The following is a 126,252-nucleotide window of genomic DNA, read 5'->3' as shown; positions in this document are numbered from 1 at the left end:
AAATTTATGTAACAGTTTTAACATACAGTTTTGTTGGTAACCGAGAGAGGATTAATACTACCAGGTTTCGTGTCATTTCAGTTTCATATGTAAAAGTTATTGCATTTTGAAAATGTTGGCGAGTACGCCAACTTCGAGGCCTGGCCACACCCCTTTAAAATGCTGGAAAACTCAAAAAGTTTGATAAGTTTGGATCTCACATGCCTTATCTGCATACATGCCAAGTTTGAAGCCGATGGCTCACCGTCCCTAGGAGGAGTTCGCGAAAGTTCGACGTCAACAAAATTGAAAAAGTGCCAAAAATCGGCCTTTGAGCCAAAATGGCCGACATCCTGTAGGTTTTAGAGCATACCCATAATGTAACTTTTTTCATGATTTGGTGAGATCTATGCACCTGCAAAATCTCAAATCTCTGTGACTTACGGTTTTCCCCAACTCACGTTAGGGGGCGCTGTAGAGCCATTTGGCCACGCCCATTTTGGATTCCATTATCATACGTAAATTTCACTAGGGGGACAATTTACTGCCAAGTTTGGTGAGTTTTTGGGCATGTTAAAGCCTCCAAAAAGCTGTTTCTTTTAAGCGGAGAAAAATAAGAAAAAGAAAAAGAAGAATAAACGGTACAGGAACAATAGGCTCTCGCAGCGGTGAGCTGCTCGGGCCTAATAATAATAACAAACGATACAGGAACAATAGGCTCTCGCAGCGGTGAGCTGCTCGGGCCTAATAACAAACGATACAGGAACAATAGGCTCTCGCAGCGGTGAGCTGCTCGGGCCTAATAACAAACGATACAGGAACAATAGGCTCTCGCAGCGGTGAGCTGCTCGGGCCTAATAACAAACGATACAGGAACAATAGGCTCTCGCAGCGGTGAGCTGCTCGGGCCTAAAAATGCTATCATCATCACTTATCCGTCAGGGAGATGAGAGTATAACAGATTTCTAGACTCCATTAGGACATTTTGAATACTTAGTTATTCCATATGGTCTCTACAATGCTCTTCAGCTTGCTTTTCAGGCACTCACTAATGTTATTCCCCAGATATTTCATAAACATCTTTGTTTTTGTTTTAAAAGCTCAGTTGTAGAGTGGTCAACAGCACCACATTACTGGGGGTGCAGATGACAGACAACCTCACCTGGCCTGTAAAAACCCCCTCCCTGGTCAAAAGAGCACTAAAGTGCATGTACTTCCTTCAGAGGATGAGGAGAGCCCACCTGCCCCCACCCATCCTCACCACCTTCTACAGAAGCACCATAGAGAGCGTTCTGACCAGCTGTCTCACTGTGTGGTGTGGAGGCTGCAGCTCCTCAGACTGTAAGAAGGTTAGAAGAGTGGTGAGAACAGCAGAGAAGATAATCTGGGCTCCTCTTGTCTCCATAAAAGACATTTCATCCCAGCGCTTCGTGTCCCGTGCCTGTAACATTAATAATGACCGCTCACACCCCCACCCTGGACTGTTCTCTCTGCTGCCCTCTGGAAAGAGGCTTCGCAGGTCCAGCAGATTCCAGAACAGTTTCTTCCTACTTCCGTCAGACAGCTGAACTGTTGAAAAAACTCTAAATCATGTCACAGACTCTGCATCACACTAATGAAATCACACTTGCTCAAAATTTCTTGAAGTACGGTATTTCCCATATGTTGATGTCTGCCTGCGTGCTTCAGCGTGCTCATAACCTAAAAAAATGTACCCATAACTTATCCAACGTATGCCAGCGTTTTTGACAGATTTTTTGTACGTCAGGAATGCGCTAGGTAATCGTCAAGGTGTGACAGGGGCTTTAGGACCAACCAACGAGCAGCTACTGATGTTGTAATTTTTGATTGAAGTGTCTTTCAGTTCAATGCTTTTGTGATTGTTCCAAGTTGCTCTTTAGTTGTTTTTCTTTCTGATGAATGCTGCCAAATATGAGACTCAATTTTTCCAATTTAAATATTAAATGCAAAATTATCTCACAAAGATAAAATCTTTAGATCAAGATATATTCACATTGGTGTGGATCAATCTTATTCCCAATAATAGCCAATCAGTATGTTAAAAGTAGTCATCATAAGGAGTTATTTAAGGTCTGCACAACAATCGGTTGGAGCACTGCTTTGTGATCGTCAGACGCAGGATGTGGCTCTAACTGGGAGCTGTGGCAGCAGCAGCTAAAGCCAGTTGCTACTGAAGGCAGGAATGTGGGAAACAGCAAAGTGAGGGAAGGCTGGATTGTTTCACCTCGTCCATCATTGTCAGCAGCATTGTCCAGCTTGCGCTCACGGTGGCCTTGCTTTAAAAAAAAAAAAAAAGAGCCATCAGTTCCATAAAACAGAACAACTTCCGCTGTGAGGTGAAAAATCCCCTCCGAACATGTCAGTTGCCTTTGTTACTCTTCAAAGAAAAGGAGAAAAGTTCACAACTCAAGACTAAGTAAAAAAAAAGAATCAGCCACAAGGCTTCCTGGACTCCTGTCATAAAACATTAATGACAAGATCTCAGACAAGAGAATATTTGCTCATTTTCTGGCTAAAATATAATGTGGAAAACCACAGCCTGTACTCCACAGCAATTAAGCAGTTATGCTCTGTTGGTGTTTAGCTACAGGAAGAGATGCTGGAATAAACAACCATTATGCGGAAATATAAATTCAGTTTCTTAATACAGCAGCCATCCCTAATGTTTGGGACCAAATAGATCTGCTAGTTTTATGCATAGTAAGTAGAAAAAGACAGATGCCTTCCAAAGGAGACTGTGCAGAACAGGCAGCTATGATGCATTTTTGTATCATATGCAGTTCTTTGCTGTGGATGCAGACACTTCCCTTTGATTTTAAACACAAACAACTATAAACAGTCTGGCATCATAGCACATAAAATCCTAATTTTTGGACACTTCAGAAATCTCTGTCGGAGATTCAATGAATTTAATCTACATAGTAAGTAGAACATCCTACACTTGGAGAGAGCTTGACTGCAACACGACAGGTTGCGAGACTATAGGGAAATAGAGCAAGAGTAGGAGTGTTAGATGTAATTGGGGGTTAAAGTTGTCTTTTGGTGGTTATTGCATCAACAAATGTGTTGTAAACCCCTTGAATTATGTAACACATATTATGCATTATTTAATAAGGCCATAAAATCGGACAATAATGACATTTTGTGATAAATTAATCAAAATGTAATACATTAAAGCATTTTGTAATCATTTATACCAAATTGTGCAATTCCTTGATTAAATCCTGCTTGGGTTCTCAAAGGTACAAGATGGCTTCTCCTAAACAAACCTAGATTAAGTAGCTCAGACTGTCCTGGGCTAGTTTCCAAGTCACTGGTGACACGACGTCTTTTCTCCAAGAAGCTTTAAATTCGATGACCTGTATGGTAAATTCTAAATATTTTATTCTACAGATCTTTCTTAGTTCTTTTTAGTTTTTGTGTAAAATGCTCTGAGCAACACTGCTTTAGTTATTTTTACTCCACGAGGTGTTCTGGTGTCCATACATCGAAGAAAGATGTTTACCTGATGCTACTGCCTCGGAAATAAATCACCAAATATAGGGCGTTATTAAACAGAATTTCTTTTTTTTTCTAAAATTATTGGTAGCCTCTTGTATTTTATTATTTTTTAAAGCAGGCAGACAGGAGGGAGGATTGCGATTAGAGTGAAGCTAAGGACATGCAGCAAAGGTCACCAGACTCAAACCTGTGACGGCCACGACGAGGACCATAGCCTCTGAACATAGGTCATGCACTTAAACCCTGCAACACCGATGCAGAATTTCAAAGGCCTAAATATTAAGAATCCAAAACACAACATTTATCAGAAATACACTGCTCAAAAAAATTAAAGGAACACTTTGAAAAACATCAGATCTCAGAAGGGGAAAAAAAATCATGCTGTTTATTGATACTGATATGGACTGGGTGATGTGTTAGGAACAAAAGGATGCCGCGTCATTTGATGGAAATTAAAATTATCAACCTATAGACGGCTGAATTCAAAGACACCCCAAAAATTACAGTGAAAAAATGATGCAGCTGCTACTCCATTTTGCTGAAATTTCATTGCAGCAACTCAAAATGGTATTCAGTAATTTGTATGGCCCCCTTGTGCGTGTATGCATGCCTGACAACGTTGGGGCATGCTCCTAATGAGACGACGGATGGTGTCATGGGGTATCTCTCCCAGATCTGGACCAGGGCATCACTGAGCTCTTGACAGTCTGAGGTGCAACCTCGCGGCGTCGGATGGATCGAAACATAATGTCCCAGAGATGTTTTATTGGATTTAGGTCAGGCAAGCGTGGGGGCAAATCAATGGTATCAATTCCTTCATCCTCCAGGAAATGCCTGCATACTCTCGCCACATGAGGCCGGGCATTGTGGTGCACCAGGAGGAACCCAGGACCTACTGCACCAGCATAGGGTCTGACAATGGGTGCAAGGATTTCATCCCGATACCTAGTGTCAGGGTGCTACTTGTCCTTGCAATCACACAATATGAGACCCCTAACCCCTACTTCTCTCTGAAGGTGTTTTTAACTTATCATCACCATAATGGATGCAATCTTTTACCAGCATAGCAATGTGCCTCTACACATTTGATTTGTCCTTCTCTTGTAGCCACCATTGTTAAAGTCTCAGCAGTAGTTGTTCTAGTAGATACAAATCGATTAAGCATCTAAAAAAATAAAAATACTCACAAAGGCAAACTGCAGACAAAAGTCGTGTTGCCATGTATGGAGGAGCACAATTTTGGAAGACAGGCTGCAGCACATAGCTGGAGAAAGTCAGAGCAATGACAGCGAGGGTGGTTGGGTACATGATGAGGACTGCGCTCCACAGCAACAGAAACCTGAAGGAAACAGAAAACCAGAGACATGGCACAGCTTCTAAAAACTCACCAAACTTCTGAATGGCACGAATAAGATTTGCAGCTGTAATAGATCCAAACAAACATACCCTATTTCCCAACATAAAAGGACACAAAGTAATAGTATTCACATTAAATGATTTGTCTGTTTAGATCATAGGACAGGGTAAAAAGTTGTCTTTTTGTTGCAGGTTCAGGCATTGAAATGAGATGATTCCAGTTCGCAAAGGTTGTCTCTAAGCCCCTGTTCAAAAAGGAAAAGACCTTTAAACATTTTAGCAGTCTTAGGGTTTTAAATCTTCTCAGTGGCTTTGTGTCCCAGTTAAGTTCAATCATTCATCAGGTAAGGCATACAGCCTGCATGCGAGTTTAGGGAATAGTTCAAGGTTCTAGTATAACCTCAAATTTATCATCTAATTGTAAAAATGAAGAGATATTCCTGATCAATAACCAAATTCCCAATGGTCCACTGTCTTTTGTATTATCTTCATATTGTATCTCTACAAAACATCATGTTTGGAAGTAAAGGTATCATTAAGTCACTTAAGGATAGAGTGAAGTGAAGAAACTTTTACTCACCCTGTCAATCCGCCAAATATTTCCGTCACATAGGAGTAGTCGCCACCAGATTTAGGAATGGTGACGCCCAACTCAGCGTAGCACATCGAGCCTAGAGCAGCAACACAACCTCCTAGTACCCACACCACCAAGGCCAAACCCACTGAACCAGAGTGCTCCAGGACTCCCTTTGGAGAGATGAAGATCCCAGAGCCAATGATGTTTCCTGTGAACAAGGAGAGGGACACATTTTACTGACATTTCCGTCTCCCATTAAAGTAAATTCTGCACAATAATATCTGTTTCAGGTTTGATACCACATAGTAATGCCAAATGAAAAAAATCCCTATTAATGGGAGTGGTTTTCTTTAAAAAAAAACCTTGACTGTTGGATTATTTACAGCAAGCACTTGTGAGACATTACTCTTTTACTGGGATTTAGACTCTGAATAACAACGATCTGGCACTCAAGGATCCTCAGTTCTTTGCTTGTTACGTTGCAGACTCCTTACAAACCAGGCAAACCATGACAACAGAGGTCAGAGTCATCAATAACAGAACAGAGAATCAGAGCACATGTACTGGTGGGAGAACCATTCTTCCCTAAAAAAGAAACAAAACCATCTCTTCAACACCAGAGGGAAATGTGCACTTTGCATAAAGAGAACATAAATTTTGGCCAGTTAACCAACTTTTAAATGTGCTTCTCCTTGGATGTAATATGGTCCCATTTACTTCCTGGTTGTCTATGTCAGTGTTTTCCAACATTTTTTGTCTTGTGTACCCCTTTAGTCATTTTGTCCTACTATGAGTCACCCTCTCAGTCAAAATTATTAATGATTGTCCAAAAGTGGAATGTGAATATAACTGAATGTAAAATAAAAACTATTTTAACTAATCTTTTAATTTGAGCATTTAATTCTTATCATTTTAATAACATAAATATGTTGCCTGGCAGTTAGTAAGGCATTGAAATAAATATAAAATTTTATCATAATATAAACCTGTATTTATAAAAGTGGAGCTCCTCTGAGTAACTACCTTATAATCACCTTTAAAGTTGTGAACAAAATACTGCACAAAATTATAATCAGACTGACTTAATTAGTTTTACATTGTTTCATCATTAGTTTTTATTTGTTTCATCAAGACACCTGAGCTGCTTGGATGAGCTCCTATATCTCAGTGTAAAAAACAGCTAATACCAGGCTGTTCTCTACATCCATTCTGCTGAAGGCTGAAGGTGAACTCAAACATCAGAAAAGCTTACTTTTTGGTCGAAAAAAAGTTTTTTTTTTCAATTGGGTCCGGAAAAAGCAAAACAGATCCCAGCGCTATTTTATTTTACTACCTAAGAAATAAAATGTTTTCATGTACCCCTTGCAATACACTCGCAGACCACTAGGGGTATGCGTAACCCCGGTTGGGAAACACTGATCTATGTCATTCCCTCAGTGAGTTTTTGTGCATCATCTTCTTGTTCTCAGCAGCTAGCTTTTGGATAGCTCTTGGCTCCATGGCCAGTAAGCCTGATAGAATCAATGATATCTGAGTGACCTGATTAGATATTGGATGGAGTGTTCATCACCTTATTAACCAAATATCAACAAAAGATCTTTGAATTCTATGAAGACTGGTCAGTGTAGCTCTACAGTCTGAAACCAGTTTTTATTCAAAATGTTATTTGATTCATGGCAAAAGTTTTATTGGCTTGTTTCAATAGCCCCTTTTTCACAATAAACACACACATCACATTTTATATATATTTGTGTTTTTTTCCAAACATATTTTTGTGGACCTGCTTGCACCTTATATGCCTTAATACTGCTGCATCAGCAGGTCGCTCAATGTGTGCTGTTGAGTTTAATCGTTGTACCCTGTAATGATAAATTATTATATTAAGTCCACTTTAATAGACAAAAAAAATTTTATTAGGCCCACATTTGAGAAATTTAAGTTATGAATATATGTGAGACAAAAAGAACAAAAAGTGAAATAACTTGTTAAAAAAATTGCATCTGTAACAGTATGATTTCAATAGCATATGGGAAGTAATATTGGTTGATCAGAAGATATATTGTGAGCTTTTATTAGAGGAAGATTTTCATGATTTTGTTGCTGATAGCTGGCTTTATTGCTCATCTCCTTCACCTGTCTAGCTCCGCCCTGCTCCTCATCAGATCCACCTGTTCCAGTTTCCTATTTATGCTCCCTGTTTCCCGCCAACAGTGCCAGCCTATACTTGACTTTAGTGTCTGATCCTGATCCATTTTTGCTTTTGCACCTTTGATCCTGCCTGCCCTTGTCTTATTAGTTTCACTGCCTGTCTCCAATCTCCTTCCACATGTGGAACTCTCTGGCAGCGGCCACTGCTTCTGTTCAGTCGACCGGCTGGAACATCCCCGTTCTTTGGACACAGAACTGAATTGTTAAACCAAGTTAGTGAATCCCATATACATATTTATCCTCCATCAGATTATCGCACTAACCAACCTGTGTTTCTTTCAAACAGAGCTTCAGTCATAGACGCTATAGCTGCTTATACCACAGATCCACAGACCGCTCTTGTGTTTTAAATAAACAATAAATAAGTAAGTATTCCACTGTCTTTCTCGCCTGAATTCTGGGTCCTACGTTCTGAGCTTATTACTAAGAACCAACAAGTTTGCCTTACAAGTCTATTAGGGATTGATATGGAGAAAGGTACAGGTGAACAGCTTGATAAATCGTGCCGGAAAAATGTAAGTCTATTTAAAACTGAAAATATATTTATGCATTAACAGAGGCATGGGCATCAGTCCTGACATGGGCTCAAAGAACAAGAAGTGAACAATAACGAACCCTCATCTGAGCACCTTTTCAGGAATCTTATTAAGTTTGAGCAGGTTTCATAGTTTTTTTTTTTTTATAGTAACAGCAGGTGTCAGGCTCAGTTTTGAGAAGTTTAGTTTTTGGGGGAATTTTACTTTTTAAAAACAACTTTGCCCTATAAAAAAGCACTGTAATGTTTGGATTCATTGTAATTGTGATTGAGAGGAGTGCCTGACCCCTTTAAGACATCCTCTATTCCACTCTCTCTCCCGTTATGGTCATGTCGGCCTCATTCACTCTTACTGTTATTGTAACACAGCTGACGGTTGAATGGCACATGTCATTGATGTGGCAGTTTCTGCACAATTGCTTTGCATTTTAAGATGTTTTATAACTACAAAGTATAATTCATTGAATTGTTAAAGTTCTTAATATAAAATATATTTTGAAAAACACTTATTTGTTAAGAAATATGCCATAGTGCCAAACACAAAGTTGTTTAATTAGGGGGTGGTTGGCATAATTGTACAACGATTGCACATTTTCTCCATAATTTTCTCCAACTGAATAAATACAAAAGTGAAATAATAATTAGACCAAAGGAGAAGAGATCCAGAGTTAACACACAACTTCAGCTACTACAGCTAGAAACCACAGATTATGGCCAAAATCATGATGGACTCCGACCTGAACCTTTAGAGGTACATAAAGGCGGTTACCTTTTTTTTCTTTTACCACCTTTAGAACATCTCCATGATTAATGGACTGATGTCCAGGCAGGATCCCAAAGGACTCATTAATGCATTTATTTTTAGCAGAATAAATTACTGCAATGGTGTCTTTATAGTTTTGCCTAAAAAGTCCATCAGACAGCTGTGGTTGATCCAAAATGCTGCTTTTCTGCCCAGTTATGAATTCCTTACCTTGGCTCCCTGTAGCTCAGAGAATAGACTTTAAAATCCTTCTGTTAGTCTGTAAATTACTGAATGGATCAGCACCTCAATACATGACAGATTTGTTGTCAGGTCTTCTAGTTCAAGCCTACTCTAACTGGGAGTGTTGGCCTAGTGGTTTGAGCAGTCTGCCTGTGCTCTGAGAAGGTTGCAAGTACCCGGTTCGATTAGCACAGCCTCCACTCTGCGTTCCTGAGCAAAACCCTTAACCCCCGATTGCTCCCTGGGCACCGCCCAGTGGCAGGCCACTGTTCCCTAAGGGGGTGGGTTAAATGCAGAGAGTGAATTTCCCCATTGAGGGGCCATAAAGGGATTTACATTTATATTACATTACTCTGTATACCCAGGACTAGAACCAGACATGGAGAAGCAGCATTTAGTTCCTATGCTCCACTTATCTGGAACAAACACCCAGAAGACTATAAAAGAGCAGAAAGCCTGAGATCTTTGAAGTCAAAGTTAAAAACCAATTTGTTTAGAGCTGCCTTTGACATTTGAAGTTAAACTGTTAACTGAGGCATTTAGTTTAAGTCTAGATAGACCGGATCTTTCTGAGGATGCATTCAATGGATTTGAACACCGTATGACTCCTTAGCCCTGTCTGGCACTGTCAGGATTAGGATCAGCTAGTTTCTGAGAAGGGATTCCAGTTCCAGTGAGTTCCTATTCCTGCAACAGTAATTTACTTAAAAAAAAACATTTTGTAATCTTACTATTTGTGTTAACTTAATTATCGGGTCTCCACATTCTGTCCAGTCATTAGATTTATGACTAAAAAAGTATAAATAATTCCTATACCACCATTAATGATACTAATTGACTTGCATTTATGCTTTAGTTTGAAATATAACAACAATATATAATGTCTCCAAATATTTAAATCGTTTACGCATATATAGTAAAAAAGTAAGGAAATCTGTTGTGCCTACACTTCATGCTTTTGTTCTCACTCTCTACCTGATTGTTTCTCTTTAAATGGTAACAGGAAGGACATTTTTGAGGTGGCTGAGCAGAATGTGAGTTGCAGCCATTTAACAAACTCCATCTTCTCTCACAGTGCCATGCAGCCTTTTTGTATAGTTGTATATTTTAGTATATTTGTTGGAATTGATTGAAATTTCACATCATTCATTCGGAGCCTGTTAACCATAGAGTTATGAAAAGAGCCACTGGCATGCAGTCAGCCTTTGGTCTTTGTTCGAATACTGCTTTAATCACTTCCCACCTCTCCAGACCAGAGTGTCTAATTCATGTCTGTTGTGTGTGCCACTTGGCTGCCTTCTGCTGCACTCCTGGTGGTGCCGTAGCCTGAATTTGTACAACCCCTGAGCACTTTTCTGTGCACTCTGAGAGTTTATTCAAGTTTTTACCTCTGCTCTTATTAGGAGCTTTTAAATCCCTTTTTAACTCTATATTTAAGGCTTAACAAAGGTCTGCTTGTTCCACGTTGCCAAAGCAGCACCTTGCTCACACACAGCAGGTTCACTGGTGCCTCCTAGACTGTCTAAAACAGAATGAGAGGCAGAACTTTCAGTTTTCAGGCTTTTGTGGAGCAGACCTCAAGTTTTCGTCCCTCTGGCTGACCAACTGCTGTAAACAATTTCCATTATAGATGATAGGTCTGTTTTTCAGTGTTTAGTCTTTCTCTCCTAAATATAGCTAATAGCTAAGCTTTCACTGTGCCTGACTGTATGTGCTCTCTTTTATTCTCTTGACCTGAAAAGTGGCAAAGAGCTCATCTGTCTAGCTTTGTTTCTATTCTCTTGTCAATAACTTTTGTTCGATAGAAAGTATTTCACTGGATCAATAACTCTTTGTTCCTTTTGTGTTTCTATTCTGTCTCCTCTGCAGAAGGCCTTGGTCTTTTGAAGCTGTCTTCTGCTTTAAGAGAATTTTTTCTTTCTCCACTGTTACTACATATGACACTGGAGAGTGTTGTGAACAGGTACTAAATAAAAAAGAATGCAACTAAATTGAGACTAACACCATATGAAGATGAAGCAAAAGGCCTGACAATCCCAAATTTCCAAATAGGGGAGAAAGATTATATCTCTGCTGTAAAGACCCACACTTATTTCAATTCAATTTATTTATATAGTGCGAATACACAATATGGTATCTCAAAGCACTTTACGGAGACAATTAAATCAGATCAGTCAAATTGCTAAAAGAATATTCTAAGGAAAACCAGTTGATTCCATCAAGTCTTTGACTTGGAGGACAAATTCATCCTGGATGAGCTTGTGGTGACGATATTTAATTAAATCTTGCCAGATTAATCAAATAGTGATTGGTTGGCAGGCTGTTTAAGTAGGGAGAAAATAGGTAGGACCCATGAGTACTAATGGCAGGGGGCATGGCTGGTGCAGGATGTGAAGAAACCAGCACTTTTTCCAGAAACATGATGGGTAGTAGGAGGCAGTAGATTCCTGATTCCTGACACAGCAGTCCGTTTTTACGGCACCTGTACCTTGTTTGTTAGAGTCACTTCCTAAACATCCAAACAAATATTATTTTTAATTATGGTTGGTCTTGTTATAGCTTCCAGGAATATTTTTAAACACTGGAAATCGTTAAAGTTTGCTTGTGGTCTACTACAAACCATTTCATTTATTTCAGTTAGACTGAAATACATGAAACGATTGCTGTTTGGATTTGAAAAATCTGGTCGCTTTCTCAGTCACTGTTGTTTTTTTAGGTCAAACTAAGATATCATTAGGCCAAACCCAGAGAGACTTACAGCGACAAAGAGAAAAGATTCCCCAAAAAAGTTCCAAGAGCTTTAAGGTTCCTGGAAATGCTGAATGCTATTGGTTGGTTTTTGCCATATCGGTCCACATGTCAGGAACAAACTGGTCTGACAGACAGTGACCATCAATTTACACATTGTCCAACTGCCCTTCTGGACTGTGAAGTTCTCCACCCTCCTAATGTGCCTTGTGTTTAGGTGACTTTAAAGTTAAAGGCCACAGCACTTTTTACTGGTTCTCTTCCTAATTCTACCTCAAAATGTTGCTTTCCACATTTTTTTATTTTATTGCCATAATTAGTAGAATCAGGGAGGAAATGGACCAGAGGCCTGCAGCAGAGTCCACCATGTAAGGTCTGCACAGGCTAATAAAGAATAAAAGTAGCTGAGAAACCATTTATAGTGATTTTAATATTTAATTCAACTGTGATTTTTAGTCCTTATGCTATTTTAAATTTTGCTTTTAACATTTTTTGTTTTTTACTGTAATGAAAGAAAGGGCAGAGTCAGGGAGGAGATGGACCAAGGGCCAGCAGGAAGGAGAATGATGGAGATTCTTTACAGGTAAGGTCAGATTATAACTTCCCGAGAATATCTATTGCAGGGAGAAACCAGGCAGCAATTAGCAAAAGATTTTCACAGGTATTTCACATGAAACGTGAAATTCAATGCAAGACTGATAAATCACTTTGAAAAATGTGCCCCCCCTTACATCTGAGATGATAGTTACGCCCCTGGATGTTAACCCAGACGTCAGTCCAGAACAATATCTCCCATAGAGAAGTTGTTCTTCGGTTAAAACCTCTTCACTTGAAGGTTATTGTGTATTTAGAAAGACTTTCAAGGATAGTTAGGTACACCAAGTGAAAAGAAGCTATATTGACTGCTTATTTTCGTCTTTTTAATGTTCAATTGTTAGATTTTGATTACCTACTCAAATATATTATGCCTAGTAACTGATCCAATGGGGGCAGTTGATAATAGACACAAAGATGGATAAACATATCCATAGATGCCTTAATATAGCAAGGTTTTTAAACAAATATAGCCTTCTTTAGCTAACTATTTAGAAAATTGTTTACTGTTGGAATGATCTGATTTCCAAATATTCACTACAGTCTTGCTGCAGAATGTGGCAAAAATAGAATAAAATTAAGTTTTTAAGTTAATCTAGCCAACTTTTATTTAGTTTGGACCTTGGAGACTCTGCACCATTGGAGCCATCACTTGTGGGATTGAAAGCCAGATCCTCTTGCAAGATCCATATATGGTGGCTATGGTCCTCGGCATGGCTATCACAGGAGTCCTGGCCTGGTGACCTTCGCAACATGTCTTTACCCTCTCTCTTACCCTATTTCCTGTCTGCCTACTTTCATGCATAACAGAAATAAAAGCCACTAGAGCCTAAAAAGAAAAGAAACAGATCTAGGTACATGCAATAGCATCTATGTTTCTACTGAAGCTGGCTCAGAAGATGGCCGTTCTGGGGGGGGGTGATGTTATGGTCTGGGAGAAGGTCTCCTTCATGTTCTTCCACCTACCAAAGGTTGACGGTGCTGACAGGTGGTCCTCATCTAAGCCAATTGCTGCCAGCCCTTTGTTGCCAGAGCATTGTTTCTGTTTCAGTCTGAATTTGTGTAACTACTGGGTAATGGTTGGAGAAACGCTGGACCTGCATGTACACACCTAAAACTGTGCTGTCATAATAACAGGATCTCGCAGCAGGTTTCTCATTTAAATGTAAAAATAAGCTAATGAATGTGTTTAAAAACACAGTTTTCACAGCAAACAACACCAGTCAATATCAGGACAAATTAAATGAAAACAGAATAACATTGAGACTTAACTTCTGTGTGTAAGTAAATGGGGGGTATCTTGACATGTTCAAACTGTGTGTGATTAAAAAAAAACCCTGATGGATTACTGCAGGCCCTGTCCTCCAACATATCTCCACATTTTAAAATGTTTATGTGTTTAAACTCTTGGGGTTTCTATTTAAATAGCTCTGTTATGTCAGACCAGGCCCATGAAATTTGATCTAAAGCCACAACAACATGGGACAATAAAGTTTCTTTTAACAATCATAGACACTGATTAGCCTGTTAAATGGTTTGGAACTAATCCACCTAGAAACTGAGCCTATTTAAAGCAGCTGTCAGCTCAACGGCCCGTTAAAAAGCATCAAACCTCACTAAAGCGAGGGTGAAGCTTTTCAATAGAGGTAGAACTGAACCCACACAGAATATTTTCCTCTCTCACCTATGATGATGGTACAGGCACTCAGCAGTCCAATCTCCTTCTTCAAAGTCACTCTGTCAGGGATTTCTTTTTTCTTCTTCTTCTTCAAATTTACAGCTGGTTGATGTGTCCGAGAACAGATATTGTTGCAGTTCTGTCCATCCATGTCTGTCTGCTTGGTTCTGATCGGATCTGAGTTAACCTCAGCCCCCGTACTCCCAGAGCTCTTGTCCTCTCCTCACTCCCAATTCATGCACATTCAATGGGCTGCGCTTGCGCAACAACCGGCCACTCTCCAGGATAGAATGTTAAATATCCAGAGCCCACCATGATACGTTCAGGGATCCCGGGAGGAAACATCTTTCAAACCACATCCAGAGTTCCCACTCGCAATAGTAAATTTGCAATGCAAAAAATTTAAATCTAAATAGGTAATTATTTTCAATAAAAAAGTGCATTCATTCTTGAATCGAGGAGGTAAGTGAGACACTTTGCCAATGGAACAACACAATTTACATTTAAAATTAGAACAAACAATGGCATAGTCGGATTTCAAGTGCATATTATCTAATTATCTTATTTAAAAAGTAAAGATCGTTGTATTTATTTACTCAAATTAAGGGTAAATAAACTTAATCTAAGAAATGTTTAGTTATTTTTAGATTGTTTTTGCAGTGTGCTGCTGGACTTATTGATCAAGATCAAATGAGACATCAAGAAGCCTCTCAGAAAACCTGAAGAACTAAAGTTGTAGCCAAGATTACTTTAAACAGTCATAAAAGTTTGACTGTGGATAGTTATTGTCATGATTTTAATCAAATTTAAAATCCAAACTCTCAGGTCAGACGTTATAGGTGTCATATATGTAAAATCTCCTGTGTGTCTCTCTGTACGAATTCAAATGATAGCTTTTAGCTTCTGTTTTTGACACTACTAGGGTAGCCACCTTTGATAAATGAAAATAATAATGCAAAAAATTGCTGCATATAAAGCAATATAGCAAACAGTGAGTGAATTATAATTAAGTGCCCAATGCACATGACAGTAATTGCACAGTTATATATATCTAATGTATTATCTAGCACATGACACTAGTACCTAAAGGTGATCAGTTTGTGTTGTGTGTAATTAAAAACCATTTAAACATATATAAATATTAAATTTTGCCAGTGCTAAATGCTCATAAAACTTTACTATAAGAGCTTCCAAACAGCAGCAAACTGATCTGCATTCCCCACAACATCAAACTTCTCTGATAACTTTCCAATATTTAATCTGAATACTGGGTCCTTATAATAAGAAATAAAATGCACAAAGAGATCCTAAAAAAACTTTTTAAAACTAGGAAAAAAGAAAAAAAAAAGAAAAGAAAAATGTACTTACTTTAACAATGTTTGTTTGCTGAAATATTTTTAATCTTAGATGTTACTCTTTAAATAGCTGCTTAAATATGCTGGAAATATTTGATAATCTTCCTTGTCCTCATCCCCGCCGACACTGTTCAGCTAGGGATTTGCTTCTTCATTTACATCTATATTTTTGAATGCGTTTCCTTCAGAGGAACTGGTGGAGTATTGTGTGTGAGCATGGGTGAAAGGGACTGTAGGTGAGGGGGGTCCGTCTCTAAGTGACAGTAGCTGATGTGGAGCTGAGCAGGTCCTGCTAAGGACCCATCAGGACAATTTAGCTGGTTTTATTAGTTCCTATGATTTATTTAGTTAATATTTTTTATTTAGTGTTGATGTGAAATTGAAATATATGTGTATAGTGCATCTATGAAAATACAGGAAAATCATGACCCTCATTGGTTGAATATGGGATGCAAGGTATAACAGTCAAATAATTTAAGGGACGGGTGGCAACCCTAGCTACTAAAGAAAATTTGGGAGGATTAATAAATGTAGACAATCAAAGTCATCCATAAACCTCAGTGATATTTTGGCTTTCTAAGGAAAATTTCTATATTTACATGATGGAAAGCTATTACTGTAAGAGATATTATGTAACTCAGTGTTTCCCAACCGGGGGTACGCGTACTCCTAGTGGTCTGCGAGCGCATTGCAAAGGGTACAAAAATATTTTATTTCTTAGAGTTATGGATCTCTTTTGTTTTGTGAGGATCCAATTGAAAAAAAAAACTTTTGTTAACCAAAAAGTAAGTTTTTGTTATATGTTTGAGCTCATCTTCAGTTTTGACACACATCGAAACCAAGCAGAGGAACAGAATGGATGTAGAGAACAGTCTGGTATCAGCTCTTTTCACACTATAGGGCTCATCAAAGCAGCTCGGGTCACTGGATTAAAACAGATTAAAACTAATTAAGTCAGTCTGACTATACATTTTGTTCTCAATTTATCAAGTGTAATTACTCAGACGGGCTCCAGTTTTATAAATACAGGTTTTATAATATGATTTTGTTTTGTATTTGATTTCTTACTAACTTTCAGGCAACATATTTAAGTTGTTTTTTTTTTATTTGAGATGGAAAGCATAAAGTTACAAAAAATTTATTGGGAAACACTGATGTAACTGAATGACCAATGAGAATGCTGTCATTTAATTTTAAGTAAGAATAATGAACAAGAAAATTAAAAATCCAAAAAAAGACAATTATTTAGTAAAAAAAAAAAAAGAAAAGAAAACAAGAACAAAAAACAGACACACTTATAGCCATCATAGCTTATATTTGTAGGATACATACCATAGATAAACAAAATGAAAGATGAACATACCATGTACCATGGGTGCTATCCACTCTGCCGCCATGGTCCCATCTGATTCTAGCCCAGTCCACCTCCACTGGGCTACTGCCTCAGAGGCTCTAAGCACCAGGTGCTCAACCTCCAAGGAGTTATCTGTGAAAACAGAAAATAAAAAACATCCCAGAAATGAATGCATCACTAGGAGAGGCAAAAACTAGTTTTTGTACATCTTCAGAAAGAAAGGCACCAGTGAACACAATGCAATAAAACTGCACCCACACGGAAGAAAGCAGTGATAAATGATCTCCACAATAAAGAGAAACCTCTTCAGAACAGCTATCCAAGAGAATAACACCACCATCCAGGAAGCAAGCTTACCAAATCTACCATATAGAGAGAACTTAATAAAAGTAAATACAGAGGGTTCAGTATAACCCACTGGTATACCTCAAACGTAAATGGGCTAGATGGGATCTTGCTGAAAAAATTGGAAGAAACTGAAAGAAAATTATTTTAAAAACATGAGAAGAGAGAAAGATCAATCTCTACCAGAGCAAAGGGAAGGGAAAATATGAGCCATGGCACACCACATCATCTGTCAAACACAGGGGAGGCAGTGTGATGGTTTGGGCATGCTTGGCTGCCAGTAGCACAGGGTCACTGGTTTTTACTGTTAATTGGTGAGCATGTACTTAACAGTAAAAAAAAAAAAAGAAAAAAGACTTGAAATAAAAAGCCCCACAAGCAGTAAAAGCCTGGCAGACATTAAAAAAGAGGAGACGCAGTGCCCGGTGGTGTTTTTAATAAAGCTGCTAAATGCCTCAGCTCAGCTATTTGTAACCTCCTGCTAAGTAGCCACGTTGTGACTGTGGCTGGCCTGCTACCATGTAGATTCTATTATATAACCATACAATAAGACCACCCTTTCTCATTGCCTAGTGAAGCAGAAATGCAAACACAAGATAGAAAAAAGAATAGAAAGATAGAAAATAAAAATAAAAAGCAAGTAATCAAATAATAAAAATGAAAATTATAATGACATTAAAAACACTAGGTTATTATTGTAAATATGAATAATAGATGTGCGAATTAAACGTACTTACATATTAATTTCTAATTGTAAAATTTTACTTCTGCACTTCTGTGATTTATTTCTTACCAATTTAATTGTATGCCCATGCATTTACTGAGAAACAGTTTATTTATTTCTTTTTTATTATGTCAGAGTTGGTCCATCATAACATTCTGGCCTCCTCTCGACAATATTTTAAACATTTCTGTACTTTTGTAAATGCTATAAATGCATTTCTGATTTTAGAACAGCCTTTGCTAATGCAGCTATAAGGCTCGGGCACAGCGCGTTGCATTCTGGGTACGCCGCCATATTAGTAGCTAGTTGCTACCGTTGCTACGGTAAACAAAGACCTAAAACAGCATAGAGACAGAGCAGAAAGACGAGTAAACAGCGATGTTAAAAGCGAAGAAAGGATGCGGAATATACCGAGACACACTGCAGAGGGAAGCCAGGGACCGTTATCTGCAAAAGATGGGCTTCATAAACGGACTTGATCCCTACGAAGTAGAAAGCAAGGAGTGGTGCGTTGGGGAAGAATTTCTACCGCCGTTTGCGAGGGAGGACGTATTTTCGTATCTAGTGTGTGGCGTCAGTGCCTACACACATGAAGAGTTTCGCTGCTACAAGTCGCTAGAGGCTTACAAACAGCTGACAGATGGAAAAGTTCATGACATGGAAGTTATCAAGCCGAATGAGAACACAGTCATCAGAGCCAAGGTAAGCTACCGTCTCAACATGGTGTGGTGTTTGTTGTGGTGATAAGACTAGGTGCTGGCACTAACGTAAAACATCAAAAATGTATCTAAATAAATCTTGTGCTGACTGTACGTGTCCAGGGATAATGTAGTTACATTCTGATGATATATGACTGTCCTAGCATGGTACTACCACGCAGGGGCGGAGATAGATGAATAAAAAAGTATGTTCTGTAACTTACCAGAATGAAAATGCCGGGAACACACTCTCATGGACACTGGGATTGAGTTGAAAGTTATATTTGGCCGTCTTACAGCAGCGACCCATGCTAGCCGGCGACTCTTTGTTATGGAGGACATTTGTTTTCCATTGAGACGCCTCCAGGTTGGAAAACGGTAAAAAGACAATCCATTTGGGATTTTTTTCCCCGTCCAGTCACAGCTTGCGCTACTACACCCTACGACACAGCAACGGGCGACCATAACGACAGCAGAGGTAAAATGAAACGGCAAAAAACTAAGCAAACTACTAGCAGAAGAAAGCTAGTCCTTACAGGCGCGAAGTCAAAGTGTAAACAGTGGGCTGACCAGCTATCAATATGTCTGCCGCGCAACGTGTGACGTCATGTGCCCGAGCCTTATTGCTTTATAAACAGAGGAAGCTCGGGATAAACGTGGTCCAAATACGGACCAATCAGCTTCTCGGATTCCTCGACCGTCCCTCCCACTCCGTCCAATCAGAGCGTTCTTCACGTAACTCTGCGAATCAAACTTCTTGCACCAATCGGGAGTTTCGTTCGCTCCAACCGCAGTACGGATTTTTCTGCAACACCAGGACTACGCCACACATTTCATATTTCTACAAACTCCATTATAAGACATCAACAGTGTGGATTTTCATCCCGGTAAGAACTAAATTAATGTATTTGAGTTACTTTTTCTTTCCGTTTGTTAGCCCAGCTTTGATATATTGAGTTAATCTCTGAACCATTCAAGAGTTTCAAGACAGTAGCATCTGTAATAGCTAGCTTAACCGTCCGCCTCGTGCTGTGTTCATTGATGGTACTGTTTAATCTTTCTGTATTTTTTACATAAAGACGGGTATCCTTTGTTCAATGCCAGACAGTTTTGATTCGCCCAGTAATGTTTTATAACGTTTCGTTGTTGTTTTTGATTGAAGTGTTGCATATAGGTGTTTACATTGACGCTGTCGGCAGAGAGGCCGACGAGTGTCTGGGGCGGCCATCTTGGGTCAGACCACAGTTCAGACCGCCGTTGTTATCTTATTTTAATCACATGCAAGACAAGTCAAAGATAGTATCACAATAATCTCTTACAAATTCATTATTTTTAAGGATTGCTCTTTCATAAAGATTATTATGATCTGTATAGGAAAATTAGTTTTAATGCTATTTACAAAAGAGATGAAAGATATTTAGTATTTTTATCAATTTCAATGTTAACTTTTATTTATATTTTGTCATTGTCACTTTTTTGTCATATAGTGAACGTTAAATTTATGTTGTGTTTAACTAAAGGGTTTTTGTCATTATAAGTTGGTTTAAACTTCTTCCAAAACTATTATAATATTCAAATTATGTCTTTTAATATTCATGCAAATCTGAACATTTACTCTTTTAATCAGTTAATGTGTGTCATATATATACCGATATATATATATATATATATATATATATATATATATATATATATATATATATATATATATATATATATATTAGGAGTAGAGCGGTTCACAAAATAGGTTCTGTTCACGGTTTCGTGGACACGGTTTTCGGTTCGGTATATGTTTATTGTTACACCGAAAAATAATTTTTTTTATAAAAATTGAAAAAAAATTAATGAAAAAATAAAAATTTATGAAATTAATGAAAAAATCCAAAAAAATTAATACATTGTAATTATTTTTAATGATCCGCGGAAACCCTGGATCATTTCCGCATGTTTTGCTGCTTTGAATCTAATCATCTTGCGCATGCCCTCTACGATCTCCAAGGAACTCAGAGCGGACGGGAGCCACCGCTGAGGATGTAGGCTTTGCTTTGCCCAGGCGGTCTGGAGAGTAGCAGGGCGGAGCGGAGCGCTGATGGAGTATGTGGGATTTCGGGGTTAGCATGACATGTTGGTCATGTTGCTGTTAGCATAAACAAAACGTGTTGCACAATGTTTGCACACTGTTGCACTTTTATCCACAAGTTTCTTTCCGCCGTCATCGTAGGTCACTCTAAATGCAAAGTGGTCCCATACGATCGCCATACCCACACAATTCTCCACAACAACTGATTTTTTTCTGCTACACCCGGCTACGCTACTTTGCTTCTTCTTGTTTACTACTGGTGGTTGGCTTTGGTCGCAGTACCGCCACCTTCTGCTCTGGAGTGTAAACGCTTCGCCTATGAGAAAAAGGAGCAGCGCATGAACCGAACACAACACACGCGAATTGAACCGAACGGTTCGGACGGTTTTCATAAACCGTTCCATCCCTAATATATATTAGGGCTGCAACAACGAATCGATAAAATCGATAATAATCGACTTTTAAAAGCGTTGGCAACAAATTTCATCATCTATTAGTTGTCTCGCGCGATAAATGCGTCATCCGCCGCCGCCGTCATCACTGCCACTTGACTGAAACGGGGGAAGAAAAAAAAATTACGGCAGAGCGAGCCAGCACTGCAGGTGTGCAGTGTTGCCAACTCAGCGACTTTGTCGCTACATTTAGCAACTTTTCAGACCCCTCCAGCGACTTTTTTTTTTAAAAAGCGACTAGCGACAAATCTGGTGACTTTTTACGGTGTCACTGGCGGCTTTTGGAGACTCTTACGTGAAAGCATGTATGTATCGTTCCTACTCTTGTCCTGCAGCAGCAGCTGCTGCCGTGAGGTGCCTCCCCCATCCCAACCCCGTTCTCCCGCAGGAATCCCTCTCAGCGCTGCAGTCAGAGCCGCAGGATGTTTCAGCGTCCAGACTGCAAATGAAGTGCGCATGCGCCGGGATTGACGGCGCAAATTGATCACAATACCGTAATTAAAATAGCCTTTATAAATAAATTGACTTGCAAATTATGAGGGCAAGGCTTTTGAAGTTTAAATCTTCTGGCAAAGATAAAGTAAAGAGGATCCTGCAATGTATGGAAGTAAAGCATAAAATCCAGCAAGATCAGTAATACGTCAATTAAAGCTACAGTGTGTAATAATTACAGGGATATACAGTCAGAAATGTAATATATTATACATAACTATGTTATTTATCATCATCTACGAGCTCAGCCTCTTAACCTTTATATTTGCGTTGCCTTAGAATTCGTTATTTATAATTACATATGAGCGGGTCTCACATCCATGGAGCCAACAAACTAGTGATTGCGAGATCGCCCATTACGCTCGAAAGTAACTGCGGCAAGTTGAGAGAGATGAACTGAGACGGTACTGAACAATAGATAGCAGTATTATGCCTGAGAATACTATCTGTAAAATTATCTATGTAAACAAACCTCATCACTTGAGAAGGTAGGTGATGCGGACGTCGTGGAAGACATTTTGTCCCGTAACGCTCGGGGGGGAGAAGCGGTGGGGGGGAGATGTTCATGTTGCTGCGGTCTGCAGTCTGGACGTTAGATGTCGCTAAAAATTACACACTCTAGCTTTAATTATCTGCCACATTCCCATGTAAATATGTGTCTTTGGAGCATGTGTTTTTTAGCACCCCTAGTTCTCTCATTTTTATTCCAAATACAATTTATAATTTGAATCACAGGGCTATTTTTATCTCTATGGTTAAGTATTTTCTCAAGTAGCAACTTTAACTGCTATACTTTCCTGTCTTAAAAGGCAGAACTCTTCTAGTCTAAAAAAACTCATTTGTTGAAATGGGGGGACCTATTGTTTTAAAAACAAAAATTCCTGTCTTTTTTTGCGCTTTATGAAACAAAGTACCCTATATTTTGTGGATGTACAGCTACATTTCTCATGTAAGTTTGCGTAGTTTTATCGCAAACATTTATTTTTCATATGCACCAGTACAGTTAATGAGCAACCTGTACTTGTGTGCTTGTTTGTTCTGTCTGAAATGTTTATTTTGGAATAAAGAGGTTAATATAAGAAATATTTTTTGTCCGATTCATCGATATAGATATAGATATATATATATATATATATATATATATATATATATATATATATATATATATACATACACACACACACACCAGAAGAAGGAAGCTATCCTGTTGGGTCAAAGCAGATTTATGTTCAAAGGGATTGTATTGTCTACCCTGTTCACACAAATACAAATCATCCATCCATTATCTGATACGGTTGTCCCAATTGGGGTTGCGAGGGGTGCTGGTGACTATCATTTCCAAAATTGCTATCATTTCTGAGAAGAAAAAAAACAACAATTTCGATTCATTTTTGAACTGATGCAGGTTGGTCTGTGTACTAGTCACCCAATTTTATAAATTGGGAACTAGATGGTGTTAGCTTTCAAATAATGTATTGCACATGTAATTCGGGCTTACAGTTCCTAAGTTATTTGCTCTTCCATTTGGGTATGCAAGATAGGAGAGGATTACCCAAAATGCGGTGGATGTTAAGAGGTTAATTTCCCTCTTAATTCTGAGAAACTGCTCTGCTACCTGTGCTCTCATGCTTTATTCCTTTACTTCAAGTGCTCAACAGCTTTGCTGTTTCCTTGCAATCCTTTTTTCCCATGCATTGTTACTGAGAGATGTCTTTTGGGCCTCAGGTGCTCAGGCAGGTCCTGCTGGTGCCCTGCTTCAGAGCGAGCGGTCAAATCAGGAGTGTTTGGAGGCCATGGCTGAACATGGAGCCCACGCTCAGCTTCCAGAACCAGCTGAAGTGAGTGGAGAGCAAATGTCAAACAGGTCTCTGTAACAGGCTCAGTCAGAGGTCTAAGTGTGGCCTTTCTGCAGATGCTGCCTCAAACCTGGAGGGCAGCGCTTAAGGCAGAGCAGCAGGAGTGGATCAGCCAGACGCTGTTCATCAGGGACCACCTGGGGAGGCCTCGCCTCACTACAGACCTCAACCTGTGGTGGTTCCCTCCACAGCCCCAACCGGTCTACCACCAGCCTCCCGCATCCCCTGAGCCCTTCTTTGCATGTCGGCTGTTCCTGTGGATGCCCCACAGGATCTGGCGTCTGCAGCTGACGTGCCCCCAGCCTTCGTGCACCGGGTCCATGGCGAAGGCTGGGCTCTACAGGACCATCCGGAGGGTCCTGGACATTGACGGCTGGTACCTCATGGCCACCGAGTACCTGGAGTGCCGTCAATGTAAAAAGAAGGTCGCGGGATGGTCACAGGGCATCATCAGGCAGCTGTCCCCCACCTACAGCTGCCAGTTTCCTGCTGTGCTCACTTACAAGTAAGACACAACCTTTGATGACGGTGGTTCTTCCTGGTGAACTTGATGAGAGCAAAAAGTCTGAAGCACCTGGATGTTACAGTTTATATCTGCACTGGTATGGAAGCCCACTAGGGACAAAATAAACTAAAAAGTAAATAAACAAATGTAATAAGGTGTACCATTAACCCTGTAATGCCAAATGTATCATATTTGATACATACGGTTTCTGAAATGTTTTGCGTCTGACACCTTTTGCATAATTTAATGGTAAAAACTTTGCTCAAAATCCTATTGTACACAATCAGATATACCTGATAACAGAGGGCAGAAGACTACACAAAAAATAATCTTGACTTATCGCATAGTAATAAATTATTAATATCAAAAATGTATTTCTGTTTTTTCTTTTTACATATTTTGTTAAAAGGGCAAATAAGGACTTCAAACAAAAAAAAGTAATTTTCTGTTTTGTTTTATTCTTGGATCAGGCCTTAAAGGGTTAAGTACCTCACCAATAACTTGGTTTAATACAGGAACATACTACTAAAATATGAAAGGAACAGAAAAAAATACACAAGGTAATTAATACGAAAATGAATGAATACGCTAATTATCATATATTTGTCTTATCGCATCATTGAATCACTGCCTTCATTGATACATTTACTTTGTTTCATGTTTATTTAATTGTTGATTGAAGTGTTTAATATTCAGACTATGTTTGATCCCTGCAGGCTGTCTTGTGACTTGAGGGTGGTTGGACAGCTGAGCTCTGGTCCTCTGGGCAACAGTGCGAAGCAGCTCTACAACAACCTGAGGGAGCTGCACTCAGATTCCTGGATGCGTAGATCCTCACACTACCTCGGTGTGTGCGAGCAGTTCTTTTGCTCTGTCTCGGGGGCGTTTGCACCACCACCGCCCATGCCACCTGTACCGTCTCCAGCCTGCCTTCTGACGGTCTACGGCTACGACATGGTTATGCGACTGGAAGAGTACAAGGCGCTGATCACTTCCACCTTTGGAACCATTTTGAAGATATATTCCAGCAAAGAGGTGTGAAACTGTCAGTTGAATGTAGGTGTTTGTAAATGTTGCTTCCTCTGTTCCTCACTCAAACTCTGTTCAGGTGTCAAAGAAGCTCGCCAGTGCCACCTCCAATGCAGACACCTGGATCACCAGCGTAGGTAACGAGCATGGCCAGGTCCTCATGAGCGTCCTCACCTGCTCTGAGGGGTCCGAGGGCCTGAGCACCATGGCAGCTGGATTGATGAGGCGGTACCGACTCGCTGACAAACCTCCACCACTTGTGGTCTACGTCGACCGGGACTGCTGCAGCAGAGACGGCGTGTCAAAGACAGCTGCCTTGTTTCATGTGAGAGCTGAGATGATTGAAGCTTTTAATACTCCTGTAGCCTCATCTAACTCACCCTGATTTCTGTCGGGTAGGAATGGGGGAACCTCGTGGTCCGTCTGGACATCTGGCACTACATGCGATGTATCGCAGGTGGTGTCACGACAGAGAGCCATGAGCTATACCCCACCTTCATGAGGCAGCTGTCTCGCTGCATCTTCGATGTGGACCCTGAAGATGCCCGCCGTCTCAAAGAGGCCAAGCGATCGGAGCTGGGGAGGGAGCACGGGATGTTCAACCTGAGCGACGCAGAGGTCATCCAGAGGATCTCCAAGGAGGAGTGGAGGCTGCACTGTCGCCACAGGACGCGTGGGGCAGAGCAAACAGCCCTCCTCATCCAGAACCTCCTGGACACCTTCCGCGGTCCTGCAGGGAGAAACACCCTGAACATCCCGCTGCTGGACGATCTCCGCATCCAGGACATCTGGAAGACGCAGATGCGCCACCTCAGCTGCATCCAGGACCCGCCCGGCGTGCAGCTTTACACCCAGACTAGGACAACAACTAAGGGCGGAGTCAGCCTCCCCGTGTATCGCTGCACCAGGGGTTCCAGCTCCCTTCAGTTCTTCCACCTCCACCTGAACCGCTTCATCCCAGGTAACATCCAGTGCTCAATATTAGATTTTCTGTTTGGCCCACTTGAAGCTGAGTCCAGTCCTTGTAACCAATGCTTTCCTCAGGGACATCTGTCAGAGCCAGATACTCTCAGGCGTTTCTAGTGGATGGAGTGGTGAGGTGGAACGAAGCCCATGCAGCTAGAGGAAAGAAGTCTCTGCGTTCCTACAGCAGCCACCTCAGACACGCCCTCAACCAGAAGAGTCACAGGCTGCTTGGATACCCGCTGGTTGAGGATGACACCCAGCCTGCGTCATATACAGGTCACAGGTGTGCAGTCAGAGGTACTCGCTCCTTCAGAAGAAAAGACTCTGAACAGTTCGTCTGGGCTTTATTACAGGAGAGCTCATCGGGCTGGAGTACCTGGTTCAGCAGACAGGAGCTGTGTTGGAGGACGTCAGCCTGGATCCTGACACTCCAGATGAAGAACCTGCCTTTTTCACCATGGATGATGTGGATGAGGGGACAGAGGAGGATGATGAGGACCCCACCTTCTTCCCACCAGATCCTTCTTTATTATTGGCAGCATCTCAAACAGGATCTGATGAACCTAGGTCTCGGTCTCCCCTCGACTCTGCCAAAGGATCTGGAAGCCAGGCTCCTCCTCGAGAGCCACCGTCAGACATTGAGGTGAACCAATAAGATCTGAAACATCTTCTCAGAGCAAACCTTCTTTAAGCTTTGGATGATCAGTCTGGTTCTCTTCCTCACTCCAGTCTTTATTCTCTACATTTGTTTCCAGGAAGAGGTCATAGGTCCCGATGGTCAGCCAGGATACCAGCACGTCCTGAACCTGGCTAAGGCCCTGGTGGAGGCCAGAAGCCTGAACGGGCTCAGTGATTCCAAGGTGGACATGCTAATCTCACTCTGGCAGCGTCTTCCAGACGCAGACAAGCAGAGGCAGGTGGAAGGAAAGACCACCACCTGGCCAAGCAGAGAGCCTCCAGCAGTCAGGTGGATTTACAGAAACTTTTTTTTCTCCTCTAACATCTGCCTCTTTAAAAAAAAAAACACCATTCCTTCTTTGATGCCTTCCAGCTGTTCAATGAAAGTGAACAGGACCCAGCCAAACAGGCCTGAATCCAGCCGCCTGGTGGAGGCCATCTGCAGCCAGCTTTGTCGTGTGCATCCCTCAGCCACGCGGGTCAAGGGGATCTTAAGGACCCGCTGGTCCCTCATCCTTGCAGACTATGTGTCGATAAGGGAGATGGTGCTGGGGAGCCCAAGGCTGATGGCAGAAACCACCATCCAGCTGTTCCCATTGAATCAGAGGAATATTTCCAAGTGGTGAGAGCTGTGCAACTGACCTGGAGTCTTTTCATCCGCTGAACATGTTCTTCAGAGTTTGTGGGTCTGATGTCTGTCTGCAGGTTCATTGGTCGGCAGAAGAGGTGGGCCAGGCCTGTTCTGAAGCCAAGACCAGCAGTGGTCTCTCCCCCAGCTGCTATCCAACAGGCCCAGCTCCCTGAAGAGGAGGTGCTCTTAGTGCTGGTGGGGCATGGACAGCCCTATATTAGCGACGTCTCTGATGTGGAGCCAGGCCCGTCCAGCAGGGGTCTCCCTACTCTTCAACCAATACCACACCAGGTGCAGCTGCCTGCTACCTTACACCTGAGCGACAATATTCAGCCGCTGCCTGGTCTTCCAGTCGTTCCCAGATCAACAGCCTACAGGAAGAGGAAGGCAGCACCAGGTGGTCACTTACCAATGAGGAATAAGCAATATATTTGCAAGAAGTGTGGGCAGCCTAAAAGACTGGACACTGGACACTCGAGGATCAGGGGGGTGTCCTACTGTGCTGCCTTTGAGGGTCAGGCTGTGGAGGAGTGGATGAAGAAAATGAATGACAAAGGAGGGATGTAAGAACTGCTCTGTAATTTTTGGATAATTTGATCAGTAAAAACGTGTTTTTAAAGTCATTGATTGGAACTGAAAGCATTTGAATGGAACATCTGATGAATAAAAGTTTCCTTTTTTGCCTTAAGCTCTTTGTTCTTTCTTAGAATCAATCAACACTTTGTGGGACAAACCAAAGCATTTGGTTTTAAAGCTATGGTTGGGGAGGTAGTTTGATTTGAAATCTGCACACACCTTCCCCCTCCGTTCAAAGCTCCGTCCTGCTCCCTCAATCTTGAAACATGCATCTCACAGGACTGGGAAAAGCAGAGGAGCCAAGTTGACTATTTCTTTAAATACATTTTGAACTTCAGCTGATCTACCTTATGTCTCATTCACCTGTGAATAAACTATATCATTAAGGCTTTCAACCTAGCATGTTAGGTTTAGCAAGTTATATTTAGCAATACTTGCCTCACGAGTTTAACAAAGGGGTGCCTTGAACAATAGGCCAAAACTGATGAGTGCATGTGGAGGAGGGACAGAGATGAAAGCATCTGAAAAGTTTTTCCATTCGGATCAAACGGCAGGAATTGGTCAGTTTTTCAGGCTTGCAGCTCTCACCGACACCTGATATTTTTTTTTCCTTTTTCAGAATATATAAAGTATTGACCACTCAGGATGGAAGGACCATTTCACAGAATATAACAAAAAGTTTCTGATTACTATCTATAGCTTTATTGAACAAATAAACCTGCATATGTTCATATTTGGATCTGCATTAATGATAAAAAGGTAAGCGATTATACAAGACCAACTGTGAGGGGGTACCTGCACAGTATTTGAGAGCCACTGCCACCCCACCTACAGAAGATTCAGATTCTCCCTCCTTCAAAGGCGGCATCTCTGATTACATCACAGCGAGGGGCAGGGCCTGTCTAAAGCCACGGATCCTTCAAAGGCAGCCAACAAACATGTCTTTGTTTTTGTTGGGTTATTCTTTTTGGAATTACTAGAATCAGCATATAGATAGCTTTAGATCATTTTAAACTTCAATGTCTACAAGTTTATCCAAATTTCAAAAGTCAGGTATTTTTTTGAGCCAGTTGGCCTCTGCAGCTGTCAGCTGATGGGGCAGCCTTCTCTTCCTCATCTCTCTGGAGAAAAGGAGACAACTTTTTTCAGTTTTTCCACCTACTGGTTGCTAGATAAACGCCTCTCCTGCTGAACGAGCCAGTCTCCACCTGCAGGTTTATCACAGACAGGAAGCTGGGAGAACTGTCTGCATCCTGGACACCAACAATCGTCTGGTGACCTGGTGGAGCCACAACAGTCTGGAGCTCACACTGTGAAAAGATTGGACACGGTTGTAAACCTTAAAAGGAGCACAGATGGTGATGCTGACCTTCTGCTCCAATGTCACTAAGTTCATATTCTAGTTGCTGTTAAGTTGCTGATAACCTATGGTTCTTTTTCAGGTTACATGATATATGTGAACAATACCCAGATGCTGACTCCTAATTACGACCCACCAGAAGAAATTGGTCAGTGTCATAAATGGAATTCCATAGCAGACAACATCAGTTGTTTAAGTGTGAAAATACATCAAAATTTAACCCAATAGTTTAAAAACATTATGAGCCGTTGAATACAACACTAGAAGAAGACACACACAGAAGGAACACTATCCTCTTTTTGGATTTAAATTGTAGGTTTGAATCAGTAAGGTTAAATATACTCCCCAGAATGCTGTATTTATTCCAAAGCCTGACAATATCCCTCCTGAACAGTTTGTAGAGTGAGAGGGACAGAATGGTGTTCAAATATAGGTAGAGAGGACCACCCTCATGGATGCTGACACCTCCTTGGTCTTCAGGAATCTCCAGGCACCAGACACAGAGAGGAGATCCACCTCAGCTGCTCTCCTCACAGGATGCCTTTTCACCACGGTCCACATCACCTCGAAGTCCACAGCTTGGAGGGAGTGACTGTTAAAGTCAGAGCCAACATCTGCAGCAGCTGTGGGCTTCAAAAGAGCAAGCAGATGGGCTTCAGAGTACCGACCAAAGCCAGCGGGCAGAGGGTCCTCTACTGCCCTGAAAGGTTGAAGTGAGAATACTAATCAGGTTGGGAAAGGACTTAAAAACAGGTCTTAGGAAATATTTTCTGTTCAACCTGAAGACCATCTCACCCACTTCAATAATGACCATCAGATAGCTCCAGGCACACAGGAGGGAGGAATTCTGGATATGGAAGATAGCTGGAAAGATTTCAGCAGAAATCAGTTTCCCTTCAGCTTCCCTTCTGTCCCCCTGAGAGGAAAGATGGACAGGAGAGAAAACAAGTCGACAGTTTTCCCTGGAGAGTAAGGACGATTGTGGAATATAAGGTGCTTATTATTAATTGAATAACAGATTTAAAGATATACACAAACAAAAACATTGTAAACTAATCGACAATTTTTTTTTGGTGTGTGTGATTGGACAAGTGAGTTTTTTATTAACTGTGTAGATTTGATGTTTCTTGTTTATAATACAAGAAAACTAAGATGAAAAAAAAAAGCCACATTTCCATGGAATAAAACATAATATTTTATACTGTTATTGGGAAATGAAATATAACTTAAGATCAGGACTACATCATTGTGTTTTTCCTTGTCACTGAACATAGATTTTGCTGACAAGATAACACTCTATCGGGGTGTTTGCGATTATTTGTAACTAGTTATATTACATGGTTACTGTCGAGCGTGTAATATTACCGTAATGCCTTGCGGACAACACTGCTGGCCAGCAGTTAGACTGCTTTTCTCCTCTTTTGTTTTGTTTTGTGAAAATGATAATTGACCTGGGAAAAAAAACTTCCAAACTGATCCATCACTTGGTTCAACCTCTCAGGAAAATATCTGTTTTCCTTCGCTTTTTCAAGTGCTGTAAATAAAACCTTCCGTTTGAATATGTTTGTATAGAAGCAATGTCCGTTGATACAGAAATAACTTTATTAGAACATTTTAAAAAACCTTTAGTGGAATAATACTTTTGACATACAAGGAGACAATATACAGAAAAAAAGGGCAGTTATGAACAATATCCGGGGGTTTGAGTAAAAAGATAAATGAAAAAACACCTAAATGTAACAACATGCTATTAGATTACAAAAAAAAACTTTGGAATTTAGAACATTGCAGCAAAAACGTAATAACGTGTGTATAAACTCCTTAGAACCTGCTTAAAATGGGTGAAATGCAGTGGTGGCTAGTAACTAGTTAGATTTGCAATGCTTTGGTATTCTACCCACCTCTGGTTAAATGAACACTCATCTCTGTAGTTTCTCTCACAAAGCTTGACCAATTTGATGTTTTCAAATCTCAACTAGATGATGTTTTTATAGATAAAGCAAGCCCCCCGTGCTTCATTCTCTCAAGAGCTCGGTGGATTGAAGACTGTGAAAAGAACTCTTCATATTTTTTCAGTCCCGAGAAGCAGAGAAGATTGAGAAACTTATTAATGGTAGTGTTACTGAAGACCTGGATTTAATACATGCAACAATTACATTTTTATAGAGCTTCTTTATTGTTCCAAGTATTCAGAATCCAATTGCCCCAAAGTCTTTTTTCGATGAAATCCGTTGAAAAAAATTGATCTTGATTTTTAAAATCTTATGGAAGATGACCTAAGAATCGAAGAGCTTGACGAAGCAATACAACAAATGGCAAAGGGTAAATCTCCAGGCCTAGACGGGTTAACTACGAAGTTTTATGCTTTCTTTTGGAAAGATTTACGAAAACTTTTATTTGAGGCCCTGCTGGAATGCATTTCAAACAATAATCTCTCTCCCACTGTGAAACAAGGTTTGATAGCTCTGATCCCCAAAGCCAACAAATATCCTTTATCACTGGACAATTGGAGACCCATCACTCTTTTATGTACAGATTACAAAATTTTAGCTCTAGTTTATGCCAATCGCTTAAATAGTGGATTAGGAACGATTATTAATAAATGCCAGTCAGCTTTTCTAAAGGGAAGAAATATCCATCATCATACTAGACTGATTTTTGATATGATCGATCGTGACAGTTTTGTTTTTTTTTTTAATTCCTGGATTTCTTTTAACCCTGTAATGCCAAATGTATCATATTTGATACATACGGTTTCTGAAATGTTTTGCATCTGACACCTTTTGCATAATTTAATGGTAAAAACTTTGCTCAAAATCCTATTGTACACAATCAGATATACCTGACAACAGCCAGTAGAAGACTACACAAAAAATAATCTTGACTTAACGCATAGTAATAAATTATTAATATCAAAATTGTATTTCTGTTTTTTCTTTTTACATATTTTGTTAAAAGGGCAAATAAGGAATTCAAAAAAAAAAAAAAAGGAATTTTCTGTTTTGTTTTGTTCTTGGATCAGGCTTTAAAGGGTTAAGGCCTTTGACTCACTGGAACATTGCTGTATAATTAAAACCTTAAAATATTTTGGCTATGGGGAAAAATGTTATATAATTAAGTTATTCTACAGTTATATAAGTAGTTCAGTTTCTTTGGGAATGAGTATGACACCAAGTTTCTCCATGTGAAGAGGAATCAGGCAGGGCTGCCCGATTTCACCTAAATTATTATACTAACAACTCAAATGCTTACATTACTAATTAAGAAAAATTCAAATTTTTAATAGGGAATTCAAAATAAGTCAATTTGCTGATGACAATAATTTTTGTCAGTGATAAAACTATGGTAGACATTGCACTTAAATCCATTTTAAAGTTTTCCAGAGCGTTTTGTGTGGTCTGTCTCTCAATATTAATAAATGCGAACTTCTGCCGATCCATTCCAGCTCTGAGCAACTATTGCCTCTATTGCAGTTAAGTCTGAAATCAAATATCTGGGAATATTGATTTCCAAAAATGCTATTAGAAGAGAGGAGGAAAACATTGGTAGATGCTTGAATGCCATGAAGAGATCCTTGAGTCATTGGTTGACCTTGAGTCATTGGTTGACCAGAGACCTGACTATTTTTGGACAAACTCTTTTATCCAAAGCTGAAGGAGTATCTAAATTAATTTATCCATGCCATTCTGCTAAAATATTAGGAAAGCCAATTCAATAATCTTTCAATTTATATAGAGGAATAAAACTCACCATCTACGTCGTTTACATCTTGTTAAAGATAAAGGGTGGTATTAGAGCCTTAGATTTTGAGGCTCTGATTGGTTCTTTTAGGATAAATTGGCTGAAGACCTTTTTGTCTCATCCCAATTCAATGTGGTTTCATATCCTTAAATCTATATTTAATACACTTGATGGCTTGGATGTCTTGCTTAAATGTGATTTTAAATTAAGCAAGATTAACATTTCACTGTCTCATTTTCATAAAGAAGTTTTACAATTTTTGGAAGATGATATTTAGTCATAACTTCACCCCTCATGGATCCGTAGTGTGGAATAACAGAGCAATATTAATAAAAAAAAAATCTATTTTAAAAACTGAACAGCAGTGTGTCGCAGTGAGCCATTTTGAATCGTGGTCTGCGCTGTTATTCCACACCACAACGCAAGAGGGACAATCACGAACTAGCCATGGGTCTAGGCCAGAGTGGTGAGGAAGAAGAAAAATGCAAGCGGTGAGTTGCAAAAAAAAAAAAAAAAAAAAAAAAAGGGTCCATCTTCACAAGTTGTTTTCCACACTGGCGGTCATAAAAACAAAGCAAGCCGGTAAGGCACCAAACAGGAAATACGCATAGCGTAGAGCAGATGTAGATTTGATCAATCAAAGGCCTCCTTTCTGTAGCACTGACTGCAGTCACCTGCAATTTTGGAGAGGTGCAGCAGAGTGTCTGCAGAAGAGGCGGGGCAAATCTCTGTTACCTGCGACACACACGCAGATGACCTGGTTTCCTAGCATACATCTAGCCTGACGTAGTCCGACTCAATTCTAGGCAGAATATGAGTCTGATACTGCTCCATAGAGCTGTGATTATGGGGCGTGTTTTGAACGAACCAGGAAAACAAATGCCTCTGCACTCAATTGGATAGATCTACAACCAATAAGAGCAACGGAGTGCGTGACGTATGTTAAGCGAGGCATAGTTGTTGTCCACAAAAATCAAAGCGTGCAGTTGCACGCCTATAATAAGAAGATGACTTGATCGCGTTTCTCTGTTCCTCTTTTAAAATTAATTTGCTGTCGATATCTTCTAGAACAGACCTAATAGCAGAATCTACTCACCTAAACTCTCCAGCGGCAGCCATTATTGTTGTCACCCAAGCGCGCATTGGTCACGTGGTTGATTACGTTACTCTTGATCATCTGTCCATCATCGTATAAAGCCCGCCCTGACAATTTGATTGGATCGCCTGACAGTGGGCGATAATACTCGCGCTACTATGGAGCAGAGCCAGACCGAACTTCCCCGACCTCAAACTTTGTGGGCGGGACTAAGTTCGGAATGGCACCCAGGCTAGCATACATCAGCCTTTAGTGGGAAAAGATGGATGGATGCGGAAGGGGGAGAAGGATGCAAACTATCCAAACTAACCATCTAAACATCCCCTTGTAGTGTGCTGCTGCTGATTAAAAATTTTACATTTTAAATCATCATAGATATATAAAAATAAAGCATAGATGTGGTGAAAAACATTCATAGAAGACATTTATTAAACAAACTAGCAGCAGTGATTTACAAGAGCAATATGCATTCAATAGACAGTCATGAAATGAAATAGAACAAAGTGCAGGATAGTGCAGAAGTGTTCATACAACATTAATTACACAAAGCTGCAGCAGTGCTTTGCAGTGATTTACAAGAGCACTGATTTTGCATCTAAAAGATAGCCATGAAATGCAATAAAATAGTGCAGGAGTGCTCTGTTTTGCTTTATGTGCTGTTTACCAGCAGGCCTGATGAGTATTAGATGCACACAGCCACTTGTTGTTGCAGTATCCCAGCATTACCAAAATAGGTTGATGGAAGAACCTCTGGTTTAAAAGAGTGACTGAGTGGTGATGAGCATCACCTGGAATGCCTGTAATCACACTGAATTGAATTTTCTCTGCCAAGTGCCATGAGACAAGTTTTGTTTTGAACTGGAGCTATGGATCTGAAACAATAGATCTGAACAATTTATAAAAATAAAAAGAGCAGAAATGAACACAACAACAAGAACGCTATAAAATGCAACCTAGAAACTATTTACATGTTATTTTAAATGTCTTTTTTTTCCTTTTTTTATTTATTTTTTTGGGGGTCCTTTTTAAATTTATTTTTGTAACTCCTTCTTCCACTCCTCCACGCTCTTACCCCCAAAGTAGCGCAGTAGGAAACACCGGCGACCCTGGTGTGTCCGGTGTCCAGTCGCCTTTGCTGCCCGCACTTGCTGCAGAGGTACCCTTTATTTTTCCTCTGTGGCCCCTCCCCAGCTTCTGCCAATTTCCTCCTCCTGTACAACGTTGATCTTGGCAAACGGGGAGGAGGAGGTGGTGGTGGAGTAGCAGAGGGGGTGGGGGCAAGGTTAGGCAGCGCAGGCCCACTCACAGGCCAAGAGGGAGCCAGAGGAAGTGGAGCAGATGAACCTGGAGGAGGTGGTGGAGCAGGAGGGAGACTCCCGCTGGATGGCCCTGGCTGCTCCTCAGGGAGCTCAGAGTCAAAGGGCTGTCTTTGTCCCACCGGCACCAAGGGCAGCTCCTTCGATGGAAGCAGTGGGCGGTCTTTGGTTGTCGAGTCTGAGTGGGATTCCTGAGGAGGAGGAGAAGGAGCCTGGCTTCCAGGAGAGGAGGGGTGTGGCTCAGACCCGGGTGCACCTGACTGAAAGGCTGCCGTAGAGGAGGAAGAGGGCGACTTTGGTGGGATCCTCCTCATCCACCTGTATCCCCTCATCCTCTCGCTCGATGATGGAGATGGCAGCTGTCTCATCCGGAGGGTCAGGATTCTCACTAATTTCCTCCAACACGCTGCCCGTCTGCTGGAACAGGTACTCCACCCCGATGAGCTCGCCTGTGATGAAAGAGAGAGCCAATAAAAAAAGGAAACAACAAAAACTAAATAAATAACTCTCTCATCAAGTTCTGCTGGTTACCTGTGTACACAGCGGGCTTGGTGAAATCCTCAACCAGCTCGTGTCCAAGCACCCTTTTGGACTTCTGGTTGAGGGCGTGTTTGAGGTGGCCACTGTAGGAGTGCAGAGACGCATTGACCTCAGCCGCCCTCGCCGGTGCTGCAGCAGCTGCTCGATCCTCGTTCCACCTCACCACTCCGTCTACCAGGAACGCCTGAAAGTATCTGGCACTCGCAGACGTCCCTGAGGAAACAGGTGGATCAGAGCAAACTGGATTCACAATTATGAAACAGAAACATAGACGTGTCTATAAAGAGCTGCAGTTACCTGGGATGAAACGGTTCAGGTGGAACGATTCCAGGGAGGTGGAACCCCTGGCGCAGCGATACACGGGGAGGCTGACTCCGCCCTTAGTCAGCGTCCCGGTCTGAGTGTAGAGCTGCAGTCCGGGCGGGTCCTGGATGCAGCTGAGGTGGCGCATCTGCGTGTTCCAGATGTCCTGGATGCGGAGATCGTCCAGCAGCGGGATGTTCAGGGTGTTTCTCCCTGCAGGACCGCGGAAGGTGTCCAGGAGGTTCTGGATGAGGAGGGCTGTTTGCTCTGCCCCACGCGTCCTGCGGCGACAGTGCAGCCTCCACTCCTCCTTGGAGAGCCTCTGGATCACCTCGGCATCACTCAGGTCAAACATCCCGTGCTCCCTCCCCAGCTTGGACCGCTTGGCGTCGGTGAGACGGCGGGCATCTTCAGGGTCCACCTCGAAGATGCAGAGAGACAGCTGCCTCATGAAGGTGGGGTATAGCTCATGGCTCTCTGTCGTGACACCACATGCGATACATCGCATGTAGTGCCAGATGTCCAGACGGACCACGAGGTTCCCCCACTCCTACCCGACAGAAAACATGGTGAGTCAGATGAAGAGGCCGCAGGAATATTAAAAGCTTCAATCATCTCAGCTCTCACATGAAACAAGGCAGCTGTCTTTGACACGCCGTCTCTGCTGCAGCAGTCCCGGTTAACGTACATGACCAGTGGAGGAGGTACCTCTGCGTCTCGGTACCGCCGCATCAGTCCTGCCGCCATGGCGCTCAGGCCCTCGGACCCCTCAGAGCAGGTGAGGACGCTCATGAGGACCTGGCCATGCTCGTTACCTACGCTGGTAACCGAGGCAGCTGTGTTGGCGGCGGCACCAGCGAGCTTCTTCATCACCTGGACAGAGATGCGTTAGTGTGAGCGACAGAGACAGAGAAAGCAAGTGCTGTTTGGACACCTCTATGGTCAGCCGACTGAACATTCTAATACCTTCTTGGTCGAATCCATCTTTAGAATGGACCCCAAGGTGGACGTTATGCGGGCCTTGTACTCCTCCAGCCGCAACGCCACCTCATAACCGTAAACGGTGAGGAGCCAGGCCGGGGACGGTACGGCTGGCATGGGCGGTGGCGGGGCGAACCTCGCTGAGGAGCACAAGGCCTGGAACTGCTCGCAGACGCCGAGGTAGTGGATTGCTCTCCGCATCCAGGCATCAGAGTGCTGCTCCCGCAGGGTGTTGTACAGCAGGGTTGCACTGTTTCCAAGTGTGCGAGACCTCAGCTGTCCAACCACCCTCTGGTCACAGGACAGCCTGCAGGAAAACCATACCACTTTAAGTTACCTTCTTCTCCTTCTATCAATGACACCTTTGTTTTTTCATAATAAACAACTAAGACAGTTACTGTGGTTGTGTCTTACTTGTAAGTGAGCACAGCAGGAAACTGGCAGCTGTAGGTGGGGGGCAGCTGCCTGATGATGCCCTGTGACCATCCCGCGACCTTCTTTTTACATTGACGGCACTCCAGGTACTCGGTGGCCATGAGGTACCAGCCGTCAATGTCCAGGCCAATCTGGATGATCCTGTAGAGCCCAGCCTTCGTCATGGACCCGGTGCACAAAGGCTGGGGGCATGTCAGCTGCAGACGCCAGATCCTGTGGGGCATCCACAGGAACAGCCGACATGCAAAGAAGGGCTCAGGGGATGCAGGAGGCTGGTGGTAGACCGGCTGGGGCTGTGGAGGGAACCACCACAGGTTGAGGTCTGTGGTGAGGCGAGGCCTCCCCAGGTGGTCCCTGACGAACAGCGTCCGGCTGATCCACTCCTGCTGCTCTGCTGTAAGCGCTGCCCTCCAGGACTGAGGCAGCATCTGCAGAAAGAAGACAGCAATTTAACTTGCAAACGGCTTCTACTGGTGCCCAGCTGCTTGAACTATAAACTCTCTGTCAGCAAACCTCAGCAGCAGGGGGTACAGGGTCCCGTCTGGACGGGGTCTCCTGCATGGAGGGTGGCTCTGGAGGATCCAGCCGCTGCAGAGGTTCTCCCTGCTCCTGCGTGGCCTCCAGCAGCTCCTCGTCGGTGGCTTCCCCCGGTCCAGCAGGGGACACCCTCTGAGGTAGAGAGGCGGTGGAAGGACCCGCCTGTTCATCTGATGTTGAACAAAACACACGTTTTAGTAAAAAAACAAGTTTCATCTGCAGCTCCCACAGTAAACACAAAAAGAAGCATCAGCAGGATGCTAGTAATGATTAATGGCTACAAAGGATAAAGACAGGGAGTGTGATTGGGTGACAACAAGAAGAAGAAACGGGTGACATGATGAGGAATCTAGAGGTGAAAAGCAGCGGCCCAGTTAGTGATGAGTGAGCTACAGCTAATTGCCAAAAGCAAATTATTTATTGACTCCAACTTACTGTTTCACTTCAGGTTCATCTGATTTTTTTCATCATTTGTGAAATAAAATGAGAGAAAACTGTCATCATCAGTCATAACTTTTTGATCAACAGAAAGTCTGATAAATTAGATGCTTGTTACTTACATTCCTCCATGTCGCCAGCAGCCTGGACCAGCTCCTCATCACTGGGCTCCACAGGTGTCTGTGTGGAAGGAGCTGGTCTAGACGTTCTGTTGCAGGCTGAAGATGAAATAATAAACATTAAGTAACAGAAGAGAGTAACGCTGCATCTCTTGGGAATTTCATCTCACATTGAAATGCAGGCTTAGGTGAGGAGGAGACCCCCTTCAGCGCAGCCTGCATCTCCACCCCAGAGAGAGAGCGGGGTGAAAACCTGAGATCACAAAGAAAACTTAGATGCAGCTCTGGTGAAATTTAATAATCTCAGAATTTTTAAATAAACATATAAAAAAAAATGTAAAACAGACTGTGTCTGTGACAGCCTCCCTGCTGACACCAGTCCCTCAGTGGATGTGGTGGTGGACGCCTTCTCCCTGTCTCTGCTCAAGTCCACAGCCTTCTCCATGTGTGAACCTTGATCTGCTGATGTCCGACGCAGATAATAAACAAACCTGAGCAGGTGAGACAGAGTCAGCAGATTCTGACATCCCAGCAGAAGAAAAACACACACAGTTTCCACCAATTTCTAATTTCATTGTAAAAAGTACAATGCTGAAGAACTACACCTTTAAGTAATTTTTTATGTTTTTTTCCAAAGGTGACTTAGAAAATCTAAGATTATCTTAAAATAAAATAAAAAATCTAGTTATGATCCACCACAGCATTTAAAGTAGAAAAAGCCCTATACTGGAAGATTGTTGATGAGAACAACCAGTTGTTTTTTTAAACCATGTCTGTGGTTATTGGCCAATGCTCTGACCAATGAGTGCAACTGACTGTGACGTTGGAAGTGCGACAGAACGCTGGTGGGGGAGTGTAAACCTGTCGGTAAAACGGCAAATACGTCCTTCTTAAAAATGAGTGAACGTAGAGCCTCTTACTGCTCACATTTCAATGAAAACCCCAAGTCTAATCATTCTAAACTGACTCCAAAACTGAGTCAGACGAGAACTGTTCAATAGTTGTTGCCATCTTCCTTGTTGTGCTTTCTCCAGCGTCGCGCAGCTTTGTCGTCACGCCCTCAAAGCCCCGCCCTCTTTGCATCCAGACTTTCAAAACACATCTCTGCACTGTGATTAGCCCGCCGGTTTTGGTGCATGGCGCGTGTTTTGAAGCCGCTTGTGGAGAAATGTCCTGGGCCATGAGTAGTGAGGAAACAGGAAGCGATTCTTGTGGGATGGAAGAGGGAAATAGTGACAATGAAGAAGGTTGGAAGATAGCAACATCAAAAAACGAGAAAAAGCGGAAAAATCAGATCAGTTAAAGGGGAATCCAGTTCAGAACAATCCAGTGATGATCAATCCATACATTCCACAGCACAACAAAATGAATTCAAAGTCATATTCAAAGTCGTTAATCAGGCAGACTCTTTTACAAATTGGAATCCGGTTCACTTAACAAAAACCATCAATAAACTTGTTGAAGTCAGAGGTGCCAGAATTCTGTACAGTGGAGACCTGCTAATTAACTGCAGAGACAGCGCCCAGCAAGGCAAAGCCATACGAATCAACAAAATTGACGGGATAAGAGTTCAGTGCAGCTTATTGGAGAACAAAAAGATCAGCAGGGGAGTCATTGGAGGAGTTCCTCTAAAAGTTGCTGCAAAAGAGATTCTGAAAAACATAAGCGGTGCAAAAGTAAAAGAAGTAAAACGGTTAAAAACAACAAGAAATGGAGAAAGAGCTGACAGTTTATCGGTGCTAATTAAATTCGAAGAAAAGCAATTACCTAGCAAAGTATTCATTGGTTACATCAGCTATAAAGGTCAAAATCTACAATCCTCCACCATTGAGATGCTTTAAATGCCAAAAATTCGGACACATTGCAGCAGTTTGTAAAGGGAAACAGAGGTGTGGAAGGTGTGCAGGAGAACACGAATATGGTAAATGTGGAAAAGAAGCTAAAATAAAATGCTGTAAATGTGGTGGAGAACATACTGCTGCTTATTGCGGCTGTGAAGCAAGCAAAAGGTCTGAGGAAATAAAAAAAATGAAATTTGAGCTTGGAATAACCTATGCTGAAGCTGCAAAAAAGGATTTCAACTCAGTCAGAAAAACCCAAACCTACAGTTCAACACACGGCAAATTCCAAACCTCTAGCGAAATGTCCAAAAATTGATGAAGACTCACTAATTGTTAAAAAGAGAAATTTTGTTCTATTTATGGTGGAAGTGATTAATTGTAGTGCACAGACAACAAAAAAAAAAAAAAAAAAAAAAAAAAAAAAAATCAAAATAATAGTGAAGGCTACAGAAAAATATCTGGACGTGAAAGATTTGAACTGGGAGATGGTTGGAAGCATGATGGGAGGACCGATGGGACCATCAGAAACTGGCAGAGTTACGATGACTTAAAGTAAATTAAAATTATAAGTGCAAATGTGATTTAGTATTATGTGGGATTAAGTTACACAGGTTTTTTGGTTTTTTTTTTTCCTGGGGTGAATCGTTTCCTGTTTCCTTGCTTTACTCCATATCAGTTGGTGGCGGTAATGCACAAATTTCACAAGTTTGCCAACCGCCATAAAACCTCATAAGAAGATTAGCCCGCCAGTTCTAGGGCCTGGGACATTGATCTAGGCTAGACCACTGGCAGGCAGATAATAAGAAATAAAAATAATTTTGGCCGCTGGCGGGTTTATGCAGCAAAATTGCCTTCTTAAAATATTACTTACAATGTTTTGCGAACTACAACCCCGTCATTTCTTTCATACATGCGCTATGAACAGGTCATGTGACCGATTTGACCTTAAATATATGCCGGGAGGAAGAGAGACAACTTGAGCTAACAAGCTAGTGAACAAACTTACTGTAAAATACAGATGAGGGCCAAATCAAAAGTAATATATCAAAGCTATTGAAACATTAATGAGTCTGATAAACAATTATGCTGGGTTTTTTTCGGACTTACCGAAGTTAAAAGTAATTTTCGCTGCTGCTAACAAGGGCTGCCGCTATTGCTCCAATGAAAGGACAAAGGAACTGACAGTAAAAGCCGAGCACAGCCGAAAGGGCCTTCTTGGGTCGAGATGAGCGAAGCCATCTGATTGGTGCTAAAAGACTGATTTCGGGATCGATGTAAGAGGAGCTCTCTGATTTGACGCGCCATCAGGCAATCCGCCACTCTAATTGGTTCACATACTGAGATATCAATGCACGCTGTCCTTTGCGCCCCCTGGTGGTGGTTTGGTTTTAGAGCTCCATTTAACAAAACCAAACCATCTCACAATAACACTTTCAAATGTGCTGCGGAATAAATTTTTTACCTGTGTATCCCTTTTAAAATAGTAATTTCTAAAAATAAAGGAGAAATAAGATGAAATGCATTAGAAGACATGTATTAAACAAACTGGTAGTGAGCTTTCCAGCTGGAGATTTTATTTTATTTTTTTTTTTTTTTTATACGCTTTTGGTATTCTAGCGTCAAGGTGGAGAATACTTAATTGCAAGATAAACCTGCTCCCTCAATGTGGACTCCGCAGTGATGGCAGCTTGCATCCTCCACAACTTCCTCCTGAGTAGAAGGTGCTGCTCTCTATTTGGACCTTTCTAAAAATGTGCAGCAAATGGACTGATCCAATGTGTTACATGGATCAGGATATTGGGGAGGGTTGAGACACACTTAATATTATAAGTGTTCCGACTGCATTTTAGCGAAGTATTTTTATGAAAAACATAATTAATGTGCACAAATAAGGAATAGTTGTATTAACAATACAGTTAAACAGAGTTTAATGGGGCCCCCAGGAACTTGGGGCCCTATAGGGAACTGCCTTGTATTGCCTAATGGTTGCACCCTGGTGCAACAGCATGACAGAATGTTTGGAACCTGCATTCTGCTGTGAATTCCAGTATGAAATATTCACCTGTAAACATTAGGTCTGCTGTATTTTTGCTCCTTGCAACTATAGTTACCTCTATTTCTGTACTCAAAGCTAGTCTGCCTCCAACATAATTATACAATGAAAACATGATGACAAAGAATTCATATTTTTTTTTAAATATGGTCTGTGTAAACAAATAAGGGGCCTTGTAATACTCAGTGGTTTAGTTAATTTATATGTATTTCAGGATTACACTAGGATGGTTGATTAAGCCTCCATGATGGGGGAGATCAGAACCGAGTAGCAGCCCTGCCATTTATCAGTCACATTTGCAGCAGACCTCCAGGCATGTTTTCAGGTTTCTTCCAATTTTGTAACTCCCACAATCCACAAGAGCAGATCACAGTATGATACCACTTATAACATAAAAACAATCTACAATAATAATCTAGTATTTTAATCCTTAAGAGTAAATTAATTAGATATTTTGCAGTTTGGATGAGAGACAGCAGTTTTTTTTATTTTCTTCTTATTTTATATGTCAATAATCTTATTTGCAGAAAGTCTCACTTACCGGCTCAATTTCCGACTATGCGCTGTAAAAAAAAAAACCCAACTAGAAATAAGTAAAAATGTCTTGAATTAAGCGTCTTTACCTTTAATTTAAGAACGTAAATAAGATAATTTGCCAACGGAATGAATTACTCTTAGAGTAAAATTATTCAACAATACACTCTTGAAATAAGATAATGAAAATTCATTGTTTTTTTTCCCTCATTTTAATGTAAATTGTCTTGTTCCATTGGCGAAGTGTCTCACTCACCTCCACAATTCAAGAAAAAAATGCACTTATTTTAAGAAAAAAAAAAGACTTATTTAGATGTGAATTTTATGCAGTTTGCAATTATTTTAAGATTGACTTAAATTTATATATATATATTTTGCAGTAGCTAGATGTAATTGTGTATGATTGGCATGTAGTACCAAGCAGCACAGCTTGCTTAGCCTATTTTTTACTACATAGGAGCCAAATATTTAACACAATTAAAAGTCACCATCAGCCTGCAGCATACAGGCAATATGTGCCCACACCTTTTCTTTTCTTTGTATATCCTTGTAATGAGGATGCCTAGGATCATACAGGATTGATTGATGCTATACTTCCAAAATTAATGTCTCCTCATCCATGATGCAGTGAGTGTTGTGAGATGTGGAGGTTTGGTGCAGCTTTGACAAGGTTTTGGTCTCTTTCACAAGGTAACTCTTTTTTTGTATCTATATGATATTGTATGTCTGCATCCTTAAATGTTGGGAAACCAGTCGTTTGCGTTTAATGATTGAATAACCCGCTCTTCTTTTCTGGCAATATAAAATCTGTCCCTATTTAATATTCTCTGTGTCTTGATTCGATGTGTGTTTTGAATTGTGGCTATATAAAGAAACAGAATTCAACTGAATAAAGAAACATCAGTTTTGTTCTGATAATTCCCATCTATATCATTACCAATATAATTGATCTAGTCTAGATGCTTTTTTGTCTAGATATAAATTCTTTTTACTTTCCATATATTTTAAATGTTTATCATTGAAGTCATTTTAAAGTCTGTAAGTAATCTGAATAATTCTGTGATGTATTATTTGTATTTTTCTCCAGTTGTTATTTGTGTTTATAACAAAGGTGTAGATAATGGAATAACAAAGGAGAAATACATAGTTTTTTTTTCTTTTATCATATGTAAAACTATCTTTATAAAAACACACTTTCACGTAAAAATGTTGCATTTATTTATTTTTTTTTTACAACAAAATATCTTTAATTGGTTGGAAATCATAACTTTTTATTTAAGATTTTTTTTATTTTTTAATAGGTCTAAAGCTTGATGGACACCGGATTTCAGACCGGACTTCCCCAGGACTTCCTGAAGCACAGATGACCCCATCAGAACAATGTGTTAGAAAACAACAGAATATTATCAATTAAAATCATCATTGCAGTAATCATATGTGTTTACTGTTTGTGTTTTAAGATATAGTAGATAAATATAGTAGAATTTCTCTAAAAAGAACTAAAAAAAAAAAACAACGATGATGAATATGTACTTAATAGAAAACTAAGTTTGCCCCATATAAAAATTAGATTAATTACTAGTCCTCTGTTTTAATTAATATTCTTTCCATTAAAACCAAAATAATATGACCATCAATTATATAAATCACACATTTGTTAAAGTTCCAACATAGATGACTGATTATTTCTTGATTATCTTCACTAAATGTACAGATGGGGTCTGTTGATTTAATAATTACCATCTTTCACTGATTAAAGGCATCAACTCTGTCAACAGTTTAAGGAAACATCTCTCATTTGGTTGTTTATTTGGAGATTCTGATTAAATGTCCACGCATTTCTCCAGTGAATTGGGGAAGTTATTTTCCTGTAGAAACCAGCTGACGAAACAGAAATCTTGTTGAAGGGAGTGCAGAAATCAGTCTGTTCTTATAGGTTGAGGTAAAAACAAGCTACAGTTAAATCGTCAGTTAAATAATACCATTGGTTGAGCTCATTATTAAACATAATTTTTTTAAATACCCAAACTTTTTTAACTTTATATTTTGAACCATTCAGGATAAAATAATGACCTATTTGTTTAAAGTGTGAGGGCCACAGGTCATTTCAGATTAAGGCGGAGAACAATGATGTTTGTGAATCGGTGCCCTTGGAAGAAGTGCTTTAATCAAAGAAGAGAAGGGAAAGTGAGCCCCCTAAAGTTGAAAAGATATATTCTTGGAGATTAATGAAACAGGATGGCTAGTTTTTCATGAAGGACAGAAGTTCCTTGTCCTCTGACTTTTCCTCACAGGCCTGCAGGGGGCAGCATTTCCCACCAGCAGCCTTCAGCCTTCCCCGGAAACCATTAGAAGGGGAAGATTCATTCACGTTATGTTTTTGTAGAGGCGCCCAGTGTTTATGAAGTCGATGATGTCGTAGTTTTTCCTCTGAATGGATCCTAAAACAACTGCCTTGGTGAATGCCGCTCCTCCATACGGTCACGTGGTCTGCAGTGAGAAATGGAGGACTTCCTCTCTTCTTCAGGGCTTAAAGGGTGAGTCTTCGGCTCTGAGTTTTCGGCTCTGTTCGAATTAATAGGCTGCGTCTTCCAGGGACCCGGTCTACCTGGACTGGATCCTTTGAAGCCCTTGAAAATGAAGAGACCGGAAGTGTTTTGGCTGTGAATCCAAACAGGTCTACCCTTCGCGCGGCTTTCTCCGCCGTACGCTATGTTGCTTAGCAACCGCGACAGTGACACAGAAAGCAGGAGAAGAACGAATACTGAACTTTTCAAAACTGTTTCTTTTTATTATTTGTTTCTCCTTTTTTATCGTAAATGGAACAAAGACTTCACTCATGAGAATCCAGAATGGAATAAAGGTGCCAACCACCAGGAGAATAAATCATTTTGCACATCTCTGATGTTGCTGCTATTTTCAAACTTCCATTACTGTAAAAATATCCATAGCTGTAGATTGATTATTTATTCTCCAGGTGCACAGTTTTATATTATATTGTTAACACTTAACAGTACAGTATATTATTGTTTATATTTTACTCTTCCCTATTATGTTATTCTTATAAATTTTTCTAAGGTCCACATTTGTATGACCATTTTCAATTATCTTTTGTTGCTGTAAATTTGCCCATTTTGGGACAAAAAAAGAGACATTTTGTTCTATTCTATTCGATGCTATTCTATAAAATGGGTAGAAAGATATAAGTAAATCTAAACAATAATATATATATATTTGCAAAATTAAGCAAATTGTGCAAAATAGTAATTAAAAAATAAAAATCCTATCAGATTTACACACTGCAGGTATATTAGAATCTGTCCTTAAATTACAGCTAAAGCTATTCACAGAGTAACAGATAAAAACCTTTAGATAAATCAAACATTACCGCCACATATCTGACTCAATAACCATTAAAACAACTATTTTCATTCATTTTAGAAGGAATTATTCACATACATGTATTATATCAAACTGAACGTCCAACATTCACCACGCCAAGTACCATTTCCTCCGATCAAGGAGCAGCCGGCCTGCTTGGTCTCGCAATGAATTCAGGGATATCCAAGGATGGAGAGGATACATCGGACCCATCCTTCAAATCGGGCCAAAAGAAGGACCCATTTGTAGGTCGCATAACGAGGAATCTTGAAATCCAACCAGACCTCGGCGCAGCGCTATGACGTAATCGTCCTTTGAATCTGGCCTTCGGAGGACACAGCCCATGGATTCGAACAGAGCCTTCTTTTGTCGATGCCATAAAGCAGCGTGGTTGAGGTCAGGAACATCGGACTTCTGGATCAGCCTGCGCGTTGACTTCATTCTCCGTTTAAAAAAAAAGACAGCTGGACAGAGGTCAGCCATTTAGGCCATAATTTATAGAATGAGTATCATCATATCAGCACTCTAATGTAATGAATCCATACACTGACTGCACCTTTTTAATGGATGAAGTTTAAGGTAAATAATGCTTCAGTTCCAGGAAGCTAAACTCTCTCTACTCCTTCTGCAGAAGCTGGTTTGAAAATCCTGTTTGAAAATGAACTGGCTGTGGCCGATTTCCTCCTTCCCAACAAAGTGTGCCTCCTGTACGTGTCTGAGGGGGACATGGTGGCAGGAAACGGGTGCAGGAGGAAGCTGGTCCGCTACAGAAACGTAAGGGAAGTCCTTCAGCTGCATGTTCTGCAGGGAACCTGTTCACCGGCCTGTGCTCAGCTCTCCGTCTGTTTTCCAGGCCAGCAGCAGCTTCCAGCAGCTAGTGTTGGCGGAGAGGACCAGGCTCAGTGAGCAGTACTTCTCCGCCCTGCAGAAGTTTGTGGTGTTGGACCTGGGTTTGTCTCTGCTGCCTGTCGGTGGGCAGACAGAGGTAAGTATCCAGTGTTGATCAGGATCTTGAACCTTAGAGAAGACCTGAAACAGTGTGGGAGATGTTATTTACATCCACTATATCATCTAGGAACAATGCAAAATATGTATAAAATGTAGGCTGTGATGGAAAAAAAGAAGAAATACAATAAAAAGTGAAATATTTGTATCAAGCAGACCAGAAATACTGAGGTATTTAGTTGAACATTTATTGAAAGATCAGGGGGGCACTAGGAAGTGCTGCATCAGGAAGGTGGAATCAGGTGTGCAGCTATTGGTGGTTTCCCTTTGGCACAGTGAGAATTGAAGCTCAGCCATAGTGGCAAATGTTTGATCCATCATTTGTGTGAATCTGATTATTCAGATTTTGCCCTTATAGTAAATTGAAATTTAATTACTTTGAAGTCGGAAAAAGAATAGCATTTTACCCTTTTGTAATAATAACTTAAATAATGTGTTTTAAAAACAATGACAAAAAAAACAATGATAAATTGGTGTCAGAGTAAAAAAAATAAAGTTTCCTTAAATAAAAAAAGCTCTCTCCATTTGTTTTAGGTTCATGGGGAGGGCAGGGAGAACCCATTCAGACGGAGGACTTCATGCCGGCTGCTGGATTCAATCACTCTGGCTTTGGTCCAGCAGATCCCCGGGGTCGGCAAGGTCAGAGCTGTGACTCTGATGCAGAACTTTCCCAGCATCCAAGAGATCTCCAATGCATCCCCGGCTGAGTTAGAACCCTTGGTGGGCCAGGCCAGCGCCCAGCAGATCCACAGCTTCTTCCATGCTCACCTGACTCCTGGAAATTAAGGACCAACATGTCATTTTCAGTGTTTCTTTGGGCTGCACCTAAACTGTGGAGCTTCCGTGCAGCTTCATATGAAGACTTTGAGAAGTGTTGTAGTTCTGGATTCAGATTTTAACTCCAGTCTTGGAAAGAGTGTGAACGGGCTTCATTGAAAACGACAGCTTGCCTTATGTGACTGCCTGACAGCGCATTTCTACGCCGAGACGTATCGTCACTCAGCCGACATTTGACTTTCTTTTTAAACACTGAACAATGAAGTTTAGTCTGTGGAGAAGGGTGGAATTTTGATTTATATTATTTTTATAAAATACTTTCATATCAGTTCACCATGTTTCCTAGTAGTTCTTCTTGGTTTCCATTGCTTCACTGCAAAGAAAGGAAATCTAATTTAAAAAAAATAAAATATGGGATTTTTTTCCTTGTATTGTGAAGGAAAGTGAGACGCTTTGCCAATGGAACAAGACAATTTACATTTAGAATAAGAAAAAAAAACAATTGCGTTGTTTCATTTCAAGTGCATATTATCCAATTATCTTATTGTAAAAGTGAAAATGCTCAGTCAATTGGACAGTCATCTACCTACTCAGATTAAGGGTGAATTCTTTTTAGACATTTTAACTCCTTTTCAGAACGTTTTTTCAGTGTAGTTTTATTGATAAACAACATTTGTCGTTACATATTATCAGAAAGAAAAAAAATACAATCTATGAATATAATTTTATACTTCCAAGCTTATAAGGATTGTTAAACTAAGTGTTTTTAATGTTCAACAGTAGCATAATGTTGGATTGTTGCACCCCAAATTGTCCAATTGTTCATCCATATATTTTGTCAGGAGAGGGATAGTAGAGATGCAAGAGATACAGAAGAAAAGATGGGAGGAAAGGAGTCAGAGAGGCACAGTAGGAAGAGTAAACTTAAAATCACACTGCAGGGCGTGCAGGTGGCGCAGTGGTTAGCGCACACTACCCACGTACGGAGGCCTTAGTCCCTGACGTGGGCAACCTGGGGTTTTAAACCAACCTGTGGTCTCTCCCCCTCTCTCATACTTCCTTTCCTGTCAGCCACTGGTGCCACTAGTGCCGTAAAAACTCAAAACCAAAAGTACACTGCAAAAGCAATCTAGAATGAAGTTAAAAAAAATCTTAAATTAACCGTATTTATTTAGGAAAATCAGATGATCTGCCAATGGAATGAGAATTTTGACTCTTCAAATAAGATAATGAGAAAAAATATATTTTAAATAAGAGACTGCATCTGTTTTTTATTCTTAATTTACATGCACATTGTCTGAATCAATATGCAAAGTGCCTCAGTCATCTGCTCAATTCAAGAAAAGTGCACTTTAAAAAAAATGAATTACTTAGATTTACATTTTTTGCATTGTAATATACTTTACAAGAATTTTGAGAGCTTCGTGATGATGTAATGATGAAGATCATCTTGAAGTGGAGATGCTGCTTTATGGAGCGATTGAAGGTTTTATAGGAGGGGTGTTACACATTTCTTTAAATGTAACTTTAGTTTACAGAAGTTTCTTATTTCCTGTTGGGTTTTTTTTAGACATCCTGGCCGTGCACCTAATTGACAATAACAGACACCTAAATACTCACATCAGTTCAAAGATTAGGGTAAATCAGTGCATCTAATATTACAAACTTTCTAGATTATGTTACTTACAGAAGCAGATTCCATCTTAAAAAACAAACATGTCATTAAAAGAAGGAGAAGAAAGTTACTTAATGTCGCATGCTGTTCCTGAAAGCTGTCCTTTGACCAGAGGGTGGCTGGACAGCTCTGGTTGCTCGCTTGGCAAGTTCCGCCTGGCTGGGGATGCGGGGATCGATCCACTATCTTGGCATGTGCGAGAAGCCAAGGTTGCTGGTGTTTTGGGGGAAGAAAAGTGGAGGAAGGACTTAAAAGAATAAACGTAGAAGTGAAAATGTTAAAAAAACAAAATAAACATGTACATAGTTTGTAGGTTTCATTTGTTAGTGTTCTTGTGTTCATTTCTACTGTTGTTATTTTAAAAGTGTTCAGATCTGTTGTTTATCTACATTTATTTTGGTAATGCTGTGATACTGCAGCTAGAGATTTTGGGAAAAACACATTCTGACTGGATTTGTTGCCTCGTGACAAATGGCTGTGGAAATCTGACATCAGAACTAGTGAGGCAGGCCTGGCTGGGATGCTATCAGGTCCAAAAACTACAGCCTGCAAGGAACCATTAAAACACAATCACAGCATATAAAACAGATATGAGGGATGTGGGGCTGAGTTAATGAGTAGACCACTGACCCAGCTGATGTTCTGGACTAGAGGCTAGTGTTGGTTGCAGAGGAGGATGCAGGCCTTGGCTGGAGGGGGAGGGCTGGGGTGAGGATGGTGCAGAGAAGGAGGACTTGAAGGTCTAGAGCAGGCATCCCCAAACTCGGTCCTCGAGGGCCGCTGTCCTGCAGGTTTTAGAGGTTTCGCTGCTTTAGCACAGCTGATTATAATGATTGCAGTAGAGCAAAAGCCTGTTAATCAACTATCAATTAAAATCAGCTGTGCTGGAGCAGAGAAACATCTAAAACCTGCAGGACAGCGGCCCTCTAGGACCGAGTTTGGGGATGCCTGGTCTAGAGGAAGGTATTGTGGACTGGGACAGTCTCTGAGGAGTCATCAGGTTTTTCCTCCACCAAAACATCCATATTTTCTAAATAAAGACAAACTATACTTTCCTACAGCCTATCAAATGGACACATATATTTAAACATCCATAATTTCTAGATAAAGGTATTGGGTTTGAAACTCTTTCAGTTTTGAGTTCTGGGGCGTAAATCTTTTGCATTGTCGACACTTACCTACTTGTATCAATAAACATTCTGCATAAAATTGATATTTACAAGCACTAATATCTACATAAATTGATTCTTTGATAAGTTTTTATTAAACTTGTTATTTATCTATGATTACGCTGAAGTCTCCTAGATGACTTGCAGAGACACATCATTTTCTTTTTACCTCATATAACACAAAATCTAGTTCTGAAAAGAGCATGAATTCTGTACTTATCATCTTTGATGTTAGTATATTGATGTGCATAATTAACCACAAAAAAAAGCTTTGAATATTCCACTTGAGAGTATTACTGCTGCCACCATATGTAATAGAGGGGGGGGGGAAATGGTATGGGTGGCCACAGGGGTGGCCAATGATTGCCTAAGGGTGGGAATGGCCACCCCTGGCCCCCCATCTAGCTCTGCCCCTGTCCTCCACTAAGTCCTCATCTCTAACCGCCTCATCATCCATGCGTTCCACCAGCAGATCCTCTTCCTCTGGGTCATCCATGACAGGTCCCCTATGTACAAAGTTGCCATCCCAACTATCCATCTGGCTCCACCACTGGTTTGTTTACTTTTGCAGGATTTTCATCAGGCAACCACACAGCCACCTAATCTCTCCAAACAGCTGTGTTGTGAATCCTATTTGTCACAAATTAATCTAGTTGATTGCTTCCTGATTTCTTATCTGCCTTTTTCTAAATGAAAAAATGTCAAACAGCCATGGCGTGTGATAACCACACCATAGTGATAGCTGCTAAATCTGGTGTTTAAATTCTACAATGAATACATAAAAAGTAATGTTTCCACATCACCAGGTACTTGATACAGATTTTATTAGCTGAAATGCCCCTAAATAAATACATATTACTCCCTTTGTACACAGGGGGCAGTAAAACAAGTACAGACTGAACACAATAGCAAAACAAATAAAGGTGTTTCTTTCCTTAAACCACTGTTTGTGTGACCTGATACAGTTCATCATACAGGACAGAGTTTCAGGGTCTCTGAGAAAAAACACAAAAACAACCACCTTTGTAGAGGCTGGTGTCTGTGTCTAAATAAGAAAATAAAATAAAAGTGAAAGCATGGAATCTAATAACAAGAAAAAAACTTTATTTCACTATCTGAAAAATAAATGGGAATAGTTGGAAGGAAGGATGAGAAGCCCAATTGTTTTTTTTGCAGTGATCCAGTTTTTCTTGAAAGGTGCTGAAACATGTTTTGTGTTAATAGGCCTGCAGGGATTTCTATTTACATTCAGGGATTTTCATAGTGGCGGACTTGCTCCTCCAAGCTGCAGGTTTGATTTATAGCTTATGGTGAAGCAGGAGAAATGACACTCCATTGTGAGGCAGAGTTTCAACCAGTAATCTCGCCACCAGTTAATCTGTCACACTGGCGTTAGGCTGGAGATCTGCCCCCCCTGAACAACAACTACATATTTTAGTGGGATCATAATCCTGATGAACTGACCATGGACATAATATAAGAAGTGACCTCGCATTGATTGCTTTCACCTATAGTCGGGCATACACTGTAGGATTTTTTTCAATCGTTGCACGCAGCTACTGCTCACACTGTATGACGACACAGCAGGGTTGCCTTGGCAATTTGTGCAATTTTATGTGCCCAAAGCCCTAAAAAGAAAAGGCGACAACATATTTGGACAAAGACGTGCCTAAGCAATCGTGGCAACTACAGTCTGTCAATTTTACAGAAAGAAATCCATTTCACTCAAACTCCCGCAATACTTCTGTGTTTTTATCTGAGAGGAAGAACAAGAAGAAGAAGAATCCTTGAGACAGCAAACTGAATTTCAAACATGTTTGATTTTATCCCGACCTTACTATTCCTGATCGGGAGGTGGTCGTGAGAGGCTGATCTCCCCTCGTTACTCCCTGTACACTACAGGACACACGACCCACGATCAGGTTGAAAGTTGGCCAGATCGTAAATTCTCACACGACCATAGAATTGGCCTGTAAAGGGCAAACATTGCACAGTGTATGCCCGGCTTATGGACGCTGACGTGATTTGGTGCAGTGTTGACAGATTGGGCGGTTTTCATTTTGGGTGGATGGAGATCATTTGGGCTGGTTAGGAGTCAGATCAGCTGTTTTTGAGTTAACCTATGAAAACACATGTCCACTAATCATTCATCATTACTGAGTCATAGCAAACCCTCCCTGACCTTTCTCTATCACTTATTGGCTAATATCATCTGCCAGGGTGTTTCCAACAGAGAACTAGTGTAATGGGGCCATAGATTACGCTAGTTTTAGCAGCAGGTGGATCTGTTGTGATAAACCTCACACTGACGATCGATTCGATGCTTCCTGGTTAAAAGAGGAATCTTTCAAAGATGTTGAAGGAAACCACTGCTTTGAGTTTTAGCGCTTGGTGCAATTAAACTCCTCACCCTCCCTTTATCAAATGCACCAGTTGAAAGAGCTTTTTCACAAGCTGCTCTGCTTATAGGCGACTCCAGAAATTACATGGGCCTGCCTACCCTGTCAAGTTTGATGGATGTGCGAACTGGATTAACACAGAATGTACTGATCACCAAACATTATGGATTGTATTATAGTTTATCAGAGTAAAAGTTCAGCGTTCAGATGTTCAATGTTCCGGCCAATAAGCATTAAAGGTAATAATTCAAAGTCAACTATAATAAATGTAAATATTTTAGCTATGTCAAAATAAGCTTAGCATATCTGCTTGTGTGCACTGATATTAGTTTGTCTTCTAAATGTAAAAAGAGGAGTATTCTACATGGTTATAAATCTATCTGCAAACATGTATGTATGGGATGTGTCACATGACCCTCACTGGATCTGACACGGCTGTGGTGGCGGGGTCAGCGTTGTTTATGGAGAACAACTCTGGACAGATTTTGTTGGATTGTTTGATTAAGTTGTGCTGAAGTGTGTTCATGTTCACACAGTAAATATACAAATATATTACCTGGGTGGGTTGCTGTGTGATGTGGTGGTTTTCAGCATGTTTGACCATCCAATCAAAGACCAGATTCATAGGCGCATCAGAAGTTTGTGAAGCAAGCTTCCCAGAAGTGACTGCGGTGATCACACAAGAAGATATATATATATTTATAGATATAGATAGATAGATAGATAGATAGATAGATAGATAGATAGATAGGCCTGCCATACTCTGGTTGTTTGTCTTGCCCTTTTGATACGAACGAACACTTCCGATATCTTAAATAACATTTTCCTTTCTAAATTAAACATTTCAGACAGATATTTTAAATATAATTCTTACTAGTACAAATGACGTCACGTTTCTCATTCATGTTTATTGGGCTCTTACTTCCAGACATCTAAAATAAACATTCTTCCTATCTAAAAATTTATTCTGATGAGGATGAATTCTAATTTCAGATCTCAATAATAGAGTTACTGCTAGTCATAATGACAATTTTAGATATCAAGAAAGAATATAACAATCTAGATATCCAGAAATCCAAATATAATTAAAGATATAAACTATTAATATATCACTGTTTAAATAGGAATTTCAGATATCTAAATTCTAATAATTTTATAATGCCTATCCAAAATACAGTTTTAGATACTTAAAAACATATTTTGACCAACATTAAAACAATTAATGGGTCTTTGTTTTAACGTAAAAAAGGCAGATTGACTAGTCACATTTCTATTATAGATAGCACTAAAGCTAGTAGAAATATAGTTTTGATGTCAAGAATTGGACTTCTGGATATCTGTAATGTTATATGAATTAGAGTTCATCCTCTTCAGAATTCATTTTTTTTGATAGGAAGAATGAATAAACATTTCAGATATCTGAAATGTTCACTTTAATTAAGAAGAAATGCATTTGAGACATCTGAAATATATATTCAGTCATACTAATAAATGTCAAAACGGCCTGCCATAGCCAAAGAGCAGCCAGGCGTCTCTGCGTCAGAGCAACTTGACCAGCATGACGTGGACAGCCTCTAACCTAGCGCCCAAGGAAGAGGATGCATGGACTGGCAGCGAGCAAGCAACTGGAAAATTTAAACAATTACGGTAATTTCAAAACCAACACAAGTTTAAAGGTGATAATAGCTCTTTATGTTTATTTTTTATCAATATGCCACAGCGTTAGATATGCAAAGAGCTTAACGACGCCACGCTACCAGACGGAGTGGCGTCGCTGCTCTCCGCCATGTCGAAAGGTCAAAGCCTAGCTCATCTCGGAAACTCAGGGTAGACTTTTCTCAGCTTTCCAGTGGAAATTAGACGACTGGGTGTTGATGAGCAATTTTTACGTCGGCTTTTGATAGACCACTTAAAGGCACCTTAACGCCGCTTTGAAAGAACGACATTTCTCGGAGTTTGGTTTGCGCTTGAAGATTAAACAGCAGCGCCACCTAGTGGCTGTCTCTTTACAGTGCAGTAAACAATCCCTGCTGCTGCCTGCGAAGGACGTGTCATGATGACACGCAAATTCGTGAAGCGTTCCTCATTTTTAATCTTTTAAAAATAATGAAAACAATAAAGAATGTTTTCAAGCCCTTTTTCCACTTCTTGCTCCCAGTTCAGGGGCTGTGTTCTAAACTTGGGGATGCGTCCTTCGCTATGGAGGACTGACTCTGCCATGTATAAAAAATAAATACAGAAGTAAATAAATGTTCAATAAATAAGCATACAATTATTTGCCACCAAAAATACAATAAACAAATAAATGTAAGTAGAAATTAAATTATAGAGTGAGACATAAATGTATATAACCCTTTTAATTAGCTTCTTTATTTGTTTGCCTTTGTAATATTGACCTTATTTATTTTTTTGTCCTTTATAATCTTCAACTTTATTTTGTAATTACTTATATTTTTAAGTGTTTATTTATGTGCATGTTATGGTATTTTTGGCTGTTTTATTCTTCCTTTGTATTTCTTCCAGATATTTATTTAACCTGTTAAAAAAAATACATGATAAAACGGCCACTTAAAATGGGTAAGATTTGTAGATATCTGAAATGTAGTTCTTATTAGTATAAATTTAATTCCAGATTATTTAAAATGTATTTTCTACTCGTAGAAATGTAATTAGTGACATCTAAAATACAATTCTGACTAGGAACATTGTAATTTTGACTATGCAGAATGCTTTAGTACCGTCTTTTATAGAAATGTGACTAGTTAGCCTGCCTTTTTTATGTTAAAACAGAGACCCATTATTTTTTTAAGATATCTAAAATGTTTCAGATACAGCAGTAATTCACATTTCATGAGCTCTAAAGTAATGCAAAAAAATCATTTGCATGGTCAACAATTTACCAAACATTCAGGTTTGCTTCAGTATATGTAATTTAATTCTAGATAGCAAAATAAATATTGTCAATATTTTGACAGCTCCGATTCCCTTTTCAGATATTTCATCATTTAATGTCCGTCTATTCCTGTCTCGCAGGAATATTTTTTTGATTAAATTAACTGCAGTTTCATTCAATTCATTGGAACGTTTAGAATTTATGTTACAAAAACAATAAGTGTTTATTATAAATAGGATCATTAAAACTGCACCCACATTCAAGGCAGAGGTAGGAAAAAATATATTTACTGCAAGTGTGATCTTCTCCAGCCTCACAGCCTTGGTCTGCAGATATTTATATAACCTGTTAAAAAAAAAGACACAATTTCAATTTATTATGCATGTTATTTGTTTTAGTATAGGTCTAAAAAGTCAGAGCCACAGAATGGCTTTCAGTGTTTATTAAGGATGGGACGATTTATGAAAACCGTCCGAACCGTTCGGTTCGACTGTCTCGGTTCGATTCGCGTGTGTTTCGTTCAGTACATGCGCTGCTCCTTTTTCTCATAGGCGAAGCGTTTACACTCCAGAGCAGAAGGTGGCGGTACTGCGACCAAAGCCAACCACCAGTAGTAAACAAGAAGAAGAAGAAGCGAAGCAGCTTAGCAGGGTGTAGCAGGGAAAAAAATCAGTTGTTGTGGAGAATTGTGTCGGAATGGCGAGTGGGAAAGAACAGGAGTTGGAAGACGCGCCAGCAGCACTTTATAGGTCTGCTGTATGGGACCACTTTGCATTTAGAGTGACCTACGATGACGGCGGAAAGAAAGTTGTGGATAAAAGTGCTACAGTGTGCAAGCATTGTGCAACACGTTTTGTTTATGCTAACAGCAACATGACCAACATGTCATGCTAACCCCGAAATCCCTCATACTCCGTCAGCAACCCCCGCTGCGCTCCAGACCGGCTGCTCAAAGGAAAGCCTACAGCCCCCACTGTGGCTCCCGTCCGCTCCCCTCTGAGTCCCTTGGAGATGGTAGAGAGCATGCGCGAGATGATTAAATTCAAAGCAGCAAAACATACGGAGATGATCCATGGTTTCCGCGGATCATTTAAAATAATTACAATCCATTATTTTTTGGGGGATTTTTTCATTAATTTCATAAATTTTTATGGGATTTCGGTGTAACAATCAACATATATCGAATCGAACCGAACCGAAAACCGCGACCACGAAACCGTGAATCGAACCGAACCGTGGATTTTGTGAACCGTTCCACCCCTAGTGTTTATACATGTGGATGCAGTAACCGTGCGCCGCCACCGGAGGGCACTAGAGGATCATAAAGAAGGAGAGCTGTTGATGGAGCTCCGTGTGTCCTGCTGTTGCAGGCATCTCCTCTCAGCGTAAATTCTCTTTAAATGGAAACAAACACAGCTGGGAAACGGGTAGATAAATCTAAATCATATAAACGAGCGAGTCTTCTATTCGGATTTCACTAAACAGCGAGTATGAGGGACTAGTTTTCATTTTAAAAGCCAGCCAATCATGTTAGGCCTGGTTTAAGTTCCCATCATGCATCTGTGACAACAAAACGCTGAATAAACAGAAAACCTACCAGGATCAGAAGTGAGTTGGGTCAAACTTAGTGATATAGAATTGCTCACTCAGATAATCAGATCTACAGGTTTCACAACATGTTTTTATTTGATCAGACTTTCTGCAATAAAAACTAAATAAATAAAAATCAAACATTACACCGTCTTGCTGGGAGACGCAGTAAGGTGGGGGTACAAGTCCTACTCCAAGCCTCCTTCTGAGTGTCCTAGTTTACTAGGACATATACTAAAATTGGAACGATACAGAGAAGATTAGCATGGCCCCTGCGCAAGGATGACACGCAAATTCGTGAAGCGTTCCTCATTTTTAATCTTTTAAAAATAATGAAAACAATAAAGAATGTTTTCAAGCCCTTTTTCCACTTCTTGCTCCCAGTTCAGGGGCTGTGTTCTAAACATGGGGATGCGTCCTTCGCTATGGAGGACTGACTCTGCCATGTATAAAAAATAAATACAGAAGTAAATAAATGCTCAATAAATAAGCATACAATTATTTGCCACCAAAAATACAATAAACAAATAAATGTAAGTAGAAATTAAATTATAGAGTGAGACATAAATGTATATAACCCTTTTAATTAGCTTCTTTATTTGTTTGCCTTTGTAATATTGACCTTATTTATTTTTTTGTCCTTTATAATCTTCAACTTTATTTTGTAATTACTTATATTTTTAAGTGTTTATTTATGTGCATGTTATGGTATTTTTGGCTGTTTTATTCTTCCTTTGTATTTCTTCCAGATATTTATTTAACCTGTTAAAAAAAATACATGATAAAACGGCCACTTAAAATGGGTAAGATTTGTAGATATCTGAAATGTAGTTCTTATTAGTACAAATTTAATTCCAGATTATTTAAAATGTATTTTCTACTCGTAGAAATGTAATTAGTGACATCTAAAATACAATTCTGACTAGGAACATTGTAATTTTGACTATGCAGAATGCTTTAGTACCGTCTTTTATAGAAATGTGACTAGTTAGCCTGCCTTTTTTATGTTAAAACAGAGACCCATTATTTTTTAAGATATCTAAAATGTTTCAGATACAGCAGTAATTCACATTTCATGAGCTCTAAAGTAATGCAAAAAAATCATTTGTATGGTCAACAATTTACCAAACATTCAGGTTTGCTTCAGTATATGTAATTTAATTCTAGATAGCAAAATAAATATTGTCAATATTTTGACAGCTCAGATTCCCTTTTCAGATATTTCATCATTTAATGTCCGTCTATTCCTGTCTCGCAGGAATATGTTTTTGATTAAATTAACTGCAGTTTCATTCAATTCATTGGAACGTTTAGAATTTATGTTACAAAAACAATAAGTGTTTATTATAAATAGGATCATTAAAACTGCACCCACATTCAAGGCAGAGGTAGGAAAAAATATATTTACTGCAAGTGTGATCTTCTCCAGCCTCACAGCCTTGGTCTGCAGATATTTATATAACCTGTTAAAAAAAAGACACAATTTCAATTTATTATGCATGTTATTTGTTTTAGTATAGGTCTAAAAAGTCAGAGCAACAGAATGGCTTTCAGTGTTTATTAAGGATGGGACGATTTATGAAAACTGTCCGAACCGTTCGGTTCGACTGTCTCGGTTCGATTCGCGTGTGTTTCGTTCAGTTCATGCGCTGCTCCTTTTTCTCATAGGCGAAGCGTTTACACTCCAGAGCAGAAGGTGGCGGTACTGCGACCAAAGCCAACCACCAGTAGTAAACAAGAAGAAGAAGAAGCGAAGCAGCTTAGCCGGGTGTAGCAGGGAAAAAAATCAGTTGTTGTGGAGAATTGTGTCGGAATGGCGAGTGGGAAAGAACAGGAGTTGGAAGACGCGCCAGCAGCACTTTATAGGTCTGCTGTATGGGACCACTTTGCATTTAGAGTGACCTACGATGACGGCGGAAAGAAAGTTGTGGATAAAAGTGCTACAGTGTGCAAGCATTGTGCAACACGTTTTGTTTATGCTAACAGCAACATGACCAACATGTCATGCTAACCCCGAAATCCCTCATACTCCGTCAGCAACCCCCGCTGCGCTCCAGACCGGCTGCTCAAAGCAAAGCCTACAGCCTCCACTGTGGCTCCCGTCCGCTCCCCTCTGAGTCCCTTGGAGATGGTAGAGAGCATGCGCGAGATGATTAAATTCAAAGCAGCAAAACATACGGAGATGATCCATGGTTTCCGCGGATCATTTAAAATAATTACAATCCATTATTTTTTGGGGGATTTTTTCATTAATTTCATAAATTTTTATGGGATTTCGGTGTAACAATCAACATATATCGAATCGAACCGAACCGAAAACCGCGACCACGAAACCGTGAATCGAACCGAACCGTGGATTTTGTGAACCGTTCCACCCCTAGTGTTTATACATGTGGATGCAGTAACCGTGCGCCGCCACCGGAGGGCACTAGAGGATCATAAAGAAGGAGAGCTGTTGATGGAGCTCCGTGTGTCCTGCTGTTGCAGGCATCTCCTCTCAGCGTAAATTCTCTTTAAATGGAAACAAACACAGCTGGGAAACGGGTAGATAAATCTAGATCATATAAACGAGCGAGTCTTCTATTCGGATTTCACTAAACAGCGAGTATGAGGGACTAGTTTTCATTTTAAAAGCCAGCCAATCATGTTAGGCCTGGTTTAAGTTCCCATCATGCATCTGTGACAACAAAACGCTGAATAAACAGAAAACCTACCAGGATCAGAAGTGAGTTGGGTCAAAGTTAGTGATATAGAATTGCTCACTCAGATAATCAGATCTACAGGTTTCACAACATGTTTTTATTTGATCAGACTTTCTGCAATAAAAACTAAATAAATAAAAATCAAACATTACACCGTCTTGCTGGGAGACGCAGTAAGGTGGGGGTACAAGTCCTACTCCAAGCCTCCTTCCGAGTGTCCTAGTTTACTAGGACATATACTAAAATTGGAACGATACAGAGAAGATTAGCATGGCCCCTGCGCAAGGATGACACGCAAATTCGTGAAGCGTTCCTCATTTTTAATCTTTTAAAAATAATGAAAACAATAAAGAATGTTTTCAAGCCCTTTTTCCACTTCTTGCTCCCAGTTCAGGGGCTGTGTTCTAAACATGGGGATGCGTCCTTCGCTATGGAGGACTGACTCTGCCATGTATAAAAAATAAATACAGAAGTAAATAAATGCTCAATAAATAAGCATACAATTATTTGCCACCAAAAATACAATAAACAAATAAATGTAAGTAGAAATTAAATTATAGAGTGAGACATAAATGTATATAACCCTTTTAATTAGCTTCTTTATTTGTTTGCCTTTGTAATATTGACCTTATTTATTTTTTTGTCCTTTATAATCTTCAACTTTATTTTGTAATTACTTATATTTTTAAGTGTTTATTTATGTGCATGTTATGGTATTTTTGGCTGTTTTATTCTTCCTTTGTATTTCTTCCAGATATTTATTTAACCTGTTAAAAAAAATACATGATAAAACGGCCACTTAAAATGGGTAAGATTTGTAGATATCTGAAATGTAGTTCTTATTAGTACAAATTTAATTCCAGATTATTTAAAATGTATTTTCTACTCGTAGAAATGTAATTAGTGACATCTAAAATACAATTCTGACTAGGAACATTGTAATTTTGACTATGCAGAATGCTTTAGTACCGTCTTTTATAGAAATGTGACTAGTTAGCCTGCCTTTTTTATGTTAAAACAGAGACCCATTATTTTTTAAGATATCTAAAATGTTTCAGATACAGCAGTAATTCACATTTCATGAGCTCTAAAGTAATGCAAAAAAATCATTTGTATGGTCAACAATTTACCAAACATTCAGGTTTGCTTCAGTATATGTAATTTAATTCTAGATAGCAAAATAAATATTGTCAATATTTTGACAGCTCAGATTCCCTTTTCAGATATTTCATCATTTAATGTCCGTCTATTCCTGTCTCGCAGGAATATGTTTTTGATTAAATTAACTGCAGTTTCATTCAATTCATTGGAACGTTTAGAATTTATGTTACAAAAACAATAAGTGTTTATTATAAATAGGATCATTAAAACTGCACCCACATTCAAGGCAGAGGTAGGAAAAAATATATTTACTGCAAGTGTGATCTTCTCCAGCCTCACAGCCTTGGTCTGCAGATATTTATATAACCTGTTAAAAAAAAAAAAGACACGATTTCAATTTATTATGCATGTTTTTTGTTTTAGTATAGGTCTAAAAAGTCAGAGCAACAGAATGGCTTTCAGTGTTTATTAAGGATGGGACGATTTATGAAAACCGTCCGAACCGTTCGGTTCGACTGTCTCGGTTCGATTCGCGTGTGTTTCGTTCGGTTCATGCTAGGGCTGGGCGATATAGAAAAAAAGCTTATCGATAAAACAAAATGCATATTGATCGATATCGATAATTATTGAAAAGATTTGACACCATATTTTATGTGCAGGTCTGCCTGGACTTTTTATAATATTGCTAAATGATTTAATTATAATAAAGAACACAAACACAGACTTCTAATTAAATCTTTATTTAACCAACTTTTTTAACCATAACAGAATTGTTTTAAAGAAAAATAACTTAAGAGACCTGAGTTATGTTATTAAATACTGACAAAGAATAAACTAAAGTGACCAGAAAAGTGACCAAAATAAATATAACAAATAAATAAATGGACCCACCCACCCCCCCAGCCGCCACCCGCATTACTGCTTTAACCTGAGTTATTACTTTGAAGTTTCTGACCCCTCAGCATTTTTCTCTCAATTGTTAGAACTACGTGGGAAACTGCCCAGAACTGAAAATATATATTTTCCCGAAATTCCCGAAGAGGAGAGCCGCGTCGGGGCCTACACAGCTCGTACTCCTGCGGGTGTGAGCGGCTGAGATGATAAAAAAAAAAAAAAAAAAAGTTGGTTGTGTTATCAGACTTCGTTTTCACTGGTTCCCTACACATTTTACAGATGAATGTGGTTGGTTTTTTGTCCGACTTGCCATGACCGAAATACTGCCAAACTGGCGAACTACAAAAACCTTTCTTTGAAACAATTTCCTCCGCCTCTCCTTGCTGCATCTTCATGTGCTCTGTGTTGTGGTTTGAGAGGGCGGAGCTTTGTGACGGCATGCCTGGGTCCACGATTGTGATTGGTTGGGAGGAAGCAGTGACTAGCATAAACCTACATGCTAGGCTACAATGAGAAGGAAGGAAAACTGCGTTTCTTTTTTATCGAACTTTTATCGACCCTCTTTTTTTCTATTGCGCCACACGTCTATCGATCGATATATATCGTTATTGAATTATCGCCCAGCCCTAGTTCATGCACTGCTCCTTTTTCTCATAGGCGAAGCGTTTACAGTCCAGAGCAGAAGGTGGCGGTACTGCGACCAAAGCCAACCACCAGTAGTAAACAAGAAGAAGAAGAAGCGAAGCAGCTTAGCCGGGTGTAGCAGGGAAAAAAAATCAGTTGTTGTGGAGAATTGTGTCGGAATGGCGAGTGGGAAAGAACAGGAGTTGGAAGACGCGCCAGCAGCACTTTATAGGTCTGCTGTATGGGACCACTTTGCATTTAGAGTGACCTACGATGACGGCGGAAAGAAAGTTGTTGATAAAAGTGCTACAGTGTGCAAGCATTGTGCAACACGTTTTGTTTACGCTAACAGCAACATGACCAACATGTCATGCTAACCCCGAAATCCCTCATACTCCGTCAGCAACCCCCGCTGCGCTCCAGACCGGCTGCTCAAAGGAAAGCCTACAGCCTCCACCGTGGCTCCCGTCCGCTCCCCTCTGAGTCCCTTGGAGATGGTAGAGAGCATGCGCGAGATGATTAAATTCAAAGCAGCAAAACATACGGAGATGATCCATGGTTTCCGCGGATCATTTAAAATAATTACAATCCATTATTTTTTGGGGGATTTTTTCATTAATTTCATCAATTTTTATGGGATTTCGGTGTAACAATCATCATATATCGAATCGAACCGAACCGAAAACCGCGAACACGAAACCGTGAATCGAATCGAACCGTGGATTTTGTGAACCGTTCCACCCCTAGTGTTTATACATGTGGATGCAGTAACCGTGCGCCGCCACCGGAGGGCACTAGAGGATCATAAAGAAGGAGAGCTGTTGATGGAGCTCCGTGTGTCCTGCTGTTGCAGGCATCTCCTCTCAGCGTAAATTCTCTTTAAATGGAAACAAACACAGCTGGGAAACGGGTAGATAAATCTAGATCATATAAACGAGCGAGTCTTCTATTCGGATTTCACTAAACAGCGAGTATGAGGGACTAGTTTTCATTTTAAAAGCCAGCCAATCATGTTAGGCCTGGTTTAAGTTCCCATCATGCATCTGTGACAACAAAACGCTGAATAAACAGAAAACCTACCAGGATCAGAAGTGAGTTGGGTCAAAGTTAGTGATATAGAATTGCTCACTCAGATAATCAGATCTACAGGTTTCACAACATGTTTTTATTTGATCAGACTTTCTGCAATAAAAACTAAATAAATAAACATCAAACATTACACCGTCTTGCTGGGGGACGCAGTAAGGTGGGGGTACAAGTCCTACTCCAAGCCTCCTTCTGAGTGTCCTAGTATACTAGGACATATACTAAAATTGGAACGATACAGAGAAGATTAGCATGGCCCCTTTGCGCAGGCTAGTAAACTAGGACACTCAGAAGGAGGCTTGGAGTAGGATTAATACTAATAATAGTACTAATAAGAACTACATTTCAGAAAATCTGATCAAATAAAAACATGTTGTGAAACCTGTAGATCTTATTATCTGAGTGAGCAATTCTATATCACTAACTTTGACCCAACTCACTTCTGATCCTGGTAGGTTTTCTGTTTATTCAGCGTTTTGTTGTCACAGATGCATGATGGGAACTTAAACCAGGCCTAACATGATTGGCTGGCTTTTAAAATGAAAACTAGTCCCTCATACTCGCTGTTTAGTGAAATCCGAATAGAAGACTCGCTCGTTTATATGATCTAGATTTATCTACCCGTTTCCCAGCTGTGTTTGTTTCCATTTAAAGAGAATTTACGCTGAGAGGAGATGCCTGCAACAGCAGGACACACGGAGCTCCATCAACAGCTCTCCTTCTTTATGATCCTCTAGTGCCCTCCGGTGGCGGCGCACGGTTACTGCATCCACATGTATAAACACTGAAAGCCATTCTGTTGCTCTGACTTTTTAGAACTATACTAAAACAAATAACATGCATAATAAATTAAATTGTGTCGTTTATTTTTTAACAGGTTCTATAAATATCTGCAGACCAAGGCTGTGAGGCTGGAGAAGATCACACTCTCAGTAAATATATTTTTTTTCTACCTCTGCCTTGAATGTGGGTGCAGTTTTAACGATTCTATTTATAATAAACACTTATTGTTTTTTTATATATATTGTAAATGTTCCAATTATTTTAATGTAAGTGCAGTTAATTTAATCAAAAACATATTCCTGCGAGACAGGAATAGACGGACATTAAAGATTAAATATCTAAAAAAGGGAATCTGAGCTGTGAAAATATTGACAATATTTATCATGCTATCTAGAATTAAATTACATATACTGAAGCAAACCTGAATGTTTATTAAATTGTTGACCATTCAAATTATTTTTTGCATTACTTCAGAGCTCATGAAATGTAAATTACTGGTGTGTGGGATCAATAAAGTTACTGTATTAAACAAAGAACCTTTCATATATTGAGTTTGGTACCTTTTCTCCATTAACTTTAGTTCATGTTTCAAGATCAGCATCTTGTATACGAAGATATCTGAGGTGATGAAGACTGAATTTAATTGTTTGAGATTTTCCTAAAACAATGAACTTAAGTCTTTATAACTTCAGATATATTTGTTTATCAATGACATTTCAGGCACATTTTTTAGTTGGAGTAGGTGGTAGCTACGAGATCAGTTTCTCATAATTATGAGATCTTATGTATATATTAGGTCACGATGACTTGAGCCAGTAATTTAAAAATATCTGCATCTGTTCCCCTGAACAGTTCTCCATACCAAGGTCTGACCTGATATGCGTTGGAGTTCTGCTGCTGTTTTTGACTTCATCAATAAAGTACCCAGCTATAACCTTGGGATTACTAATTGTGGAGTAAGCATGCAGCCATATGATCGCACGGGAAAATCCATCAACAGCTCCATTAATACAGATTGTGTTTGGTTTTAGTTTTCCATATGAATCAACAAGCTGCATGAAGCTGGGACCTGGGGTTCTGATCTAGGGAGCCTCATCCTGAAGGCCAGCACTGCGGCTCAGAATCTCAGGTCCCAGAAGGCAGGTTCATGATTTCATCTCCAGCCGACAGCAGAACCTCTAGACCAGCTGCTTCCACACAGACACCTGTGGAGCCCAGTGATGAGGAGCTGGTCCAGGCTGCTGGCGACATGGAGGAATTTAAGTAACAAGCATCTAATTTATCAGACTTTCTGTTTACAAAAAGATACAGCTGATGCTGACAGTTTTCTAACATTTTGTTTCACAAATGATACAAAAAAGTAAACCTGAGGTGAAACAATAAGTTGGAGTCAATAAATAATTTGCTTTTGGCAATTAGTTGTAGCTCACTCATCACTAACTGGCTGCTGCTTTTCACCTGTAGATTCCTCATCATGTCACCCGTTTCTTCTTCTTTTCGTCACCTACCACACTCCTTCCCCATCTTAAAGAAGAAGGTCGCAGGATGGCCACAGGGCATCGTCAGGCTGCTGCCCCCCACCTACAGCTGCCAGTTTCCTGCTGAGCTCACGTACAAGTAAGAAACCAGTAACTGTCTTAGTTCTTTATTATTATAAAACAATTAATAGAAGGAGAAGAAAGTATCTTAAAGTGGTATGGTTTTCCTGCAGGCCGTCCTGTGACCAGAGGGTGGTTGGACAGCTGAGGTCTCGCTTGGCAACAGTGCGACCCGGCTGTACAACACCCTGCAGGAGCAGCACTCAGGTTCCTGGATGTGGAGATCGATCCACTACTTCAGCATGAGGGAGCAGTTGCAGTCGTAGTGCTGGCCATGCACGTGGACCAGGACTGGTGCAGCAGAGATGGTGTTTTGAGGATCGTGTGGTCCCTCATCCACGTTGACTACATGGAGATATGGCAGACAGTGCTGGCGTGCCTGAGGTTGATGGCTCAGACCACCATCAAGCTCTTTGAGCTGAACCAGAGGTTCATCTCCCAGCGGTGAGAGCCGTTTGACTGACCTGGAATCTTTTCACACTCCGTGCACGTCCTCGGGCTCTGATGTCAGTCTGTGTTTACGTCTGCAGGTTCAGATGGTGACAGAAGCAGTGGGAGAAGTCTGTGCTGGAGCAGAGAGTGAGCCTCAGCCCGGCTTCAACCGCTGCAGACCGCCCACAGCTTGCACCGAAGGAGCTGTCCTCTGTGACGGTGGAACAAGGACAGCCCTTCCAACCACCTGCCAGAAGAGCAGCTGTGCCCATCCGGCCCAGGCCTTCCTCCGCCTTCTGCTCCGGCGCCTGCTCCTCTTCCTCAGTCTCAACCTTCCAAGGCTAGCCTCCACCTCTTCGGCCCAGCTGCCTCCTCCTGTGGTGCCCGGGGCAACGTAGGAGGAAGACCTGGGCCGAACGTGTTCAGGAGGAGGAAGGCAGCGGAGGCTCTGCTGCACCTGGGGGGGGAGGGTGGCGTCACCACCCAAGCACTGCAGAGGCTACGTCTGCGTCAAGCCCAAACGCAGAGAGACGAGAAACACCAGGGTTACTGGTGCTGGGCTGCTGTAAGGTCCAACAACTGCAACCTGCAAGGAACCATTAAAACACAATCACAGCAAGTAAAACAGATATGAGGGATGTGGGGCCGAGTTCATGAGTACACCACTGACCCAGCTGATGCTCTGGACCGGAGGCTGGTCTTGGGTGCAGAGGAGGATGCAGGCCTTGGATGGAGGCGAGGATGGTGCAGAGAAGGAGGAGATGAAGGTCTGAATGAAGGTGTTGTGGACTGGGACAGTCTCTGAGATGTGGAGGCTGTAGCGCCTCAGACTGGAAGAAAGTGAGAAGAGTGGTGAGAACAGCAGAGAGGATCATCAGGGCTCCTCTTCCCTCCATATCAGACATTTAATCCCAGCTCTGCGTGTCCTGAGCCTGTTACATCATCAATGACCCCTCACACCCCCACCATGGACTGTTCTCCCTGCTGCCCTCTGGGAAGAGGCTTCACAGCTATGAAAAATCTGACTGAATCAGGAAATAAAACAGCCTCAATGGCTGTAATGAGAGCGGAGACAGAGGACAGAGTTTACTGAAGAAAACCTGCTACCATCCAGGTTAGCTCTGGGGAGAATGTTACTACGGCAACTGAAACAGGTTGAATAAACTCTTTGTGAAATGGAAAAGTCAGTTTCCCTTTTCATGTTGAGAAAACTTATTCAGTAAACCTGCTTCTTGAAACGGCCCCCTGGATTTTACACTTTGTTGTTTAAACATCAATAAATATGTAAAAATAGATAAAAGCATCACAGTCCCAGTTTCCTAAGTTAATTTTGATGATCTTTATTTCTTTTAATCGACGAGCTGGAAATGTCTCCAGACTGGATTATAGAAATCTGGTCACCTTATTCTGGTTCTGATGGTTTTCTGTTTTGTTTCTGTTGGACTTCAATGCTTTCAGTTTTTCACATCACTGGTATCTATAAAAATGTTATTTTCTTTTGTTGCATTATTGTTCCTCGTCATTTTGACATCTATAAATGTTAACTGTTCATTGTTGTCTTGAAGTAAATTGTAGTTGAAATCAAATTAATAAAACTGTTTCTTGTCAGATTTAATATGCTGTCTTGGGATTTGTCATTAACATCGACACCCTCATGATTATTCCTGAACAGTTTCAGCGACGGCAGTAAATCTGCACCTACAGCTTTAGCCAAGATCATTTGGAGCTGCTCTTCAATCAGAGCATCAGGTTGAAATTTCAGTTTTTGGTTTTAGTTTTTGTGCATGCCCTTCTTAACAGTATTACACTCTCAGATTATTATGTATTGTTTTATTTTAGTTTTTTTCCCAGTTAAAGTCAAACTAAGCAATATGTGAAAGTATGGTTAGTGTGTGCTTTTATGTTTTCTCAGGAGGTTGGAACAATAAGCCTTCAGCAGACCAGTTCTAAGTCCTTTCCCATCACCTGATGGTGCGGTGTGGGTGCTTCCAAGCACATCAGGAAATGTGGCAGCTCAGGATGCAACTGTGTTTCTGTTGACTTTTGAAATGCCATCTTACTCCGTAGCAGAAGAAACACAAGATCTGCTATTCCCTTTCCCAAACACTTCTGCAATTGTGCACGAGTATAATGATCTGCTAACTCGCTTTGGTGGCCTTGTTGACAATGCTCTTGTCTACATCTCTGGATTTGTGGTTGGATCAATTTTAAAGAAGCTGTTGTGTGATGTGTGCTGTGGTTGTCTGGTCACTGAAGCTGTGCCTGCATCACCACCAACTAAAAAATGTGCCTGAAATGTCATTGATGAACAAATATGTCTGAAGTTGAGAAGACTTGAGGTAATCGTTTTAAGAAAATCTCAGTTAAATTCAGTCTTCATCACCTCAGATATCTTCGTATACAAGATACTGATCTCGTAATCATGAGATAAACTGTCATTGTTTTTTCTTTGGTGAATGCAATACGCTTCCGTAAATCCTGACACATTTACAGAAATGTTCATTAATGTGTACTGTTCCTGACAAACAAGATAAATAAAAATAAAATAAAGATTCCACCTGAGGGGAATTTAAAAGTTATCAGATCAGCTGAGCGCATCATTCATCAGCCTGAATCCGAGCAAGCTGTGAACTTGTCCAATTTAAACCATTTTGAAGGGCTGATGATGGAGCTGACGGTGTGTTTGGTCTGGGTGAGCACATTCAGTGTGGAATTGATAACCACTGCTTTGACTGATTGATTTTAATTGATCTCACAGCAAAGTATTTTACTAATATGTGCTAATGTCCCTTGCTGTTTCTGTGTTCCACAAGCTGAGGCTGCACCACATTGCCAAACTAAAAACAGTACAGTTACAGAGAGGCAACGATGGGAAATAATGTGCAGAACCATTTTCTAAAGACTTTTAGTGGTCTTGGTTATACTAAAAAGTGTATGTATAACCTGTGTATATGTGTGCTGTTTAAACTGTTTTTTGTTGGCTGCAAATGGCAAAAAAGTAAAAAATAAAAAAAAGATTTACTTTCTGTTGATGTTAATCCACCTTTACTGTTGTGGAGATGTTATTGTGAACATACATGATATTAACTTAAAAAAACAAAGACACGTAATCCTTTCTTAACAGTCAGGTTCATAGAATTAATAGACGCCTCATTCAGTGCGTTGGCCTGCCGCTGAGACGTACATCTGTGTCATTTCAAGAGCAAATTTTACTTTAATGCCCTAGCTTTACGGTCAGTTCAGATGTTTTATTAAATATGTGAATCAGGAAATTGTCTATATACCAAACTGAAAACAAAAGAAAACACTTTAGATTTAAAATGGAAAAATGTTCTATTTTTTATTTTTTTTTTAAAGTCGATTCAGTTCAATTAAGTTTATTTATATAGCATCAAGTCACAACACGTCATCTCAAGGCACTTTACCATTCACCAGATCATACAGTCAAATTTTATGCATCCGTATAACATGGAGGAATAAACACATCATTTTACTTCAGTATTAAATTTGGTTTAAAGTGACAGATTATATTTAAAAATGACTCCGGACCTTTACTGGTTGTTGATTTTTTTATTAAGACCCCACTGATTTTTAATTGGTTTCCCCTGTACTAGGTCATCAAATCAATCCACTTCAGTCTGTCAAATAAGCTGCATGTAGTGCCTTCAAAGGTCCAACAGGTGTCAGTATTCTGCGAGACAGTATCAACACAGTATCAGTAGTTTGGCAATGTGTCCAAACACTTCAAGATGCCTCATTAACCATCACTACCTAGCTTTAATTGACACACTAACTAAAGTTAATGGAGAAAAGGTACCAAACTCAATAAATAAAAGGTTCTTTTTTTAATACAGTAACTTTATTGATCCCACACACCAGTAATTTGCATTCCATGAGCACTAAAGTAATGCAAAAAATAATTTGTATGGTCAACAATTTACCAAACCTTCAGGTTTGTTTCAGTATATGTAGTTTAATTCTAAATTACATAGCTAAATATTGTCAATATTTTCACAGCTCAGATTCCCTTTTCAGATATTTCATCTTTAATGTCCGTCTATTCCTGTCTCGCAGGAATATGTTTTTGATTAAATTAACTGCCGTTTCATTCAATTCATTGGAACGTTTAGAATATATATTAAAAAACAATAAGTCATTAAAACTGCACCCACATTCAAGGCAGAGGTAGGAAAAAATATATTGTGTGGTCTTCTCCAGCCTCACAGCCTTGGTCTGCAGATATTTATATAACCTGTAAAAAAAAAAAAGACATCACAATTTCAATTTATTATGCATGTTTTTTTTTATTATTATTATAAGCTCTGGGAAACACAATGAAAAATGTAAAAAAAAAAACCTGTAAAACCGAAATTTGAAATAAAATAAACATTTTTTGAAAAAAATCTGAATTTATAACATCAGTCAAAATGTCTTTGAAAAGTATAAATAAATAAAAAAAATTTCAATAGACAAAATTGTAATTTTTATTAATGAATTATGTTCTTTGCTTGCAACAATATTGGAAATTAATTTCTATGATTTTAACCCACTATTTATACGATCACTGACCTTTAACAATGTATGCAGTCAGAAATAACCAACAAAAGACGAAATAAAAAAAAAAGGTTTCATGAGAGGGTAAGGAGTTTATAAGCCAAAACTTACAAGTTAACGTCAAACATAGATAATTAGAGGCAAAGCAAAACAAAATTATATTTCGGTTCCTGGTGGAATGTTTGGAACCGTCTGAACATAGAGCTAAAAGAAATCATGAAATGGTTTAAAAAAATGATTAAAGGTCAATACTATCAAAGGGTATTGAGTTTGGTCATTTGGGAGAGGCTTGAGTAGAGTAGAGCTGCTTCTCCTCCACATCGAAAGGAGTCAGCTGAGGTGGCTCGGACATCTTTTCCAGGCGCACCCTGGACGCCTCTCCAGGGAGGTGTTCCAGGGACGTCCCACTGGGAGGAGGCCCAGGGGACGACCCAGGACAGGCTGGAGAGACTATGTCTCTCTGCTGGTCTGGGCGCGCCTCAGGCTTCCCCCAGCAGGGCTGGAGCAGGTGTCTGCAGAGAGAGAAGTCCGGAGTCTCTGCTGAGTCTGCTGCCCCAGCGACCCGGTCCACGATAAAGCGGAAGACAAAGAGTACGAATACTGTGATTAACAAGCTTTTATAGTCCGCTGTTTTGTTTTTGTCTTAAAGATGATAGCCATGAGGGTTCTGCTTTATCGACTGAACTTTATTCTTTCAGTTTTTAACTAGTTATGTATAAAAGCTATTTTTTTTTTTCATAATAAAGAAAGTAATGGTGATGTCACAAGAAAAGCCGTTGGTTATGATTAGCGGTGTAAATAATAATCATTTTGTAACGATGCTTTGATCCAACAGCTGACGATCCGATGCATCGACACGTCCCCAAGACTAATATTCATGTTTTATTTTTTTTCTCCAGTCTATTTTTATCCATTTACTCCTGGATGTAATTCTGACTCTTGTGCTGTGGTGGCGCTAAACCTATTTTGCCCTCCTACCTTGCTTCCTTTAACCACTAACCTCTTTCTGCTTGCACATGCACACACCGCGTAAACAGTAGGCAAGACAGACATGGCGGAGGAATATATATATATATATATATATATATATATATATATATATATATATATATATATATATATATATATATATATATATATACATACACACACACACATATATTATAATATATATGTGTGTATATACATATATATCAGGGGTTGAGGTTAAGGTTTTTTCGCATTTCGTTTGCCCAGAAACAATTTTTACTTGCCCAGTATAATGTTTGATATATATAGTTCCTAATATTAATTTTTCTATATATATCAATGAAACATGTTTAAATGTTTTTTTGTAATTCAGTAAGTCTAGAGGTTCCTGGTGTGTATCTGCATGCGTCAGATAATGAACTCAAGACTACATTACCGTGTTAACATGCTTTTCAATCCTTCCTGTACATTCTTTTCAAACTAAACTTTGCTTTAAACTGTTGTGTGCTTGGAAAAATATAAATTGTAATGTTAAAAATCTAAAAAAAACTTGACAGGTTAAAAACTTACACTACTACTACTCACCAATTTAACATGTTTAGCCCTATAACATTTAATGCACCACTCCAATGTCTAAGAGAAAAACATTTTATGAAATTTTTTAATGTATGACCTGCATCACTGTACAGAAGACTGCCATATGATAGAAATATTTACACTGTGGGCATACAATTATTATTATTATTATTATCCTAATCCCTGACTGATCATTTTTAATCTAGCGTGTATTATAGTATAGATTAAATTCATCATCCAGCTGCTACTCTGCAGAATTCTCTCCCTAAGATCTGAATCACGGCATCTAGCGGAAAATCACGCGGCTTTTTCAAATCACACGAGAATGTGTACAAAACAACAAAAATGGCGCCGGTAACGCTTGTGGGTCGTTTTCAGCGAATGTCGGTGATTTTAAAGCAAGTTTGAGTGATAAAATTTTTTTTTTTGCGATGCAATGAAATATGTACTCTCCCGACAATAAAAAACTACTTGCCCCGGGCGATCGGGCAATGGTTAACATCGAGCCCTGTATATATATATATATATATATATATATATATATATATATATATATATATATATATATATTTATATATATTCTGGGATGTGAAACTTAACTTTAGCATTCCAAAGATGGTGCCATCATATGTGCTTGTTGGACACATATGATGGACTTTACTTTAATAGAAAAGTTTGATTATCTAATGATTTTACCAGGAAGCCAATGAAGAGAAGCTAGGACAGACTTCCTGATAGTAATGAATTTAAATAGTCCAGCCTTGAAGTAACAAATGCATGGACTAGTTTCTCAGTATCACCCCTGGACTGGATATTTCAATTTTTTTGCAATATTGCCCAGATGAAAGAAGGAAATTCTAGAAACCTCTTTGATATGGGATTTAAATTAAATGTCCTAATAAATAATAACACCAAGATTTTTTACTTTGTTTTCTAAAATCAGTTTAATCCCATCCAAATGAAGTGACTGACTAATCAGCTTATTTTTCAAAGACTCTGGTCCAAAGACTATAACTTCTGTTTTGTCTGCATTTAGAAGCAGAAAGTTAAGAGTCATCCAGGTTTTTATGTCTTCAAGACATGCCTTTAATCGATGTAACTTCATGTGGATTTACAGACAGATATAGCTGAGTATCATCAGCATAACACTACAAAATAGTCTTTCTAAAAGAATATTATGATCAACTGTATCAAATGCAGCACTGAGATCTAACAGGACAAGTACAGATACAAGTCCATTATCTGAAGCCATGAGAATATCATTAGCAACTTTCCCCAGAGCTGATTCCCTGTTATGATGAGCTCTAAACGCAGACTGAAACTCTTCAAAAAGTTCATTATGGTGTAAGTGGTCGCACACTTGTTTGTCAACTATTTTCAAGAATTTTAGATAAGAAAGGAACATTGGATATTGGTCTACAATTGAACAAGTCATCTCGGTTAAGTGACAGTATTTTAAGTAAAGGTCTGAAAACAGACAACTTTGATTCAAATTTTTTTCCACCTTTAATGTGACCTTTAACCTGAGCAAGGCATTTAAAAACCTTAAATGGAGAAAAATATATAAATAAAAAACTAGCCTAGTTCAGGAAATATGCAAACCCTTAAGCTTAGAGTTGCCACCCGTCCCTTAAAATATGGAATTGTCCCGTAAATGGAAGGTTAAATACATTTCCCGTGTTGAACTGATAAGGGACGCTATTTGTTCCGTATTTTCACAAATAACTAAAAAAACTGTATTCGTTGGCATTTGCAACCAGAGTAACTCTACTGTTAAGAGTGTGACCCATGTCTGTGCGTCCTGATTCTCTCTCCCTCCCTCTCATAGCTAGAGCTTAGCGTTCTACTGTTCTTGATTGACCTTCCCATTATGACGTTGTCTGTCTAAAGCATTCTCCACTCTCCAGTATTGTCATAGACCCTACAAGCAATAGAAGCTACAGACGAACGAACAAGTTACCACCTGATCATGGGGCCGGGGGCCGGAGACCTTGGTGGGCCACAGCAGGTAGGCAGGAAAAGTATAGCACAACAAAGTGAGTCATTTGGTAACTAACAACCAAAATAAACCAAGAATAATCAAAAACCAAAACATTAATATGATACCGGTAATCTTCCCTATAGCCTAAAAAAATTCTACCAGGCCAAGCACACCATTGATTTTTTAGGGGATTTCTGTGCGTGATGATACTGTCCAAACTTAAAATTTCCATTTATTAATTATTTTAATTGGCTGTACCTTACTGCAAGAAATACAAGCCACGCTCAAAGAAAAAAATAAAAGTATGGTTCTGTGTTGAGTTGAAATGGGACACAAGTTGGTTACAATGAAGGAACTTGCAGGAAATTCCATCTAAGAAATACAAAATTTTCTTGGATAGGACCCCAGACCCCCCGTGACAATGAAGTTTCTCTAGGACCCTAGCATCTCTGATTTCCATTTCTGAAAGGTGGCAACCCTACTTAAGCTAATAGTACTTTTGTCTGCTATTACAGAACTTAGTTTTGTTTGGTCAATAGTCTGTCAGCGTGGCACATCTTTATGTTGAAATATTTGCCCACTTTTCTGTTGTAAAGCCAATCCAGATCTGACAGATTGTGAGAGCATCTCCTCTGTACCGCCCTCTTCAGATCTTCACCAGAGGGCAATTGATGTTAAGCTTCAACCATGAGCCGAAAATACTTTCAGTGAAGGAACAAAGCATGTGGAACAGAATGTTTTTGACTGAATGCAGACACCAGGGACAGGGAATGAGACAATCACCTCTCAAAACATATAAAAATGGGCCTCCCATGCTGTTTCTCTTGCGACCACCCACCAATCACACTCTCCTCCACAGATGTCTGCAATGCACTGAGCAGGATCAGCAAGCACAAGGCAGCTGGACCAGAAAACATCCCTGGACTTGTACTCAGGGCGCGTGCGGAGCAGCTCGCTGAGGTTTTTACAGACATTTTCAACCTGTCTCTTGCCCAAGTACGGTATTTGCAATACCGTACTTTGATAATTTATCACCTTCCAGTGCACTTTAATTTAGATAGCTTCTGTCCAAACCCTTTTTATAGCTGTAAATTTAATTCATAACACTAGTTATCTATATATTATATTCAAAGGACAAATCTATTAGTGTTTATAATGGTATTCATCTCTATACTTATTCAGTAGAAACCCATGTCCTGTATTTATGGAACCATTATTTATCCTGCCTTTCTGCTATTGCACTTCTGGTTAGACCTAAACTCTATTTTGTTGCCTTGTACCTGTACTTGTGTAATGACAATAAAGTTGAATCTAATCTAATCTACGGGCAAGAGGCTGGGTACACCCTGGACAGCTCGCCATTCCATCGCAGGGGAACACAGAGACAAACGGGACAAATAACCATTCACGCACACTCACACCCAAGAATTTAGAGAGGCAAATTAACCTAACAGACATCTTTTTGGACTATGGGAGGAAGCCGGAGAACCCGGAGAGAACCCACGCATGTTCAGGGAGAACATGCAACATAATAACTGCATAAAACATTTCAAAATACACTAGATTAGATGTTAGATGTACATATAGACAGACAGACAGACAAACAGATAGGAAAAGAGAATACATTTTTTTGTTGCTTTTTTTTCATGCTTTTCTGATTTTGCAAACCTCCAATCTCTAATCTTCTTTAAGAAAACAAAGGTCCAACACAGCTGAGATCTAGCAACAATTGTATGCCTGTATCACTGTATCACAATGATCATAAATCCACTTACTTAGAAAACATCTTTTTAAACGGGCCTTTCTCCTTATGTATTCTTTTGCCTTGAAGTTCAATTAGCAAAAACATCAAGAAGTCCTTTTGAAACCATTCACCTCCGTTTAATGCTTCTTTGATAAAGTATTTTGGTTTCTTGTAAATCCCAAGAAGATGGATAAACATCTTCTTTGCAAGAGCCTCAGTGTCTACTTGTTCGATTAAGTCGATGTGTTTTATGATAACATAGTTAGATGCCAAGTAGAGAGTGAGTTTGTTTTTAAGTTCATCAGAATTCTGCACCAGCAACTGGGTGGGGTAATTGTCTATCAGGATATCAATCAGAGCAGAAACCAGTTTGAAGATACTGCTGTGTACGCACGATGAGCAGCAAAGTGAGTCTGAGAGCTCAGAAAGTTCAACACAACACTTGCAGGAGACACATAGCAAGTTATTCTCACACAAAGTATCATTTTCAACCAGATCATCACAGTTTTTTAAATCATCACAGGTTCCTTGTTCCTTTTTTTTCTTTGCCTGGTTTTTGGTGCCTTGGGTAGAACCAGAAGCAGTGTGATTGGATGTTTGTTCATGTAAGTTTGGTTGTCTGTCTCCTCTTTACTATTCTTGGGGTCCTTGGGTGTTTTAACTTTTTGTAATTTCAATGGGCTTGAATTTTCCTTAACAACTTTACACTTCTCACCGTTCTTTGGTTGTTTGGAGGCTAATTTTGATGGCCTATTTTGTTCATCGCTGAAGTCACTGCTCTCAAAAGGATTAGGTTTAGGCTTTTCCACTTTCTTAGGTTTTTGGGTGGCTGATTTCAATGAGCTATCGCTTATTTTGGAGCTAATAAAAGGATTAGGAGATTTTTTAGTTGCTAATTCAGGATAGCTGTGTCGAAATTCTTTGGTGTACATCTTCTCTCTTTGTTGGGGGGTAAAGGTAGCATGTTGGCCAAGGGGTACAGACTTCACTCGGTAAATCCTGCCATTTTTATTAGCACTTATGTCTGTACTAATAAAATGGTTACCAGGTTTATCAGGCTCTACTTCTGGCATGCCATCTTGAAATTGCTTGGTGTACATCTCCTCTCTTTGTTGGGGGGTAAAGGTAACATGTTGGCCAAGGGGTACAGACTTCACTCGGTAAATCCTGCCATTTTTATTAGCACTTATGTCTGTACTAATAAAATGGTTACCAGGTTTATCGGGCTCTACTTCTGGCATGCCATCTTGAAATTGCTTGCTGTACATCTTCTCTCTTTGTTGGGGGGTAAAGGTAGCATGTTGGCCAAGGGGTACAGACTTCACTCGGTAAATCCTGCCATTTTTATTAGCACTCATGTCTGTACTAATAAAATGGTTACCAGGTTTATCAGGCTCTACTTCTGGCATGCCATCTTGAAACTGCTTGGTGTACCTCTTCTCTATTTGTGGGGATTCAGAGGTAACATATTTGCCACAAGTTCCTGGTAAATTTTGGTAAAGCCTGTCATCTTCCTGATAACTTATGTCTGAGCTAACCGAAGCATGTGAAAGACAGCCAGCTATATCTGGTCCGCTGTCTTGAAATGCATTGATGATCGAACTTGCTGAAGTTTCAGTCGAAGGAACATTTGTGTCTAAGAATTTTATATCTTCTGGAAGAGAAGACTTGTGTGCATCTTCCTTAGGGGAATGACAAGGTGTTTGAGGAACTGATCTGGAAAGCCCATCATTGCATAAATTTGAGTCAAAATTTAGGCATTCCAGTATGGTGGGGATTTCAGAAACCTCTTTTTGTGATTCCCTCACTACACCTTGGCTTTTACACTTGTCTTTTGATTTCACCGTTTTATTAAATAATGCCTTGGACTTCTTCAAGCTCCCATTCGCATCGTTTATCTCATCGCTGCTAGACGAGGACAGATTTTTAACGTCCATATAAACAGGCACCAGCTTCTTGGTATGGTTCTTCTGTTTAAAGTAGATCTTGGTTGTCATTTGTCGGGCAAATCTTTCTCCACGAGCAACTATCTTCTGAATTTTCTTGTCCAAAAACTCTTCAGATTCATATGTCTCTTTGAGTTTTTCAAACAATCTGTCCAGTTCTGTTTTGATGGTTTCCAAATTTAAAGTTAAACCAGACTCGTTTTCCACTGATATTCTAACCCGTGTGCCCTTGGGTAACTTACTTGTTCTTCCTTTTGACGTTTCAGGTTCCATTTCTGTAGACACGACACCAAGGCAGGTTTCTTTTTCTCCTGATGTTTCTGGTTTTAATCCTGAATACCTTGAAGACATTTATTCCTTGCTGTTGTTCCACTGCAGTCCTGAGAACTAGTGAGGCTCCTATCAGTTACTCTAAGTGTAGAATGTGGAATGACGTCACAGACCACGCCCACACGTTGTTGTTAATGTGACGTCACGTGTCCAGACCCGGCGGCATGGGCGGGCATTGTGGGGCCGTGCCCGCCCATTGAGGCGCCCGTGCCCGCCCTGGACTGGCAGCCGTCTTTTTTTTTTTTTCCTTTAACTCAGCGTAGCCAGCTTTCTATTATTCCTTTCTCATTCTGTCAATCATACAGTTCAACCAATCAAACCGACGACTAAAGACAACATCCAATCAAACAACAGAGGGGGCGGGAGTCGCGGGACACTGAGTCAAACATACTTAACGTTCGCACATGCTTTAAATCCGTCTGGTCACCAGCCAGTGCGCGTCGGTATGGATATTCGGGCTTATTTTCAAAGCAATAGAAGGACAAGTACTGAAAACAGAGCAAATGAGAGTGGCCAGGGAGCAGTTTCTGCTGGAAATGTAAGCAAGACAGTCAACACTGAAGTAAAAAAAAAAAAACGCTTTTCCAATCACTTTCTTTTTAAATACATCAAATGATGAAAATAGAGTTTCAGGTGCAATATAGTCATTCCAGCATATATGTGATATGAGCCTGGACTGGGTCCAGCTTGAATCTACACAGAAAAGGTTAGCAAATACATCAGCTTTACATTTCCTAAAGCAAACCTATTTCAGTGCAAAGCTCATCTAAAAAGTACGACGGAGTATTAGGGCCCCACATGAAGAGAAAAAATATTTTTGCCATGACGAGAATAAACTCGACATGTCGACTTTAAAGTCGACATTTCGAGAATAAAGTTGAAATGTCATGTTGAGTTTAATCTCGACGTGTCGACAATAAAGTTGAAATTAGTTCAAGAGAGCCAACCGCTGCACAGGTTACATGCACAGAATCCAGAATCAGACATGCCTTGTGTAGATGATTTGGTCAAATTGTACTTCCTGTGATGATTATACAGTTGCAGCACGTCAAAGACTACCTTCACTCTTAAAACGCAGACTGCAGCTGTGGAGCGCGGTTGCTCTTTTCTCCAAACTTTGGAATGTCGAGATTAAAGTCGCCACGATATATCAACTTTATTCTCGAAATGGCGAGTTTAAAGTCGACAGGGCGAGTTTAAAGTCGACACGTCGAGATTAAACTCAACAAGACATTTCAACTTTATTCTCGAAATGGCGAGTTTAAACTCGACATGTCGACTTTAAAGTCGACATGTCGAGTTTAATCTCGTCATGGCAAAAATATTTTTTCTCTTCATGTGTGGCCCTAATACTCCGTCGTAAAAAAGGGCTAATAAGATATATGAAAGTTTTAATGCTGTTTGTTTCCCAGTGTAAATATTATATATTGCATGCTTTCTCTTTCTCCTGCAGGGTAATTTGTGTCTCTTAAAAGAAAAAAAAAATGAAATGAGCACAGAACATTTAAACCTGAATAATGCCCCTGACTGAATGATTTAAGCTCAAAGTTACACGTTACGGTGTTTTATGAGGTCAGATTTTATAACCCGCAGTCAATACTGCACTCAGATTTCTAAATAGTTCACTTTGAAAGACTCTGATTCAAACTAGGGGTTAACTTTTGAGTTATTTGAATGGCCACAGGACTACACTATTGTTTATTTTGTATATTTTGTGGATCTTTGACTATTTAATCTGGACCTACTTGTACCTAAAATTTTATCAATAACAATGTTCAATAAATGTTTATCAACAAAATACAGATGTAACACGTATCCAGTTTCTGAATGATTGTAAAAAATCTTGTTTCTACCAGCAGCTGGGGGAGACAATAGTCATGGTTCAGAAAACCTGTCAGGACACATTTTTTTCTAACACTAAGAATCAAACAAATGCTTATTTCTAATTCAGCAAATTATTCTTAAAAAATTTTAAAATAATTTTAATAAATGTTTTTATAAAGATTTGAGATTTATTTTACTGAATGAATGGTCACAAAGCTAGTGTTAAGCTTGAAGTAAATCAAATTTTTGCTGAAAAAGTGTGCCCCCCCCCCCAAAAATGGAATGCCCCCCCTTTAATTTCTTTCTGCAGCCGGGTCTGCACGTGTCGCAGACCAGAGGAAGAATTCGGTCTGTTTTTCTAATAGAACAGCCGCTGTGGCAGGCCATTTTGACATTTAATAGGAGCCCCCTCCTCTCTATTGTTCCGTTTGTTGATCTCTGAAATAAGATTCTTCCTAGTCAAAACTACATTCCTACTAGCCAGAAATGTACATATAGATATCCTATATTACATTTTTTCTTGCAAAAATTACATTTCAGGCTGTCAAAAACAGAATTGTACTAGTAAGAAAAAACTTTCAAATACCAAGAAATTTTTACAAATTTTAAGTGGCCCTTTTGACATTTATTATCTTGTCTGAATATATATTTCAGATGTCTCAAATGCATTTCTTCCTAGTCAAAATGACGTTTTCAGATATCTAATATAATATTCTTCCTATCTAAATTCTGTAATGTTATATTCATTTTTGATATCCGAAACAGTAATTATGAGTTATGATTAGTAACTTTATTGTGGAGATCTGAAATTAGATTTCATCCTCGTCAGAATTCATTTTAGATAGGACGAATGTTATGTTAGATATCTGGAAATAAAAGCCCAATAAACATGACGTCATTTGTACTAGTACGAATTACATTTTAGATATCTGAAATGTTCATTTTGACTAGAAAGAAATGCATTTGAGACATGTGCAATATATATTCATTCAAGCTAATAAATGTCAAAAAGGCCTGCCATACCGTTGTCTAACCACCTGCCTGTTTTAAAAATAGAACAGGCAGGGACTCGTATCCTGCTCTGCAGTAAATATAAAGTGGAGGATTTTCGTGAATTTCTGAAAAGACCCGCCCTCTCCTCTTAAAATTAAAATGAACACAAACTTTCTCTTCTCATTTTCTCCACCCTGCCTGAGAAAGAGGAAATAAAAAAGCCCGAATAGATTTAAGACGTTATAAACGACATCGTGGCGGGGACTTGAGGCCAAATCTGTCGTGAATAAGCAAGGCAAAATAGAAATGTAGAACTGTTTGATTGAATCTGTGTATTCTAGGGATTTTGTCATTTCATATACATCTAAACAATAAAATGAAATGAACAAATGCAGTTACACTACTGTAGAACCCAGAAAAAAAACATCTGTAGAAAACTGAGTTACTAGCGATAATTTTTCTTAGATAAATCTCTATGGCAGAATCTGTACTGAAAAATATGGCTATATATTAGGAGTGGAACGATTCACAAAATCCACGGTTTGGTTCGATTCACCGTTTCGTGGTCACGGTTTTCGGTACGGTTCGATTCGGTATATGTTGATTGTTACACCGAAATCCCATAAAAATGTATGAAATTAATGAAAAAATCCCCCAAAAAATAATGGATTGTAATTATTTTTAATGATCCGCGGAAACCCTGGATCATCTCCGTATGTTTTGCTGCTTTGAATTTAATCATCTTGCGCATGCTCTCTACCATCTCCAAGGGACTCAGAGGGGAGCGTATGGGAGCCACGGTGGAGGCTGTAGGCTTTGCTTTGTGCAGCCGGTCTGGAGCGCAGCGGGGGTTGCTGACAAAGTATGTGGGATTTCGGGGTTAGCATGACATGTTGGTCATGTTGCTGTTAGCATAAACAAAACGTGTTGCACAATGCTTGCACACTGTTGCACTTTTATCCACAACTTTCTTTCCGCCGTCATCGTAGGTCACTCTAAATGCAAAGTGGTCCCATACAGCAGACCTATAAAGTGCTGCTGGCGCGTCTTCCAACTCCTGTTCTTTCCCACTCGCCATTCCGACACAATTCTCCACAACAACTGATTTTTTCCCTGCTACACCCGGCTAAGCTGCTTCGCTTCTTCTTCTTCTTGTTTACTACTGGTGGTTGGCTTTGGTCGCAGTACCGCCACCTTCTGCTCTGGAGTGTACACGCTTCGCTTATGAGAAAAAGGAGCCGCGCATGAACCGAACGCAACACACGCGAATCGAAATGAGACAGTCGAACCGAACGGTTCGGACGGTTATATATATATATATATATATATACATATATATATATATAAACATATATATATACGTAAATATATATATGTATATATATATATATATATATATATATATATATATATATATATATATATATATGTATATATGCTTATCTCATTAGTACGAGACCAGTATCTCACAATTATGATAAGCTTTCTGATTTTTTTTTTTCTTTTGTGAATGCCATACTCTTTCGTAGGTTCCTCTGGTTAAATGCACAAAAATTTTAGGCTGGACCTTTAAACTGCTTAACTTATGCATAATTTAAAGGTCCTTAAAGAAGCAAAATGTTAACCACAACAAAATGAAAAAAAGTTTAGGCTTCAAACTCATTTAATTCAGTTTATTTATATATTTACAACACATGTCATCTCAAAGCACTTTACATTTCACCAACTCATATACATTCAAAGTTTTCTATCTAAGGAAAACCAGTTGATTGCATCGTCTCATTCACTCGAAGGCAATCCCTCACACTAAGCATGCTTGTAGCGACAGTGGAGAGGAAAACCTCCTTTTTAACAGGAAGAAACCTCCAGCAGAACCAGGTTTAGTGTAAGCGGCCATCTGCCGAGGCCGACTGGTGTTTAAGGAAACAGAAGCAGAGATACAAAAAGCAGCTGTAAAAGGCGGCCCCGTCCAGGAAACACACAGCCAGGCAGACGAGCTCCGAGCCAGCTCCCATGTTAGACGATGAAGAGAGCACATCCAGCCAGTCACAGTGAGAGAAACAGGACTACACTGAAAAACAGGCCGATCTCCAACATCCATAGACAAAGGAGTTGATGGCAGCAGCACAGCTGATATTTCTCTCCATGATGGTGTCACAGCCAAAGAGAAACAGACAAGGCAAAGCTATAATGAGAACAAGCAGAGAGAGCAGAACGTCAGAGATTGAACTAACTGATTCTGCAGAATGGGAGAATAGAGATAGAATGAAGCAGAATAATGAAATAGGGTTCCCTATGTCCTCCAGCAGTCTAAGCCTATAGTAGCATAAATATAGAGATGGCTCAGGATAACCTCTAACTATAAGCTTTATTAAAATGGAAAGTTTTAAGCCTACCCTTAAACGTAGACAGGGTGTCTGCCTCACGGACCAAACCTGGTAGTTGGTTCCACAGGAGAGGAGCCTGTTAAACTAAAAGATCTGCCTCCCATTCTACTTTTGGAAATTCTAGGAACCACTAGTAAACCTGCAGATTGAAAGCGAAGTGCTCTGTTAGGAACATAAGGAATGTTAATATCTCTGATATAAGATGGAGCTTGGCCATTTAATTGTGGCAACAATTCTGTGAGGGAATTTTCCAGTTTACATTATAACAGTAAACATATCTGTAGTGTGGGGACTATAAATCGAATACAGTACAGCTGCTGAAGCTCCTCCAAAATGTAAAGCAAATGAATAAATAAAAAGAAACAGTTTTGAGAAGTTTGTTATTCATTCATTTCCTGTTTTGTGTTTCAACTCTCACGGTTACAAGGAGACAGAGCGTATGGGCAGTGAAAGGCGCCGAAGGCTAGACCTGTTTGAATCCACAGCCAGAAGTTTCCTCTCCTTATTTTCATTGACCTTGAAGGATCCAGCCCTTGGAGGACGCAGCCTTTAAAATCAAACACACCCTTTTTATGAAATATAGCCATATTATAGCACCTGCTCTTGTGCTTTTCGTCCATTTCTTCTAAAAGAGGAATTTTAGTTTTAATTTCCTGCTCATTGTGTGTATAGTTGTGGTATCCTGCTGCCAAAACTCCGGTTTTATCTCTCTGTGGTTGTCCACCATTGCTTGTTGGCTACAGAAAACCATTTGTGTTTATGTTAGAAATAGGGAGACTCGGGGGTTTGTCCTGTGTGCTTACAGATTGTGTAGACCGCAGCCTGACAGGGCGTTGCTTTGGAATAAACTGGAGGAGAGTCTGGGGCCACTCTTTAAAGACCTAAAATAGAGCTGTGGTTAACTTCTGTCAATTACAGTTTTGTGAAATATAATAACTTCAATGGTATCGAAAAACCACCCCATCAAAGTGTAAAAACTTGTTGTGGAAAAACTTGAGTTTCTTTTTTATTGCAGTTTCCATTATCTTTGTAATTACAATTGGATAATTAATGGAAACATAGCTATTGACATCTACCAGGACTTTTTAATAAAAAATAGCTCTAGCTTTTAGCTGGAAAACAGAAAAATAGGTCATATGGACTTTAACTTTTCTTTTTCTTAATGTTTCATCTATGATTCATAGTTTATGTTTTTAGGTGATCATTTTATTTTTTTCAATTTATTTATAATTATCCATTTGTAATCTATTAATTGACCTACATTCATTAATCATTTAATTACCTTTATGCCATTGCAATGTACTTTGTGTACTTTCTGTGTAATATAGAGAGAACTTTGTTTCATTATTTCTGCGGGTAAAGAAGACATTCTCCGAATGGAAACTTTTTGAAAAAACTAAATGAACGTAATACAGAAATTAAACTTTGAAAAACTTGCAAATAAAACAAAGCAGCTCAAGAGCAGCTTTGAGGTTTACATAGATTCACGTATTTCAATTTTTTTTTTAGATTTTTAAAAATCTCATTCTTTTCAAGTTGCATTTTCTTCAATTCTCAGGGGCGAGTCTTCCTTTGAACTGAGAAGCAAAGATGCATTTTTATTCATCTCCGTGGACGTTACCAATGTTTCTATTTGCTGAGTGCTTGAATGGGGTTTAAAGAGAAAAGAATCTGATCTGGGAAACACGATTTGACAAGAATGCAACCTGTACAACTAAAAAAAAAAAGCTAAGCAACATAAAATATGTAAAAAATATAAAGTTTGAATATTAAAATTAGAAAAACATATTAAATGAAATCTAAATATGAGTTTGTTGCTTGCAACAATAAGAGAACAAAAGTCATTCCATACACGTAGAGGACTTGGTACTGAAATGGCCACTCACTAACCCCAGACTCTAAACCATGTAGAGAGATTGTGGCCATAGAAATCTCTCCCTGTATGATCCCACCTGGTAAAACGATTTAAAAAAAAATCCACCAAATGTATTACTGGATGTGGAATAAGCAACAAGTTTCTTATCTTAGTCAAAAACCTAGAAAGTAATAAAAAATATACACTTTATTGTAAAATACTCCTGTAGAGTCACTGATTATAAAATCTGTAAATGCTTACATGATGTCTGGTCAAAAAAAAATCTAATATTCAAATAAAATTAATATATCAAAGATCCATTAATACTGTTTTTCCATAATCAAAAAATAGATACATTTCAAGTGAAAAATTTGAAAGCAGACGTCTGGATAAAAGAAAAAAAAAAGGCAGGAGGCACACGTGCAGTTTAGCTAGGTCAGCTTTGTTATTGAAGCGCAGGGCTGCTAGGTTGGATCACCTAGAGGTTAAACGTGAGATCGACGCTCTCGCCGGGTTTAATGCTGACCAGCTTAGTCTGTCGCTGTGAATCAGGCAAACTGGCAGTGATAGCGTACGTTCCAGGTGACACCTCAATGTAAAAGTCTTCACCCGTCGCAGAGACAGAGGCCTGTGGAAAGGGAAACCAAACAGAAAGGATTTTTCTTTTATCCAAACAACATACACAGTAATGTAGTTTTAAGCTGTTTGTCACAGTAGGAAATTCAAACCCCTTTTTTCCCAATTTCATTAAAGGGAAACGCATTTTTTTTTACATTTGGCCCTTGATTTTACGTTATTACATCATGTTCTACTCACCCACGTTAGCTTTGTGTCATTTGGAGCTGTTCAGAAGATATTCCATTAGGTTATAACCAAGTAACGTCTTCCTATTGGCGAACGACTTGAAGGCACAAACTAAACAGTTCTTAATTTATTCTTTATGGTACGCCAGCATTCATAACATGTAGGCGTATCACTGTCCCCCAGACAACCGCGGTTATATTTTTTTATGTTTATATCTTTAAAAAACGAAGCGTCGCGTGTATGACGTCATCCGCATGCGCCGGCTATCATTCCTTCATCCTGTCCGCTGAACTGCTACTAGTTTTACCTACATGCCTGGTGATGTCTAGTGCTACTACCACAGATGATCTCGCTCTCCAAATGGAATTGAACGATTCAGATTAGCTAGTCAAATGAATAAAAGGGGTAGCACGTAGCCGCCTGTGGCCCGGGCTGCTTGTCACAACTCCAGTCTGGCGCGCGGATGATATAACGTAAAATCAAGGGTCCAATGTAAAAAAGCCTCTAAAGCTTAAAAAAAAGAAAAACAAAACAAAGCAGAATAACATGAAAAGGTTTTGATCACAGCTGAGTCTCACACTTTTCCTTCTCGGCAGTGCAGATGTTGGCCCAGCTCCTGGTCGTGTGTGGAACCTGGAAATGTGGTTCTTTTCAGCATCGCTGGGCTCGGTGCAGCTGCCAGACTCATAAAACCTCTGCATCGAAAACAAGAAAAAAAAGACAATGTTTGGTCCTGTGTGTGTCTGGCTGAAGGTCTACAGTCTCCCAGCTGTATTAACTTGTTCACATCTTATATTACACCTAAAAGTGAGGACAAACATGACACAGTGCATGTCATATGGAGTGTATTTTGTTCAATTATTGTTGCAAGCACAGATGTTTTGTAAATGGAAAAAAATCCAATCAAGAAATTACACTCTGTTGAATATTTTATGTTTTGGTTTTTCCTAAATTCAGTTTTATTTCCAAATTTATTTTCTCAAATTACTTTTTTTCTCATTTCTTTTGCAGTTTTTTTTTTTAGTTTCATATGTATTTATTTATTTTTCTTCAGATTTCTGTTTTCGAGGCTGAGTTTTACATATTGCATCCTTTTCAAACTGTATATTACAGATCCCATTCCCTTCACTTCTGGGGGCGGGCCTCCCTCTGAAGGAGAAGTGAAGATTCAACGCTATTGGTCTGCATGGATGCTGGTAAAATCACTTTTAGTGGTCAAGAGCAAGCGATTGTAGTGGGCTTGAAATTAAAAAATGTGATCTTGAAAACGGAACTTGATAAGATAAATGCATTTGGTAAAATTCAATCTGATAAACAGAAATTTGAAAAAAAAAAAAAAATAAATAAAAAACAAAGATCTGTGAAAAAAAATCTGTGAAATAAAATTAAAAAAATGTAACAAAAATAATCTGAAATCACATTTGAGGAAACAGAAAAGTTACTCTCACAACCATTTTCCAAAGTTTTATGTCTGTATTACATTTTTTTTTCTTTCCATCTATAAAAGAGTCTATATTTGTGAAGCAGCGATAAAACAGCTGGTTTTCAAATTTGCTAAAATCTTTCATTTCCTCCTTTATCGTATTTTGTCTGGCTTCCATTTATGCCTATCAGTTACAGAGGCTACAATGTTCAAATGTTAAAGGTTTAGTGGAGGATTTTCGTTAATTTTTGAAAAGACCCAACTTCTCCACTTAAGAAACAAATGCTCATGCACAACTCTGTACCCACTCCTGAGAGCTAACGCCTATTAAACGTGTGCGAGAGCGTGCACAAGCCCATTTCTCCTCTTTTATGCTCTGCTTAAAAGTTGCAGTTTGCATCGATTATACAAGCTTACTTACCAAAAGAAGATTTGCAATTTTTCCACTACGTCAGACTCACCACCAATAAGTGAAAATGGGAATGAGCAAGTAGGACGGCCTTACGTAAACATAACACCAGAATGATTGACAATTAGGAGGACCACTTCTTTTGATGATCCACCCGGAAAAAGAACTTCCTCCACTATACCTTTAATGTTTAAAACATCAATTTCCTTCCAAGTCACTGTTATTCACTATTTTATATTGTATATCCATACAATCACAATATATTTAATATTGTTGATCGAAATATTTAATTGATCAATAATATTTTTTGCAAGGCAAAGTAAGCTTGGACTGTTTAGGATCTTCCCCAACCTTGCAATGAAAGCTCGTCTTTGCCATGAAGTCTGCAATAGTTGTAAAGGCATCATGAACGTCATGTTTTCTCTGGAGGGGAAAATAAAGTAGGAGTTTATTTGTCAAAGAAAAATATGATCTGACCAGTGGATGGACAAAAAAATAAAAAATAGGTAAGAATGTTTGCACCTTTGCAGCTACAAAATCATCTTCAGATGAGGGGGTCTGGGATGCAGCCGTGCTTGTCCAGTCGACGCTGCGCCTGGAGGCTCGTTCCAGCACTTCCAAGCCCAGTCTGCCTGAGCGCCGCAGGGAAGAATCCAGCCAGGCTTGCCTTGCCATTAACAAGTTATTGTTACCTAAAAGACAACAGCAGGGGGGGTTAGGTACGACGGAGTATTAGTACGACGGAGTATTAGGGCCACACATGAAGAGAAAAAATATTTTTGCCATGACGAGATTAAACTCGACATGTCGACTTTAAAGTCGACATGTCGACATTAAACTCAACATTTCGAGAATAAAGTTGAAATGTCATGTTGAGTTTAATCTCGACGTGTCGACAATAAAGTTGAAATTAGTTCAAGAGAGCCAACCGCTGCTCAGGATACATGCACAGAATCCAGAATCAGACATGCCTTGTGTAGATGATTTGGTCAAATTGTACTTTCTGTGATGATTATACAGTTATACAGTTGCAGCACGTCAAAGACTACCTTCACTCTTAAAACGCAGACTGCAGCTGTGGAGCGCGGTTGCTCTTTTCTCCAAACGCAGACTGCAGCTGTGGAGCGCGGTTGCTCTTTTCTCCAAACGCAGACTGCAGCTGTCGAGCGCGGTTGCTCTTTTCTCCAAACTTTGGAATGTCGAGATTAAAGTCGCCACGATATATCAACTTAATTCTCGAAATGGCGAGTTTAAAGTCGACAGGGCGAGTTTAAATACGACACGTCGAGATTAAACTCAACAAGACATTTCAACTTTATTCTCGAAATGGCGAGTTTAAAGTCGACATGACGACTTTAAAGTCGACATGTCGAGTTTAATCTCGTCATGGCAAAAATATTTTTTCTCTTCATGTGTGGCCCTAATACTCCGTCGTATATTAGGGCCACACATGAAGAGAAAAAATATTTTTGCCATGATGAGATTAAACTCGACATGTCGACTTTAAAGTCGACATGTCGACATTAAACTCGCCATTTCGAGAATAAAGTTGAAATGTCTTGTTGAGTTTAATCTCGACGTGTCGTATTTAAACTCGCCCTGTCGACTTTAAACTCGCCATTTCGAGAATTAAGTTGATATATCGTGGTAGTTAGGGGTTACCTTTACTGAGCTGATCATCATGTTTTTTTTTTTCTATTCCTTTTCATTACAACATGGCTCCAAAAGATTGGTGAAGATCTTTCATAATGAAAATCTGGCCATTCCAGTCTGCCACACAAACCAGCCTCTCTGGGTTTTTGCATTTTCCCTAAAAATCAATGCTGTTTTCCTCAAATAACGGGTCAAAGATTTGCAAGGCAGACCTATGGAATTTACACAGCAAAAAATGATTGATGTCTTTATTTTTTTTGTAATACCTTCTTGTATTTTCCCCTCGTCTGGAGCAGGTCAGTAAGACAATCCTCCAATAAAATAAGAGGATTTGCGTTTTAAATAACAAACAAACCAAAAAACACTGTTATTAAAAGTGCATCATTTCAATTTTCTTATTTTAAGGGCAAAAATACCAATTTCACTGGCCAAGTTGTATATACCTGCTTAAATTAATAGCATTTTTGCTTATCTCTGAGATCCACTTTTAAAAGTGTTTTGTTTATTTTTATAATTTTTTGTAAAAGTGTTTTTTAAAATGTAAATTTCTTTTCTGAAATAATAATTTGCTTTGGAACTTGTAAAAGTTTTTTAGATTTTGTAAATGTTGGTTTTCACCTCCCGGCCACCGTAGGTAAACTCCTCTGACTAGGGAATTTGAGCTGAAGGTGCATACTGATGAAAAACGACACACCACCACAAAGGTTATAACTTTGCTCTATGTGATGTTCACAGAGGAGTTTGCTTCTTAAAGCTTGCCAATGAAGCAGATCTTTGGCTTAAAATATTTAGAACAAATGTTCAAGCTAAATAAACTGGCCATAATGAGCTGGTTTCTAGGGGAAAAGCCAAATCTGATGCCAGTTTTAAGGAATTTAGAGAAAAATATGGTAGCCCCTTTTCACCAAATAAAGTATAAAAATGTAAGGTAACTGATACATTATAATGATGAGATATAAAGTCATAATTTTGACTTTCAAAGTAGGATTTACCTGATACCTATGTTCCCAATTGGATTTCAATACAAAGGAAAATATTCAATAATGAATACCCTTTTTGAAACTATAGAGATAAAAAAAAAAGCCAAATAATAAAGGCATAAAAAATATAGCCATTTACATAAGCAAATCAGCTTTTTCAATCTCTACTTTCATTAGTTAAATTATCAGCCAAATAAATGCAAAATAACACAAATATAACATAATTTGGGATTTTTTTAAGTGAGGGATTAATCTTTTGTGAAAATTATCTTGAAATCTAACGTAATTAATGCAAAAATATACAAATGACACTTGCAATTAGTATCAATGAAGGCAAAATTAGTAGTTATTTTATACAGATACAGCATTTGAGTATCATGACAATGAAAGTCAACATTATGACTGAGTATCTCATAATTAGGACATACCATTATTTTTTTTACTTTCAAATGGGGCTTCCATAGAGGTTTGATCTCGCAGCTTTAAGGCAACCCGTTCATCAGAGCTCCAGCTAACCCCTTGCTCACACTGGCTCCGGTGCGTTTACCGAGCCGACAGAGACCGCAACTCCCGCACACCCCCTCTCACACCGCCCTTTTGACTACGGTGCGGTGCGGCTCTGCGGCTCCGGCAACAGGTCCGGAGATTTAACAGAAGTTCACTTGAGTTCACGTAACTTCACGCGATAACACGGCCCAAATAAGGATATTTGCGAGAGCTTGTTGCGGAGGTTCTACGGCACGCGGCAAGGATAGCTTTCTTGCGGAATTTTCTGCAGCGCCGGAGTGTCTCGGTAACCGCAGCCGGACAGCTCAGCAGCCGGTGAGAGAGGTTTACGTCTTTTTAATGACTTGGAATCACTGCGGCGCCGCACCCACCGCACCACAACGGTAAGACCGGAGTCGGTGTGAGCCTGGGGTAAGAAGTTTCACCTGCACGCGCTGCTGTTTTCTACAGTGTCGTCATGACAACCCCCTGCTGCTGGGCCACGTAATGAAGCACCTCCATTAATAAAACCTTCAGAAAGCACCGAGAATAAGCAGAGCTACTTACATTTTCCTCAACTGTCATTTCAGCGCTTACTTTCTGTTCAAACGACATGACAGGAAATTCGGCTCCTTTAAACCCAACCCCTTTCCGGAAGCAAAGGTGTTACGTCACTACACTGATCAAGGAGGCCTGGTTTCCATCAAATAAGACTGTTCATATTTAAATATAGCATGTACATGCTTTTGAAAAGGTTTTTTATTTTAGAAAAATTTTAAAATTACAACAGTTCAGATTAACATTTGATAAAAACCACCTCCTGGATGTAAGCACATGATTGACATATTTACCATTGCAGGGAAATACTTAGGGACTTCCAATGCAGTGTTGATTAAAGAATATAACTTTTTGTGGACATTTTCAGTTTTAGATTATTTCAATGCACCTTTTAATTGAACCTAGAAATAATTTAATGGATTTTGCTTCCTGTCTGTTGAATTCAAAACTGTCCTACCATTCATCATTCATATAATTGGTCCAACAGCGACCCAGAAAACAGCCAGGCCTATTCCAGCTTGAATTTATTCCAGAGCTCACTGTAGTGTTGTCACTATACTAAAATGCAATACTCCATACCCCAAAATATATTTGATATTGTGGGAACCCCCCTCTTCAATATGAAAGGTATGAAAAAACTCCCCTTATCTAATCTGAAAATGGCTTTTTCTCAACATCAACCCAGATTCTAATAGTTAAATAAGTTAACAAACGAACAAAAGGATCCAAATATTAACATTTGGCAATACTTTATTCTTTTAATATGTGACTAATCTAGACATAATAGTAAAAACAATGTATTAAGTATCGACAGCCAAATTAATAATGTATCTGGATACAGCTTTTGAGTATCAATACTTTTCAGGGTAGCGATAATTTCAACGCCCCCCCCCCGCTCTAAAGTGACCGAATGAAAGAGAAGACAACAGGTTCCATTTACATAGTTTATTTTTCCAAAACAAGTAGAAAGGAACATTATGCCATCAGCACACAGGCTCCTCCCACTTCCTTGATCTTCTCCTCGGCCTTCCGGCTGAAGAACTTTGCCTTGACGATTACGGGCTGCTTGGGCAGTTTGCCTTTTCCCAGAACTTTGTAATAACCCTGTGGAGGAGAAGGGGAGAGAAATTTTTTTTAACACTGAAGAAAAACTGCTTTCTGGCTCATTTAATTTGGGCAGATATAGAAACATTACTTCTGAATACTACAAATTTTAGTGGGGGTAAAACAATATTTCCAAACATCCTCCAAGAGCTTTAAATAGCTAAAATCAGAGGATTTAATCAACGGCAGCCAGAGTCCATTCAACTGTCCAAAGAGCTCGCTCACTTCATCACAACTTTCAAATTTACAGGAATATATTTGATCTCCTCTTAGATGCAACAGGTACAAACTTATCTAAAAATATACACAACCTCACCTTAAAACCATTTTTTTTTTAGAACTGAAGTTATTAAAATGTCTCTGCCTCATTCCACTTCCTGTACCAAGTCCTGCACTCAAAACTAGGGCTGCAACTAACTATTATTTCACAAATTGACTTCTCTGTTGATTATGTTTTTTTTTTTTCAATTAATCAATAATTGGATATCCAAAAAAAACCTTAAAGATTATTTTTAAAATTAAATTAAATCAGGTGAAACTAAAACATCTCCCATTGAGGTCTGGATAAGAGCATATTAAAAGTTTTTTTAAAATCTTAAATGCAAAAATGTTTACCTTTTTTTTTTTTTTTTTACAATTTTGAAAAAAATTACTGCTCTAAGTGGGTTTTTGTCAGCTAAAGGCATGTTTTACAGCCTCTATACTCCAGTTAACAATTAAATTAGATCATTATTTCAATAATCGATTAATCACGATTATTAATCCGATAAATTGTTTCAGAGCTACAACAAACCGTTTCAACTGGATTTAAAAACAGTTTGATAACACGGCTGTCGTATTCTAACCTGCGGATTTTAAAGGTTGACGAATGTAATTATTTTTAAAATGGATTTTTGTTTGCTAGAAAGAAATGACAAAGATAAACACCTTAGTCTAAACAAAATAGAAACCTTAATAATATTGAACTTTATCTCACACTGGAGAAATTCACTCTCTGCATTTAACCCATCCCCTCGCGGAGCAGTGGGCTGCCTTTGTGCAGCGCCCAGGGAGCAGAGTGGGAGTTAAGGGTCTTGCTTAGGGACCCAGTGTGTGGTCCCTGTGGAAGTGGGGCTTGAACTCAGAACTCCTGGAGGCCAAGCACAACGTCCTAACCCCTAGGCCACCACTCCCCACGATTTAAAATTTACGATTGGATAGTAAACGGAGGGAGGGTAAATTCCAACACTTTAGAGAATCTGAAGCCATGGCTTCTAAATGGGGGACTGTATGTATAAACTGTATTTATTGGCTAATGCAAGGAAAAAAAAAGACCAATCTCAGACAAAAACATTGGCTGATTTATCAATCTACAGCTAAGGCAAATACCCTGCTTACAAACCCTTTAGCCTCACTGTGCTGTAGCACTTTTGCAATGAAAAATAAATAAACTATTATAATGCTTCTGCGGTATAAACGACCCATGTTTAAAAACTAAATCCCCCACAAACAATTTACATAAGTTCCACATATAGCCACTTCTTGATGAATAAATAGGAATTTAAGAACAAAAACTTCCCAGTTGATCTGGCCTTTAAGTGACAATGAGCAAACCTAAACTCAGTACTCACAGCGCGCACAGCATCGATGACAGGCGCTGGGCCATCGGGCTTCCTGGCATAGTTGAGCCTGGTCTGCTCGCTCACCAGCGTCCACAGTTTGTCCAGGTTGATGGTGGGGCAGTAGGATGTATTCCTTTTCAAGTGGTAATGTCTCATTCCCACCTTCCCAAAGTAGCCCGGATGGCTGAGGAAACACATTTAGATCAAAGTTAGCACGCAAATCGAGGAGCCTTTATATTCCTTTGCACAGGGCTTAAGAGCATTAATAGTTTAGAGCAACCCAAGGTGTTTTATATTATCCTGATGGCTGTTGTTGCATCCCTGCTGTTTTCGGAAAATTTAGATTTCTCTTTCATATATTTATCCTATTCCCTCACTATTAAAGTTTTCACTCAGTCTGTTTCACCTGTAAGACCACACAATTCTCTGCGTGAGGATGTTTGTAGACCAGATTCACCAAAGCTTCTTCCCAAAACAAGCCAGATTCTTTCTCAAGGTTGATTCATAACATGTTAAACTTTACCAAAGTGTAATTTGTTTTGACTCTAACTACTTTCCATTGTTGTAAGTAAGGGGGGGACACACGCTGCTCAGGCAGAACAGGGCTGAATGCTGTGCCATTAGGGCTGTATGATGATGTTCTCTCTTTGCGAAGATTTGATAAAGGGCTGACTGAGTGAAATCCATCGATCCGTTTATTTAACTAGGGCGAATAGTTGAACACTTTCTTCCCCACTACATATACAGCAGGAGTGCTCAAGTCCAGTCCTCAAGAGCCACCATCCTGTAACTTTTAGATGCATCTCTTCCTTCTCCAAAACACCTCAATTGAAAGGCTCAATCCCCTCATTTAGCCCTGCAGAGGCACGGTAACGAGCCATTCATTTGATTCAGGTTTGTTAAAATGGGGTGCATCAAATTTACAGGATAGTAGCTCTTGAGGACTGGACTTCAGCACCCCTGGCATACAACACTGTACAACCTGTCCACACCCTCCCAGTCAGTCCTCTAGCTGACCAGAAAACAAATTCAGCTTTTTTTTTACTTAACGTAAAAGAACACAGAAGCAGTGAGAATACAAAGTGAAGCTACAAGGAGAAAGTCAAGCAGCAATCTGCAGGCTCTCCTAGAGCACAGAGCCTGTTCAAACAAATCAACTATAGTTACGCTAAAGGAAGCAGATGAAATGTATTGTGCATACAGATAATCTCACATCCTTACTATTTATCGAAGTTGATTCTGTGGTGATGCATACCACCAGCATTACCACGACCTCCAGGATGCTTCCTGTGTTTACCTGTGGAGAGAGACAATCTGCTGTTATGAACAACTCTACACAATCCTTAAATCTTCACTTAATAAACAAAGGATGCTCACCAACACGACCATGTCCATGGCTCACGTGTCCACGGAGCTTCCTGGTTTTGGAATTCTTGGTGGGCTGTCAGGAACAGTATGATAGTTAACATTTACAGCAGTTATCTCTTCACCAAACGTCTATCTACCAGAGCAGACTAGATACGCTTGGTTGAATGACAGCCTATCTGAACAGTTCTAACGCATTCATGGAACTCATCACAGGATGCAAGTCTTTACGCATGCCAGGAGCTACGAGCTAGGTAGCTAACAACATCACTCACTAGCCGATGGCTTATTTCTGTTAGTACGACAAAAGGTACATGTAGATTTACTACCAGAAGGGCTGTAAATATAATTATAAAAGTACGTGTATGTATATTTAGTGCGGGTTTTATGTACGCTAGCACAGAAAAAGCTGTTGACCAGTAATAGTGCATCGGCCCAGCGAAAACCGGGTAAGCCCATTGCAAACTCCTATCAACTATTAAAAACCTACCAAACCATGAAAATAACACCCAGGAAAGGTAAATTATAGATGGGTGTATGTTTAGATACAGTAAATGTTGTATAATTTGTGATAACAAACAAGGATTGGGACAGATTATATATAAAGTCTCTAGCCAGGGAATGCATTGTTGCACCTACCATCTTGGAGGTTGGCTGAAAGAGGAACGGGATTTGGAAACAACGCGGTTTTGTGCGAGATTTGACCACCGACAAAGTTAGGTTTGAAAACCACAGCGACACCTAGCGTTCCATGGCTGACCAACACCCCTAACACGGTGTTTTCAGAGAAAAGTACCTCTGAGAAACTAGTTGAAAAAAGGATCTATACAGGCAGGCTCATGTTTTAAATTTTCTCATGCTTATTTAAAACAGAGTTTTTCATATATCCGTATTTTGATGGATGTTTTTAACAAAGTATATTCTCAAGGATAAATAACTAAAGTATTTTATATAAACTCTTGAGACAAATAACATTACAATTGCATTAAAAACCTAACACAGAGCTTAGGAATAAGAATAGAATAGCTCTAATTCAACCTAACCTGGGAAAATTATCTTATTGTCATCTATTTTCAAATAATATAACATACACAAAAATATACAATTTAGCATAGCTAAATTATAAGCAATTCAACAGTTTTGCACTAGTTTATGAAAACACATCCAGTGAAACATTTCATTTCTGTTGCTGTGACCCAGAAGAACTTTACCTGAAATAACTGGAAGTAATCACTTTTTTCCTGACTTAAGCATTCTCTGACTCTCTGATATAAACCCCCCCCCCCCCCACTCTTTTTCACAATGTTCCTTCAATTTAGCAGACCTGTAGATACATTCTGGGTGTTCCCTGGGCCTTTGCAGCGCAAAGACTGCTACAGGCATATTACTGTACATTTTGGCATTGCATTTGGCATATTTGACCTGAGATGGATTATTTTGTGGACGTCGGACAGGTGGCTTCATATTTGACTCTACAACAGAGGTTTTCAACTGGGGGTCCGCAACCCCTAGGGGGTCCACAGGGGTAATACATGGGGGTCGCAACACTTTTGGTTGATTAGACTTTTGTTTTTTATATTCCCCCTGCAATTGTTTTCCACTAACTGAAATGTTAAATCCACATTAACATGAATTCAACATATTGTAGTAAACAGATAAATGGAGGCAGAAGATGTCTTTCAGTCATCAATGCACACATTCAGCGACACACAGGAGCTCTTTCAAGCTGGGCACAGTTTTATTCACAACACCTGTCCCATCAACCAGGAATCAGAATAAGAAATACTTTAAAAATCTCAGAGAGAAATTACTTTCGTTACATTATTCCATCTGTAATAGAGTGACAATTGGACCAGTTTTATATAACACAATTTCATACAATATATATAATTAGGGGGTCGCCGCTACATCTCACCATCAGTTTGAGGGTCCTTGGCCTGGAAAACCTTAAGGACTCCTGCTCTAGAACATACCTATTTCTCCATCACTTGTCCTTTAGCTGCAAAATAAGCTTCAACGATCATCCTTCCTTCTAAGACTATACTTGCTAGAGTGCTCAGGAAATTCGGTTTGCTTTGTTTCTTTTTTTATTTCTGTGGTCAGACATATTCTGAAACAATGTGATTTGTAAACTAGTTGCAGATCACATTTTAATGCAGCTTTGCAAACTATTATCATTTACAAGCTAACTTAGGTCTGACTTAGTTTTTAGATTTTTTTGGTCCCTAGCTGGTTAAAAGTGTTGCGCTGATGCCATTTTTGGGCCCAATAAGATACCCCATATCCGGCTGTGCACCACTGGCTGATACCGTACTGTACCGTACCGTACCGTACCATACCATACCATACTATACCATACCATACCATACCATACCATACCATACCATACCATACCATACCATACCATACCATACCATACCATACCATACCATACCATACCATACCATACCTTTGAAATTGATGTGTGTATATATATATATGAAGAACTCCATATTACTTGAATGTAAAATAATTGCCATCATGGCTTTGCCAAGCTGCTGCCTACCTTTGTGAAGCAGGAAAAAGACGATTAGAAGTGAATCTAGTAGAACTTTTCATTGCCTACCTGGAATGGGTGACAATAGTTGAATAAACTTCTGATTCTCAAAATGGTATCGGTGCCCTATTTGAAAGTACTCGTAAATACCGATATCACCATTTTAGTACAGTATCGGGGCCCTGCCCGATACTGGTATTGGTATCGGTGCAACACTATTGTTTAGACTTACAATACATTTGCATGAATGCTGCATCTGCAGACTGATATTAAATAAATGGAATAGTTTAACTGACCCTTGCTGCAAACACTTTCTGATTGTGCCAAACTGTGACTTTCTGCATGAGCAAACCGCTTGCTCTGATAACGCCTGAGTAATAGCAGCAGCTCCACTCAGAGAGTCTTGGAGCTGATTTACATAAAGGTCTGTTATTCAAAGTCTGAGCTACCTTTACAGGGTGTAACTTCTTATTGGTCAGAAAAATACAGAGAGGTGAGTTCTGGCCCACAAATCCTCCGACTGCCACATCAGCTGCATCAGCTCTCATCATAGGAGGAACACGGCATCATCAGTGTGGTAAGATGTTTGCTTTAAATCTATTTAGATACTTGCTTGGAGGCCCAAATGTTTCCTAATTTTGTTTGCAAAGCAATTTGTAGAAACTAAAAGTGAATTTGTCATGAAAAGAACTGCAGTTTTGTTTAATGAGGATTTTATATGACTAATGTATGAATAAAGAAAAAAATAAAACCAAAAAAATACAAAATGTGAGATAGAATCAGAAGAAAAATGACACCAAGGACAGTCAGTCAGTACAGTCTGAGAAAACTTAGATGTTAACACTGGGAAAGCATATTTCCTTAACAGATGGTAAATCCTTCCTCGGCACCAGTGAATGTTAAGTAATATAGCCTGATATAGGAAGGAACATTTTATAGGATTAATCATTCATCAAATGGACATTTGGCAAGAAAAAAAAAATAGATAAGAATTTGTGAATTTTAATTAAAAAAGGGCAATCAAAATTTTTTTTGACAGTAATTAGACTATTTTCTCCAATTCTGTGTCTTTTCAACTATGTCTTATACTTTCTTATAATTCCTTTCTTATAATCAAGTGGGAATGCTTATGCATTCCCACTTATTGTTGTTCACTTCAAATTTTTCTGACTCTAACTAGTCCCGCAGTTTTCAACCGATTTCAACAATTTTGGTATCAAAACGTTCAGCTTGTTCAGCAGAATTGTGCTATGTCTTTTGGTAAAGATATTTTTTGTAGTTTTCGCGATATTCTGCTTTTTCTGCGTTTTTTTTGTCCCATTGAAATGCATGTAGAATTCTTAGATTTCAGCAAAATTCTGATAAAACTTTATCATCTTCGACCTTTAACTACTTCAGCATACTTTCAGCTAGAAACACCATTCAACTTTTAAAATGTTTCCGTATCTTTCTGCTATTACTGCTTAACTCAGCTTTTTGCTAACTTTTACAGTTTTGCTTCAGTGAAGCTTCAAACTTTAAAAGAAAATTTTAAGATTTTCAGATTTATAATGGAAGTCTATGGACGGAATTCTTCAACTGCTAGAGTGCGTGCTCTAGCTTTTGAGCTGTTCTGGTTTTTCCGAACAAATTGTTCTCAGTCCCTCATTTTTAACTCAATTGAAATAAATTATACATCAAAACGTAGGGATTTTTATCAGGATTCAGGAAATATAACCCTAATTTGTGTGGCATTTACGGTTTTCCGACAGTTTGGCCCAGACCATGAAGAAGTCCACACTTCCCCAATAGAAATCCAATGAGAGATTTTCCAAAAATCTCAGACAAAATCCAAAAAGATACATATTTTCGTATCGCTCCCATTTCTTAACCATTTGATGTACTAACATGAAACTTGGTATACAACATCTTCAGAACCTTCTAGCACTCACATTGAAGGAATTTCTTCAATATCATTTATGGTTTAGCTGTTTAGCTGACTCTTTGGGGCATAGGAAAACGCTGATTCTGAGAAAAATCCTCAAACTCAGAAAATGCTCATTTTTACATCGTCACCGTGGCCAAATAGTTTTTAGTAGAAACATGAAAGTTGGCACAGTCGAAGCCGAAGGATGGCTGACACCAACGGTGAAAGAATTTTTTGAATACCTTTTACGGTATTGGCTCACAGCTCGTTTGTTCGCAGGGGAAGTTTTACTTTTGGGAGTTCTGTTCTACCATGGAACTCCATGTAATTTAATGAGACCAGCAGGTCTGACAAACATTTATATTTCTCCTTCCCATTAAGGCTGTGAATGAGCTACAGCCATGAACATTATCCCAATCGGAGACAAAGGATAGCTGTCGCTTAGACTGAAATAATTTTTTAGATACCATTTACGGTTTGTGTTCAGCACTCGTTTGTTCATAGCTGATATTGCCATTCAAAAAAGCCTGAGAGGAAAGGAACGAAAGTGACGCGCTTTTCTCTCTTTCAAAGGGATTTTACCTCTGCCACTTTAAACAGCACATTTTAATCTAATGGAGGGAGACAACACTGATTTAACATTAGGAAGTGGATACAATATGACTACTGGCCATGACCCTTCCCTTCACACGCAACCCTGATAGACTTTCAAAATAAGACTCTGGGGACCCTTCAAAATAAAAGCCCCTACATTAAACTCATATTTTTTTCCCAGCATATGGCTAAACATTATGACCCAAACTCAACCACTTTTTAAAAAATGAGACTCTAGGGGGTTTTCAAAACACACCCCACGGAAAATTTCAAAATAAAAGCCTCCCACTGCCACTTTACCTACTGCCCTAATAACAAGGGAAAAGAGTGATTTAAAGATTGGAAAGTCATCAAGTATCACTGCTGGGTCTGACCCTTTTCTCAACACACAACCCTGCTAGACTTTCAAAATAAGACTCCAGTGACCCTACACAATAAAAGCCTCTATATTATACTGGCATATTAATTGATGCAAATGGCTCAGCATTATGACCCAAACTCTACCAGCTTGTTTCTATTAGACTCTAGGGACCTTTTCAAAACATACCCCAGAGCAAATTTCACAATAAAAGTCTCCCATTTACGCTATAATACAGTATCTATTCACCCAATAACATAGAAAAACCAGTGATTTCATATTTAGAAATGGATTCTATATCACTGCTGGGCATGACCCTTCCCTTGACACACATCCATGATAGACTTTCGAAATAAGACTAAAGGGACTCTACAAAATAAAAGCCTCTTCCTTACATACACTCATTCATTGTGCCATATGGCTCGTAGCTATGACCCAAACTCAACCAATTTCTTCAAATTACACTACCAAGGCCTGTTGACCACACACCTCAGTGCATATTTCTTAATCAGGTTCTAAGATTTACACTGTAATAAAGCATGTGCTAACCTCGTAACATGCAGCCTAAGCCTGCCAACGGTGCTGTCATCAACACAGCGGCTCGTAACATGCAGGTTAAATTTTTTTGATAAATTCAGCTCCTTAAGTGGTATTAGCTCTCTTTCTATAAGCTTCTCTCTCTGTCCTTCCTCTGCTTCTCATGGTCAGTCCTACACATAGGTTTGTATAACATCAATCCTCTAAGGATGACACTGTTTTCTTTATGCTGATCAACCGACACATTTTAAATCATTTCAAATTGTTTTGCCAAGTCTTGACATTTCCACAATTTCAAAATGTTGATACTTATTCAATACCATCTTCCTTAACATTTTACTTCCCATCCTTGAGCTACTCATATTTTCTTCAACCAGATAAGATGGAAGTTCTTCTTTGTAATTTATTTTCTGATTCAGCTAATTTAATATTTTTCAGCCTATGCTGTGAACTTTGGCTTAATTTTGATCTTTTTCTGGACAGGAATTAAGCTTTTCTGTTTGCTGCTAATTCATAACACGCCTGACATGTTTCTGGGCAGTAGGTGGCCCCCCTTCAAAATTTCTTTAGAAATTTTTCTAGAAACTTAGGAGACATCATATTAAGACTCTTCTAGTGCACACATTAAATACATTTTTTGATATTATGTATGGTTTGGCTGTGCTGCTTTTAAGATGAGTTTGTTTCTGCCATTTTACTGCCAAATGATTCTACCCTACACAATCTTCAGATGATTCAATTGTTTTCTGCAGTTTGAAGTTTCTGATGACTTCCTATCACATTTTCATATGTTATGCAGTTAATTTCAGCTTTTTTCATTCAGCAAAAAAAAGCATTCCCACTTTGCTGTTTCTACGAAACAGCTTTTTCTAGTTATTCATAGGATTGTTTTATTATGGAAGCATATTGCATTCACCTATTTCTTTTAATTAATGAGATTATTTTTACAAAAATAAATAAAAATGTTCTCTTTCTGAACTAATGCTGCTGTGATTTTACAGTAGATCATCATAGTAGACAATAGTATTTTTGACAGATTTTTAAGCAAGAGGCACCTTTTATTCAGAAAAGCTTCAGCACGTTCGGTTTGTTAAGTTTAATGAGGGTTTAATTGGGATTGAGACTCCAGGAAAATCTCTTATCTCTTAGATATTTACATGCGATGCCGATTAGTTTGTCGACTTTGCGTAGACGCCTGCCCACTGGATGCTACTCATGGCACAGTTGATTCCCCCTTTTCTTAATATAACTGTCAATATAAAGATATTGAGAGGTGTCTGATTTTCTAAATCTAACATAATAATGTAAATGTATTTAAGATTTATATTTGTTACTTGTTGTTTATCCAGATACAAGTAACATCAGATATTTAATTTGTGATCAGAATATGAAACAACCTTAAATCAGAAATTCACGAGTATGATTTTATGAGGATGATCCACAAAAATTTCGAGTAATAATTACAAACCTACAACTACAAATCATACATTTACGCGTAGAAATCACAAATTGACAATTGCAAATTATAACTACAGATCACAAATCTATGAAAACAAATCACTGTAAGAAGGTGAATCATAAATGTACAGGTATGGAACCAAAATGAAAGAGTAGAAATATAAAATTTAGGGAAAAGTCAGCATTGAGAAACACAGGTGAAGCACTCCTTTTCAATTTTTCAAAGCTCTATTGGTGTTCCTCAGTCCACCTCTCACTGATGTTCTGTCCTGGTCTTTGCTTTTGAGTCCAATGAGTTGGTGAAGGGGCTCCCACAGCTTGCAACAACAATAGAAACTTGCAAACCCAAGGAAGGACGTCAGGTCAGCTGTAGTGGGCTGCTTGCTGCCAGTTGCCCACGGCTTCGATTTTAGCTGGATCAGTTGTAACACCTTTGTTTGAAATGATATGGCCTAAGTTTTTAACTTCTGGCTGAAGAAAAAAGCTCTTTTTCATTTCGTCTTGAGGGCCTCCTTCTTCTAAACCATCCCCAGACGCTTGAAAAGCTGCTCATAAGTGGAAGAAAACAACTCTATCACTGTGGTACGGGAGCAATGACCGACTCAATGACTGTACGTCAGAGGAAAAAGCACTGCATCAGTCTCTGAAATTTAGCAGGCACATTAGAAAGCCTAAATGGCATTCTGTTCCAGTCCAATATACCAAATGGGTACACATTTAGTGTATTTAGCCATTTAGTTACAATCTGCTTCTGTACCTGGTTGTAGCCGCTTGGCAAGTCTAAGGTAGAGAAAAAGGTGAAGAATTTAGAAGGGGTCTTTGAGTTTACACGTCATTTTAGGTACTGAGGAGTAATTGATCCACTGACCTAAGAGAACGAAGCGGTACATAGGGATGTAGGATATCAGTGACACATGGTGGGACGAGACCATTTAAAGACTGAAAACTAAATAAAAGGATTTTTAAATGAATCCTAAAATTAACTGACAGCCAGTGAAGTGAACTTAAAACTAGGAAGATATGTTCAAACTTATGTGTCCCAGTTAAAAGTCATGCAGAAGCATTTTGAACTGTCTGTAAACGAGGAATTAACCCTTTATAGGTCGAGTTACAGTTTTTGATGCTGCTACATAACTGGACATCTTATTTTGGCATTTGATCAATTAAATGAACCCTTGAATGATATATTACCTACTGCAAATTAAGTTGGAAAAAAGTTAACAATTCAAGAAAAAAGATAAAAAGCTAATTGAAAAGTTAAAAAGTCAAGTTGAAAAAGTTAAAAAGCCTAGTTAACAATTCTATTTAGTTTCAGTAGACGTTTCCTCTCTGGAGCGGGTACAGGGTTGTACATGTGCATTTTTTTCTAAAGTGGAGACATGGCCTAAGTTTCTTTTCAAAAATTCGCGAAAATACACCACTATACCTTTGTATTCAATTACATATATTGACTGATGTTTACAAATATGTTTACGTAAACAATTGTTTTCAATGGTTTTTAACATGACTTTTTGTGGTCTCCACGAACATTTCTTTCCCAGTTAAATGTGTTCAAGCCTCTGTCCTATAAAAAAAAAAAAAAAGCATCTTAAAGATGTTTGACGCAAACACTCACCGGTTGTGACTCTTGGTGAAGAGAGCAGAAGTATCAAGGGGCTAATGCTGACTCAGGCTTCCAACCAATCAGATCTCATGTGATCTTCCCCCCCCCCCCCATGCTGGACACATGGAACAGCTCCATCCTTCTCCTAGTTTCCTTGCAGACATTCACTCGTAGACGTGTTCTCTTGGATATCTGAAGCTGTTTTGGATGTTTTTGGTTCAGACTAAGGTGAAGTTAATTATGTTTTGATTAGTCCTTTACTAGATGATACGCTTCTGTGAATAGCTGTTTTATACATGGCACCTTTCTGTGCTGTTGTCTCTTTTTGGTTTGTGCAAACCTTTACAGAAAAGATCCACTGATGTGCTTTTATAAGAATATTTCCTGCTGTTATCCTCATTATGTTATTATTATTTTTTTTTTTTTTTACCTTTTTTACAGTCAAACACTGAGCTCACAGGGGGATTTCAAACCTGCAGCTGCTCTTCTGCTTCATCTGTTTATTTAACCCAAGGGGTCCAGATTTCCTGGCTATGGCAGGCCTGACAAAGAGACACCATGGCAACTTTCCCCAGAGGAGAGCCGCCCTGTTGCCACAGGGAGTCAGGTGCAGAGTGCAACTAGTGCAGGAGGCACTGACACCAGCGATGGGTCTGTATCCAGGAGCAGCGGGGGAGCAGGATGAAGAGCCGGTCCCAGCGGTGGAAAAAGTAACGCACAACTTTACTGTTTAGATTTAAAATGGTAATCTAGTGATCAGCTAATTAATGCCATGAGTTAAGTGATATTAACACAACAGAAATGGAGACATGGTTTTAACTCTGAGCATTTGTTTAAACAAATAGCTCACCATTTCTGGATCGTGTCTCTTGGAGAAGGAGGCCGATTGGTCCAGGACAGAAAAGAGAGCAGCTTCTACAGGGAAGCTGGAATCTCAGGCTGATAAAAGTGTCAAAGCTTTACTGAAGAGATTAAGGTAAGAAAGGAAAGTTTGATATTTTAGAAAATGTGGCTGTTTCTGTGCTTAAAGGAGCCAAATGTCACAGATGGTTTCACAATATATTACCAAAAGTCAGATGACTGGGACTGTAGTCATTAATTCCCTTTATTTATTATTTACTTGGCCTTTTGCATCAGTGACTCAAGATTTGAATTGAACTTAACCCATTCGCATGATAAAATGTACCCAAAATCTCAAGTTTAAAACATTATTTAAAAAGTGCGCTTTCCTTTCGCTCACCCCATATTAAGTAATGCAGACCACCTCACTCTGTGCGCTGCAGCACAAAAACTATAAAACAAGACATAAAAATGCTCCCAAGATGAATTTTTTCATCGATAGATTATTTTCAAAGTACTTAAAACTAAATGAAAGGGAACATGCAAAACATGCAATATCAAAACAACAGATGCAGAAGAAACAACTTACAGCTTTGTCTGAACCAAAGTTGCAGAAAGATCATATTTTGGTTTTTATAATGATGCTGATATAAATACAGATTTAAAAGACAAACACATTTTCATTTACTTAGGTTTAACATTTCTCTCAATTTTGTCTTAATATAAATAAACTTGAAAGGACTTAAATGTAAAATGTCAGACCTGAGTTCACCTTGACTGGAGACTCGGCTTGACTTGACCTTCTTTACATGTGACTTGACTAGGGACCTTCCTAACAGTCTGCCTCCACCTCTGGTTGCTACTTATTTTTAAGAGTCAATTTTTGATTTCTTGATTATTACAATCATTAAGTATCTTAGTAAAATTTCTGGCTACTCTACCAATAAGTTTGGAGAACAAAATAAAAACTCACCACAGACCTGCAGAGTTTATGTTGAGGCAGGTTTTCTTGTTTCTATACAAGCTTCATTGTTTCAATGTTAACTTCTATCTGATACAGTCACTGGAGGTCCTTGCGCTTGTCCTGACACATTAGCTTTACCTTCTCTAAGTTGTTTTTAGAAGGTTTATTTAAAAAAATCAACATTTGATTTGAAATTGTGCAACTGAGGGGATTTAAACGCGTTTGCTCAACTAATACTGATTTAAATAATAAGAAAAAAATGTATTTTCTAAATTTTTCTTAAAATAAGTGCATTTTTTTCTTAAATTGAGAAGGAAAGGGAGATAATTTGCCAATGGAACAAGACAATTTACATTTGAAATAAGAAAAAACAATTGCATGATTTTAAGTGCATATCATCTAATCATTTTATTTTAAAAGTAAAAATACTCATTCCATTGGCACATCATCTTATTTACCTGCTCAGATTAAGGGTAGTATAGTTGATTTAAGACATTTTTACTCATTTCTAGATCGTTTTTGCAGTGAATCTACTCTTTTACCTAAAATTTGAAAAATGTTGTTTAGCAGCATCTCTTGTTAACAACTTAGATATGGCATATTTGTTATTTTATAAATAATCTGCATTGATATTAGTGCAAACAACTGTGCAGTAGTCCTTTAATTAAACTGGAAGGTATTAGGTTGTTTGTGTGTGTGTGTGCAGTTGCGTTCCTACACTGAGTTTATTTCAGAGCCATGGGAGCAAGTCTGCTGTAGTTTCAATTTCATTTCAGTTTATTTATATAATGCCAATTCACAACACGTGTCATCTCAAGGCACTTTACAGTTCACCAAATCATCCAGTCAAATTGATTAAAAGTTTTCTGTATAAGCAAAACTAGTTGGTTGCATCGCCTCATTGACTCCAATGCAATCCCTCACACTAAGCATGCTTGTAGCGACAGTGGAGAGGAAAAACTCCCTTTTAACAGGAAGAAACCTCCAACATTGATTAGGCCATTCTAACACAGAAATGTGCTCTGCTCTAAACTAACCCATGGAGGCCCTCACTGTGTATTTATGTCTTTTACTGCAAGGCAAACTTTTGCCTTTAGTATTTTATAAGTTTTTACTTGATATATATATATATATATATATATATATATATATATATATATATATATATATATATATATATATATATATATATATATATATATTGAACATTATTAGAAATGTCTTTGGGTTTATTATTAATGTAATTGACACTAAAATGAAAAAGGGGAAAGAAAGGAGTGGAAAAAGTTTTTCGAGAAAGAAGGAGATAGAAGTAGAGGCAAGAAAGCATAGTGATAAAAAAGTCAACACCCTTAAAGTCTGCCTGTGGAAAGAAAAAAACTCAACAGAAAAACCACAATATTAGACATCAAATTATTCTATTATTCTTTATAAGAATATTCCATAGAGGGTGTGGGGGCCCACAGTCCCGCCCCCAAATCATGAAAAAGAAACAAAGAAAGGAGTTCCTGCCCCTTCTAATTGACTGCCTTCTCCCTCCATCTCTCCAATTACCAACAAACCTAGTGCTATAGAAGAGAAATATACTCAGACCATGATGCTACCACAGATATATTTCACAGTGGGGGTTCCAACGCATCAGGTTGGGTCCTTCAGATGAGATGGAAGTCCAATTTTTCTTAGGTTGTGGTTCTGCCATGCTCTTAATACTTTTTGGATGATAGATTTGCTTTTTTCAGTCTGCATAACGCACTCATTTTTTTATTTTCTTCCTAAAACCTTAGGAAGCTGAAAGAATCTTAGGGCAAGTTTTGGATGTAGTTGTGGAGAAAGAAAAACAGAGCTTTAAACAAAATAATAATGTACCATTTCACGGGTGTGCATTCGTTTTTGGTAGTCCAAAGAAAATGCATTGAGGAATGACAAGATGTGATTCCATAAAAGTAAAAAAAAAAAAAACCCACTGGACTTTGTTTTCCAAGTTTGAAGACATTTCGCTTTCCATCCAGGAGCATTTAATTTCAGGTTTATAGGATGGCATAAACAAAAGCCTTGTTATGGCTTAGAAAACATGCGAGTGGTTGAATTTGAATTGAAAAAACTTCCTAGATGGGAAGCGAAGCGTCTTCAGATTTGGAAAGCAAAGTCCAGTGGTTTGTTTTTGTAACTTTTTAAAAACCTTTTTTGGAATGACTACGAACTGAATGAGTGAGAATCGTCACCAGCATGAAAAAAATGTGAAAGCAGAAGGAAATGGTGTGAATATCTTAATAATGAGCTGGTGCAAAAACAGCCAAAGCAGTCCTGTAAAGAGTAGGTGTGTATGCAGGACAAGGAATGGATGTTATTATTATTATTATGTACAGGCACTGTTACCAGCAATACGGCACTGTTTGGATATTAGTTATGACTTTGCATAAGAGAAAGTGGCACAACCTGCACCTCACAATGGAAAACAGCAGGTGGCAGAGAACGTCTGTCTCTGTTTGTAGCAGTAAGCAGTAGTTAATGTGAGGAAACAGAGCTAATGTTTGTGGTATTTGAAGGTACAAACTGTAATTATTGGTACAAAGCTGTTTTATTTCTACCTAGATTTTGCCTTTTTGTTTTTCTTTCTATATCCACATCCAGTACTCTTTAATTTCTCTCATTTATCCTCTTGGTATATTGATGGTTTTTTACTAGAGGCTCTGTTACTGAAAAGCTTTAGGTTGTCTGAAACACTGCAGCATGAGTTTCTGAAAATAACTAGAGGAGTTTTTGATTTGCCGAGGTCATAAAAAGTCTCACACCTTTGAGTTATTCTACCAGGATTCACCCCGAGGCCCAGAGGATTCTGGGTGATTCATCCATTGCTGTTGTGAGCCTGGAGCGTCTGAACTTCCAGTGTGTCACGTCGTCATCTCTGCAGCCTGTGGTGTCTCTGGTTCGACTGCCTCTCCAAGAAGACATTGTTTCTCTGAGCTGTCCTCTGCAGGTACACAAACTAGACATTTTATACAAAAGACAAAGATAAGGATGATTTGAAAATGAGAAGAATTTCTGAATGTGTCCTACTGTCTCCTGACAGAATGGATTCAGTCCAAGTCAGGAAGACATTTTGGAAATTGATGATTTATCACCCAAGTATGGAGCAGCAGAGTCAGAAGATGAGTGTCAGGCAGAAACCAGCTCGACATCCTGGACCGAACCCTACTGTCCTGAAAGCTCCTCATACGGAGAACCAGAGCAAGACTCAGGCTTTGACTGTGAATCCAACCCAGACCAGCCATACATCCTTCTGGATTCCGGATCTGATGATGAAAAAAGCGATTCAGAAACCTTTTACCTGGATCCAGATGCAGAGCAGGCCGTGGTGATCAAGGTGGACCAGGAAGAAGAGGCGAATCTGGAGCTGTGTCTGGAGCTGGAAGAGGAAGCTGATATTAAATCTGAAGCTGATGTTTGTGAAATGGAGCAGGGTGAAGATCAAAGCGCTGATCTTTGCAGCGTAGCCAAACAGGAGGCTGAATCTGGAGCTGAACAGATAGAGAGTGAAGATTTTTGTGCCGTTTGCATGAATGGAGGAGATCTGCTCTGCTGTGACCGCTGCCCTAAAGTCTACCATCTGGCTTGTCATATACCTTCTCTAAGCAGCTTCCCAACGTAAGCATTGCAGGAACACACAGAAGTTAATCAGATGTAACATCCCTCAGGACATAATCACGTTTTCAGGATGTTTAAAGGGTTTTCGTCCATGAGCACCTTTCAGACCAAACTAAGATTAAATCAAAAAGGTCTCTCTATGAGTTGAATTTTGTTTCATTATTGTTGCTAGCAAAGAACATGTTTTTTAAATGGCAACAGGAACAAAAACGTTCTGTGTATGGACAGCTAAACCTTATTTTCAAATGACGTTTTTCAGATCACATTCTCTTTACTTCCAGAGGCGGGCTTTCCTCTGCAATGAGGAGTATAGACTAATTTCTATCTGTCTGCATCGATCTTAACAACATTGAAATGGTTAATGTGCACAGCAAGAGGGAGTGTTTGTGGTGGGCTTCAAGTTAAAAAAATGTGATCTGTGAGATGTGATTTGAAAAGATTGCAATTCAATTATTATTAAATCTGAAAAAGAAAAAAAAAGAAATCTATAAAAAGTATTTTTGAAAAATGTAAATATGACAATATAAAATTTGAAAAATTAATTGTGGTTAAAAAAAAAGAAAAGAAAATCTGTGAAAACAGCAAAGTTACTCTCAAAACAATAAAAAAAGTGCAATTTTTCAAAATTCAATTTACAAAATGTGTTCTTTGCTTGCAACAATAATGGGACAAAATGAATTTCTCTGCAGGATCCTTGATATATCTTTTGTGGCGGCGTGACTCTATTTTATTTGCTAGAATGAAAAAATTCCCAAACAGTTTATTAGGATTAATTTGTGGTAGAAGGCAGCAGGGAAGGCTGTTATTCAATAAGTTGTGGCCAGGTGCACCTGCATGATGTAATAATCAGAGAATTTGACTGTTTACTATGCATACCGGTGCCATTCCAATAACTATAGTTTACTCATGGCCACATCTGTCTGGGGTTGCTTCAGTAAGGCTAGTTCATTCTAAAGTGGCTATAGAGTACATCTGTTCCTTTCACTGCCCTATATGCAACTATGGGGATCTTTTAACGAAACTAAGCCAAAAAGACACATTTTATATATCTAGGATTCAAATTGTTAGGTTGATTAGATTGCTGCACCATGCTGAAGTTATTGGAGGGCATGATGTGCTGCTGGGTGGTACTCCTCTCCCACCTGTAACCATACTAGGGGTGTATCAGCATTGATCCATCATGATACATCTATTAAATGATTAACAATATAATTATATTAATGCAGAATGTAAGTAAAGATCCAGATCCACAATAGTTATATAGATAAATACCCATGTAGATACCCATGTTAAGCCCTTGTGCAATAACCCTGTATCATAATAATAATCATAATAAAAAAAAGATTACATTTAGAAACTGGAGTTCTTTGGTCAGCATTTCCTACCAAACATCATTTATTCAGAATGAGTTGCAGTGTAAGCAACATGATGACATCCATGTCATAATATTTTATATTATATTATAAAAACGAAACAATTACAGTATTTTTTACTGACTTTACATTTACCTTACATTTAAAATGTATATTTCTCAAATAAAATCTATTGTTACAACTAGTCGTGGATCCCTTAAAGTGAAGCTAGATACGTAAACAAAACTTCTGGTGAAGGTTAAAGTATTCGACTGAAGTCCTTAATGTCAGGTAAAAAGGTGCAGTTTCTACGCTGCACTTAAGTACAAAAGACAAATTATGTTTTGTTTTAAACAATACAAGATAACCTAAAACTATTTAATAAAACATTCTATGCACAAGGACATGTTCAATTTTCATCTAAAGAGAACATAATAATGATTTGGTGTTGTTTTGTTCTAAATGAAAATTTCAGTTAGTGGGGTATAGATCGACTTTTTTTGGGCTCTGGTGTTTGAGTAAAATTAAAAAATATGCAGAAAAAAAAATTAAGTAAAGTACTTATGTTTTTAAAAAAGATACGTAAATATAACAAAGTATTTATAGTTAGGCACTTCACACCTCTGTAAAAAAAAAAAAAAAGAAAAAAAAAAAAAGGCACATAAGGAAAAGCATTGTGATTGCTTAAAATTCCAAATAAAATTACATTTTATTTTAAATTTTCCAGATTTCCTGTGATTGATCCACATTTGCATCTTGGAGATCTTATAAGTTTTATAGTCACTTATAGTCACCCTATTTGACATCATTTAGATGTATATGCCACTAAGTCACCCGGGTTGCATACAATGTTTTTATGACAAATGGCGGCCTCCTTCTGGCGTAGTACCGGTATTTGTTATTTTTCTCATTTAAGCTTTGTTCTGCTTAATTTGGTAGTAAATATAGTCTTCCTGTGTATATCTGCCATAATAACATAATGTGACGCAGATTATGTTACTAGTTATGCATACAAGTGGTCAGCATATCAAAGCAATGGAGGCCAGCGAGTGAGGAACACCCACTGTCCAGGATCAAGGATAAAAAGATGCAAGAAGATGCTTGATTAAAAGTAGGATATAGATGTACTTTATTTATCCCAAGCTGGGAAAGTGCAGTTGTGTTGGAAAACATGGTAAAACTGGAGCTTAAGCTCTGAAAGCAATATGATGTAACTGTGAAGTTGAAAGACATGTCCTTGCTAATAGTGCTACTGGTGTTAGCAATGCTTTTAAGCCATATCCTACATTTGATCACCACGGTGTTGCACCGTGGGGTTGGGGTTCTATTTAGGCTCAAAAAGGACGATCAAAACACTGTCAGGACCAACACTTTGAGTATACAGCCTGATTTTAAAATAATCAACTGGGTTTTGGTCTATTTGGTATTGGAATATAGGATGATTATGCACCTTTAAGGCTTTTTTGGTATCTTGATATGTTGTGAAAGTGACAATACTCATAAATCTGTGATTCCTAAACCTAAAGCAATGTAATTGTCTGCAATAGTCTAAAAAAACATGTGATTTTTATATTTTTCTTAAATGTTTTATTTCTATGTTCACTTTGTAAATCGTCAGAGGTGACTGGGTGTGTACGCTGTGTAGAACCGACACAGATCCTGTGGAGAGCATCCAGTCCTGTGGGGGAGTCAAAGTGCCTTACACCCTCTCCGACCAGGACCAGAGGGTAGGTTTTTATAAACAGTCAGTTGTCTGGTATGTTAATTAACAAACTGCTGAAGTGAAATCTGATCTGACTTACAAGTAAATCTTTAAATTTCATTTTCTAACAATATTCCTCTTACTTTGTTTCTCCTTGCAGAGATGTGAGAAGCTATCTCTTCTGCTGTACTGTCACACACTCAGCGTTCCATTCCACGAACCAGTCAGTCCACTGGTCAGTCCTGGTCAGATTTACTGAAAGAAATCTGCAGCTTTACAGCTTGAAAAATGAAACACACCACCAAAACACTACTGCACAAGATGAATCTAATGGCATACAATACTTTGTGTATTATATACAAAGTAATGAAGGATTTAAAACTGCAGGACGCCTACAACACAAAGTAATAAGTACAACTTTTAATTCTGCAAAACCACATAGCAGAATCTACTCTGGTTTGCTCAACTGAATATAGCTAAACCAAAATTTATCAGCGAACTGAAGAAGTCAGACTTGTTTCAGAAGGAAAATATTATTTTAACATTTTCAAAGCTGCATCGTAATGAATCACAAAAAGTATGAAATGACTTGATGAGGCCAAAGAAGCTGTTTGATCATTTAATGAAGTGGTTGCTAAACAACAACTAGGGGTGTCGTGAGAAGATTTTCGTAATCATTGGGATCCCTGAGGTATGTATATATATATATATATATATATATATATATATATATATATATATATATATATATATATATATATATATATATATATATATATATATATATATAAAACATTTATTATGAAATTCATATATGGTACTTGAATATTCCATGTCAGGACTGATTGTGTGTGTTAAGCAGCAGGACCTGGGCTCTTTGCTGTGATTAAGTATTTTAGTCAAATGAGTAACTGGCTGTTCAACAGCTGCATCTCTGCCAACATCGTTCTTGCAAAAAAGGAAAATAGGAACATATTCCATTTTTTTTTTAAATAATTTAATATTAATTAAATTTATTTTTTTTAATTTAGTTTTTACATCTCCTAAATTGTTTTTGAAATCCCTTTTTTTAGATTAGGTTTTACAAATGGCGTATTTTTCAAATAGCATTATTTAAAATTGTCTCTATTTCTGGGGATAGGCTTCCCTCTGGAGAGAGGAGCAATGAAGCATTTCTATTGGCCTGCTGTTGTTACCGTTAGCAACAGCAATTGTATGGGTCAATGTACATCAATAGTTTTTGGCTTGAAGTGAAGAATGGGAAATTTTAAAAAGAATGCAATTTGTGTATAAAACTATTCAAAAATATACAATCTATAAAAAATCAAGCTTGAAAAGTTCCGTTTAGGCAGCTGGACGTGACGTTTTCTAGAAGACGTTTCACCTCTCATCTTTATGTCCAGTTGCCTAAAGTGAACTTTTCAAGATTGATCATGACTTGGATGACTGAGAATCTTCATAGATTAAAAAAATAAATAAAAATAAGTACCTTTTTAATTTTATTTTTATCGTTAAAATTGTTTTGCAAAGTTTAATTTGACATTTTACTTAAATTTTCATTTACAAAATGTCTTCTTTGCTTGCAACAATAAAGCAACAACAGTCCATACCCAACTTTGTAACTCTGGACTCAAAACGGGTATCAAAAACTGGTTACAGAATATTTTAAAACCAATTTCTGATTATAAATAAATAAAAGTAGATGAAAAGTATGACTGCGGCATATACTGGGACTCAGGAGGGGCTTTTTCACATTACCCTTCGTTCCTTAAACACGACTGTCACTAAAGGTCGTTCTAAAAGCTATTGTTCTATTGTCTGCATGTAGGATGTTGTATTTTTAAACATTACAATTTTTTAACTTAAAAAAAAACATTTAATCTCAAACATGTGGATGTGAGTCATACGCCTCTCCTCTTTCCAAATTCCATATAGGCCAGAAACTACTATCAGATCATCAAGAGGCCCATCGATTTGTCAGTCATCCGTAGGAAACTGGACAAATGCAACACTCTCCATTACTTCACTGCAGAGCAGTTTGTTGATGACATCTTGCTGATGTTCAAGAACTGCGCTACTTTTAATTATGTAAGTTCATGGTTAGAAAAAAATGTAGCTTCCAAGAAGTGAAAATGTTCAAAGAGCAACGACAAGCTGAGGTTCTCTTCCATTGGGTGAATGTCTATTTACAGAGAATTAGATTATGTCGAGCTGTTTTAATTGTTCCTCTGTTTGTTGTGCGCAGCCAGACTCAGAGGTGGCCCAAGCTGGCCGAACCCTGGAGGTGTTTTTCCTGAGCAATCTGAAGGACATCTTCCCTGACCGGACATTCCTGTCCGCCAGCCAGGACAGGATGAACAAAGCTCGCAACCGGTGGCTCAGCAGGAAAAGGAGACACGTCTTTAGTGGAAGAAAATTCTACCTATAGACTAAATCTCTTATGTTCTATTAAGTCTACTAGTGTAAATCAGCAAACATGTACTGGTGTTTATGGGATTTAAGATTTTGGGGGAAAATAACTCAACTAAACTTATTTACAGAGTTTATTTACTCATATGTGTGTTTATAATTTTGCAAAACATTTTTACAAAAGTGTCCTCTCTGTTTAACAAGAAAGCCAGTCTGTTTTACAAATGTGCTCTATTTTTATAATTCTGCTTTTCAACAAGTTCATTTTTTTCAATCAGCAGAACGTTTCTTCTTAATGTTTGATCTTTGTGGCTAACAGTCATATTTCCACCATCAGGATAGGGACTTTTAATACAGACACTTGTTTTTGGTGAATACCAGTCACTGTCAATGGAAATAAAGGTCATTAGTGAATTCAGATTAAAGCATAAAATGTTTCCTTTGTTTTTATTTTTCCATTTTTATCTTAAAGGTTGTCTGGCTTTTCTTTAATGAATTTAATTATTCAAATCAGGAGATTGCGGTATTAATAAAATGTTAAATATGTTGAATTTGACAATTTAGCAGCCATTTTCCTTCAAAAATCCCAGGCAGGTCGATGGAGTTGAAGATACCTTATTTATAAACTGGTTTAAAATGGCCTTAACTACATTAACAGAGACCAACTCAAGTGTCAAGTCCTGTAGTTCATTCCAATCTGAGGGGGCTGCAAGCTGGAAGTTTTTTTTTTTGCAACACAATTACAAAAGCCACAAAACAAATACAAAAGCCGCAACACAATTACAAAAGCCACAACATAAATTTTAGGGCTATACATTTTATATTTAGGTCTAGCTTACAGTTGACTCAGAATAGTTCTCTACATACACATAGGTCTAAAATATACAGACTCACACACCTATACCGACCACAGTCCTCCACTGATTAATTTATAACAGATATTTATTCACACGGCACATCTAAACTGCTAGGCTCTAGATTAGATTAGCAGAATCTATCTTAGATTAGGTTAGTTTAAATACAAAATGTTCCGTAAATGCTCATTAATTTGAGACCAATATTGCTGGATGGTTTGACAGCTCCAGAAAATATGGAAGTGATTGGCACCACCCCTGCCACATCTCCAGCAGGTGTCACCATTTCCTTGATATCTTTTTTGCTCTGGAGCTTTTTAGAGGAATTTACAAAATGTTTGCTGACTTAAGGGACCAAAAGTACCAAGAGTTCTGTTTTTATTAAATTTAGATGATCAGCATTTAAATTCAATCTTTTTAATCTCACCCCCCCCCCCCCAAAAAAAAAAACCCATATATATAGATATATATATTTATTAGGTCATTAGCATAAAATACAGATCTTAACAGGAAGGGGAAGATATCATCTTTTTAATTCAGATTAAAACAAGGGTCATCAGTTAAAAGGCCTCTGCTGCTCTCTGCTGGTCAAAGACCAAAAGTGCAGGTTAGGAAACCGTTAGAAGCTGAATTGTTCACAAAAATGAAAATACAAAAAGACAAATACAAAAGCCGCAACATAAATACAAAAGCCACAACCCAATTACAAAAGCCGCAACATAAATACAAAAGCCGCAACACAATTACAAAAGCTGCAACATAAATACAAAAGCCGCAACACTATTACAAAAGCCGCAACATAAATACAAAAGCCGCAACACAATTACAAAAGCTGCAACATAAATACAAAAGCCGCAACACTATTACAAAAGCCGCAACATAAATACAAAAGCCGCAACACAATTACAAAAGCTGCAACATAAATACAAAAGCTGCAACACTATTACAAAAGCTGCAACACAAATACAAAAGCCACAACCCAATTACAAAAGCCGCAACATAAATACAAAAGCCGCAACACAATTACAAAAGCTGCAACATAAATACAAAAGCTGCAACACTATTACAAAAGCTGCAACACAAATACAAAAGCCACAACCCAATTACAAAAGCCGCAACATAAATACAAAAACGGCAACACAATTACAAAAGCTGCAACATAAATACAAAAGCCGCAACACTATTACAAAAGCCACAACTTAAAAACAAAAACTACAAGACAAATACAAAAGCTGCAACGCAAACACAAAAGCTGCAGGACAATTATAAATAACACAACACAATTACAAAAGGAGCAACACAGATACAAAAGCTGCAAGACAAATACAAAAGCCGCAATAGATATATATATATATATATATATATATATATATATATATATATATATATATATATATATATATATATATATATATATATATATATATATATAAGCCACAATGGAAATATATCCCAGACGGTGATGTATCGGAGGTTGGAGGACAGCCAGGAAATCAGAAACTAGCAGACTGCATTATTATTTTTGTGCACGCGGCAGCAGACTAGTAAATTTACATAGTCTAATGACAGAAACGGAGAGGAAATATGGCACAGAAACACATTTTGGATTTGTCCTCTCATGAGTGACCCCAGAGCGCACCTCAGCACACTTTTATATCTATTCGTGCAGTTTAATGTAATCATAGTATTTTAGAGTGTTTAGTGTATTTGATCTTAGGTTCTTTGTGTGAAGAATTGTTCAATAATGTTTAAATAGTATAATAATATAAGTATTTCCTTGTGGTTTGCGTAAAATTATTTTGGAGCTAATAGAGTCATGTGTGACACAAACATAGTAACTCAGGTTCATGCCAGCTGACCAGGTCTACGTTGTTATAATGTTAATGTGAAGTCTAATTAGTAGTTTATATATTCACCTGAGAACTGTTGATGTCTGTTTGTTACAGATCCTGGTTGCGTGCACTGAAGTGTATATGACAATAAAGTAGTGAAACTAGATCTATTTACTTTTATATATTTTTTTGTGTTTTAAATAGGACTATAGGCTCATAGGTCTTTTGTCCAAAAAAATAACAAAAACATTTTCACATCACCCCATATTCAGAATTATTTCCAGAGGCCCTGTCAGTGTATCAACCTCCCAGACCACTCAGGTCTTCTAAAGTAAGTAAACTGATATTCACTTACATTGAAAAGCTCCTTATCTTGCAGAACGACATGCAAAGTTAATTAATCTTTGACAAAAAATGATGATGTGAAAAGCCTGTTCTGTACTTTCTTCAAAGAAGATTTAAGATTCCAAGATGCCCGTCAGAAATAGTTGAATATATTTCCTTGTGTACAAATCCCTGTCCTCTTTACTTGGATCGGAGAAATAAAATGTCATACTGTGATAATATTTAAACATAATTGGTCTATGAATGAGCTTTGTGGGAGCCAAAAGAGGCAACAGAATGTGTCGCTTTCTATTTGTAAAATTATTTGTTGTATCAACAGTTGAGGTTTCAGTTGAAATTTATTTGGTGTATTGAAGTAAAAAGGACTGACTACATATGCAAGGAACATCCATAGTTCACTGTATTGCATTGGTTTACATAACTTCCTTACAAAATGCATTGCAGTTTGGGACTGAAATGTGATCAAATGGATAGGAAAGAATTTAGACTGTGTGATCATCATCCCCATGTGTCAGCTTCTCTTTCCCTCCTGCAGTTCATGGTTTGCCTGAGTGTTTTCCTACCATTAGCGCCTGATTGCAGCTCTCAGATTTATGACTCTAAAACATATTTGAATGTGTTTTATTTCTTGACATTTTGTTCCACATAGATGTTGCTCATTGAAAATCAACAAACATAAAAAACAAAAATTGCATTATCGGCTAATTTATGCCAATTCATGCTCACATACTTGCTTTCACTCTGCTTTCAAAAGGCTTTCCTGTACTGCGACATGATCAGAGCTGAAGAACATGTACTTGGACTATATGAGGGTCATAAAAGACTTAAAAAAAATAATAAATCCATTGCAAGCACTAATGTAATCCGCTCTACCCCCCTTTCTAGTAAACATTTTGTCTTTGAATGAAGTGTGAGTCTAGCAGACTCCTGAAGGCCAGCAGTCCTGTGTCTAATGTTCAGATGAAGTGGCGGAAACCGACCATGAGATGTTATTAAGGGGAGGTTTTAATACTCCAACCCACTTTATACAGTCCATTAAACCTTGGTCACATGCTGGCCTTCCTTTCTCCTCTATGGCTGCAGATCCCTTCTTCCCCCTTTCGGCGTCGTATTGTGCAGATGTTTCATTTAAAGACATCAAAGCATGCTGATTTTGTTCTTTCGCTTTGAATCACTAATGCACACAAATCAGAAGAAGAAAAGCTCAGACACACCTGCCCCTGCAGAGAAAGGCTGCTCTGATAAGACCTTTAGCTATTTTTATATATATAAAAAACAGCATCCATTAGCTATTATTAAGCTGGCATCACTCCTTAATCATCTCACAGAAGCATCATTTCAGAACACTATAAGATTTATAGTCCTTTAAAAGATGTTTAGTAAGATTCGTTGCAGTTCTTTGTGTGATTTGTGAACATTTATACTCATTACCTCCCCACCAGCCTTGATAAGATACTGCAATAAAAAATTTGCCTGATTTTGGGCAGGCGAGTATATTTTGTAGCCCAGAAAGTCGATGGTTTATGGAGTGAATTTTTATCTGATATATCTCCATTTCATAAATGGAAATATAAAAAAACTTTAATAAAAATAACATAAAAAATCCCCAAAAAATTACTTTTTATTCAAAAAAGGTTTTGAGAGTCACTTTGCATTTTTTCTTAGATTTATTTAAAAAAAATTTAAATCTTAAAATTTTAATTTCTGTTTTACAAATTACAGATCACATTCTCCTTACTTCTATGCCAGGCTTTCCTCTGGATTGAGGAGCAAAGACACATTTTTATTGATCTGCATGGATTTGAGAAACATTTTATTGGTCAATTTGTGCAACAAGAGTGGGCGTGTGTATTGGGATTGAATTAAAGAGAATGTTATCTATAAACCCAAAATTGAAAAGAGTGCAATTTGTAAAACTCAATTAGAAGAACTGAAATTTGAAAACAAAATTGAATATACAAAATCTGTAAAAAAAAAAAGAAAACAAATTTGGAAAAACAAAATGTAAAAAATCCTGCAACGGACTAGCAAACTGTCCAGGATTTACCCCACCTCTCGCCCATAGACAGCTAAAGATAGGCACCAGCTTGGGATAAAGCATGACAGAAAATGGATGGATGTATGGATGAAATAAAATTTGAGAAAACCACAGAGATAATAAAAACATTTTTTTTTTTTTTTTTAAAGGCCTTATTTTATTTCTAGATAGCATTTTTTTATTTGCATTTTGGTAAGGTACTCTTTGGTTGAATGGAACCAGTGTTCTCCATGATAGTTTATAGCATGCTGTTAGGTAAGAAACTCAGGCTGCTGAAGCTTCTTAGTAACGTATGCCTTACAGCTGTCTTCATATTTTTGAAGCAATTAAATATTTTTTTTATGTTGTAGCCTAACTTCAAAATTTTAAAGTTCCCAAACATTTTATCCCATGATCCCAAATATAACAATAAAACAGATTGGGGAGACCATAAAATACATAGTTTCTATCCTTTCTCTTTTTTGTAAATACGTAGTAAAACAACATTAAAATTGTTGTTTAAAATGAAATATATTAAAATTATATATTGAATTATAAAATTATATAATTAAAATATATTAGTTTAATTATATATCATTAAAATTATAAATTGTATGATATTTCATTATTCAATATATTGTTTCCAATGCAATCTTAATTGTTTAATTGGAGATTTGATTATTTTGTTGCGCTTTTTATGATTTCATTGCATATTTAATATAAAAATCATACATTCATGACCCCTTCCCCAGCAGGAGAAAGCAGGAGAAAAGGAAAAAGCAGACAAAAAGGAGTGTGTCATATGGCCTGGATTGACTTATCATAGGTTCCTCACCCCATCCATCCAGCCTGGGGCATTTTAGACCTTCAAGATGTTTATGTGGATTTTGAGGAATGTCTGACTAAACCGGGGCAAACAGTTGGAGGGCAGTCTTAAAGGGACGCAGGCTTGATAAGTATAACAGCTTCAAAGTGTCCAGAATGGCAATAACATCAGAATGACCGATAGCTGCCGTCTAAAGCTGCTTTTGTTGTTTCTTTTCTTTTTTTTTTTTTTTTTTACAAAAATTAGGACTGTGTTTTTTTCCATTAAGCCGAGTCAGCATAATCTGTGTTTTTTTGGTGTGTGTTTTATTTTATGTTTATCTTAAGGGGAAAAAAGATGAATGAGCTCTCATTATGTTTATTTCCATGCAGGGACCCCTTTCCTTTCATCTGCAGTAGATGGAAATCCAGAGAGTCTTTAACTATTTTAAAGTTTGCTCATTAAAAAAAAGATACTTTCTAAAATCATTAACAGACTGTGTAATTTCTTGCTGTGTGATGTTTATCAGTCAAGGGTTTTATTTTTATTCCTGCACATTAAAAGCCTAGAATAAAGCTGGGTGGATAAAATTTTCTTTTTTAGCTTCATTCACAACGCTCTAAAGTAAGAAATAGTAAAATACTAAACTTAGTGTTCATACTATGTAGTTAATGCCTCCCCAAAAAAATGGCACTTGTGCATTTTTGAAATGGTCAGAATATCACTAAAGGGGCCAATTCTTTTAGTGATTTAGAAAGTGAGAAAATTGTTTCACTTTCATAACAGATTTAACATATAACAGTTAAAATGTATGAATAACAAGTGAGACTTAGAATAGAAGTTATTTTCATTGCACTTACCTTCCAATTTCAGCTGTTTAACTCATTTAAAAAAAGGAAAACAGTAAACTTTCTCTGTTTGAGGTAAACAAGTGAAAAGGCTCAAGGTAAAAAAAAAAATGTTTAAATGGTTTGGCTTGAACTTATGTACCCTTGGTAATAGAGTGCAAAGTATCTTGAAAAAGTGTTTCTCAAAAGTGAGGTCAGGACCCTTGGATCAGAGGTTACTCTGGTTAGGGTTCTAAGATCCTCTACAGAATTTAATTATAATTAATGCACTAAGAACATTATTTATTTAGGCATAAAATCAAATGCTTAACATTTGTTGTTGTTGCTGTTTGTATTATAATGATTTTCACACACATTTACATTCTCTGAAAATTTGCCCTTGTATCCCCAGAACTCCACACTACAATTAAAAACACACATATAATCCTCCAAACCCTCACGTCTCCAGAAAAATCTAACTTTATTGCCAAGCAATAGGAATTCCTCTCAGGAAAGTTTTTTTTTTTTTTTTTTTTGCAAATGACACAAACAAACCATCAAATGAATAAACAATGAACGTATAAACATTTTACTGTACATGTGGTAACGGTACCAAGAAATGAACAAACAAATGAATGATGCTTTTTTTCTTTCTTCCATTACAATGTTGGCCTCTATTGATTGATTGACTATTTTTAACTCACAGTGGAGATATTTACTCATTATGGGATTGTCCTTTTTCTGCTCGAGCTATAGATACTAACTGTAAAACTGTCACAGGTGCCTGAGGTATGTGCAAAGTTTGGCAAATGGCTTCTAGAATTTGAATGACAGGGCCTTGATTGTGAAAATATTGCATTTTAAAATGGTAACAAAATGTATTTTAGAAGAGGTTGGTGCATGAGTTACATGTTGTGATCATTGTGCCTCAAGTAGGCCTACCATTTTTTTTTAAATAAACAACTTAGAAAACCTTTATTGTTCTCATCGTTAAATGAATTTTCTGACATATTTTTTATATTTATGCAAAACCTGAATAGTAAAGAGCATAGTAAGTCTCAGCAGTATAAACGCCCCCCCCAAACGGTTGGAAATCTGACCTCACGCTTCACTAAGTATATGCTCAGTTTTGCAATCTGTGTGCACAGTTTAATATACTGCGCTGTGTTTTCCAATCTTTTCCAGCTGCTATGATTTTGTGGATCTTTTGTCATAAGCTTCATAAACTGTGTTGTTTTGATCAGAACAATTCACAGCTTGTAATATGGCTTATTTATGTTAGGCCGAGATTAAAAGTGAGAGATGTTATTTAGATTTAATTCACACTGCAGGCAAATTCGGCCCACATCTGATTTTTTTTTAACCTAAAGTGATCAGGTCAGGCAGTTTAAAACAAATGTGGATATTCAGGTCCGAGGTTTTCAAGTCACATTTGAATCTGACTCCTATCTGATCTTTTGGAAAGTGACACCAGGATGAAAGACTTTTGTGCCGCCCAGCAAGAAACGGCAGCAGTTATAAAAACAGACAGAATCTGGGATAGTAACACTGCAAAATCTGATGGAAAAATAAGTCAAATGTTCCTGAAAATGTGTATTTTCTCTTAATTTAAGCAGGTAGATCAGATGATTTGTCAAATAATGACTATTTCTGCCTTTAAAATATTGTAAGTATATCTATTACAAGCCTAGATCTTCTTATTCCACGTTGTTTTCCTTTCCTGCTCAAATCAAGGGAAAATACAGTTATTTAAAGATTAATAGACTTACTGATATTTCAGGTTTTGCAGTGATACACAGTAGAGAGAAACCATAAAAGTATTTAAGCATAATTGAAAGGTTTATAGGGATATGGAATGCACTTTCAATTATATTCTCTCTGTATACGACCCTCCAAACAGAGGACTTTAAAATGCTGTGCAGTATAATAATCTGCTCTGTGTCTGCCTAATTCAATAGCATCAAGTCTCCTGCCAGTAGAGTTGAAACGAGAGGCGGTAACATCATGGTAGTCCTAGACCGGGGCCAACGGGAGGCAGTGCCCCTGTAGAACGGGTCTCTTTTCTAAAGGCAAACTCTACAAAAACTAGAATAAAAGTTAATATTTATGGAATCAACTAGGCATTATGTTTTTTGTTTTAATGCCACCTGTGGCCTAAACACAGCATTGAAAGATTCTCATAGCTTGAGCTCCTAAAGCCAGGCTTACACTGTGCCATTTTTTGCCCTTTTCGGGATGACTTTCCACTCGTGCAAGAATTTTCCAGTCGGCCCGACTTAACAGACCGTAGTAGCCCCGTTTGCTCAGCCATGTCTTTGTGCAAAATTGCCAAGGCAGCGCATTTGACTCCAGTGAGCTTCATATTCCTCTTCTACTTGTCTGGCTTCCGATAGATGAGTCCCAGTAGTGCTATCTCTCTCCGGGGCTGAATCCAATGTGGTTTTTAGACGTGCGTTGTGAGCAGGTAGATCTGATCAGAGCGTCGGGCCACACATGAGCTGTGAACTCACATTGTACGGCAAAACCCTGCGGTTTCATTTATCCTCCCCGCCAATTTTGGGTACTTCATTGGGTAATGTCTCATTCTTGGTGGCTGCCACACCGGGACTGAGCTTCCTGGTCCTGTGAGATCCCCACTAGGGGGTGCGCCCCCAGACTCCTTGGCTCTCATCCAAGTCCACCATGGGCGTGACTGGCAGTTGGTGAAGCCTATGGGCTTGCTGCTGTGCCCTATATCATTAAAGACTTGTAGTAATGCTTATTCAGTACTATGACAAGCCTAAACCCAGACTGAAATGTT

The 126,252-nt window shown here is 38.7% G+C and overlaps 7 protein-coding genes, 1 long non-coding RNA gene, 2 other non-coding genes and 1 pseudogene across 14 annotated transcripts; 6 read left to right on the top strand and 5 right to left on the bottom strand.

Annotated features, from left to right (window-relative positions):
* Positions 1-4,688: 4,688 nt before the first annotated feature.
* On the bottom strand, positions 4,689-14,426 carry LOC119796959 (asc-type amino acid transporter 1-like; the record flags this gene model as incomplete). Its single annotated transcript, XM_038305752.1, has 3 exons — positions 14,189-14,426; positions 5,438-5,642; positions 4,689-4,840 (listed from the first exon to the last, which is right to left on the bottom strand). Coding segments are annotated over exons 1-3 (502 nt in total), but the record flags the coding sequence as incomplete, so codon positions are not given.
* Positions 14,427-19,408: 4,982 nt separating this feature from the next.
* Positions 19,409-28,026, top strand: LOC119796960. The gene is made up of 11 exons (XM_038305753.1): positions 19,409-19,545; positions 23,408-23,520; positions 23,595-24,043; positions 24,760-25,078; positions 25,152-25,397; positions 25,472-26,033; positions 26,117-26,314; positions 26,392-26,681; positions 26,794-27,005; positions 27,090-27,338; positions 27,422-28,026. Exons 2-11 carry the CDS (start codon positions 23,476-23,478, stop codon positions 27,912-27,914), a joined length of 3,063 nt encoding a protein of 1,020 aa, XP_038161681.1. The 5' UTR covers positions 19,409-19,545; positions 23,408-23,475; the 3' UTR covers positions 27,915-28,026.
* Positions 28,027-29,706: 1,680 nt separating this feature from the next.
* On the bottom strand, positions 29,707-41,829 carry LOC119796958. Its single transcript, XM_038305751.1, has 14 exons — positions 41,738-41,829; positions 39,137-39,280; positions 38,960-39,042; positions 38,793-38,888; positions 38,209-38,402; positions 37,675-38,123; positions 37,246-37,567; positions 36,907-37,152; positions 36,274-36,829; positions 35,968-36,189; positions 35,698-35,885; positions 35,193-35,627; positions 30,079-30,199; positions 29,707-30,005 (listed from the first exon to the last, which is right to left on the bottom strand). Exons 2-14 carry the CDS (start codon positions 39,232-39,234, stop codon positions 29,707-29,709), a joined length of 3,309 nt encoding a protein of 1,102 aa, XP_038161679.1. The 5' UTR covers positions 39,235-39,280; positions 41,738-41,829.
* Positions 41,830-45,577: 3,748 nt separating this feature from the next.
* Positions 45,578-49,728, top strand: LOC119796957 (Fanconi anemia core complex-associated protein 24-like). The gene is made up of 4 exons (XM_038305750.1): positions 45,578-45,754; positions 47,230-47,372; positions 47,452-47,583; positions 48,138-49,728. Exons 1-4 carry the CDS (start codon positions 45,652-45,654, stop codon positions 48,387-48,389), a joined length of 630 nt encoding a protein of 209 aa, XP_038161678.1. The 5' UTR covers positions 45,578-45,651; the 3' UTR covers positions 48,390-49,728.
* A 6,031-nt stretch (positions 49,729-55,759) lies between these two features.
* LOC119796961 lies at positions 55,760-64,666 on the bottom strand. Of its 2 annotated transcripts, none has more exons than XR_005282535.1 (5): positions 64,648-64,666; positions 62,222-62,276; positions 59,515-59,569; positions 56,807-56,861; positions 55,760-55,836 (listed from the first exon to the last, which is right to left on the bottom strand). It is a non-coding gene; the product is annotated as an uncharacterized LOC119796961 (long non-coding RNA). The 2 variants fall into 2 exon arrangements; XR_005282536.1 differs by lacking the exon at positions 55,760-55,836 and adding an exon at positions 56,144-56,159.
* On the top strand, positions 58,318-58,423 carry LOC119796969. Its single transcript, XR_005282538.1, has one exon. It is a non-coding gene; the product is annotated as a U6 spliceosomal RNA (small nuclear RNA).
* On the top strand, positions 61,025-61,130 carry LOC119796968. The gene has a single exon (XR_005282537.1). It is a non-coding gene; the product is annotated as a U6 spliceosomal RNA (small nuclear RNA).
* Positions 64,667-64,711: 45 nt separating the features above from the next.
* On the top strand, positions 64,712-64,774 carry LOC119796970 (annotated as a pseudogene).
* Positions 64,775-84,731: 19,957 nt separating this feature from the next.
* Positions 84,732-92,911, bottom strand: akip1 (A kinase (PRKA) interacting protein 1). Its single transcript, XM_038305762.1, has 5 exons — positions 92,808-92,911; positions 89,644-89,813; positions 89,473-89,544; positions 87,868-87,984; positions 84,732-87,113 (listed from the first exon to the last, which is right to left on the bottom strand). Exons 2-5 carry the CDS (start codon positions 89,794-89,796, stop codon positions 86,964-86,966), a joined length of 492 nt encoding a protein of 163 aa, XP_038161690.1. The 5' UTR covers positions 89,797-89,813; positions 92,808-92,911; the 3' UTR covers positions 84,732-86,963.
* Positions 92,912-93,728: 817 nt separating this feature from the next.
* rpl27a (ribosomal protein L27a) lies at positions 93,729-105,189 on the bottom strand. Its single transcript, XM_038305748.1, has 7 exons — positions 105,126-105,189; positions 105,015-105,037; positions 97,508-97,609; positions 96,881-96,944; positions 96,725-96,800; positions 95,513-95,687; positions 93,729-93,902 (listed from the first exon to the last, which is right to left on the bottom strand). Exons 1-7 carry the CDS (start codon positions 105,187-105,189, stop codon positions 93,774-93,776), a joined length of 633 nt encoding a protein of 210 aa, XP_038161676.1. The 3' UTR covers positions 93,729-93,773.
* LOC119796963 (transcription intermediary factor 1-alpha-like) lies at positions 96,913-117,197 on the top strand. Of its 4 annotated transcripts, XM_038305758.1 has the most exons (11): positions 96,913-97,122; positions 99,884-99,981; positions 105,993-106,088; positions 106,302-106,570; positions 106,706-106,836; positions 110,476-110,641; positions 110,735-111,309; positions 114,280-114,388; positions 114,524-114,598; positions 116,299-116,451; positions 116,609-117,197. In XM_038305758.1, exons 4-11 carry the CDS (start codon positions 106,394-106,396, stop codon positions 116,789-116,791), a joined length of 1,569 nt encoding a protein of 522 aa, XP_038161686.1. In that variant the 5' UTR covers positions 96,913-97,122; positions 99,884-99,981; positions 105,993-106,088; positions 106,302-106,393; the 3' UTR covers positions 116,792-117,197. The 4 variants fall into 4 exon arrangements, with proteins under 4 accessions (XP_038161686.1, XP_038161689.1, XP_038161688.1 ...); XM_038305761.1 differs by lacking the exon at positions 105,993-106,088 and having other exon boundaries at positions 106,375-106,570; XM_038305760.1 differs by lacking the exon at positions 105,993-106,088.
* Positions 117,198-126,252: the final 9,055 nt, after the last annotated feature.

Source organism: Cyprinodon tularosa, unplaced genomic scaffold (genome assembly GCF_016077235.1).
Source record: "Cyprinodon tularosa strain WSP-4 unplaced genomic scaffold, ASM1607723v1 ctg563, whole genome shotgun sequence".
Taxonomy (NCBI): domain Eukaryota; kingdom Metazoa; phylum Chordata; class Actinopteri; order Cyprinodontiformes; family Cyprinodontidae; genus Cyprinodon; species Cyprinodon tularosa.
Note: the sequence above shows the minus strand (reverse complement) of the source record. Positions and strands in the feature narration are given on the sequence as shown.

Coding starts and splice junctions, on each gene's coding strand:
- LOC119796960 (XM_038305753.1), top strand. CDS start 23,476: ATGGCTGAACATGGAGCCCACGCTCAGCTTCCAGAACCAGCTGAA. Junction 24,044..24,759: donor CCTGCTGTGCTCACTTACAA/GTAAGACACAAC, acceptor TGATCCCTGCAG/GCTGTCTTGTGACTTGAGGG. Junction 27,006..27,089: donor AGAGAGCCTCCAGCAGTCAG/GTGGATTTACAG, acceptor GATGCCTTCCAG/CTGTTCAATGAAAGTGAACA.
- rpl27a (XM_038305748.1), bottom strand. CDS start 105,189: ATGGTCTCGTCCCACCATGTGTCACTGATATCCTACATCCCTATGTAC. Junction 96,945..97,507: donor TTCAGCCAACCTCCAAGATG/GTAGGTGCAACA, acceptor TGTTCCTGACAG/CCCACCAAGAATTCCAAAAC. Junction 96,801..96,880: donor CCATGGACATGGTCGTGTTG/GTGAGCATCCTT, acceptor CTCTCTCCACAG/GTAAACACAGGAAGCATCCT.
- LOC119796963 (XM_038305761.1), top strand. CDS start 106,394: ATGGCAGGCCTGACAAAGAGACACCATGGCAACTTTCCCCAGAGGAGA. Junction 114,389..114,523: donor TCTCCGACCAGGACCAGAGG/GTAGGTTTTTAT, acceptor TTCTCCTTGCAG/AGATGTGAGAAGCTATCTCT. Junction 114,599..116,298: donor ACGAACCAGTCAGTCCACTG/GTCAGTCCTGGT, acceptor AATTCCATATAG/GCCAGAAACTACTATCAGAT.
- akip1 (XM_038305762.1), bottom strand. CDS start 89,796: ATGGCAAGGCAAGCCTGGCTGGATTCTTCCCTGCGGCGCTCAGGCAGA. Junction 89,545..89,643: donor ATGATTTTGTAGCTGCAAAG/GTGCAAACATTC, acceptor TTTCCCCTCCAG/AGAAAACATGACGTTCATGA. Junction 87,114..87,867: donor CACTGCCGAGAAGGAAAAGT/GTGAGACTCAGC, acceptor CCCTTTCCACAG/GCCTCTGTCTCTGCGACGGG.
- LOC119796957 (XM_038305750.1), top strand. CDS start 45,652: ATGGATCCTAAAACAACTGCCTTGGTGAATGCCGCTCCTCCATACGGT. Junction 45,755..47,229: donor TCTTCTTCAGGGCTTAAAGG/GTGAGTCTTCGG, acceptor CTCCTTCTGCAG/AAGCTGGTTTGAAAATCCTG. Junction 47,373..47,451: donor AGCTGGTCCGCTACAGAAAC/GTAAGGGAAGTC, acceptor TCTGTTTTCCAG/GCCAGCAGCAGCTTCCAGCA.
- LOC119796958 (XM_038305751.1), bottom strand. CDS start 39,234: ATGGAGAAGGCTGTGGACTTGAGCAGAGACAGGGAGAAGGCGTCCACC. Junction 36,830..36,906: donor AGACAGCTGCCTTGTTTCAT/GTGAGAGCTGAG, acceptor TCTGTCGGGTAG/GAGTGGGGGAACCTCGTGGT. Junction 35,628..35,697: donor TCCTCTACGGCAGCCTTTCA/GTCAGGTGCACC, acceptor CCTCCTCCTCAG/GAATCCCACTCAGACTCGAC.